Raw genomic sequence first — 126,197 nt, 5'->3', positions numbered from 1 at the left:
GCTCTCTGTCACAGACCGTGTAAAAGCACTCTCGTTTTGGTTGTGTGCTCTCTGTTGCAGACCCTGCCAGCGGTTGAGGCCTGCATTCTTCCTGTGTCTGTTTTCTATCACAGCCCCTGCCTGGGGTTGGGGCCAGCACTATTCCTGTGTCTGTTTTCTGTCACAGACCCTGCCTGGGGTTGGGGCCTGCACGCTTCCTGTGTCTGATTTCCGTCACAGACCCTGCCTGGGGTTGGTGCCTGCACTCTCACTGTGGTTCTTTTCTGTCACAGACCATGCCCGAGGTTGGGGCCTGCACTCTCCCTCTCCCTGTTCCTGTGTTCTGTCACAGACCCTGCCTGGGGTTGGTGCCTGCACTCTTCCTGTGTCTGTATTCTGTCACAGACCCTGCCTGAGGTTGGGGCCAGAACTCTTCCTGTGTCTGTTCTCTGTCACAGACCCTGCCTGCGGTTGGTGCCTGCACTCTTCCTGTGTCTGTTTTCTGTCACAGGCCCTGCCTGGGTTTGTGGCCTGCTCTCTTCCTGTGTCTGTTTTCTATCACAGACCCTGCCTGGGGTTGTGGCCTGCACTCTTCCTGTGTCTGTTTTCTGTCACAGACCCTGCCAGCGGTTGGGGCCTGCACTCGTCCTGTGTCTGTTGTCTGTCACATACCCTGCCTGCGGTTGGTGCCTGCACTCTTCCTGAGTGTGTTTTCTATCACAGACCCTGCCTGGGGTTGGGGCCAGCACTCTTTCTGTGTCTGATTTCTATCACAGACCCTGCCTGGGGTTGTGGCCTGCACTCTTCCTGTGTCTGTTTTTGTCACAGACCCTGCCTGGGGTTGTGACCTGCACTCTTCCTGTCTCTGTTTTTTGTCACAGACCCTGCCTGGGGATGGGGCCTGCATTCTTCCTGTGTCTGTTGTCTGTCACAGACCCTGATTGGGGTTGGGGTCTGCATTCTTCGTGTGTCTGTATTCTGTCACATACCGTGCCTGGGGTTGGGGCCAGCACTCTTCCTGTCTCTGTTTTCTGTCACAGACCCTGCCTGGGGTTGGGGTCTGCACTCTTCCTGTGTTTGTTTTCTATCACAGACCCTGCCTGGGGTTGGGGCCTGCACTCTTCCTGTGTCTGTTTTCTGTCACAGACTGTGATCATTTCTTTGGTTGTCTGTTCTTTTACAGACCCTACGTGTGGCCGTCACCTGTATAGGACAAGGTCCAGATATGATTAATCAGATGCGGGGTCTGGATGTAACATATTTAAGAACAATTTGGATGTGTGTGGCCAGAATTTCCAATCTGGACGTCTGCTATTGGTACTGACAGTCTAAATGTATATGGGCAGTACTTACAGCCTGGATACAGAGCGCAAACCGAGGGGCTGGCCCTGGGAAGATGCAATTTTTGGGGGAAGGTCTAGGGTCGACTGTCGGATCAGGGATAGTGTTCCTTAAAGAGATTGGTCTTCAGCATTTTCCTAAATTGGGGAGAGTTGGAGCTGATGCCACGTCGAAAGCGATGCTGTTCCAGATCCTGGGAGCATAAACGGAGAAGGCTTGCCTTCTGGATTTTTCTTCTTACAATTTTTTGTCTTGAGTCTGGTGATATCCGCGCTCCTGGTCAGATGTCGTTCCTTGAACGTGTGTAGTTTGTTTGCCAGCTAAGCTGGGGTCTTGTTATCGAGCGCTTTATGCGATGCAGCTGGTCATGAAGATGACCTGGGCTGAATGGAACAGCTAGTGTAGGTCTTTTTTTTGTATTTTACACCCATGTGAGAATTTACATACAGCAATATTTAGTAAGAAAGAGAAGCATAGCTGTACATAGTAAATAAAGTGCTATGTGACAATAAATACACACCTTATATTTTAAGACAGACTTGACCAGTGAGTTTCATCTAAACATTCCATTGAAATAAAACTAAAAATAAAACATTAGGTTTCATACAGCAATATGAAGCTGGAAGAAGCTGCAGAATTGTACATAATAGATAAAGTGCTGAATGTCAATAAATCACAAAAAGTTGTATTGGGAGGCACCCTTTGTGAAAAAGGGAATGGGTCGATAATCGGCAAATAACAAAGGGATCCCTTTTTCTGGTTTTAATAGCAGCTGGGACTAGATGAATAGTCCCCCTACTGAACCTTATTCTATGGTGATCGTGTCAGAAAAATCCAAATTTGGAGTGTTACCACACAGAATAACAAATTTACAAATCTAACATGATGTAGACAATTTTTGAGTAATTCTATGGCAGACTGTTATGGTACAAATTCGGCAAAAAATGAGGTAAAGATAAGTTTTGCAATTCTTAGTATTTATTATAAAAAGAGATTATTAGTCTACTTATTTGTCATCATATTATTAAAATCAAGTTTTCATACAATTTATTCAAAACATAACATTATTAAAACCAGAAAAAGGGATCCCTTTGTTATTTGCCGAATGTCAATAAATTACACAGAATATCCTGATACAAATTCAACTAGTAACTTCCATCTGAATACATCATTAAATAAATAATTTAGATTTCATATATAGTGCGGTAAAGTGCTATGTGGCTATAAATACATATTTAATAACCTTTAACAGGTTGAACCAATGGAAGACATATCATCCCCTATAAAGAGCTGGGCCTGTAAAATTTCATCTAGGTAGACTAATATATAACCTTAGTCCATCCGCAGCTAATGCTACTGGTTCTAGCTCAACTCATAGCTCTAAGACCCAGTTTGTGGCTGGGGACCATATCTCTCGACCAGTCTTTTCTTCTTATGGCCTTTAAGTTTGTATAAGCTGACCTCCATATTATAAAAAGACATGAACCTATTTAGTCACAATACAAACCTTGGGGGGGTCAGGTTTCAGCCAATCCGAGGCGATACATAATCGTGCTACCGCAATGGCAACGAAAATCAGGTACATTTCTTCCTGACCTCTGATATTAGATCATGCGCTATCCACCAGTCCTAAAAGCATCGTTACCGAAGTGAAGCTAACAGGATTTTTGGTAATAGGATTTTAAAAAGCCTCTATTCCTTCAATAAAAGGTATTAGCTGAGGACATGAGTAAAACATATGCACAATATCTGCTTGATCAGCTCCGCATTGTTTGCATTTTCCATAAAATTCAGGTCCCCATTTAGACATTTTAGTAGGAGTGTAGTACAAATTAAAAGCAGTCTTAAAAACTGAATCTACAAATTTGCTGTTAATAGATTTTTTTGCATATTTCTAAAGACTCCTGAAGACATGTTGTTGGTCCATCTAGCCTTGTACTCCACGTAGAAACTTGAGCATCTAAATCATCTCTCTGTATCTCAACCAATAGATCATATATGGCCCGTATACTGTAGCTAAGTCTGGATGCCTTAATGATAGGGATCTTCTCTATTGCATTTAATTCATTTTTTCGTTTTTAATAGACAATCCCTAATCTGTAGGAATTAAAAAAAATCCCTCTTTGGCTAGTCAAACATCTCTTGCAGTTCTGCGGATGAGCATAGCAGATTGTCATTAAATACGGTAAACGGTCAAAATATCGAATCCAAGATATAGACAAACCAAAATATCGAGTCCAAAATATAGAATGGACAAAATATCGAATGGACAGAATATAGACATCAACAATATCGTTTTGAAGGTAAGTAATGTAATATCTAATAAAAAAATATAGACAGTCAAAATATCGAAGTACATAATATAGTTTATTAAAAATATCGAATTTTTTATATATTTTAAGTAATTAATTTTATGTTATTTAATTATTGTGTAACTTAATTCTGTAGCGGGTTGTGGGTTTATATGGGAATAGGGTGGGATGTAATTTAATTATAATGAATTAAATATGTTAATTAATTAATTGGTATTTATTTAGAATACATTGTTAATTAATTTTTACTTGGTAATTAATTAATTCTTAATTGATAATTAATTTGTATTAATTGATTAATTGATGATTATGTGAATTATATTAATTTATTTACTGTTGTGGGTTTATAGGGGAATAGGGTGGGAAGTAATTTAATTATAATTAATTAAATATGTTAATTAATTAATTGGTATTTATTTAGAATAAATTGTTAATTATATTTACTTGGTAATTAATTCATTCTTAATTGATAATTAATTTGTATTAATTGATTAATTGATGATTATGTGAATTATATTAATTTATCTTTACTAGAGTGGGAATAGTAAAATTTACCCCTATGCTATCCAACGTTTTCCCTACTGTTGCACTCTCTGGAGTAGGAATAGTAATTTTTACCCCTGCGCTATCCAACGCTTTCCCTACTGTTGCACTCTCTGGAGTGGGAATGGTAATTTTTACCCCTACGCTATCCAACGCTTTCCCTACTGTTGCACTCTCTGGAGTGGGAATAGTACGTTTGTACCCATACGCTATCCAACGTTTTCCCTACTGCTGCACTCTCTGGAGTAGGAATAGTAATTTTTACCCCTACGCTATCCAACGCTTTCCCTACTATTGCACTCTCTGGAGTGGGAATAGTAAATTTTACCCCTACGCTATCCAACGCTTTCCCTACTGTTGCACTCTCTGGAGTGGGAATAGTACATTTTACCCCTACGCTATCCAACGCTTTCCCTACTGTTGCACTCTCTGGAATGGGAATAGTAATTTTTACCCCTACGCTATCTAACGCTTTCCCTACTGTTGCACTCTCTGGAGTGGGAATAGTAAATGTATCCCTACGCTATCCAACGCTTTCCCTACTGTTGCACTCTCTGGAGTGGGAATAGTCAATGTTACCCCTACGCTATCATACGCTTTCCCTACTGTTGCACTCTCTGGGGTGGGAATAGTAATTTTTACCCCTACGCTATCCAACGCTTTCCCTACTGTTGCACTCTCTGGAGTGGGAATAGTAATTTTTACCCCTACGCTATCCAACGCTTTCCCTACTGTTACACTCTCTGGAGTGGGAATAGTAAATTTTACCCCTACGCTATCCAACGCTTTCCCTACTGTTGCACTCTCTGGAGTGGGAATAGTACATTTTACCCCTACGCTATCCAACGCTTTCCCTACTGTTGCCCTCTCTGGAATGGGAATAGTAATTTTTACCCCTACGCTATCCAACGCTTTCCCTACTGTTGCACTCTCTGGAGTGGGAATAGTAAATTTTACCCCTACGCTATCCAACGCTTTCCCTACTGTTGCACTCTCTGGAGTGGGAATAGTCAATTTTACCCCTACGCTATCATACGCTTTCCCTACTGTTGCACTCTCTGGGGTGGGAATAGTAATTTGTACCCCTACGCTATCCAACGCTTTCCCTACTGTTGCACTCTCTGGAGTGGGAATAGTAATTTTTACCCCTACGCTATCCAACGCTTTCCCTACTGTTGCACTCTGTGGAGTGGGAATAGTAATTTTTACCTCTACGCTATCCAACGTTTTCCTTACTGTTGCACTCTCTGGAGTGGGAATAGTAATTTTTACCCCTACGCTATCCAACGCTTTCCCTACTGTTGCACTCTCTGGAGTGGGAATAGTAATTTTTACCCCTACGCTATCCAACGCTTTCCCTACTGTTCCACTCTCTGGAGTGGGAATAGTAAATTTTACCCCTACGCTATCCAACGCTTTCCCTACTGTTGCACTCTCTGGAGTGGGAATAGTAATTTTTACCCCTACGCTATCCAACACTTTCCCTACTGTTGCACTCTCTGGAGTGGGAATAGTAATTTTTACCCCTACGCTATGCAACGCTTTCCCTACTGTTGCACTCTCTGGAGTGGGAATAGTAATTTTTACCCCTACGCTATCCAACGCTTTCCCTACTGTTGCACTCTCTGGAGTGGGAATAGTAATTTCTACCTCTACGCTATCCAACGCTTTCCCTACTGTTGCACTCTCTGGAGTAGGAATAGTAATTTTTACCCCTACGCTATCCAACGCTTTCCCTACTGTTGCACTCTCTGGAGTGGGAATAATAATTTTTACCCCTGCGCTATCCAACACTTTCCCTACTGTTGCACTCTCTGTAGTTGGAATAGTAATTTTTACCCCTACGCTATCCAACGCTTTCCCTACTGTTGCACTGTTTGGAGTGGGAATAGTAATTTTTACCCCTACGCTATCCAACGCTTTCCCTACGGTTGCACTTCCAGGAGTGGGAATAGTCATTTTTACACCTCCGCTATCCTACGGTAATAATATTGTGTATTTTTAGTTAATATTACATATACATATATATATATATATATATATGTTTAAACAGATATGATAGTATTTTTTTTTTATCTAAGTTAAAATAGTTATTTAATAAATTTAAGGTAATTTAAGTATTGTTAAGTATATTTTGGCTATTTATTTTTAATATTTTTTTTATTTTACATTATTTTTAACAAATTCGATATTTATACAATGTGTATATATATATAAACGATATTTTTGGACTAGATATTTTGGTACTTACCTGTTTGTAGATAGGAATTCGATATTTTGTCCCTCGATATTTTGGCTTCGATATTTTGGGTAGTCTATATTGTGTCCGTCAATATTTACTCAGTGATCCATTAAATAGATCTCCTATTGAATCAATACCCTTCTGTTTCCACCTTTCCACCACGGAGTCTTGAAAAATAGTAGGCAGTAGAGTGGCTGCAGAGACCAGAGTGTAAAAGTTTATTTTAGGAATCACCAGTTGTCGCTTAAGCTGAGGCCATATTTTGTAGGGGGCTCTTAATACCTTAAATCTAATTTTCTTGTAATAGCGTGGCTCCAATGTTTTTATAAAGCATCCTGTTGCTTCAATTCCAAGCTCCATCTTATATATAGTTGGATATTCTATGACACCACTCACCCCTTGTTTCTCCAGTCAATAAAATCCCCTTATATTGAATCAACATGCCCAGTAATAAGAGGTAAAATTGGGAAATTACCACCCACCTCGTAATCTTGGCACGGTCATATTTTTAAAAGCCCTCCTAGGCTTTTATATCCCCACAGGAAACTCACACACATAGCGTCTAGTTTCTGCAACCAGAGATTACAAATCTCCACTGGCATTGTCCTGAAAAAGTACAATATTTTAGGTAAGATTGATATTAACGTGCCCTCTAATCCCATGCCTGTTCCATCTGGTTGCGATGTTTGATTTTCATCCAGGCTGCTCCCGTCACTTAAGATACTGTGCAATGAGTTCTCCCTCGTGTGGTGTCTGGTTGGGTCTATTTCCTCTTCCCCAGAGAGACTAGAGTGATCTGACAGCGAAATAATCTAGTCTGCTTCAGCCTGTTTCGCCGTTGTGGAGCGCTGCTCTTTCCATTGTTCTTTGTTAGCTGAGCCTTCATTTTCATTTGCCTGTTGCATAGCCTTTATGTCACGGTCACCAGGTTATCCTCCGGATCGGCTTGAAACTTAAAGAGGTCCACCTCTCGACAGCCCCAAGTCCGGATAGAAGAAATCCTCTCTGACTAGTGGGATGGTCAAGCGAGGGAAGGAAAGGGTAGGCATAGCGGGGAGGGAGACCAGTAAAGAAAACAATGATGGCCTTAAACCGGGCGAGATGTGAGGGTGAACACAAGGTATCAGCACTTTCCTATCCTTCGTATGAAATGTGCTTGTCCCCACCAAACTATGTCAGTTCAGTCCTGGACACCCCCAACTGATCTCACCCTCAATTTAAAGGATAACAGAAGCCAATATTAACTGCATGCAAGAATCAGAATTGCGTTCCTGGATAGGCCATTAGTAATTCCAAAAGGTCATTAACAGTTCTCATCCATTACCCAGGATGAAGGGAAGACAATCTCCAGAATAGGGATTCTCTCAGCGCATAACAGTGTTTTTGGAGAACAGTGTTAAACTTTAGCCAATAAAAGCAATACTAGAAAGCAAAATGTAGCACTCCTGCGCTCCCCCTTTTGTCTCAAAGCGAGAGTGGCAATAGTTCCAGAACACTTGTGTTATAAATGAGAGAGAGAAGCAGCGGGTTCCGGTAAGTGAAGTTTATTCCATAAGTAGTTGACTCCACCTGTCATGGACGTCTGGTCTCCGTTCAGCCTGTGGTTACAATGGTGAACAGGGAGACACAGCCGACCGTGCGCGAGGAGAGTATTTAAAACACAACATGTTAATACAGTAGGCATGGGCCGTGGCTCGTGAATGTAACTTTAAAAGAAAACAATGTTAGCCTCGGGCTTTGGCTCGTGATATAGACGCGAGTCGAACTCACGAGCCAAACCCCACGAGTCAAACCCGCGTGAGAGTTAACGCGGGCGAAGCCCGCTATTACACCACCTTCCCCCTTACAACAGTCGATAAAAATTGGAAAAAGAAACATTGTCGAATTAAAATGGATCTAACCAGAAATAACACAATTGCCTAAAATTTAATGAACTCGTTATATCTCTCAGGAGCCCTGATGCGCCTGCCAAAAGAAGAAACTTTTGTGTGGGAGGGAACATCCTGACCGACAACAACGTTTGGAGGATCCACAGAAACCTCCCTTGATAGTTGTACCGAAGGCTGGGGGGCTTGTGAAAAGGAATGGATAGGAACACTGGGAATAGAAGGAGCATCCATCCAAAAACTCCAATCCAAGCTACTGGAGTTCCCATTATGTTTCATTCCTTTGATAATCTGTGCTTGGTGATCAGAGACTTTCACTAGTTGGCGTTTGTTCCACCAACCCTTTTTTCCCAGAAAGGCAGCTCCCTTACTTACTTTAACTACCTGAATGGGTGCAAAACATTTTGAACGTCCTTTCACTACTCTACCTGGACTCTTGATTAAAACCCAGTCTCCAACCTGCAGGTCCACTAATTTACCATCTGGGGTACCATCAAAGTGTAACTTCATTTGGTTCTGTTTTTCTAGAACAGATTTCTTAACAGAATCCAAATCGATAATTTTATCAGTAGAGTCCTGGTGCAACCATGAAGGAAATAGGACAGAACGATTCTCTCTACCTCTCAGCAAGGAAAACGGGGAGACCCCAGTTACGCAGTGAGGGGAGGTATTGTAGTGCCACACTTTTTGCTTTACAAATTCAACCACATTGTAACCACAAGAAATCGCCGTCTGAACACCTTCTTTAACCACCTTATTCCCCCTCTCGACAAGACCATTCGAAGCTGGGGAATAAAGAGAGACTTTGAGTTGTTTGATGTCCAATTGTTTCAAAAATTTGGACATTTTATCCGAAACAAAATGAGTTCCGTTGTCTGAGACGATAAACTTGGGAGATCCCTCTAAATCAAACACCCTCTTGAGAAAGGTAATTGTGGAATCTGAATCAGGAGTCTTAACAAAATCGAAGTACATCCACTTTGAAAAATAGTCCACCAAAAGAATAATGTACTTATTCTCTTGTTGAAGAATGGAATATGGCCCCGAAAAGTCTACCCCAACTTTCTCCCAGGGAGAGCTAGGAAAATCCGTGGGATGTAGGGGAACTTTCAGTGTGCGCCAATGTTTATCGGATAATAAACACTCCGGGCACAAATCAATCAAATTTTTAACTTGGGCATCAATTGAGGGCCACCAATAGCGCTGCTTAATGCGCATAGAGGTTTTAGTTGTCCCCAGATGCCCTTGATGTGCCTTATTAATAATAGACTCCCTCAGTTTAAAGGGGGGAACAAATTTTTCACCTCTTCGTACTATGCCGTTCTCAACAGACAATTCCTCAGAAATTTGGGCAAAACTACGTAGATCGCCATTCAGACTTCTTGGTTCAGGCCAACACCGTGTGGTAAATTCTATCACTTTTAACAACACGTTGTCTGAAGCAGTGGCTTCCTTCCAATCGCCCTCAGAAATCACATCACTAATCACATCCACTGCATCCACCAAGGTAACACATTCTACGTCCTCTACCAGAAAATCCTCCTCATCGTCCTTCTCCATAGCCATTCTAGATAGGCAATCAGCCCGAAAATTCTTGCCACCAACTATATGCTTAACAGAAAAATTGAACTCTTGTAATTTCGAGACTAATCTCATCAGTCTAGCTGACATTGACGTTGAACTGGATTTATCAAAGATGTAAATTAGTGGCTTGTGATCAGTGACCAACTCAAATCTTCTACCCCAAATGTACATTTTAAACTTGTGGACCGCCCAAGCACAAGCTAGAGCTTCCCTTTCGATAGTGCTGTATCTCTGTTCGAACTCTTTGAGTGCTCTAGACGCAAATGCTACAGTTTGTTCCTGACCATTCACCTTTTGTGTAAGAACTGCCCCTAGACCAGAAATACTCGCATCTACAGTGATAACTGAGGTGGCATCTTCTCTGAAGGCATGTATGGCTTTAGCAGAAACGATCATCTTCTTGATCTCACAAAAAACCTTGTCTAACTCTTGTGTCCAAACAAAACTAGACCCTTTCCTCAAAAGCTTTCGTAAAGGTTCCACTATTTGCGAATATGACTGGACAAACCTTGCATAATATTCTGCAAGTCCTAGGAAGGATCGTAAGGCATCCTTATCAGGAGGAGGTTTTGCGTCTTCAATGGCTCTAATGACTGAAAACTTGGGAGTGATACCTTGGTCCGATACTGTATGCCCTAGATAATCAATTTTGTTAACTGCAAACTTGCATTTGTCTGCACGAACAGTCATATTCCTAGACATTAAAATTGTAAGCACATTTCTAAGAATAACGTCGTGTTCATTTAGTGATTTGGCAAAAATCAGGATGTCATCAAGGTATGCCTGCACACCCGCTATGCCTTGAAACATCACATCCATCAGCTTCTGGAAAACGCTTCCAGCAGACGCTAACCCAAAAGGGAGGCGAAGGAATTTAAAAGCTCCAAAAGGAGTAATAAAAGAGGTAAGTTCTTGGGATTCCTTCGCTAAAGATACCTGATGGTACGCTGACCTCAGATCGATCAAAGAAAACCATTTAGCGTCGCCTATGTTAGCCAGAAGCTCGTGGATTCTCGGTAGCGGGTGACAGTCAACAATAATGTTCTTATTTAATGAGCGTAAGTCCGCACATAATCTAATTTCCCCAGTCTTTTTGCGTGCGACTACAATTGGTGCGACCCATTGTGAAGAATTGATGGGGGAAATGATACCTTGTTTACACAAATCATCCAACATCATTTTTAATTCAGATCTGACACTCAGTGGGACAGCTCTAACTTTATGACTAACTGGTTGTGCCCCGGGTATCAGTCTAATCTTATGCTCAAATCCTTTGACACTCCCTACCGTTTTCATGAATACAGGTTTAAATTCTGCCAAAATTTCTTGAACTTTTGTGTTACATACTCAATGGCATCAATAGCAATTAAATGATTCTCAAACAACCCAAACCACTCAGACCAAATTATGTCTGGAGTGCCTGGTTTGCTCAAGAAAGGTGGAGGTTGGGTAATCTGATGCCACTGGTTATTAGCCATGTTAAATATCAATGCAGAAATATGAGTGGGTTTATAAATCTAAAACCACGATAACCTTAACACCTTAATAATAACAAGATGTCGTTTTTAAAATGAGTATTTACGATTTAAAGGTGTGGAATAGACGTTTAAACACTGAAATGAATGTTTCCAATAACGTCTATAACGTTGTAAATATGCAATTTCAACAAATGAAAAGCGTGCGTATCGCTGTAAAGATACGCTGTGCACAACCTTGTAAATATCCTGTGATTATCTGTTGAAAGCGTGCGTATCGCTGAAATGATACGCAATGTTTATATGTTGGTCCAATAATAACGTGCGTATCGTTGGAAATGACACGCAATGATCGGATCTTTAAAATAAATTATTTAAATGATAAATGCGCTGTAAGTTGAAAGCGTGCGTGTCGCTGAAGTGACACGCAATGTTTTTAATTACAACGTGCGTATCGTTGGAGGTGCGCACAACAATTAAACATTTAGGATCAACACAGTACCTTGGTTGCGTCTTGAAAACAGTCTTCGCACGATACCTCAATAAAGTTGCATGAAATGACATCCAATGAGGTTGATCGTGTTGAAGAAGATTGCCACCATCCCATCCTCGTCGCCAAAATATGTTATAAATGAGAGAGAGAAGCAGCGGGTTCCGGTAAGTGAAGTTTATTCCATAAGTAGTTGACTCCACCTGTCATGGACGTCTGGTCTCCGTTCAGCCTGTGGTTACAATGGTGAACAGGGAGACACAGCCGACCGTGCGCGAGGAGAGTATTTAAAACACAACATGTTAATACAGTAGGCACGGGCCGTGGCTCGTGAATGTAACTTTAAAAGAAAACAATGTTAGCCTCGGGCTTTGGCTCGTGATATAGACGCGAGTCGAACTCACGAGCCAAACCCCACGAGTCAAACCCGCGTGAGAGTTAACGCGGGCGAAGCCCGCTATTACAACTTGTCTCAGGCAAACGGCAACAACATTTCCTTCCGCATGAGACCGTAAGAAGTAATGCGTCTCGCCAACGGGAGGAACAAGGAAACGTGATCTGGGAGCCTCCATAGCACAATAACGAATGAAACCAAAAGGAATAAAGCCGGTGCGAGTTCACACCCTTACCCGACCGTACTTTCTGGTACTTCGGGAATCACAGTATAATTGGCGTCTTCGTAACGGCGCCATCTCCTGATATCCTGACTTCTAACAGCGTGCTATGTCAGCACGTGCGTTGACAGCGCAGGCGGATGACGGGAATTGTAGTTTCTTGTCCCGTTGCATCCTCGCGTCCACTGGCAGTGCGCTCACCCTCTGTGCGCCCTGACTGTACATCATCCCTTCAGAGAGCACTGACAGGCGCAGGGCTCATCCGGGAATCTCCTATGAAGGGCCACCAGCCGGGGAGCATGTACAGAGGAAGGCAGTTCCCAGGAGTCCTCCTCAGAACCATATCCTTTCCAAGACACCGAGTACCATAGTTTGTTCTGGGAGACCTTAGAATTCACCACACCCTTGACCCAAAGAGAGATGTCTCTGGGGAGAGAAGGCCAACAGAATCGTCGTAGGGTGTTTTCAATGGTCTTCAGACCACCACAATGTCCAGCACACAGGAGAATATGGCACCAGTGAAAGGCTTGCTGTCTACCTTCCTTGGTGGGTAATAGGACTTGCTTTCCTTTCATGGGAATGCCTTGATGCATTCTCCATTCGGGATGATGTCTGAACCAGTCTCTCCAAGTGGCAGTCTGTACTCCTCTCTTTACTTTGTGTAGGAAGTCGTTAGTATGTGTTACACAAATTACTCGGTTAGGTGTGATGATTGCTCATACGGGGTTCGTTGTACCTTCCAATTGAGTAGTTTGTCTTGTCAGAGCATCAGCTTTCTGTTTTTCTCTGCCGGGCCTAAAGGTGATGACACAGTGGTATTCAGAAAAGAACATCATCCACCTTAGCTGACGACGAGTAAGCTGCCTGGTGGATTTCATGAACTGCAGATTGTGGTGATCTGTGTAAACAGTTACTTGGTTTTTCGCTCCTTTAATCCAATGCCTCCATTCCAAAAAGGCATCCTTGATGGCCAATAGCTCCTTTTCGGCGATAGTGTAATTTCTCTCCGCACTGTTCAGCTTACAGGACATGAAAGCGACAGGATGTAAATGCCCGGTGGATGGATGTCTTTGTGATAGAACGGCTCCTACGGAGGCGTCAGCATCTACAATAAATGGTAGTTCTAGATCAGCGTGGGCCAAGATAGGAGCGGAGGAAAAGTATGCCTTAAGTGCTTCAAAGGCGGTTTGAGCTTCTTCATCCCACTGGAAGGAAACGTTCTTCCTTAACAATTGTGTGACCGGGGCCACCAGGGCAGAAAAATGATGGATAAAACACCTATAAAAATTGGCTAAGCCCAAAAAGCATTGTCTGTCACATACGTCCTTTGGGCTGGGCCACTCAGTAATGACTGTCACCTTCCTCTCAGCCATGATTTGGCCTGCAGGAGTGAGCATGACCCCAAAGAACTCCACAGTGGTGACATGAAACTCGCATTTACTGCTCTTGCAAAAAAAGGTGATTCCTTTGCAAGGTCTGTAATACAATCCTCACGTGTTCCTTATGCTCTTTAGTGTCTGTGGAAAAGACAAGTATGTCATCTATATACAACAAATCGGTCCAGATACTCCCGGAGAACATTGTTCAGGAAAAACTGGAAGGCAGCTGCGAAATTACAAAGGCCAAAAGGCATATCGGGATACTCGCAAAGCCCGTAACAAGTCTTGAAGGCGGTCTTCCCCTCGTCCCCCTCTCGCATCCGAACCAGATGGTAGGCTCCTCGGAGATCGAGCTTTGTGTATATCGCAGCCCCCTTCACTTGTTCCAGCAAAACCGATACAAGGGGGAGAGGGTACTGGTTTTTCACTGTGATGGCGTTCAGCGCTCTGAAGTCCATGCATGTTCGGAGCTCCCTATTGGCCTTAGGTGTAAAAAAAAAAAGGGAGGGAAGCTGCAGGCGACCTGGAGTGACAAATGAATCCCAAAGAAAGGTATTTATCTATGTACTGACTGAGATGTAGGTTCTCGGGTTCAGTCAATGCGTATATCCTGCTGCAAGGAACCACTGCCCCGGTATAAGATCATTCTGGTACATCCTGTGTGGAGGTAATTCCTCAGCCATGCTGTCACAAAACACATTAGCATACTTCTGATAGCAGCTGGGTAGTTCCACTTCTTTCTCTGCGGCTGTGGCAATGTGGTGACGCAACGATAAAGCCTTGGACGGAACAGTAGCGGGATATATGCAGTGAGTGGTGCAGAACAAGGAATCCATCTTTAAAAAAATATATCTATACTTTTATTGGTTTTATCCACAAGAAGAACGAAAGAGCCATGGTGCTCCACAATCATCGGGTTGCATCCGGCACGTCACTATCGTATATGGCAGGCATGGAGTGGTGTGGCTCACTGGTTAGAGGCGGAAGACCCGGAAGTAGAGGACGGCCTGGGACCAGGGTTCTATCCCCGACGAGGCAGGGTCGTAGACCAGGGTCAGCAGACTCGATAATTCTCGCCTCGGTGCCTACTTTAACCAGGGATCACACTCGGCAACTCTGGGCATTAGCTGGACTCATCTCCACAACGGCCCCCCACATAAGCCGGGGATGCCTGGTTTCACCTTGGAGATACCCAGTAGGGACCATCTCACAGGGAAAGCCAGGACGGGTTCCCCAGCGGTCTACAGCGCAGAGATACTCCTTCGGGAGTCGATTCTAGCGCTTTAGAAACCCACAATTAATTAATTATGAACAACAACAGAATGGAAACCAGAACCCCCTCCCCTCCCTCCCTCCTCCTCCTCAAAAGAAAGAACAAAAGGATGACCTGATAGAAAAGAAGGAAAATACTTCGGTCTATGGAGCAATCCCCGTAGGCTACTAAGTAGTGGGCGTAACAGAGACAGATGTTGGTGGCGGATCTGCCAGTCTTAACAATCTGAGATATTTGGGACAGGTGAGCTCCGTAAATTCGGATGTTAAGAGCACAAGGAGGGGTGCCCACAAATCGTGAAAGGAAGCTCCGGGGTTGGTTAAAGAGAGAGAGATCTTTTTCCTCGCTAGAAGGGACCGTTGTGGAACCCCAGTGTGTTAGAACATTCTGGACTGCCGCGCCTAGGGTGAGCTCTATTTGTTTGCCTCTCCTAGAAGTAAGCGGGAAGGTGATGGCATTGGGAAGGCCAAGGAGGATATACACTGAGAATCTCGGGACCTGGGTATCGAAGTGGGAGTCAACCTCATCTAGGATCTGTTGGCAGTATGTCTCCAGAATAGGGCAGTCCCTAAGTAAGTGTGTGAGAGTACCTGGGGAACCGCAGGCTCGCCAGCATAGCGGACTACGTGAAGGGTTACCCCTATGGAGCCTTACTGGGGTTAAATACCAATAGGTGGCCAGCTTAGTGGCTGTTTCAATAGATGAAACATTGCAGGCTGTGCATCGGGCTCGGTAGAAAATATCCTTCCATTCTTTCGACGAGAGGTCTCTACCCAGCTCGCCTTCCCAACGCAGTTGACGGGGGGATTTCCCTTTGTCGGGATGGTTCAAGTGAATTTATACAGGTCGGACGTTAAGCGTGCATCACTGTGTCTTGTAATTAACCATTTCTCAAACGGTGTGAGCAGTCTCCCCGCACCTTCCTGCTCCTCCCCATGTGGCAGCCAGTGTCGAATCTGTAGGTATCGGAAGCGCTCCGTTTCGGGAACTCCATGGTCAGTACGGAACTCAACGAAACGGTTCGGAAAGATCAAATAAATGTCCTATGGAGTGGGTAGCTTCTGTCATCCAGTGGTGAATTCCCCATAGTCGAGGCCAGGTGAAAAATCTGGGTTCTGTACGATGGGCGTAATGGAAGATGGGAAAGTTGTGAGTCCCCATGCGATCTAAGTTCTGTCCCAGGCTAACATTATGGGTCGTGTTACTTCTGAGAGGTACATATTGCGAGGCCGCCCCTTGCAGGAGAGGAAGGGAAGCCCCCCCATAGCGGTTGCGCTGCCAGCGACCTATCCATAAAGATAGCCAGTGTTTCTCGGATACAGGGCGTAACCACTGCACCAGGGCCCTCAGCTGAGCCGCCCGCCAGTACGCCAAAAGATCGGAAACACCCAGTCCCCCATCTATCGGGTCTCTATATGTAAGATCACGAGGCATCTGAGCACTCTGAACCCCCTGATAAAGCACTCTATGTCTCGCTGCAAGGCACGTAGCACACCAGAGGGGGGCATTAGCGGAAGAGTGTGAAATAGGTAAAGAATCTGAGGAAGCAGCACCATCTTCACTGCCGCAATCCGGCCTAGCCACGAGAGGGAATGTGGTCTCCATTTGCGGAGGTAATCTCAAACTTGTTTCAATAGTATCGTGTAATTCAACTGCCTAGTGGCAGAGATGGTGGAAGCCACCCGAAGACCCAGGTAGGTATTCGCATCATGAACCCATTGAATCTGAAAAGTACGCTGGAGATATTCCAACGTCTCGGGCTCTAGCGATCAAATCAGGGCTTGCGACCTATGCATATTAATCTGGAAGCCTGAGGCAAGAGAAAACTGACCCAATTCATCTAAAATTGCCGGCAGGGACTCCAGAGGATGTTTCAGGGTTGCCACCACATCATAGGCTTATAGTCAGAGTTTGTGCTCTGACTTCCCGAAGGCCACTGCATTAATGGCCGGATCATCACGGACTCTTTGAGCTACAGGCTCCATATAGAGGGTGAAAAGGAGCGCTGATGGCGGGTACCCCTGCCTGGTTCCCCTATGAATAGGGAAGGCCGCTGATGCCACACCGTTCCCCCGTACCCTGGCTGTAGGGTTCATATAACTCTGAAAGATCCAATTGATAAATCGGTCTGTGACGCCAGAGTGGGCAAATGTTGCACGGAGGTACGGCCAATAGACCCTATCAAATGCTTTTTCAGCGTCGACCGAGAGGCTCATGCGTTCCGCTGGAAAGCGCTCAGAGCGGTCCATCAGGTGGAAGAGTTGTTTGGTATTATCGGAACACTGTCGCCTGGGAAAAAGCCTGATTGGTCTGGACCAATCAGACGAGGGAGGTGACGAGAGAGTCTGCCCGCTAAAATACCGGTAAAGATCCTTAGGTCCACATTGAGTAGAGATATGGGGTGGTAGGAGCCGCATAAACAGGTATCCTGCCCTGGTTTAGGAATCACGGTTATTAAAGCCTCTAACATAGAAGACGGGAAGGAAGAGGGGTGGGACGACCCGACCGAGTTAAAAACACACACCAAGCGCAGGGCCAAGGTCCCACAAAACTTTTTATAAAAACCCGAAGTGAACCCATCAGGGCCGGGTGATTTGTTGAGCTTCAAGCGAGCAATTGCTGATATGGGTGCCTCTAATTCGGCCGCCTGAGATTGCAGCAGTTTGGCTGTAGCCATGTCATGGAGCGTTCCGTAGAAGTGTCTGAAGGCCTCCACAATTTCAGCGTCCTCGCTACTTTCTCCCCCCTGGGATCTAGTACCGCTGCCACTCTGTGAGCTTGTCTTTGCGCTCGAAGGCGGTTTGCGTGAAGTCGCCCACAACGGTCCCCACCCACATAAAAAGCATGCTTGAGGCGTAGAGCAGCATATTCAGCTAGGTCAAAATCCAACCCCACTAGCTGTGCTCTGGCTGCCTTTAGGAGTTGCCTATCTCTTGTCGGCCGCCGCTATGCTGTTGAAGACCCCTCGAATCACCACTTTCATCGCCTCCCATAGGGTCGTCAAAGATATGTCTGGATTGTCATTAGAGGATAAATAGTCGGCCATGCTTGCTTCAATCTGTTGCACCACGGAAGGGCGTTGAAGCATAGTTTCACAAAGACGCCAAAAACGGCGAGTAGGGCGCTGCTGGGGCATGGTCAGTGAGAGTCGCAGTGCGGAGTGGTCAGACAGGGGACATTGGAGAATCTCCACCTCTCAGACCTGCCGCATTAGGAGGTTAGAGGTAAAGAGATAGTCAATTCTGTTGTATGTTTTATGGGGGGGGGGGAGTAGAAAGTGTAGGCCCTAGTGTTGGGGTGTCGAAGTCACCATATGTCGGTCAGTCCAGCTTCCACAGCAATCGCTTCCCTGCGTTGGACAAAGTCCCCTTTTGACCCCACCTCTGCCCAGAACGATCCAAGTCACCATCCATCACTATAAATTCCCTCCTAGCAGCACTGTTTTGTCTGGTAGGCCCCGGAGTTCCTGAATTACTGTTTTAATGAAACCCTCTTGCCCATTGTTGGGGATGTATATCGAGGCTACGGAGAACATGTGTGTATCTAAGGTGAGGGTGTAAGCCAAGAACCTCCCTTCAATTTCTGGTCACTTTTTACCAACCTGCCCTGGGAACCTGGAAGACACCAATATAGTAACCCCAGCGGTTTTGGAAGTGGCCGACGAGAACATCTGGTGAGGGAATGCCTTTGATCTCAGTCTATGTGTATCAGCAGGGAGCAGGTGCCTCTCCTGGAGTAGGCATATATGGGCATCCGTACGCTCCAAATAGGACAGAAGGGCTTGACGTTTGGTCGGGTTGCTTAGCCCCTTCACATTGAGGGACACAACTTGGAGGTCAGGATGTCATAAGAATGTGGACGCGGATTTTCCATAGCCAACAACACTGTCCCTGCAACCTCACCAGCATCCGGCCCGCCAACCCACCCACTGAAGAACCCAACTTCCTCAGATGCATCCTGCTCAACACCCGTTGTGCCCGCAAACACGCCGTCGAACTCTGGGACCTACTCGACACCAACATCTCGGACGTTGTCTTCCTGACGGAGACCCGACTGACCCCCTCCTCGGCACCTGACATCGCCATAACCATCCCGGAAGGCTACAAGATCACCCGCAAGGACTGCACCAACGGGACAGGAAGAGGAATCGCCATTGTCTACAGGAACACTCTCAGAGTCTCAACCAATGCCGACGACACCCTCAGCACTGCCGAACACCTGCACTTCCAGATCCACACCGACCCCCAACACCACCCTCAGAGGAACCCTCATCTACAGACCCCCCCCAAACCCCGAACGCAGTTCAGTGACTTCATCACCGACCTCGTCAGCACACACGCCCTCGCCTCTACGGACTACATCCTCCTCGGGGACCTGAACTTCCACCTCGAGAACAACTACGACACCAACTCCTCCACCCTGATCGACAACCTCGGCAAACTCGGACTCAGACAACTCGTCAGAGCACCAACACACTCCGCCGGCCACACACTTGACCCCATCTTCTCTGCGAGCACCCACGTCTTCTTCGACCGCACCACCGAACTCCACTGGACCGACCACCGCTGCATCCACTTCACATTCCAGAAACCCACCATACACCACTGCACCCAGCAGATGCCTCGCCGCAGCTGGGGCAAGGTCACTGAGGACCAGCTAACTGGCGCCCTCGCCCAGAGCCCTCCTTCAGACCCGACCGACCCCGACACTGCAGCCCACAGCCTCAGACAATGGATCAACGACTGCGCCAACACCCTCACCCCGCTCAGGAAGCCCACCAACACCCACACCAGCAAGAGAGCCAGCTGGTTCACCGAAGACCTCCAGGCCTCCAAGCGAGCCTCCCGTAAACTAGAGAAAAACTGGACCCACAAAAAAACACCGGAAAGCTACACAGCCAACAGGAAGGCCACCCGCCAACACCACCAACTCATCAGATCCGCCAAAAGGACCGCCTTCAGAGACCGCCTAGACAACAACGCACACAACAGCAAAGAGCTCTTCAGCATCGTGAAGGAACTCTCCAACCCCAGCTCCAACACCAACGACATCCCACCATCACAAGACCTGTGCAACTCGCTGGCCACCTTCTTCCATTGCAAGATCGCAGACATCCACGACAGCTTCGACACCGTCATCATCTCGGCAACATCCAACATCCCTGCTCCCACGACCATCAACCGCCTGCTCGCCTGGACCAACATCAACGACGACGACACCATCAAGATCATGAACACCGTCCACTGCGGATCCCCGAAAGACCCCTGCCCACACCACATCTTCAACAAAGACAGCCGCACCATCACACCCCACCTCCGGAAAACCATCAACATCTCCTTCGAGATAGCGACCTTCCCAGGGAGCTGGAAGCACGCAGAGATCAACGCCCTACTAAAGAAACCCAAGGCGGCCCCCAAGGACCTCAAGAACTCACGACCCATCTCCCAGCTCCTGTTCCCGGCGAAGGTCATCGAAAAGGCCGTCAACAAACAATTAACCAGCTTCCTCGAAGAGAACAACATCCTTGACCCATCCCAGTCCGTGTTCCGCAGCAACCACGGAACCGAAACTGCCCTCATTGCCGCCACCGACGACATCAGGATCATGCGCGACCATGGCGAAACCGCTGCCCTCATCCTCCTGGACCTGTCCGCTGCTTTTGACAGTCTGCCACCGCACACTAAGAGCACGCCTCCACGACGCCGGAATCCAAGGAAAGGCCCTGGACTGGACCACCTCCTTCCTCTCCGGGAGAACCCAGAGCATCCGCCTCCCCCCCTTCCGCTTCAAAACCACCGAGATCATCTGCGGCGTACCCCAAGGCTCATCTCTCAGCCCAACGCTGTTAAACGTCTACATGGCACCACTTGCCCACGTCGCCCGACAGCACGACCTAAACATCATCTCCTACGCCGACGACACCCAGCTGATTCTCTCGCTCACCAAGGACCCCCACACCGCCAAAACCAACCTCCATGAAGGAATGAAGGCTATCGCTGACTGGATGAGGGACAGCAGACTGAAGCTGAACAAGACAGAGATCCTCATATTCGGCTCCACCCCCTCGGCCTGGGACGACTCCTGGTGGCCAACGACACTAGGAACACCCCCCACACACACCAACCACGCATGAAACCTAGGGGTCATCCTCAACCCCACACCCTCCATGACAAAGCAGGTCAACGTTGTCTCCTCCTCCTGCTTCAACACCCTCCGCATGCTTCACAGGATCTTCAAGTGGATCCTAACCGAAACTAGAAGGACGGTCACCCAAGCACTCGTCAGCAGTAGACTAGACTACGCCAACGCACTCTACGCAGGAGCCCCGGCCAAACATCTGACACGACTCCAACGCATCCAGAACGCCTCCACACGCCTGATCCTCGACATCCCCGGCCACAGCCACATCAAACCCCACCTGAAAGATTTGCACTGGCTCCCCATCAACAAGAGGATAACCTTCAAGCTCCTCACCAACGCACACAAAGCACAACACCGGACCAGCGTACCTCAACAGATGACTCGGCCTCTACCCCCCCTCTTGACAGCTCCGCTCCGCAGACCACACCCTCGTCATCGTCTCCTGCATACGAAGAGTGACCACCTGCAGCAGATCATTCTCCCACCTCGCCGCCAAGACATGGAACACCCTCCCCATTCGCCTCCTACAAATCAAAGACCTTCTAACCTTCAGGAGACTCCCCAAGACCTGGCTCTTCGAACAGTAGCAGCTTCCCCCCCTCAGCGCCTTGAGACCCTCACGAGTATGTAGTGCACTTTACAAATGCTATGATTGATTCATTATAAGAATGGAAAATGAGGTGCAATAGTATAATACGACCCTTGATAAACATCGGAGGAGGAGGAGACAACCTAAATGAAAAGCCTCAAACAACAAACGTAGAGGAAGAAACATTCCAATGAATAGTTCACAAATGTCCCAGGCATTTCGCCTGTGGTGAGACGGATGGATAGCAGGAGCCCCCGCCACCCCCACCATCCCGGACCCAGCCATAATAGCCAGTGTGACCCTACAAAGTGACAGAAATCAGCGCTTCAAAATTGTATAGGTCAATCTGCGTTGTTGGAGTCCTCTGACCGGGTCTGAAGGACTGCGGAGCGTTCTTTGGCAATCACATCTGGATCCGGACGAGAGCCAGCTGGCGAGCCGCCGACTCTGCCATCGGTCGTTGTTCCCCCCCCCCCCCCCCGATCGGGCGGACGCTGTGGGTTTCACCGGCTCGGCGTGGTCAGACTCCGGCAGTCGCAGAAGAGATGTTGCTACATCCACAAAACGTATTTGGCGAAGTCTGCCCTCCCATTTGAAAATTAGCCTAAATGGATGCCCCCAAGAATAAGCAATGTCTTTGGATCGGAGAAATGCGGTGATGGGGCGAAGTCACGTCGTTTCTGTAGAGTGGAGGCCGTTAAGTCTTGGAAGAGAAGAGGCCTACAGGAGCGAAATTAAATGGGATGGTTGGACCGTGCCTCACGGAGAATGCGCTCCTTAAGCTTGAAGTCGTGGGCACAAGTCAGGATATCGGGAGGAGGGGCCATCAGAGATCTCTTGAGACCCACTCGATGTGTCCGGTCCAGTCGGAACTCCTGGCCCGGGGGACCACCCAGGATGTGACGGAACAAGTCCACGACGAAGGCCTCAATGTCTTGCCCTTCTGTCCCCTGAGGTACCGCCCGGATCCGAATATTATTTCGACGAGAGCGGTTCTCCAGGTCCTCCGCATGGGATTGAAGATCCAGATGTTGATTGCGCAGCCTGAGTACCTCCTGTTGGAGCTGGGACACCTCTTCATCTCTGGCCGCTGTCTGATTCTCCAAGTCGTCCGCTCGTTCCCCCACAGAATCAATGTCTTTGCGCATCTCGCGGATTTTGGTAGTAAGATCTTTCTTCATGGTATGAAATTCCCTGGTGAGGTCCACTAAAAGAGATTCTAGGACCTTACTGGTAAATGGTCGAAGTATACCAACAGATCCTTGCTACCTTGCTTCAATTCAATCAACTCCTTATCTGCCGAAAAAGTTTCTGCCCTGCGGTCAAATGTCTTTTCGAACTCCTCCTTGAAAGTGTCCCAGTCATGGAGGGGGGGTTGTCTCATCTGACTATAGGGACTGCCCACTGTGCAGCGTCCCCTGCTAAGTATGAGATCAGGAAGGCTACTCGTGATTGGTTTGTTGAGAACATCCTGGGTTTGCAATGGAAATGAAGCATTAATTGGGTCAGGAACGCCTGTACCTTATGCATATCCCAATAATATCTTTCGGGAGGTGCCAACAGGATCTGCTTGAATGAGAGGGCTGTGTCGAGGGTGGGGGTGGGCGTAAAGACCGATAGGTTTATGTTGGAGACCCAGGCTTAAGTCTGGCTGTTCTGAGCTGGTGGCATAAAGGAAGAATTCAATCTTCATGAGGTTTAACATTAATACATTAGTTGACATCCAATAAGATCAGGGTAGAATATGAGGATGTCGTTGGGTGAGGATATTTTAGGTAGAGTTGAGCATCATCTGCATATTGAGGGATCTTGATGCTGCTGTCTGTAAGGATGGATCCAGAGATCCCTTGTAGAGGTTAAAGATGAAGAGAGAAAGGATGGAGCCCTGTGGTACTCTGCTGGAGACAGGGAATTTCTGTGATCTGTGGAACCTATTTGCATGAACCGGTGCAAGTTAATGAGGAAGGATGTGATCCATTTCAAGACAGTGTCTTAGAATCCCATCGTGTTTTTTGTGCGTTGATCAGGGCCAGCTGGTCGCATGTGTCGAAGGCTGCAGAGAGATCCAGGAGGTCAGGGGTCGTTCTTGTCGTTGAGGAGGAGGGTGTTGTCGACTTCTTGTAGTGTGGATGTGTCAGGCTCCATACACAGTTATTGCACTTATAAGACGTGTTTGCTTTGATATTTCACTTGGTTCTGTGTTGTTTTGGAATGTTTGATAATGTCTCTGGGACAACCTTTCTTCTTTAGTGTCAAGTCTATCTGTTTCCATGCGTTAGGCATAAAGTCTGCACAATGTCCAGTCGCAGTAAGTGCCAGAGAGGAAGCTTGTTTCCATGGACCAGGGATTCTGAGCCTTCTTGGCAAGAACCGGTACAAACAAGGGACATCATTGTCTGTGATACTTGGGTCTGGTGCTCACAATCCTGATATGTGCGGCTGGTGCAAGCAATACTAATGTATGACTGGTACGTACAGTCTGGGCACGTGTGTGGCAGGTACTGTAGTTACTTTTTTTGTAATTAAGACCACACTCTACAGATCTACACTCATTTCTTGCTCTCTCATCCCTACAGGTGAAGCTTCAAGAGTGGCTGCTTGTCCTGAAGGAACAGGAGGGATATTTTCTGGAGTCTAAACTCAAAGAAGAGGAACAATATAAAACCATGAGTGTGAGTGGCTGCAGTGAGTGCTGTGTCTATATATGTCTGTGCCCATGTCTTTGTGTGGCCTCTTAAAGTTCAAGACACACAGAGGCAGATGAGTCACACTACAGACTGGTCGTGGGCCCCACCAAATAAATATTCTGACTGGAGTCACTGCACCTGGATATTGGGGCTGAAATCGGACAAGGGCTCGTCCTAAAAAAACATTAAATCAAGTATTACTCTTCTGACCTTAAGGTAGTACTTGCATACTCAAGTCAAGTCAAGTCATAGGCTTTTATTCGATTTGAGAAATACAAATCATACAAGCATAAAAACATATAAAAATAATTCATTATATATGTATTTGTTCAGAATACAAAATGACTCAAATAATCTCGGAGATAATACGTAAAAAGGGAGAGAACATATAGTGGCATACGCAGGGCAACAATGCATAGTTAAAGGTATAATATAAAGCCAATAAGTTAAAAAAGGTCATGCATGTACAGACAGGAATAATATAGTTGTCACACGAAGTGCTTTCCTGGCAGCTGTACGTTATAATGCAAAAATTCCAGTATAGCTCAGGACAAACAATAATACAAGGTTAAAAATGTGATTCTGCTACAAAAGTTCCAGTATAGCTCGGGCTAGCAATAATACAAAATTAAAATATAATATGCTGTTAAAACATGTATGTACAGACAGGGATATATGAAATTATGGCAGCACTATGCTCTTCCTGGTAGCTGTACATTTCAGGATAAAAGTGGCAACAAAGAAACAGATGTCCACATTCTCTAGGGAGGATAATAGCTCTAGGGCACTCTTTGAAGATCGAATTTTATATTTTAAAAGGATAGGTTTTAGATACCTTACCCTTAAAAAGTGATAAAATTTGCAAAAAAGTAGAAAATGACAGCAGCTCTGGCGTGAGGTATTGTCACATGGGCATGGAGTCTCAGATCTTATTTTCTGATCTGGAAATGCGACGAGATGATGTACAATGCCCAACCTAACTCGGGTTAGTACAAATTGATGGGAGGGACGGGAAACATTCAGGAGGTAGGCTTGAAACCCCGGAGTTAGATTTAATTCCTTATAAAACTTCACGGTGGCTAACTTGCCATACACCTTATCTCGCCCTTTCTTTTTAAAATTTAAAAAAGTTTGTTTAATTTATTTTTTGGGAATTGCAACCGCCAGTTCGGGGTCAAGGAGAACATCTATTTCAAATAGGGTTTTATACCAGAAGTAAATGTATTTCCACCAATGGATACGTGATGAGTAGTCCAATCCTATACAATCAAGAATGATTTCTTGAGTGAATCGAGTCTCTGGCTTAGCCCAAATAGAACGCCACAATAAGAGTGGCCGAACGGCTGCTAAGTCAGAAATAAACTCGATCTCTACCTCATCATGAATTAGTTGGACAGAGGCAGAGGGGGGGACACATAACAATCTTTTTAAAAAACTTGTTTTGGCCTTTTTGGAGCGAAGGGCCCTCAATATGACCCCACACTCCCGCCCCGTACAGTGCAGAAGAAACACAACGTATATTATATATGTTGGTCATGTCTGAAATACTTCTCGATCCAAGCTTGGATGCAAATCGGAATATGCTACTGGTGGTCCGCATCATTTTCAACCTTATGGTATCGAACTCGGGTATCCAAGACCCGTCGCTGGCGTAGGCAATTCCCAAATAACAAAATGATTTAACGTATGTCATCTTGTCGCTTTCCAGGAAAAAACTGTGCTTCAGTTTATTTATAGAGTGCCCACACGACATTATATAAGTCTTAGATTTATTCACGCGGAGCCTCCTGTTTTGGATAAACTGCGCGAATCTATCAATCAGTCGCTGTAACCCGATCTGGGTACGAGATAAAAGAACAGCGTCGTCCGCATATAGTAGGATTGGGACAGGTTTGCCTCCAATCAGGGGATTATCTGCTGCGGTATCAGTCAGGATGCAATCAATGTGATTAATAAAAAGGGAAAATAAAAGAGGGGCCAGTACGCATCCCTGGCGGATACCACGTGAAACTTTGAAAAACGGCATACATTCGCCTAGGGTGCCATAACGAACCTTACAAGAAAGTTTCTCGTAAAGCCTGGCCAGAAAATGGACTATTTCCTTCGGTGCCCCTGACTCTAGCAAAACCTGCCAGAGAATGGCGTGGTCAACCAAGTCGAACGCGCTGCTCAGATCAGCAAAACATAAGAAAAGGTTACCTTTTTTAACTACAGTATATTTATTAATAATAAGGTCCAAATTTACGCATTGCTCCAGAGTGCCCATACCTTTCCTGAAGCCGTATTGCACTTTTGTTAAAATATTCATATCTGTGGCCCAGGTTTCTAGTCTTTTGAGCAAAATTCTGCTCATGACCTTTACTGAGGCGTCCAACAAAGAAATTGGACGGTAGTTGGAAGCCTCAGATTTACTGCCTTTTTTAAAGAGGGGAATAATAACTGATTGGCCCCAGGATGGAGGAATATTACCTTCTGCTGCACAGTTAAAATTCCTCACCAAAATAGGAGCCCACAAGTTTGGTTCTGATTTTAAAAGATCGATGGGTACCCCATCAGGGCCCGGGGCCTTCCCCCCCTTGCTGTTGAAGAGCCCTTCGAGACCCTCCTCCAGGGTTACCTCCAAAGATAGAGGTATCCAGGAGGGGGGCTCGGTGGCTGGTACGATTAGGGGTGTCCCTTCTGGATTAAAAATATTAGTGAAGTGGATAATCCACTCGTTACATGAAACATAGGAAGTTATTTCCGGGCAACCGTCAGAGTTTAAAAAGGGACTATTAATTATTTCCCAATAAAGTTTGCAATTTTTGGTCTCGGCTGCTTCCTTCAACTTATCCCACGCTTCACATTGTAAAACCTTTTTCCTATTAGTAATTGCCATTTTATAATTAACCCTTAATTGTTTTACACCATTGCTGTCTCGGGGTTTGATACCTAGAGCTTTTTTCAGTTCCCGTAGGGCTTCTGTACAGGGTTTATCAAACCATCCCGGTTTTATATCTCTTTTAGATGGGGATTTCTTGGTAAAAATGCCTTCAATGATGGCATTCATCTTAATAAATTGTGACATCAAGAGGTCAGGGTTGATTAAATTTTTTAAACAATAACTGATTTCAGTTTTGCAACCGACTATGACCTCCCTCTGTTTGGCCATAGAGCTGGTTCCGGACCATTTAATCCTCAGACCATTTGGTCTGATCGGAACTATTGCAGTAGAGCAAGTTTCTCCAGTCGCTAATTTTGCACCCCATCCCGATAGGGTAACGCAGATGCTGTTGTGATCACTGAGGCTTTCCTCTCTGATACAAAGATTTGAAAAGTCTCCTGTACTGGAGAACAAAATATGGTCAATAAATGTCCCAGCATCCCTCCCTGTAAAGGTGGGGCAGATATCATTCGAGCTGTTTTTGTTACAACTTAATAGGTGTAGGTCTAGTTTAATTAGCAGTTTATTTAGAATTGTGCCATATTGGCAATGTGGGAAGTGAGCGGAATCCTCACCCTCACCCGCAATCCCCCGATAGTTGACCATCTCCGTTCCAAAGCCACAGGGATTTCCTTTTGATAAATGACAGGGCTGCAGATTAAAATCCCCTGCCCATAGGATGTCTGCCCTTCTGTTTGCGACGCCCAAAACCCTTACAATTTCCTTTTCCAGAGGGAATAGAATATTCCCTCTGGATGCGTCAAAGATGTTATTGTAAAAATTGACAAGGACCAAATCATTTCCCTTACTGCATTCAACCCTCACTACCTGGCTATGGGTTCCCACAATTGAGCTACTTCTAACTTTACAGTTGCACAACTTGTTGGACAAGAGTAGCAGAAGGCCCCCCTTAGCCCTACCTGAGCTGGATTTGGTGGCGTTAAGGCAATGGGATGTATAGCCTTCTATATTTATATGCTCTTGGCACCAAGTTTCTTGAAGGAGGATTATATCAAATCCTTCCCCTATGAACTTTGCCCAGAACGGGGTGTTCAGTTTCCCTGCAATTCCGGCAATATTCCAGGAAATGAGGGTGAGGCCAGCAAACTCGGCTGGGCCATATGCAGCCTGCTTCGACCGAGAGGCACAAGCTATGGTCAAGTTATCCTCCCTAGCTCTCTCACATGGAGCAATCTTAAGAGCACCAAGGACCACGCCCACTTCATTGCTATTACATGGAACGCCACTCCGCTGGTGCCCAACTACTGGCCCACAAATAGGAATCTGGTTGTTACAAGGGTAGGATTTGGGGGGGAGGGGTTCTAAGGGGCTACCTTCCTGGAACGAAAACCTTCTGTATGGACACATGTCCGCTAAAGGAAACGCGATCCATAAAAGGGGCTGCTCGGTCGCTAGGATGGATTTGTTGCATACATGCATTTGGCCCTACCTCCCTGTTGTCAAACTGGCTTGATGATAGTAAAACATGAAGTCAGTCGACCATCTCAAGGCAATCAAATCTGTTGTTAGTGTGGATACCTTGCCACCCGTCGCCCACAAAGTTGCCTTTGTTTGAATACCAGGGGCGGGGTATCCATCCCCTGCTCCTGCTCTTTTGGGTAAGCCATGGACCTTCATAATTCCATAATTGGTCTGGGGGTAAGACCCAGTTTGGTGGTGGAATTGGGTGATGATAATTATATACGGGGGGATAGAAAAAGGAAAGTCGGTGAGCGTCAATTCCCCCTTTCTTCTCCAGATCTGGCCACGAGCAAATATGATTCACGGTGGACGCATCTTCGCAAGTAACGATGACGCAATCCCCCTGAATACTCCTAGGGCTCGCCCCCACCCATGGAACTCTGCGCACAGATGATAATCTGCTGGTATTTGGTGGCTGTAATGGCCTATTGATACTAAGCCATTGAAGGATTTTATTCATAAGGGACCAAGGTTGTTCAGTTGATTCAGCTGCTAATTCAGGTACCCCCGTAAGAATCACAGTAAATGGGGATACCTCAGGTGACAAATGAACTGGTCGTTTCGGTCTGGACCCCCTCTTGCCCTCTGAGGGATGTGGTTTTGATGACACTGGGGGTTTAATTTGGGGAGGCTGCGAAGATACCTTAGCCGTGGTATGATTGGCAGCTGTTGGTAGGACTGCCGGGGGTTTGGTTTGGGGAGGCTGCAAAGATACCTTAGCCGAGGTGTGATTGGCAGCTGTTAGTGAAACTACGGGGGAGGGAAAAGAAAAATTTTGCTGACTAGATGAAGGTAACTGGCATGGGGATTTGGCTTGTGATTTAGATTTTACACAGTTGTTTGGGGCTGATGATGTGGGGGTAGAAAGCTCTTTTGTTTTAGATTGGGCTTTGGTCACTGCATGCGAGCTATCTGGGTTGGCTGGTATAACCCCAGGATTGACCACTATCGGGGCCCCCCCAGGTTTGGCAATTCCCGCCCTGTTCTGGTTGGGTAGTTTAACAAGGAGTGTGGCGAGTTGCTTTTCAATTGCCATAATGCTCCGTTCCAGAGGTTGGAGATGATGTTTTAATAAATCCCTAAATCCGGCAAAAAGCTGCGAAGTATCACAGTCAGTCGGACTAAAGCCACCCTCTTGATCTGTATCCAATGTAGAACATTGTAAATTAGATGAAGAAGGTTGTACAGAGTTATTACTATAGTGGGCGTTCTTAGATGGTAGTACAGTGGATCCTTTCTTTTTTTTGGATGTGAGAGGGTGACTGGTGTTATTCCCCTTGTTTATGGGTTCTGGCTGCTTCGGAACAGCGCCTTCTCTAACCCCCTTGAGCCGGATTGCTTGTACAGGATCTTCGTGCCGAAATCGCTCAAGATCCGGGGTAATCTCAAGGCTCCCTGTCGAGTCCGATTCCAACGACAGGTTGGTGACTGATAAATCGACAGCATTAGGGATAGCGTGAAATTGGGCTATAGCACCAGACTGTATTAGAATTGGAATAGGAGAATTTGATGGAGGCGGTGTTAGCGCAGTTGCTATGGGGCCCATCGAAGATCTCCTGGCAATCGCAAGGTCCTGGGACACCCTGCGTTCTAGCAAAGAAATACTTAAATTAATAGCCTCGGTAGTTGTTGAAATAAACTTGTCAATAGGACCAGTAATCAGGGCAGTTTTGCGTGCAGTCTTACTTCTTAAGCCCCTAGTCATTGTCAAAGAGTTAAAGATCGAGCTCCAAAGTACACAAATAACCAAAGTCGGTACCTTTGAAAGTAATGAGGGCAACTTCAGATAAGTAGGAGCCAAGGGGGGTGGCCCAGCCCAGCCTGGTACAGCCTGGAACGGCCTGAAACGGGCCCGCCCTTGGCCCGGGCTTCGCCCGGCGTCCCGCGAGGGAGGCTGTGCGCTACTTTTATGTGCCTCCTGGCGCTTCTTGCTGGTGCTTGGCGCAGAGCCTGTTGCAGGCACCTGGCGGCGAGCAGTTAGGTCAGCCAGGCGGGTTGCAGGTCACGAATAAAAAACAAGGTTTGCATACTCACAAGGTGTGTGTTAGAGTATGTGTGCAGCGGGGTGGCATTATCTGGCTCGGAGTACGTACCAGCATGTGTGTGTATATATGTGTGTGTGCATGTTCACGCTTAGGTATACGTGTCTAAGTATGTGTTTATATATGGATGGTCCTGGAGTTATCTTTGGGAGTACATGCATGTCTGCGCGTCCCTATATCTGTCTGTTTTTGGGCATGGATTACTGCTTGTGTGTGTCTCCAAATGTTTATATAAAATTTTGAGCCACAGAGTATACAAATACATGTCCTTATCTATATGCATGCGTGTTTGAGGTTTGTGTATGCTTTAGTCTGGATTATTGGCTGTGAGTGTGTACCTACATAAGTGAATACCTGTCTGTGGGCTTGTATATCACAAGGTCTGGTGGTATTTGTGAGTGTGCAAATACATGTGTGCATCTGTGAGTTTGTGACGTGTATGCATGAGTCTGGAGTTACACATCCGTGAGATTTTATATGCATCTGTGTGTCAGTATATATGTATGGATGTGTGTCTCTGAGTCTGTGCATGCATGGACTGAAGATATCCATCTGTGAGTTTGTACAAGGTTTGTGTGTGAGTCTGCATATTAATGTGTGTGTCTGTATGAGTGTGTATCTCTGTGGATGTGTGTATGTATGCACTTTACAGCCCCTTGTCAATGTTCCGCCACTACCTACCTCATCCCCGCTCCCCTACCCCCTCCTCGTTCCCTCCTCCCGGAAGGAGGTTTAGCCCTAGACGCTGTGCACGCATCAAGGCTATCTCAGGACCTCCCTACCTCAATGACGCACAGCACACTCGGTCTTTTGAACATTTACGCTTACCTTTGCCATTTTATGTGATTTCTGCCTCAAATCTGTTGTAAAGCGCTCCGATACCCTCGGGTCTGGCCAGCGCTATATAAAACCTCTTAATACATTATCTATCCATCCATCAGACTGCGCAAGCCTAGTTTAAGGCCCTTCCTAAACAAAGGTTTTAGCAATGTAATAATGCTACGGTATTGTATATACATCGTCGAACACAATAAATAATATACCTCTCTCTACATTTTGTGTAAACATCATGGATACAACATCATCTTATTATTCAAAAATTGTATTTATTAATTTTAGTTGGTATCTGTATTAATTTACATTGATAGTATCAAAACACGGAAACAATGTAATCTAAAAAGACATACATATTCCTAAAAATCTTTTTGTCAGAAGTTTTGCTTTTTTATTCATTTTCTACATAGACCAACATTTTCATATCTTTATATACAAATTCAATGTAGTGCTCTACACTGGACCCCTATAATAATACCATACACTAATCACGTAAACAGAATCACATTCGCACTCAATCACACGCGCACTCAATCACACCAATAAACCTACCAAACAACCCCAAAAGCACATACACATCCTGGTCAGAAGGGGACATGGATATTGTGAATCTCTGCAGCTTCACACATTCTGACCTCTCTACAGTTTGTGTAGTGTCTGTGGGAAGGGGGAGGGCAGGAGTGTGAGAAGGATGGAAGCCGGTCGAAGGGACGGTACTAAGAGGTTGCATTTCAGAAATTAGGAAAAGCACATTAGTGGTCTGATTTTATTTAAGGAACTATCAACCCCTCCACCCTCCTCCTGGACTCCGACTCTAAGGATGGCTGGTAGAAAGCTTTTTAATATCTAACCAACTTTTCTTTGCTTCTGACAGAACAAGCTAAGAACTGAGAAGAATAAAATTCAATCTGAGTTTGAAAAGCTGCGGCAGCTTCTGAAAGAAAATGAGCAAACACTGCACAGAAGACTGGAGGAGATGGAGACGAAAATGACCATGATAGAAAATGCAAATATCACCAAACTGTCCAATCAAATCACCTCTCTCAAGGCCCTGATAATGGAGATAGAAAAGAAGTGTGAGGCGCCAGCGTGGGAACTCCTGAAGGTGAGATACTGTTTGGGAAATAAAACAGAAGAATGAAGTGAAATATTCATGTTTTGTGTGCATTATTAAATGTATGAGCGGAACACATACGATCTCCTGGCTGGGTCAATGCACAGTGACCCCGCGCACTCTGAGAGCCGCACGCAATATACAGACATGGATAATTTACATTGTCCCACTTGATGCTATGAGCCTAACTCAATATACAAACTGTGAATGTACAGGGACCGTTTATGGTATGATATACAAGTTAATACCACATCTATTTACAAATTATTTATGTATTTTATCTATTAGGGAGAATGCAAAACACCAAGCAATTCCAGTGACTGTAAATAATATATGAAGACCAAGGAGAAAAATGTGTTAAAAGTTAGATAGAAATGGAAAGCTTAATGAGTGACAACACCTGAGAGAATTGAAAAGAAACCACAGTCCTTCTTTTCTAAGAAGTTTGAAAACCTTTCTGTTCTAATGTGTTTACTTGTCCCTGGTGCAGGAGGCCACTTAGGTTCACGTGCACCTCCCTCGGAGGGATGACAGAGAGCCTCCCTCGGAGCGTGACGGAGATCCTCCCTCAGCGGGTGACGGAGAGCAACCCTCGGAGGGTGACGGAAAGAGCCTCCCTCGGAGGGTGACGGAGAGCTTCCCTCGGAGGGTGACGGAGAGCTTCCCTCGGAGGGTGACGGAGAGCCTCCCTCGGAGGGTGACGGAGAGCAACCCTCAGCGGGTGACGGAGAGCAACCCTCAGCGGGTGACGGAGAGCAACCCTCAGCGGGTGACGGAGAGCAACCCTCAGCGGGTGACGGAGAGCAACCCTCAGCGGGTGACGGAGAGCAACCCTCTGTGGGTGACGGAGAGCAACCCTCTGTGGGTGACGGAGAGCAACCCTCTGTGGGTGACGGAGAGCAACCCTCTGTGGGTGACTGAGAGCATCCCTCAGAGGGTGACGGAGAGCATCCCTCAGAGGGTGACGGAGAGCATCCCTCGGAGGGTGACTGAGAGCATCCCTCGGAGGGTGACTGAGAGCATCCCTCGGAGGGTGACTGAGAGCATTCCTCGGAGGGTGACGGAGAGCATTCCTCTGAGGGTGACGGAGAGCCTCCCCCGGAGGGTGACGGAGAGCCTCCCCCGGAGGGTGACAGAGAGCCTCCCCCAGAGGGTGACAGAGAGCCTCCCCCGGAGGGTGACAGAGAGCATCCCTCTGAGGGTCTCAGAGAGCATCCCTCTGAGGGTGACAGAAAGCATCCCTCCGAGGGTGACAGAGAGCATCCCTCCGAGGGTGACAGAGAGCATCCCTCAGAGGATGACAGTGAGCATCCCTCTGAGGGTTTTAGTGAGCAACCATCTGACGGTCTCATCGAGCATCCCTCTGAGGGTGACAGAAAGCATCCCTCCGAGGGTGACAGAGAGCATCCCTCTTAGTGTGACAGTGAGCATCCCTCTTAGTGTGACAGAGAGCATCCCTCCAAGGGTGACAGAGAGCATCCCTCCAAGGGTGACAGAGAGCATCCCTCTGAGGGTCTCAGCGAGCATCCCTCTGAGGGTGGTAGAGAGCATCCCTCTTAGTGTGACAGTGAGCATCCCTCTGTGTGACAGTGAGCATCCCTCTTAGTGTGACAGAGAGCATCCCTCCAAGGGTGACAGAGAGCATGCCTCCAAGGGTGACAGAGAGCAACCCTCTTAGTGTGACAGAGAGCATCCCTCTGAGGGTGACAGAGAGCATCCCTCTGAGGGTGACAGAGAGCATCCCTCTGAGGGTGACAGAGAGCATCCCTCTGAGGGTGACAGAGAGCATCCCTCTGAGGGTGACGGAGATCCTCCCTCTGAGGGTGACAGAGAGCAACCCTCAGAGGGTGACGGCGAGCATCCCTCAGAGGGTGACGGCGAGCATCCCTAAGAGGGTGACGGAGAGCCTCCCTCGGAGGGTGACGGAGAGCCTCCCTCGGAGGGTGACGGAGAGCCTCCCTCGGAGGGTGACAGAGAGCCTCCCTCGGAGGGTGACGGAGAGCTTCCCTCGGAGGGTGACGGAGAGCTTCCCTCGGAGGGTGACGGAGAGCCTCCCTCGGAGGGTGACGGAGAGCTTCCCTCGGAGGGTGACGGAGAGCTTCCCTCGGAGGGTGACGGAGAGCTTCCCTCGGAGGGTGACGGAGAGCTTCCCTCGGAGGGTGACGGAGAGCAACCCTCGGAGGGTGACGGAGAGCAACCCTCAGCGGGTGACGGAGAGCAACCCTCAGCGGGTGACGGAGAGCAACCCTCTGAGAGTGACGGAGAGCAACCCTCTGTGGGTGACTGAGAGCATCCCTCAGAGGGTGACGGAGAGCATCCCTCTGAGGGTGGCGGAGAGCATCCCTCTGAGGGTGGCGGAGAGCCTCCCTCGGAGGGTGACGGAGAGCCTCCCTCGGAGGGTGACGGAAAGAGCCTCCCTCGGAGGGTGACGGAGAGCTTCCCTCGGAGGGTGACGGAGAGCTTCCCTCGGAGGGTGACGGAGAGCTTCCCTCGGAGGGTGAAGGAGAGCTTCCCTCGGAGGGTGACGGAGAGCAACCCTCGGAGGGTGACGGAGAGCAACCCTCGGAGGGTGACGGAGAGCAACCCTCAGCGGGTGACGGAGAGCAACCCTCAGCGGGTGACGGAGAGCAACCCTCTGAGGGTGACGGAGAGCAACCCTCTGAGGGTGACGGAGAGCAACCCTCTGTGGGTGACTGAGAGCATCCCTCAGAGGGTGACGGAGAGCATCCCTCTGAGGGTGGCGGAGAGCATCCCTCTGAGGGTGACGGAGAGCAACCCTCTGTGGGTGACTGAGAGCATCCCTCAGAGGGTGACGGAGAGCATCCCTCTGAGGGTGACGGAGAGCAACCCTCTGTGGGTGACTGAGAGCATCCCTCAGAGGGTGACGGAGAGCATCCCTCTGAGGGTGACGGAGAGCATCCCTCTGAGGGTGACGGAGAGCATCCCTCGGAGGGTGACTGAGAGCATTCCTCTGAGGGTGACGGAGAGCATTCCTCTGAGGGTGACGGAGAGCATCCCTCGGAGGGTGACGGAGAGCATCCCTCGGAGGGTGACTGAGAGCATTCCTCGGAGGGTGACAAAAAGCATCCCTCCGAGGGTGACAGAGAGCATCCCTCCGAGGGTGACAGAGAGCATCCCTCAGAGGATGACAGTGAGCATCCCTCTGAGGGTCTCAGTGAGCAACCATCTGACGGTCTCATCGAGCATCCCTCTGAGGGTGAAAGAGAGCATCCCTCTTAGTGTGACAGTGAGCATCCCTCTTAGTGTGACAGAGAGCATCCCTCCAAGGGTGACAGAGAGCATCCCTCCAAGGGTGACAGAGAGCATCCCTCTGAGGGTCTCAGCGAGCATCCCTCTGAGGGTGATAGAGAGCATCCCTCTTAGTGTGACAGTGAGTATCCCTCTTAGTGTGACAGAGAGCATCCCTCCATGGGTGACAGAGAGCATCCCTCCCAGGGTGGAAGAGAGCATCCCTCCCAGGGTGACAGAGAGCAACCCTCTTAGTGTGACAGAGAGCAACCCTCTTAGTGTGACAGAGAGCAACCCTCTTAGTGTGACAGAGAGCATCCCTCTGAGGGTGACAGAGAGCATCCCTCTGAGGGTGACAGAGAGCATCTCTCTGAGGGTGACAGAGAGCATCCCTCTGAGGGTGACAGAGAGCATCCCTCTTAGTGTGACAGAGAGCACCCCACTGAGGGTGACAGGGAGCACCCCTCTGAGGGTGACAGGGAGCATACCGCCAAGGGTGACAGAGAGCATCCCTCCAAGGGTGACAGAGAGCATCCCTCCAAGGGTGACAGAGAGCATCCCTCCAAGAGCGACAGGGAGAATTACTCTTAGTGTGACAGAGAGCATCTCTCTCAGGGTGGCGGAGAGCATCCCTCCCAGGTTGACAGAGAGTGTCCCTCTGAGGGAGACAGAGAGCAGCCCTCTTAGTGTGACAGAGAGCAGCCCTCTTAGTGTGACAGAGAGCAGCCCTCTTAGTGTGACAGAGAGCATCCCTCCCAGGGTGACAGAGACCATCCCTCCCAGGGTGACAGAGAGCATCCCTCTGAGGGCAACAGGGAGCATCCCTCTGAGGGTGACAGAGAGCCTCAATTCACAAGCTGTGAACCTGGCGTCACCCTCTAAATAGTACGTTTAACTCCTTATACGGAGAGGAACTTGTAATATAGCCACGCCGCATGCAAGTCATAGACAACTTGTCATAAAGAGTCCAATAGTCCAAGTCCCTTACTCTTGCCTGGTTCTTCCTTAAATGTTTATAGAGGGTCTTTCATCTCAGCCCCTTCAATCCAACAGCTCACCCAATCCTGGGATGAATTAAACCAGTAATTGGCGGGAGCTTCACACAAGCAGATCCTTTAAAAGTCCAGAACAGCACAAGAGGTGGTCACATTTCTTTGTCCTTCCTGGAAAGCTGTAATCTCATTTCCTAGATGGCTTCCACTTACACAGACTCCTCTAGTACTCCTTCTGCCTGTACCTCCTTCCCCTGCACGACACTCTTCTAGTACCCCTTCTGCTCGTACCTCTTCCTGCGGGGCACTGTTCTACCCCTTCGGCTCTTAACTACTCCTTCATGGCACTCTTTAGTAATGCTTCTGTTTGTACCTTACTCTTCTGAAGAACACTCTTCTAGTATCCCTGCTGTTCATACTTCCTCCTGCAACGCCTGTTACCTGTAATACTATTAGTATAATAAAACATGGTGCACCAGGATCTGCAACGAGGACTTCTGGCAGATTATTCACTGTTAATGTAATAAAAAAAGTGGCAGAAAACGAAGGTGGAGCTCAACTCTCATAAGGGCGAGCTGCCTCTGTCTTCTTGGCACTGAATTTACTACCTCTGAAGCCAGGGGTCGCACAAGCAGTGACGGGTCACAAGGGGCAATCCAGGAGTCGCAGCTGCAACCCCTGGCAAGTCCTAAATGAGGCCCATGCATGTGACCCTGTTGAGAACATCATACAATGTGTCAAGTGACTCCATTCAGAATATCAGACTGTGCCTTGTTTTGTGACTCCATTCAGAATGACACTGTGCTGTGTCATTACCATTCAGAATATCAGTTTCTGCTATGTCATTTGACGTCATTCAGAATATCACATTCTGTGCTTGGTCATGCAATGCCACAGAATGTGTCGTGTCATGTGACCCCAGCCACTGTTTTCTAATCCTAGATCGATTGAAGTGTTTCCCTCCTACAAATACTATCATACCTTTAACATCTTCTCTGGAACCTGATTTGACTGTGATTGTTTCTCTGTTTTGCAGGATGTCAGAGGCACCCTGAGCAGGTAAGGCTGGTTTATTCTTCTCCTCTCAGTGTGTAAGGAGCAGGTCTCACTGCTGCAGTGTGTAAATGCCACTACTAAGCTCACACACAGTGCCAGGAAGCTTTCAGATCCTCATAAAATCACTTTGTATCCTCAAAAAAACTCTTAAGTCCTCAGAAAATACCTTTGATTCCTCTGAAAACTTAAGTCCTCTGAAAACTCCCTTGTATCATCAGGAAATGCTCTTAAATGTTCCTAAATCCCTGTGAGTCATCAGAAAACTCCTTTGAATCTTGAAATAATTGCTACAGAAATGAGCTGCTGTCCTCACAAAACCTATTTGTATCTATAAATCCTGCCTGAAGTCCTCAGAAAAGTTCCCTGTACACACAGAAAACTAATGCACATTCTGGAAACTTCCCCTTCGGTTTCTTCAATTAGGAGTTGTGGAAAAACGAGTTCAAAGTTTCCTAACTACGATGCCAGTCTTCAAAACATCCCTTCTCTGCTTCCAAACAGCGTTGAAATGTAATTAAAGCCATGCTAAGGCCTCATTCTTTAGTAAATTCTCTCCAATCTGTCCATCTTCGGGCATGTTTGCGTCATGTTTCCTTGCTGCTGTGTTACTCAACGTCCCCTTTGCATAGTGTCCACGCTTATTCACATTCTTAAGTGGTCTGCGTACACCCGTGGAATATCATGGTACGCCCATTAGCGTGTATGGTTAGTGTATGGTTCTCTATATCTATTCGCCCACGTCTCAACCAGACGAATCCTCAGGGTCACTGCCCTCTATCTGTTACAGCTCATTTAAGAGGTTGTCCCAACATGCTGCTATGGGTTCTCAAGGCAGTTCTAACGTTTCTTCATGCTTGATGGAGATGCTTTCGTACTTGGCCCATGCGAACAATGAGTGACGCCATGCCCGTACATTTGGTGGGTCCACCACTTTCCACCTTCTAGCTAGGAGCCTTTTAGCTACTATTACCCCCAAGTCAAGGAACCTAGACACTATTTCGGGGGCAGGCGTCCGCCTGAATTTATGCAGGAGGTATACGGACCATTCAAAAGGTAGTGCTCGACCTGTGCATGTGTGTAATATCCTGATTATCGTATTCCAGTACACCCCTATTCGGGGGCAGCTCCATTACATGTGTACTAGTTCAGCTCCTGGGGGTGTTGAGTTTGTTTCTTGGGGTTGGTAGGATTCCTCAGGGCGACTTCATCAGCGCTTGCTGTGATCCATTTAGTGAAGTTGTCCACTGCTTGTTCCGTGTCCTTGTGGAGGTGGGTAGGTAAAAGTTGAGGGTGTTGATCCAGCGTTGTTCTGAAGCTTTGGACCCGCTACGACATGTTTTGCTGGCAGTGGAGGTGGGGGTTTTGAGGGGCTCTGAGAAGATGAAGTGGACGCAGTGGTGGTCGGTCCAGGTGAGCTGTTCAGTGTGGGTGTAAAGATAGGGTCAAGCGTGTCTCCTGCGATGTGAGTGGGGTCGGTGACTAATTGCTTGAGTTTGAGGTTGGCCATACTTTCTAGGATGTCAGCCGTGTTGGTGTCATCAATGTTTTCAAGGTGAAAGTTGAGGTCTCCTAGGAAGATAGTTTCACCTCAATAGTGATAGGAGCGATGAAGTTGGAGAAGGGGTTGCAGAAGGGAGGGCGGAGTCCTGGGGGTCTCTAGGTGAGGGTTTCTCCAATCGTGGGTTTGCTGTTTGTTTGGAGTTGGAAGTTGAGGTGCTCCATGAAGGGGGTGGTGTTGTCTGTGGTGGTTGCACATTTAAGAGTCTCTTCGTGGATTATGGCTGTGATGCTGCCGTTTCTATTGGTCCTGTCTCGCTGCGTGATCTTGCATCCGTCTGGTATGGCTGTGGCAATACTGGGTGCTGATGCGGGGTTCAGCCAGGTCTCTGTGATGAAGACGGTGTCTGGGGTGGTGATGGTTTTCCAGATTTCTGTGGCGTCTTTTCCAAGAGAGCGTGCGTTGTTCAGCAGCCAGTTGATGTCTCTGAAGGGATTGGCCATGGCCCTGCTGTTGAGTGTGAGTGACTTGTTGTGGCTGATGAACGTGGTGTCAGTTGTTTATCTTCTGGTACAGGTAAATCGGCAGTTCCAGCAGGAGAAAGGGCCATTGGTGGTCCTGGGTGAGGCCTGGGCGCAGCAGTTGTTCTGGCATCCGGAGTCCAGGGCTCTAAGTTCGTCTGATGTGAAGCACAGGCAGTCCGTGGGGGTGGAGACCTAGTGCAGAGCGAGGTCCATGCACGGCATACCCACTGTGCGCGGCAGCTGCGTGGGTGCACTGTGGTCTCCATGCCAGAGGACTGGATTACTGGTGGAGGGTGCCAATGGTGCCCATAGGGGAAGATAGCAGGCACGACGGGGAGCGACGCGGGAGGCGAGATGTAGGGAGCTGCGGGGCTGCAGGCAGCAGGAGGGAGGTTTCCAGCAGAGCCGGGGGGCAAGGGATAGGTCGGGCAGGCAGGGAGAAAGGGAAGGGGAAGAAGCCAGAGTGCAAGGTCAAGTGCAGCTTGTCCCAGGCTACCAGGGTCAAGAGGGGTGCAGCTGGGCAGTAACTACTGGGAGTCTGGTGCAGGTTGGGCTGAGGGGACAGCGCCGAGCACGGTGTCAGGGGGGACAATGCCACAGAGCACTGTAACTGAAACTGTGGGCGTAAGAGGGGTGGCCCAGCCTCCTCCTGTTTCTGACGGGCATGGACTGGCACACCCTTTGCCTGGGCTTTGCTCGGCCACTGCCCGCACAGCTCCCGCGAGATGCAAAAACGGGCCTGGCCCACCTCCCGGAGGCTGCTGGGAACTTTAGTTCCCAGAGACTGATGGCGGCGCTGGCTACCGAGTGGAGCAGGGAGAGTCGTGAGGTCTGTCATGAAAGTTGGTGTGAGTGCAGATTTCTTGTCTTTGACTTTGTTGGGATTCGGAGTCACCATTTCCGCTGAAAATCTCTGTTCCAGGAAACTGATGTGTTGCTTTAGAAAGTCACACTTGCAGGGTTTAGCCTGAGGCCGCTTGGATGTCTTTATCTACTTTGATTGATTATGGATTGAGCTCTCATCAGTTAACATGCACAAATGGGCCAGGCCTTTAACCAGGCATAAAACTCATCCATTGATCCATCACGGTTCGATCTCCTTTGACAGAGTATGAAATCTTCATAATTAGGGTGTACCGGGGTGCAAAATATATGCACTCACCATGGAGTGTGAGGCAGACTGGACCGAAAATGGTGTGTGAGAATCTGGAGCTCTCTCTTCCTCTCCTCCAAAACACCATTGATTGCAAAGTACATTATGTTCTGTCCAGGCACACCTTCCATGTAGGTGCCTGTGAAGAGGATGACCAAGAGATCACAAATGGACTGATGGCGAGGATGGAAGGCATCTTGGGTAGTCTGGATGTGTGTACGCAGAGTGGAGCAGGTTGGTAGTCAGTCACACCTTGAGGCTGGTGCCTCCGGTGGCGATACTGCAGGGAGAACACATCTGCAGCAGCCAGGAGTGATGACCTGTGTTGCAGTGATGTCAAGAGCTGAGGCAGTTGGGGTTTGCATGTAATAAAAAAAAGCTTCAAAAATCTAAATTACCAAAAAGCAAGGGACTCACGTCTGAGCATACCCTGCCAACTTAGGGCGAACAAAGTGATACAAAAGTGGATGATGGACGGAGCGTTTGAGCGAATCAAACACTCACCCCCAGTCAACTGATCTGGGTTTAATCCATCATCATTCTTTAGCTCACTCCGCCACCCCAGTTCGACATGGCCATATGCAAATCAGTCTGACCCTGAGCCTCATGGGAACAGTCCAGCCTGAACTGCCAAGCCATGTCTTCCCTGGACCGGAAACAAGCATCCTGGGACCGGTTTCTGGCTAATCAGCCGTCATCAGCCAGGCTAGCTTGAAGCCAGTGGCAAAGTGAGCAAGGGACCCACGTGTGGGTATGTTATGTTATAGATTATTTATAAAGCGCCTATCACCGCTGGTCTCTAAGCGCTATATACCCTGCCAACTTAGGACAAAGGGGATGATGGACCGAGTGTTGAACATTGCAAGGGGGCAGAAAGACTTTTGGGGTCACATTGGAGGTGGAGGCTAGGCACGATGTGTGGGCAGGTAACCCCCCACACCTAGTAGCAGTACAAACGCTCCCTGGTGTCTAGTGGGCTTTCTGCCCTTCCCACTGGAGCAGATTGGGTTAAAGGCCTCATCTGTCCCCTGGGTTGGACAGAAAGACTGTTGTGGTTCATTTAAGGGGTTGGGTTAGGTCCAATGCCTAGGTCGGTCAATCCCACCCATTTCTCCCCCCAGAAATCATCCCTGGTGTCTACAGTGCTCCCCCCTCCTTCCAGCAGCTAAACAAAAGAAAAATAAAATGATAATAAACCATGGTTTATTATCATTTTATCTGTTATCATTTTATCTGGTATGACCTATCAGTGTGCGAGACAGTTTGGCTGGCCGTCACAGGCCTGCCAAACCATCAAGCGCACTTTGCATGTTCTCCACGCAGGCTGCATTACAGCCTGGATCGAGAACATGCCCACGCTCCCAGTCCCTGGCTGAGCGCCGAACCACGACACTCAGACCAATCACAACTCTTCACTGCAGCGTTGTGATTGGCTCAGGGGAGCCTGGTTGCTTCCTGCTTCTGGCTAGAGCAGGGCAATGACAAGGAGGGACGATGAGAAGATGTGGTGGAAGTAAGGTGAGTTACATTTAAAAAAAAGTTTTACTACCCTAATCCGTGCCAACCGCCACTGGGTGTCTAGTGGGTAAAAGCTGCCAATATGCCCCCACGGGAGTAGAAAGACTTTTGGGCCTGTGGGTAGGGAATGCATTACCCATTGCCTGAGGGGGGCACCCCCCCTCCAAATATAATCCCTAGTGGTCTAATGGGCTATCTGCTGCCTGCTGGGGGGGAAGAGTGGAGGAAAGACCTCCTATCTACGACTGATGAGTGGGTACAGGCTAGGCCCAGGGCCTCAGAGGGCAGCTCGCACCCATTTTGCCAAGAGACCCGAGACCAAACGCTGATTGTGGGGCCACCTCCATCAGGGAAGGACTGCTTGCTGCTGCAAGATATCATGGCCTCGATCCAGGGGATAAAGTCCTCGCTGAAAACACTTATGGACTTGGTCACGAATGAGGTATTCCTAATGAGGGCGGATCTGCGGAACATGAGCTCACAAGTGAAGGAAATAGAAGACACTACCACCTCTCTCAGCCTAGACACTGAGACCCTCAAAAGCCAAGTTCACGATCGACGAAAGGCTAATGCCCCAATGGAGGCCTGACTGGAGGACTTTGAACGTAGAGTGCGACACAACAACATACGCATACTGGGGGTTCTGGCGCGATCAGTGGGGCCTGCAGTAGACCTCTTTCTTGAAGACCTGGTGACCAAGGAGCTACAGCCTCGAGGCCTGTCTAAATACTTTTCGGTGGAACGGGCCCACCGAATCCATGACCTATCATAGCCTGAATTTTTACTTCAGAGACTGGAACGTGATATTACAAACTGCCCGCAGTGCACCCCCAGTGACTTATGAAAATGTGCAAATAAAATGTTTTCAGGACTTTACACTCAAAGTTCAGAGACAATGCCGCAGCTTTCTCGAAGTCCAAAAAGCTTTGAGGGACAATGCAATTAAGTGTGCAATGCTCCTAAATTACGAGTGGAAGCAGAGGGAACCATGGTTTTTCGTATCCCCAGAAGAGGCCTGGGAGTGGTTGGATGGTTGGAGTACTGTCAGCAAGCTGTGAGCTACGAAGCGGCTTGGATGACGATGATGCAGTTCAGGAGATTCATCAGGACAACAGACCCAGCTAAACACATCAGGAGGAAACAAGGGAACCTCCTGAACACGATCCATGAACAGAACGCAAAGAGATGATTTGGGCTATTTTCGCACTATGCGACATCTCACATGGCGACATGGAACTGTTTATGGCACAGGCCAGGATTGAAGCACAGACCACAGACTACTGAGATATGGGAGGCAGGGAACCTATGAAGATGGCTGAAATATATAGATGCAATGGGATGAAAGACGAAAATTCTACTTAAATGTTTTGCACTACCGTGGGATATCGTTGTGCTCTTTGGTACCGGTTATGGGAGAGGCCGGGGGTGCAGTTCGTTGGGTAGTCCACAGTTCCTGTACTTGTTTCATGTTGTGGTGGGGTGATGGGCACTCTGTAGAGTTTGGTGGCAGGCAGTTTTGAGTTTGCTGTGCAGGGAGGCGGGATGGAGGGTTTCAACATTTGGGGGGGAAGGGACGGAAGGGAATGGGTTGTGTTGAATTTAATGTTATTTCTCTTGATGATGTGCTCCAAACATATTGTAATGTAGAGACTACACTTTATCTATATACGGACAGGCCCGGCCCGCATGGCTACCGACAACACTAGGCCCCTGGAATGATGATGCGAGCAGTCTCTGATATCTGCATCCTATCCTGGAATGTGAAAGGATTGGGAGACAGAAGCAAGCGGGATAGTGCTTCAATATGTTAAACGGCATTCACCTGATGGTGGTCCTACTACAGGAGATGCATCTGATGGGTAACACTTGCAAAGCCCCAGACGGCAGGGGTCACAAGTTGGTGATACATGCAGGTTTCACGACAAGCTCTAGAGCAGTAGGCATTCTATTAAAAACCATAATTGCAGTTGACTGTGAAGCAATCCCCTACAACCCCTTACATAGATGCACAGCCCTCTCTGGGATATGGGAGGGGGAACCGATAAATGTCCTATCAGTGTATAACCACCTGGCCTTACACAGCAGCACTCTTCTGGACTTGGGTGAACTCCTATTATGGGGTGACTTTAATATGACCATGCGTGATTCACTTGACTGTCGACCCCCACGCCACGTGACCACTTCCCACACACATTTGATGGACTTCTTTACAGCAATGGGGTTGGTAGATGTATGGCAAACATACACTCCCATCACTCAGAATTTTACATTTCCCTCGGAGGCTCATTGGGCGTCTCTCCCGTATTTCCCTCTGTTGGACCCGGTCCTTTGGGCAGGTTTACCCCGTGACTTTTTGCTTTTTCCTAGCCTGTTTTTGGAACCTGGGTTGGTGATTTTTAGGCCTCTGCGCACTTTTTCACTGTAGTACAGTGTAAAGTGCGTGTGCTCTCTGTGTATGGATGGTGAGCGCCCTGCCCTCCCATAGGAATGAATGGGGAATATGTATGCCCATGGTAGATTCCTGATGCATGGGGAGTGCAGGGTCGAGTTTGATATGTATGAACTCGTGAGAATGAATGCTGCAGAATGGTGTATGCGGCGTGGCTGTATCTAGTCCAGAAGCGCCACTTTTAGAAGTTGGCATAATTGTGTAGTGAGTCTGCTAGCACGTGATTGGCTGATGGGCCTGGCCCAGGCATGCCTGGGCCTGTTGGTAGATGGACTGTCTGGAGGAGGGGGTCTGAGTCAGGCCGTAGATGAAAGGCCCCCCATCTGCTGTTAGGGGGGAGTGGAAAGAGCTCTGGTGGTGCCAGGCTGTGTCTGTCGGCCCACCCTGGATGACTCTCCCTCCCGATGGCCCCCTGTCACCTCTGACCTGAGGCTGACAGGAGAGGGAAACCAGATACTCCCAGAGCTTAGGGCTCGCCTACACAAAGACTTCTAAAGACTTCAAAGCTTTTTCTGTGGATAAGAAGGGGCTCTGCCCCTTCCAAAATGTTCTTGTCTTGTTCTTGGTTGCTGGACTAGAATCTATCAGGGGTGGGCGCTGCCCAGCCCCTGGATGCCTGGACTCCTGGGGGGGACCCCTCTGCCCTGCCTGGGCTGATGGGGAGACCTAGCTTTGCCCCCCTGGGAAGCTCTGGGGCTTTGGCAGCATGGAGGAGCTGCATTTTCCTGGGGAGGAGCGCTGGAGCTGTACTCCTAGCGCCTGGAAGCGCTCTGCCTGTTGTCTAGCGCTTTGGAGCGCTTCATTTTCCCCAAGCGCTTGAGAGCGCTTTGTCTGGACTTTTCCTAGCGCTGAGGAACGCGTCATTTCGATTATAGCGCTGGTAGCGCTCTGCTCCTCATCCCTAGCGCTTAGAGGCGCTCTATTCCTGTGGCCAGTGCCCCCGGTATCTGGCCTGTAGAAGGGAATCCGCCCCCGCCTGCCTGCCTAAGGATCGGGCCGCCGCGCTGCCCGCGGCAACCCGGAAGTCCAGCCCCCCCCCCGCAGTCGGCGGGAAGAAGAAGGAAGGAAGAGGCGGACAATGGCGGCCGTGGCGGGGCTCCTCTCGGCTGAGGGAGCCCCGAGGAGACGAGGCGACCGATAGGCAGGGCTCCCGTGTGCCGAGGGAGCCCTGCAGAGAGAGAGAGGAGCTGTGACCTCATCAGGGGGCTCGCCCCAAACGCCGCGACGGGATTGGTCCCCGCCCTTGGGACCGCAGAATGGCCAAGTGATCACCGCCGGGCCCGAGAAGAGGAAGAAGGCGCCCAGGAGATGGCGGCTGGTGGCGCCGGTGCAGGGCTCCCATGCTGAGGGAGCCCTTGATGGCGGAGCGGTAGCGGAGGGGGCGCGAGGCACATTGTCGGTGCCTGCCCCCACCGCGAGCGAGGAAGAGCCGCCGCCCGGAGGAGCCCCGCCCCGGAGACAGCCCGGTGAGTTGGAAGGGCTGGGGGGGGCTCGATGCGGCTGTTGTTGGTGCCGGAGAGTGGCACCGGGGGCGAGAGCACTAGGGCGGCCCCAGCTGGCAGTGGGCCGCCCCAACGTTTCGGCGGAGCCTGATGCTCCAAAGGCCCCATCTGTGGACACGAGTCCTGAGAGGGCTCCGGGGGCATTTCCGTGTTCATGAGTCCGAGGGACTCCAACGAAGGGGGCATATCGGGGCAGATTGTCGTTGCCCGTCCCCAGTGGGCCCAGTTGTGTTTAGAGCCACGGAGGCTCTACGGGGCCCCTAGTTATTTAGAGCCTGAGAGCTCCAACGTTTGGCTATTTACAGTAGCAGAGCCTGTGTGGCTCCAGCAGTGGCGCAGTTGGCGCCTAAGGGCCAGTGAGGGCCCTGGCGCAGTTTTGTTGTTTCTCAGCTGCCCAGCACTTTGTGGGCAGCTGCCACGTTTAGGCTTTTTTGTACTTTTGGACTGGCGCTGCATGGCAGCGCGCCCTGACATTGGGACACAGGGCGTTCTAGCCCCAACAAGGCCAGTTGGCCTAGGGACTGCCACAGGTGGTGGCTTATGTAGGTCTTGCGCAATTGTATGGTTATTTGCACCTCTGAATGTGATTTCTTGCATCATGTCTTATTCCTGCACCTCTGAATGTTTTTAGACATCATGGGACGTTTGCGCTTCTGTATTATTCGGGTACCTCTGAATGTAATTTTATTGCATCATGTGCTTTATTCTTAACACCGCTGAATGTGTAGGTTTATACATTATGTGTTTCTCTTTATTACTCCTCTGAATGTATATTTATGCATCATGGGTACTGTGTTCTTTCTTAGACCCCTAGACGCTGTGTGCTACTTATGTGGTTTTCCTTTAATACTCCTCTGAATGTGCTTCATACATCATGGGTAATGTGTTCTTGCTTAGACCCCTAAATGCTGTGTGATACTTAGGGTGTTGTTCTTTTTAGTACAGGTGGTCCTAGTGAGGTCCTGGTCCCCTGCGCGACAGTCTCCTAAGGGGTAGGGTTGCGTAGGAGGTACTTACCTGTTCCCAGTAGTTACTGGATGTGATCTATAACTGTTACTTTGTGTTACAGTGAAGTTTATATACTTTTATTCTAATTTCTGACAAGTATTGCTATATCTGCAAAGTGTTGATTCAGACAGTGGCCCATGTGGCCCTGTCTTGTAAATAATCCCTTGTGAATATTGCCGTGCCAGTTGGCACAATGTACATGTGTAATTTCTATCTGATATGTTTTGACAATACAAAAGTTATTTTAATATAACCTTGTGTGGAGTCTCTTTTGTGGTGTACCTAGTATGTTGTTGCTGTTGTGCGCTGACGCAAATGCTTTACACATCGCCTCCGAGTTTAGCCTAGACTGCCCGCACCATGCTACCTAGAGGGCGAGCAGGGGTTATCTTGGCGTGTGACTTCCTTGCCCTGACTGGAATGGTGGTTTCTGCCTGGCTTTGGCATCAGCCTTAGCCTACCAGAAATAGCCGGTTTCCAACACCCTCCTTCTCACTTTGGCCCACCACGTCTCGTGATTCCGAGAGATGCACCATTTGGCTAGGGGGATATCTGACCGCTCCCCCATTTGGGCTATATATATGGCATTGCTAAATGGAGCAAACATAAGGAGATGATAGACGGAGCGCTGAAACATTTCAGACACTCACAGATCTGGGTTGAATCCATCATCATTCTTTAGCTCACTTCGCCACCTCGTTTCAGACCCAGCTATATGAAAATCAGTCTTGACCCTATGCCTCATGGGAACAGTCCAACCCAAATTGCCAAGTCAGGTCTTCTCAGAACCTGAAAAAAGCATTCTTCAACCCGTTTCTGGGTAACACCCTTCATCAGCCAGGCTAGCTTGAATTCAGTGGCATAGTAAGCAAGGGACTCACGTCTGGGCATACCCTGCCAACTTAGGGCGAACAAAGCAAACACAAGGAGATGATGGATGGAGTGCCAAAACGTTTCAGACACTCATCCCCAGTCACAGATCTGGGTTGAATCCATCATAATTCTTTAGCTCTCTTCGCAACCTCAGTTCAGACCCAGCTATATGCAAATCAGTCTTGACCCTGTGCCTCATGGGAACAGTCCAGCCCAAATTGCCAAGCCAGGTCTTCCCTGAACCGGAATCAAGCACCCTGGGACCGGTTTCGGGGTAACACCCTTCATCAGTCAGGCTAGTTTGAATTCAGTGGCAAAGTGAGCAAGGGACCCACGTCTGGGAAAAGGCGATTCGTTGGGTTACCGGGATCTCTCAGGGCACCAGGGTGTTTCTTACAGATCCCCAAGATATTACGAATGCCTGCTCAGATTACTACAAGCACCTATACTCCCCAGTCGGGGCTACGAATATGTGACATTCCCACGACTTTCTCTGTTATTTACGACTTCCTACCCTCCCTACTGAAGACAGAGCCTTCATGGAAAGTGATCCTACAGAGGACACAATTGCCCAAGCGATTCGCAATATCGCATCAGGCAAAGCAATGTGTCCGAACGTGCTCCCGATATAGTTATACAAGATTACTATGACTCTTATTGCAACGCAATTACTTAAAATGTACTTGGAGAGTCGGGAAAAGGGGGTGCTCTCCAGAGACCAAAGGCTCGCTTCCATTGTGGTCCTTCATAAGGAGGGTAGGCAAACTAAGGACTGCTCCTCCTGCAGACCCATTTTCCTCCTCAACGCTGAGATCAACATTTTGGTGAAACTATTAGCCCTTAGATGAATACAAATTATTACCAAATTGGTGCATCCACACCAGTCCTGTTTCACGCCAGGTAGAAACACGACCTTCAATCTGCGATGTCTCCACGGAATGTTGGGGCTCGCCCTTGCTATACAAGAAGACACAACTATTTTGTCCCTTAATGCTCGTATGGCATTCGACACTGTGGAATGGCTATACCGTTTTGCTTTGCTGGAACGGATGAGCTTCGACCCCAAGTTCTTGTCCTGGGTACAATTATTATACACCAGTTCCCTGACCTGGGTAGTCGTTAATGCGAAAACCTCTAGATAATTCCCCTTGAGGTGTGAGACCACAACAGGGTTGCCCTCTTTTGCCTCTCTTGTTTGTCCTAGTTCTAGAACCACTGACGACTAGTGAATGCTCTGACCCTTTGATACGTGGCCTACACTGGATGGAGGAGTGGGAGTACATCATTTCTCTGTACGCTGACAATATATTATTATATATAGCAGCTCCCGCGTCTCCCTGAGTCGTATACTGGAAATATTCACATCCTTCGGTAGATAGTTGGGATACACCATTAGGTGGTCTAAATGGATGCTATTTGTTCTCTGTGGGTACTCTTCGTGACAAGATAGGGGATGTGTAGCAAGGGTAGTTTTTGATGGCTTCTGATATTTGGTATCTATGTCACCACCGATCCCGACTCATTCTATGACAATAATCTCCAGGGTCCCCGACAGCATCTCAGGAGAGACGTTTGCCACTGGAGGGCCCTGCCCTTGTCCCTTCTTGGACAAGCTGCTTTGTCCAGGATGGCACTGCAGCGGTTTCTTTACTTGTGCAAAATGCACCATTCTCAGTCCCCGATACATACTTCCGGACTATAGAGACTGAATTAAGGACCTTGTTGTGGGAAGGGGTGCCCCTCATATAGCCCTCAAAAAACTGACACATGACTCGTATGACGGTGGGTGGAACAGTTTGCCGTTTCGTGATTTACAGCATGAATATTACCTCATCGACCCAGAAACCTTCTGATACCTTCATGTCCACTACACTTTATGGCACACACGTATATATACTAACCCTGGGCGTAGTGGGCGTAGTGGGGCTTCGTGGAGCTACGTGAAGTGGGCGAGAAACTACGCCCACCTCCGCACTCCGCGTAGCCCCACTACGCACCGCAGGCCTCCCTCCCGCCCTCCCTAAATACTTTAAATTAAAAGTGTAAAAGAATTAAAAGGCACTTACCTTGCCCGCCGCTGCCCGCCGCGTCCCCGGGGCTCGCTATCTTCATGGCTTCCGTCTTGTGTATCTAATGCGCATGCGCGGGCGACCGCGCATGCCCATTTCTCGTGAGAAATGCGCATGCGCGCCGCTCGCGCATGCGCATTAGATACACAAGACGGAAGCCATGAAGATAGCGAGCCCCGGGGACGCGGCGGGCAGCGGCGGGCAAGGTAAGTGCCTTTTAATTCTTTTACACTTTTAATTTAAAGTATTTAGGGAGGGCGGGAGGGAGGCGGGTGGCGGCCAGCTACGCTCCGTCTGCGGAGCGTGCATAGTGCCGGATTCTATGCCTGCTACGCAAAATGCGTAGAAGCCGGTCCTACGCACACTCCGTGCACGGAACGTAGCCGCCCGCCCAGGGTTAATATATACCCATCAGTAGGCTAATTCCTTATTTGGATGTAACACAATACGAGTAGGTTTGAGTGAGAATAGCTCTTTTTATTTGTCACATGATTGAGTCCATTTCACTAATTATAATTTTTTCAAAGAAAATGTTGTAAAAGAAAGAGAACAGCTGACGCTCACAACCCTTTCTCTACTTGTCCTTTTGAGGCTGAAAAGGTCCAGGGCGTTGAGCAAAATTCCTCCATAACTCTAGGGATTCATATCCAGATTCCGGATCTCTAGACCGTTCTTTTTTACCCTAAACTTTAATGGCAGCGGTCCCTAAAGGGGAGGTCCTCCCTGAAGCATCCCTGTTAGAAAACAGAATATTAGATGACTACATGGTATGCAAAGCAATCTCCTTAACATATCAAAAATATATTAACAGTGCATCCGACACATTGCTTCAGCTCCGGCAACGTTGGGTACTGACATAGGAGACATAGAGGATGAGGACTGGCTGGTAGCCCTAGCCACTCCCAAAGAGATGGCAATCAGATCACAATTTCGTCTGGTGCAACTCAAGATACCACACAGGGCCTATGTCTTTTGCAATACATTGGTCAAAATGGGAAGGAGACCGATTCAGCTTGGTTGCGGGGGTGTGGGGGAGAGAGCACCTCTTACCATAAACTCTGACACTGTTCAGCAATACAGACTTATTGGACCTCAGTGGTGGCTTTTATAAACAGTGTCAGAGGCGGGGGCTCGTCTCCCTCGGTGAAGTGCTGCCTCCTGAATGTGTGGGAGGCCACGGATCTGGGCCGCATGGAGCAAATATGAGTCACTTTAGGCCTCGTGGTCCCCAAACGGAAGATAGCAAGGTTGTGGGGAGAAGAATCACCACCACAGCTCAAGGATTGGAGGTGTAATATGGACTGATAGTGGTGGCAGAGAAGGTGATCTATGGGGGTCGCGGTTGCCCCCGTAAGTGGGAAAAGACTTGGGATCACTGGAATGAACTTCTGCTCTGCTTCAGGAATGAGGTCATCTGCAATGGCCATGGGCGGGAATGTAGTCACAAATGTATGTAGTGATGTAGACTTATGATAACGTAGAGTTCCAACTTGTGTGAAGTGGGGGATCCTCTCTCTATTTATGTATATCTATAAAGCCTGATGATATTGATTGGATTTTCCTGTCGTCACATATTCAATAAAAAGATGTGATAAAAAAAAGTCTACACTCTGTAAGCCTGAAGTAAATAAAATACAATCTTAAAATTGCATTCACCCTGAAAAGAAGTGAAGTCACCAATGTTTTTTTACAATCAAACCATTCACGTTTGGTCCAGGTGTTGTGTTGCAAGAGTCTACATTGTAATGCTATACCATCTCAGGAGCCAGGCATCTTATTACAGGAGTCTACACTCTGTAAGCCTCTAAAATGTCAGGATCCAGGCATTGTATTACTGGTCTGCACTTTGTACACCTATCCCATGTCAGGAGCCAAGCGACATATTACAAGAGTCTACAGCCTGTGCCATGTCAGGAATCGGCATCGTATTACAGGGGCCTACACTCCGTACTCCTATACCATGTCGTGGTCCAGACGTTATAGTACAGGAGTCTACAATCTGTAAGCCTGTAACTTGTCAGAAACCAGGCATCCTATTACAAGGGTCTACACTGTGTACGCCTGAACCATGTAAGCATCTATGCATCGTATTACAGGGGTGTACACTCTGTAAGGTTACACCATGTCAGGAGCCAGGTGTCATATTACAGGACACTATACTTTGTAAGGATACATCATGTCATCAGCTAGGCGTCATATTACAAGAGTCTACGCTCTGTAAGGCTTTACCATATCAGGATCCCTGCGTTGTATCACAAGAGTGCACAGTCTATAATGCCTACAGGCCAACAGCAGGCTTGGGCAGGTCCAGGCAGGTTAAGTTGGTACTCGTCAGCAGGGCAATTGCAGGGAGGTCTCTAGAAGCTTGTGGTGTCAATGTCGCTCACACAGGAGGTCAGTCGACTCACCCTTATAGTCACTCTGGGTAGCCTGTGACCTAGGCAAGCAGGGCCAACCCTTCCTCTTCAGACAGCAATGCAGTCCTTGCAGCAGCAGGGCAGTCCTTCCAGCAGCAGGGTAGTCCTTCCAGCAGCGGGGCAGTCCTTCCAGCAGCAGGGCAGTCCTTCCAGCTGCAGGTCAGTCCTTCCAGCAGCAGAGCAGTCTTTCCAGCAGCAGGGCAGTCCTTCCAGCAGCGGAGCAGTCCTTCCAGCAGCAGGGTAGTCCTTTCAGAAGCAGGGCAGTCCTTCCAGCAGTAGGGCAGTCCTTCCAGCAGCAGGGCAGTCCTTCCATCAGCAGGTCAGTCCTTCCAGCAGCAGGGCAGTCCTTCCAGCAGCAGGGCAGTCCTTGCGGCAGCAGGGCAGTCCTTCCGGCAGCAGGGCAGTCCTTCCGGCAGCAGGACAGTCCTTGCAGCAGCAGGGCAGTCCTTCCAGCAGCAGGGCAGTTCTTCCAGCAGCAGGGCAGTCCTTCCAGCAACAGGGCAGTCCTTCCAGCAGCGGGGCAGTCCTTCCAGCAGCGGGGCAGTCCTTGCAGCAGCAGGGCAGTCCTTGCAGCAGCAGGGCAGTCCTTCCAGCAGCAGGGCAGTCCTTCCAGCAGCAGGGCAGTTCTTCCGGGAGCAGGGCAGTCCTTCCGGCAGCAGGCCAGTCCTTGCAGCAGCAGGGCAGTCCTTCCAGCAGCAGGGCAGTCCTTCCAGCAGCAGGGCAGTCCTTCCAGCAGCGGGGCAGTCCTTTCAGCAGCAGGGCAGTCCTTTCAGTGGAGTAGTGTGGCTCACCGGTTAGAGGTGGCAGGCCTGAGAGCAGAAGTCAGCCTGGGACCAGGGTTCAATTCCCGACGCGGCAGGGTCGTGGACCTTGGTCAGCGGACTCGATAATTCTCGCTTCGGTGCTTACTCTAATCAGGGGTTCCACTCGGCAACTCTGGGCATTAGCTTGCCTAATCTCCACAACGGCCCCACCAATTCCGGGGATGCCTGGCTCCACCTTGGGGACTCCCAGCAAGGGACCATCCCACAGGGAAAGCCAGGACGGGTTCCCCAGAGTTATACAGCGCCGGGACGCCCCGTTGCTGGGGCAGCTGTGCGCTTTACAAGTATACTACATTTACATTTACATTTCAGCAGCAGGGCAGTCCTTCCAGCAGTAGGGCAGTCCTTCCAGCAGCAGGGCAGTCCTTCCAGGAGCAGGGCAGTCCTTGCAGCAGCAGGGCAGTCCTTGCAGCAGCAGGGCAGTCCTTGCAGCAGCAGGGCAGTCCTTGCAGCAGCAGGACAGTCCTTCCAGCAGCAGGGCAGTTCTTCCAGCAGCAGGGCAGTTCTTCCAGCAGCAGGGCAGTCCTTGCAGCAGCAGGGCAGTCCTTGCAGCAGCAGGGCAGTCCTTCCAGCAGCAGGGCAGTCCTTCCAGCAGCAGGGCAGTCCTTCCAGTATCGTGGCAGTCCTTCCAGCAGCAGGACAGTCCTTCCAGCAGCAGGGCAGTCCTTCCAGCAGCAGGGCAGTCCTTCCAGCAGCAGGGCAGTCCTTCCAGCAGCAGGGCAGTCCTTCCAACAGCAGGGCAGTCCTTCCAGCAGCAGGGCAGTCCTTCTTCTGAATCTTCCACATGTCCAGGAGTGTTCTGAAGAATGTTCTGAAGGTTCTCATTTCATACTGGTGTCAGCTTTTTGTGGGGAAATTCCCCAACCAACCACAAAACTGGTTATGATCAGTTCTTTCCCATCCCCTGGTCTTGTCTCCAAACTGCCCAGGATGACAAAGGCAAGGCCAGGCCTGATGTCAGGTTCCTTTGTGTGAATCTTTAGAAGTGTAATTAGGGTGGGGTCCAGCTTCTCCCCAGCCATCCTATCAGGAAGTCCCTTCCCCCTTACATCCTTTGCTCAGTGTCTGGAAGGGTGTAATCCAACGCCAATATGTTTTTAAGGGAGAATCAGTCGGAGCTTGGAGGCTTTGACAGCAGAATTCATTGCATCCCACATTTGACCCATTAAAGGTAATCTGATGGATGCATTTTAGATGTAAATAACCCCAGACTGGGATTGAATAAAGGGATTTGGATGCACGTCCTCGTGCACGTGGGGGCTTCCAGTGCACAGTGGGTTCTTATTTAAGACATCTCGTTCTACACAACTGTATACACAAAGAAGGAGTCAAGATGGTAATATTATATATCAATAATAAAATGAATGCCCATGCCGACCCTATGGATCCCCCATAGGATAAATCACAGATAGATCCTATGGATGCCACAGACAAGTTCAGCCAAAGATGAAGGAAGAATCCTAAGAAGTAACAGTGCCTCGAGGTCACAGCGTATAGTGACATGAACTCTCCTCTCTACAGAAATAGTATGCTGCGCTAATCCCATTAAAAGTTCTAGAACAGGGAAGACGGGCTCTACAGCTGCAGGGATTGTGTGTTTATTGATCCAAGGTTCTAGAGCAGCGATGAAGGGGTTTAAGGTATTGCGTGCTAATCCCACCAAGGTTCTAGAGCAGTGATGATGGTGGTTACACTTGCAGGGATTATGTGCCTGTCTCCCTCTGTAGTGAGGGTATGTGGGCAGAGAACTGTGGGCAGAGATCTCTGGGCAGAGATCTCCCAAAGTACTGCAGCTTTTGAGCATTCATCATTGCTGATAACAAAATGTCCATTACCAACTGTGTGCAGCGTAACAACCTGAGGATGAAAGGATAAGTGTGCCTTGCGGGAATCACAGGTGTGTCTTACAGGTCAGACAGATGCCAGCAGTGAGCACTTACCTCACTGAGCCATCTAGTAAACTTGAGGATATATTTTTAGAGGGGTTTGTTCTCTAAAGTTCTAGATCTGTGATGATGGACTTTGCAGTAACAGAGGGTGTGTGCTAATCCTTCCAAGGTAGCAGAGGAATGGCTTATATATTCTTGTCCTCATATCACCATCCAGCTAAGTAAGCTGTGAGCCAAGATGCCTCCTTCCGGAGCGTCCAGCGTACGTGCATGCTGAATATTTCTTATAGTTGTGCCCTTTTGTAGGAAGGAGAACTGCCCACTTCTCAGCAAGATAGAGGTGTAATCATAGGATGTTACGATTTACTTTGCCATATCACAAAGGGACACCATCTTTTCTCTTCTGAGGCCAACTTGCGGTCTAAGTCCAGTCTACTGACATCTCTTACAGATCTTAGCCTTTCTTATAACTTTGGTGGGTTGGGAGTAATCCATTTCTTACAGATTTCATTTCTTGCTAGAAATATCAGAAAAAATATACATGTATTTATAAATATCCAAGTTTAACTCGTCCCAGTAAAGCACAAGTCCATTTCAAATAGGATAAGACAGGGGCTTCTCTTAAGTTTTTCAGCCAATAAATTCTTGAAACACCTGAGTTACATACCCCCGGAAGAAGGCCAATAACGGCAATCCACAAACATGCCATTCGTATATTGTCCCCTTCTGTGTCACTGCACTTCTTATATTTTGATGGTTCCAACATGGTCTTTCTTAGCTAACTTCGCTGGTGACCAATAAGCTCTATGGAGGGTCAACAAATGATTCTTTTTAAGTGGTGCTGGTTTTACCAGAGTGTATGACAGATTTAAAGATACTCGCCATAATTGCTCTGTAGCCAGCTCTGAAAGATCCTTTTCCCAGTGCAGGGATGGAACTCCCATTTTATCATCTGCTGTAGAAATAAATATCCAAAACCACTGGGAAACCTCTTTCTTAGGTTGTTGCTAAGCTCTCACCCACTCGAAAAAATCCTGCACCGAACCACTCACCTCCGACAACTTTAGGGATGACCGACAAAAAAATAGCTGCAGGTAATTAAACTTGGAAAGCGCCCCCCGCCACATCATGTCAGATATCTGTTGTTATGTGATGAGGGCATCATCCTTCCTGAAATCTCCCCAGGTGGAAAAGTTGCCATGCTGGGGAAGATAACTAAGTTCATCTTTAAGCTACTTGTGGTTTCCAGGAGAGCCCTAAATCGAATTGGTGCCGGTTCCGCTTTGTAGTCTATCCCGAGAATATTCCTAAAGAAGACCCACACCCTCTTTGCTGTTCAGAGTACCCTCAACTTAACTTGTTTAAAAACATTGGGTCCCCAAACTTAAACAAAAAACGTATTGAGGCCTAAATGCTTCAACATAACTTCATACAATTGACTCATGTAAGAATGATCTAGCTCTCCAGCCAAGAGCCAGGAATTCTTGAACTGGAAAGCAAAACAGTCTCCTCCAGAGCTTTTTTCATGAGATCCCGGCTCCCCAGGATACAGCTCCCGACTCTCCCTTGCAATTTCTGCAAAAGCGTTTTGGGGAAAGGCAGTGGTTTACTGTTAAACAAGACGATCACCTTAGGAAGAGCCAACTTCTTAATGATGTTCACCCTCCCATAGATACCGAGGGGCAGATTTTCCCACTTTTGAAGGAGATCATCTCTATAATGGTGTTGCTTCAACATAAAAGATCTTTGAAAAACAAGAGACAAGAGGCGTTTGGCAAAACAGGAACCGTTAGTTTGATTAAACATAGCAGCCGGGAGAACAGTTACAGGCACAGGGTCAAATTTTAATCACTCTGTAGCAGTCTTATATAAAGTTCATTATTGGCAGGAAAATTATTCTAGCGACCCTTGTATGGGGAGGAATATACGTTGCTGCCTCTGGAGTCATAAATTCCCGCCCGATTGCTGTGTTCTGGTTGGCTATATGCCCATTACAAAATAATGGGGTAACCCAATAATTGCCAGAAATTCTGGGTACAATGAGGTAATGAACAAGTGGTCCGTGACTGCTTTAGAGAAGAGTAATTTATAGCTTATCATGTGTGTGTTGCTTAATTAAGTCAAACACTGGTAAGACATACCAACAATGAACACAACATACCCTGCTATCTAAGATAGCATTTTTTCAAAACGTACAGTCAATGTAAAACACAAAAGCACCAAAGAATTGTTTAAGTCCAGTATATTTAATTTCATATACTTGAAACAGAACAAAAGGTAATTTAGACAAAAGGAAGGTACAAAGATTGCTCAAGTGACGGGAGACGGATGGGTGTGCTAGTGATGGGTCGGGAAAAGTGAATAGTCACTAGTATTCAGAGTTTATACATTTTTAGAGCTTAGGTAATGGACTGGTAAAGAGACCAGTACAGAAAGGTCTGACCCAAGCAGATTATTTATAACATTTTTTACTGTTTTTATGCAAATGCATAAATGCAACATCAAGCGAAGGGGATGGGATGAGATACAGGCCGTTGATGGGTGGGGTGCGTCGACGTTTCGACTCGGCTTGTGCATAGAGGGTGACTTATACCTCCGCTGTGAGTCTTCTTCATGACGGAAGGAGGGGCAGGGGGCAACCTAGGGGTGAAAGATCAACTGTCGGTTAATTGGCACCTATTACCCAATCCGCGAGAGAATTGAGTGACGTTATAGTACTGACCTAATCCTGGTGCCACACAGGCATCTCAGGTAAACCACTGGAGGTTGAGTAGTTAATGACTGTCAGGGCTTTCTGTGGAAAACCAATACTAAACTTAGTATGCATACAATTCTGCAATGTGGCACAAGGTATGATGTTACTCTGATTCTGCACTCACTCATTAGTAGTGAGCTGAAATCCACTCATGAGGGCCCACCTTGTGAACTCCTCACCGGTATTTAAAACCGTCAATTAATTAGAACATGGTCATCAGACATTTGAATTAATCTGTCAAGACCTGCAAGTTAAGGGGATGGAACTAAGTTAAATAAGGGTTAAAAGCTGCCAAAGTAACGCTTGTAGTTTTGGCAGTGGTTTCAGAAATTTACCTTAAATGAAAAGCTAAGCGTCGCACGCCTCGTAGAATCCCTTCTGCCAAGTTCAGAAGCCAGGATGAACTGGCAGAAGGCTTCCGTTTATATGCCGAAAGCAGTGTGAGCGAGGAAACATGCACGTCACACGTTCAGCCCTCGCACGTCATTCAAGGAGCTCAGAGCTCGTAATCCACGGAGCCCGCAGGTTAAGTTCAAAGGCCCAGGTTGGATGCCAGAGAGTGCAATACTGTAATATCCTTAAAGCCATGCCGGCAATTTTAAAAGGTGCAATTATATACAGTGATAACTCTTAAATGAGAAGGTACTGACAAGAAACTGGGTTCCAATATCAATTGGAGGATAACATGTGCATCCAAGCATGTCTAATCGGAGATATGTGTAGGAATTACATAACACGTATGTGTACTCACTCCCTACAGTGCAGTGAGAGCGATAGGGTGCCATTATATGCAGTGTACTAATACATAATGGGAGTACGCATTGTGGGAGAAAACTAATGTGGTATTCGCAATCGTGGTAATTATTCATGTGAGGATACCTATTTGCGTAGGGAACATAGGAGAAGCTTAAGGGGTTTATATGCAAAAGAAGAAAACATAGAAGTTCAACAAACCGTGGGGATACATATTTATGCATGTATGAAGGTCACATGTGACGGTACGGATCAACAACAATTAGGTGTATATACATGATGCCATAGATGGGAGGTGTATACATATATTACAATTCATATTCACAAGCGGTGTATATACATGGAGTGCATACATATTACTAATCATATTTACAAGCGGTGTATATACATAGAGTGATAAGGAATCTAATGTATTCTGCCTATTTACAAACTATAGAGTCGGTGCTGGGTAGCAATATAGCCTGCCTATATACATCCTACTAGCTATATATGCAGTGTCAGAATATGCAGGTCTAAGGACCAAGGTTCTGGATGGGGGTGTTTAGCCAATACTCAAAGTTGCCGTCTGTCTGGCTATCTCCTCGGATTTGTTCAACCCCCTAAGTGCTGTGTCAAATGTGTAAATCCATTTACACTCACAATAGTTCAGGGTGTTGGAGAAATTCCCACCCCTTGGGTTCCTTTGGACTTTTTCGATCACCCACCCTTTTAGGCTCTCGGCCAAGTGCCCAAAGGTGATAAAGGGTTCTACTAGTGGGGCACTTTGTACCCCACACCATATTCTACTACAGTGTTGAAGGACACGGGTTTTGATTTTCTGCGTTGTTTGCCCGATATATAAAAAGTTACAGGGGCATGAGATGGCATATATGACCCATGAGGAGTTACAATTGGTGTGATCCCTCATTGTGTACGTGTAGAGACTTAAAACGGCCCTTGATGGGGGTGATGTTCCATAGTGGTAACTGGACACTGTTGGGTTTGGGTGGAAGTAAAGATTTCACCAAAAAGTCCCTGATACTTTTCCCTTTTCTAAAGGCATGCAAGGTGGGGTTTGGTATACCCAGATCGTCCGCAACCAGGAGGCAATGTTTGTTAACAGTTTTCCAAATGTCATTGCTCTTGGTGTAATAGGTCGTGACACAAGTTAATCAACCCTGTGTCTGGGAATTATTGTTTTAAGGTTCCAGAAGATACTCCCTGTGGCTAAACCAGGCCCTCTTACGTGCCTACTAGAGGAGCCTGACAGGATAGCCACGATCAGTCAACCAATACTAATTTTAGTATTGGTTTTCCACAGAAAACCCTGACTGAGCCATTAACTACTCAACCTGCCGGAAATCTACCTAACACTCTCCCCGCATCGCCTGGGCTCGATACTGCAGCCTGCCCGCCCCGGTCCGACTCGGCAATTATTGCCGTAGAGCGGAGGGCGGACAGGTAAGAGCCAGGCACACCCACTCCCACTTCCGCTAGAGCGGAGGTCAGCGCTCTAGTCACTACCATTATCTGGGCTATTTAGCCACGCCTCTCCCCTAAGCGCGCAGCGGTTGCGCGCAGGGGGCGCCTTCGAGCGCGCCTAAGAAGCGCCGAAGAAAAGCCCGTCTGCGCCCGTCCGCGACAGGACGGGACGAAGGGACATGGCGTTGCCCCCTAGGTCTGGAAATCTTGGGACTCAGGTCAGTTCTATTATATCGTATTCTAGAGACCAACTCCTTAGTATGACCTCGAAAACCACCACTACTTGTATACGAGAATTCTGGCCTAACGTTGAGGGTCCTTTCTCCTGTGCTAATTGTCGTTTTCAGGCTGTACATATATGTCCAATCAGGGATTTCCCTGCTGACACGGGTGTTTCCACCGTGAATAAACAGTTTGACCAGACATCCTCCCTACTGGGAGTAGCTAACGTACCCAATGTTAAACATGTTGTTCCGAAAGGACCTCCTGGATTTAAGTGTTTGCTATTGAATATACGTTCCTTACCTAAACATTATCAACAATTATGGGATCTCATCAATACAGATATGCCAGACATCTGTTTTCTAACAGAGACATGGTTGAAGCCTCACACTATCCCTACAATAATGCTAGGAATTCCAGCTGAATACAAGATTTTACATCTAGATCGCTTAAATAAAATTGGAGGAGGTGTGGCTGTTATTTATAAAGATAATCTAAAAGTTTCAGTACTAGACCAATGTTGTAATGCCCAGATGGAATTAATGATCTTCAGGCTCTCGCTTTCCCCCAAACTACAGTGGAAAGGAGCGTTAATATATCGGCCCCCTGGCCCATATTCTGATTTTTCCTTAACTCTCATGGAACTTTTAGCCCCGTACCTCAGAGCCAATGAGGATTTTATTCTCCTCGGAGATTTTAATGTTCACATAGATGTTCCAAACAACCCGGACACCATATCTTTGATTGGTGATCTACTTCGTCTAGGACTTAAAATTCAGAATACAGGCCCAACACACTTGGGTGGTCACACACTGGACTTAATTTTTTCTAACTGTCCTAAAATAATATGTTGCCCTCCCATTAATATTAGTTGGTCAGACCATTATATGTTAACATTTAAGTTACTCGGCCCTTATCCACTGATCCAAAAACCTCGTCCTGCTATCTGGAAACGAAAATGGCATAAAATAACTCTTGAAGAATTACAGAAAATATGGAAAGAACCTATTCTTCTTGAAGAGGATAATATTGAACAAGGCCTAGATAAGTTCAATAAAGCACTCCTGGATGCCATTGATGTACTCGCACCACTAGAACTACATAAGCAATGTACTAAAGTTAAAACAGAAACATGGTATACTGAGGAGTTAAGAACTGAGAAACAAAAATGCAGGAGTCTAGAGAAGAAATGGAGGAAAATACGTACTCCTATTAGTAAAACACTCTATTTGGAGGCTCAATCTAAATATCTTAAAAATATAAAGAAAGCCCGGAAGCATAAACCTGACCTACAAATAACAGAGGCAGGAAATTCGACCAGGGAACTTTTTAAAATTGTACAATCTTTTGTTAAGCCTACAGCCTGTGAAAGTCCAGATGACTTTAGTCAAAACCTTTGTGATGAGGTTTCTGTATTTTTTTAACATAAAATTGATTTAATTTATGATAAAATTACTAAGGCATCAAATAATGGGGATTCCACCAACATCCCTAGTTGTGAGTCAACGGAAAGTAGATTAAATAGACTTACTCTGACCACGATCCCAGAGATCAGTCTAACTGAAGTAAATACTCTACTCAACTTAATTAAATCAGGCTCACCTATTGACCTACTACCTGCCAAAATGATAGCTCCCCTGGGTAGTATACTTGCGCCGAGCCTTAAAACACTCATTAATCTCTCTCTTAAGGAAGGAAAGATTCCCAAGGACTGGAAAAGGGCAGTAGTGAACCCAATACGCAAAAACACCGCGTTACCCTGGTCAGAACTTAGTAATTTATGACCCATATCCCTCCTACCCCACCTGAGTAAGATGACTGAGAGACACGTCAATTTTCATCTTTCTAAATTCATCAAAGCAGCGGACGGCCTGGACCCTTCTCAATCTGGGTTCAGGCCAAATCATAGCACCGAGTCAGCCCTCCTCTCTGTGACCAATACCATCCGGATGGCACAGGATAGGGGAGGCTCAATGATTCTGGTGCTATTAGATTTGTCCGCTGCTTTCGACACAGTGTCTCATGACATCTTGATAAGTCGTCTGGAGGGGATAGGAGTGGGTGGAATGGCCCTATCATGGCTCAAAAGTTTTATTTCCAACCGCTATCAAAATGTTCGCCTGGGCTCCCACTATTCCATCTTTAGGGAACTCACAAAGGGGGTTCCACAGGGCTCATGCCTAAGCCCCACATTATTTAATGTGTATGTGGCCCCCCTGGCGAATATTGTCAGGGAATATGGGTTCACACCCATATCCTATGCTGACGACACCCAGCTACTGTTCCCATTCCAAAATATGACCTCTGCAGTTAAGAATTCTTTTGCTGCCGGAATGAGAGCGATAGCTGGATGGATGGCCTCCAATTGCCTACAATGCAATGTGGGTAAGACGGAGGTCATGCTCTTTGGAGATGCCCCACTCCTCTGGTCACCTGAGTGGTGGCCTCCGGAACTGGGTGTAGCTCCGTGTCCAAAGGATAGCGTAAAAAATCTGGGTGTCAAACTTGACGAGTCATTGGTGCTCAAAGACCACGCTATACAGGTCACAGGTACCTGTTTGAGAGTGATCGGCCTACTCAGAAGGGTTTTTCCTTACCTAGCGGATCATCATCGGAAAACACTAGTGCAGACGCTGGTAATTAGCAGATTAGATTACTGCAATGGATTACTGGAGTCTGCTAATGAGGAACAGATAAGGAGGCTTCAGGTTGTTCAAAATACAGCTGCTAGGCTAATCCTTAATGCCCCTGCCAGAACGTCCTCTCGCCCCTTACTAAATAGGCTACATTGGCTCCCCATTCGTTTGAGAGTACAGTTCAAGATATGTTGTACCATCCATAAATGTCTGTATGGAATTGGTCCCAGATATCTGACTGAAATGTTTAAACTCTACCAACCTGGGAGAACCCTAAGATCAGAAAACCAAGCCCTGCTTCAGATCCCGAGGATTAAAAGAGAAAGACAGGGAGGTCGTGCCCTTTCATACAAGGGTCCCGCCCTCTGGAACTCAATACCCACACAACTCAGACTAAATCCTAACCTCCTTGCATTTAGGAAATGCCTGAAGACCTATCTATTCTCTATTCAGTAACCTTGGCATTTTCTTACAGATACATGGCTCTTGGCTCCACCAGCGGATAAAACAAAGCGCGGAGATATCTCCTCAGAGATCGAATTCCTGCGCTATACAAGAACCAAAATAAATAAATAAATAAAACCTCCAGTGGTTTACCTGAGATGCCTGTGTGGCACCAGGATTAGGTCAGTACTATACCGTCACTCAGTTCACTCGCGAATTGGGTAATAGGTGCCAATTAACGCAGAGTTGATCTTTCACCCCTAGGTTGCCCCCCCTTTTGTCCTGAAGAAGTCTCGCAGCGGAGGTATAAGTCACCCTCTATGCACAAGCCGAGTCGAAACGTCGACGCACCCCAACTATCAACGGCCTGAATCTCATCCCATCCCCTTCGCTTGATGTTGCATTTATGCATTTACAAAAAACTGTAAACATTTTTATAAATAATTTGTTTGGGACAGGCCTTTCTGTACTGGTCTCTTTACTAGTCCATTGCCTAAGCATTAGAAATGTATAAATCCTGAATATTAGTGACTATTCACCTTCTCCTACCCATCACGAGTACACCCATTCTTCTCCCATCCTCCAAACAACCTTTGTACCTTCCTTTTGTCTAAATTAACTTTTGATCTGTTTCAAGTATATACAAATAAATATACTGGGCTTAAACAATTCTTTGACGCTTTCGTGTTTTACATTAACTGTACGTTCTGAAAATGCTATCTTAGATAGCAGGGTATGTTGTTATGGTCATTGTTGGTATGTCTTACCAGTGTTTGACTTAATTAAGCAACACACACATGATAAATTATAAATTACTCTTCTCTAAAGCAGACACGGACCACTTGTTCATTACCTGATTGGCTATATGTTCCTAACTAATGGCGCATCTGAATTTGTAGTGTGTTAGGAGCACATTTAACCCCTCCAGCCATGCGTGCATTATTGGGGCCAATCTCCGGCTGTGCGTACTTTATATACACAAGACTCCACCAGAAGCAGATGTAACCTGTTAGTCAGCCCCCCTCTCACTGAGCTGACCACAGCTCATAGACAACCCAATCCGAGGCACTCCGTGGACTCACATGAAGCACACTGGTCTCACTGAGCTATCTGCCATAGAACACCCACATCCTGTCATAAGATGTCAAAGGTACTTTTGGATATCGTCAGAGCTTTGACTGTTGTGTATGAACAGTAACTCACACTGAGCTCTAGTCTGCAGGCGCTGCTCTTAATACTGAATCTTATTTCCAATACGGGTCTTATGTGATGTTCATCCTTTGTTCCTGTAGCCGTCATTGCTCTTTAATACAAAGATGATGTGTGTGTTATTTATTACAGGTGTAATAATGTGAAGATTCAATGCCCAGAGATGGTGGTGAAGAGTTATAAAGGTAAATATCATTGTGACGATTAGCTCTGTATGTTATAGTTCATGAAAATGATGTGGTATGGTATGGTTTTGTGTGGTATGGTATGGAATGTTAAGTTCGTATGGTATGGGATAGGAAGGGATGAGATTCTGTATGGTATGGTATGGTATTGTATGGTTTGGAACGTTATGATTGGATGGGAGGGTGTGGTGTGCTATGGGTTGGTATCATGGTGTAATATGGTATGATGGGATGGTGTGGCACCTACACTGACCTAGCTCATGTACCTACACTGTCGTAGTTCGTGCACTTACCCTGAGCTACCCCATGCACCTACACTGACCTAGCACATACTTCTACTCTGATCTAACGTCTGCACCTATAGTGACGTAGTGTATGAACCTACACTGGCCTAGCGCATGCACCTACACTAGCCTAGCACATATTTCTACACTGATGTAGTGCATCCATCTACAATGCAGTGTAGTATATGACTGCCACTCTATACATTGGAGTAGATCTGTCATTCTGTACCATCAAATGCAGTGTACTGACTAGTACTGTATACCTTCTAGTAGCTCTCTTGCTCTGTATCATCTAATATAGAGTACTAACTAGTACAGTATGTCTTGGATCAATTCTGTTTTCTGTACAATCTAATGCAGTGTACTGGCTATTACATTATAGCTTGGAGTAGCTCTGTAGCTCTGTACCATCTAATGCAGTGCACTGACTAGTACTGTACTCCTTGGAGTGGCTCTCTCACTCTTTAACGTCTAATGCAGTGTACTGAGTTGTACTGTATACCTTGGAGTAGTTTGCCACCTAATGCGGATTACTGGCTTCTACTATATGCCTTTAGAGTAGATCTGTGACTCTTCACCCTCTAATGCAGTGTTCTGACTAGTACAGTATACCTACTAATAGCTATCTTACTCTGTGCCATCCAATGCAGTGTACTGACTAGTACTGTATACCTTCTAATAACTCTGTACCATGTAATGCAGTGTACTGACTAGTACTGTATACCTTCTAATAACTCTCTCACTCTGTACCATGTAACGCAGTGTACTGACTAGTACTGTATACCTTCTAATAACTCTCTTACTCTGTACCATCTAACGCAGTGTACTGACTAGTACTGTATACCTCTAGTAGCTTTCCTTCCCTGCAGCATCCATTGCGGTGTACTGATTACTACTGTATACCTTTGAAGTATTTGAAGTAGCTTTGTCACTCTGGGACTTCTAATAGAGTGTACTGACTAGTACAGATCACCTTCTAGCACCTCTAAGATGCACCCCAGTTGCAGAACATTTGCCCCAAGATTTCTCATCCTTTTCTACCTGAAGGACAGCTGTTGAAGCCTGGTTTATTTTTGAGAAGCAGCTTCACCTCTTGTAAGCCGTTTCTCTCCTCCTAGTTCTTGCTTCTGCTCTAACTTTGCTGCTTTAAGACTCTTATTTTCCAGTAGTGGGGAAACTTCCAGTAGTAAGGTTGGATCTAATTGTAATAAGGGTTTGCTTATCATGTCACTATTTATTCGACTGGTGTCCTTTTTGATCACTGAGAGTATCTGCCACTTGAATTCGGTCCAGCTCCTCTCCCAGCGTGTTAACTGATTCTGTTCTGTTAGCGGTTATTTTTTAGTTCTCGCCTAGGCAGTGCGCATGCGCTGCCCTAGAAGGGTCTTTAGCCATCGGTCTTCACTTTTCAAGAGCTGCACTCGTGCTTGTGGCGTCATCCACCTTGCGGGATTGAGCAGCGGCGTGCCACCAGTACAAGTGCAGTGCTTGAAAAGTGAAGACCTCGCGAGCACTCACGCACCACTCCCGGGCTTGTTCTGTTAGTTGCTCTTTCTATAAGCAGAGAGAAGTGTGTATATAGATTTGCCACAAGGCAGCGTGAGCAAGCGGAGAGCAGCTTGGAAACATGAGGCGGCATACCAGATCACCTCCAGCCTCTGACGGCGTGTTGCTGGGCAACCGAGTACACCGCCTGCATTCCCAGGTGAAACATTTGCACCCTTGCTTGTGTTGTGTGTGAGCATCCGAAGAGTAGCTGTGCCGTCCCACAGCACCTTGACCAAGTATACAATGACGTTGTACTACTTTGGCAGAGTTTGGGACTATTTTGGAATTTATTTAAGAGCGCTTTTCACAAGCGCAACTGTTTATCGTAAAGTCACTTTTCACAACCACTACTGTGCGCCCGCCCACTTTTTGTGCATGCCGCTCTGCACCTTTCCTCCCTCCTCTTGTGCTACGTGTCCCTTCGTCTAATTACCGCCCCCGCTTTTTGCTCCGCCATGAGACTGCCCGTAGCTCCTCTTATGTTGTTCATCCCTTCTGCCATTAGCATACCTTGCCCTCTCCTGTGGCCGTAGCGGATCTGCTATGCAGCCCCTCCCGTTGCTGGCTCCATTATTGCTGCCCCCGTTCCCTGTGTGGGCGTGGTCAGGGAGGCATTTTCAAGTTGAATACAATATACACGTTCTTCATACCCCGTAGACGCACCGACCAAGACACGAGATGTCCATTAACTTGATTAGGATTCTCTAATTGTGACTGATTGGCATATGCAGCGGTAGTGCTGTGGACTTCAGGCAATATTTATATATGTGATTTTCTTTTTGCTTGTGTCACGGCGAAAGGTATTAAACAGTTATTACGTCTATGTACCAGACCGAGGTCAAGACAAAGAGTCGCTGTAGGTGATGCACAGCTGCTTGTTTATGGTCTCCGTTTCTGGGACACTTTAGCATCAAAGTCGGGAGCTTCTTGACAAGATGGTTGTTCTGAATGGACAGATGACGTGGTACTCCCTTAAGTGCAGAAGTCACTATGCAGCAATTTCCACAGCTTTATTAGTTGCCAAGATAGACTGATTCATTTGACCACATACGTCACCCCTGAGTGCCTGCAAATGTTGGTTTTAGGGATCATAATGAAAGACTTTTTCAAAAGGGGTAAAGGTTTGAATGCCTGCTGTCCATTCTGTTGATCAATAGCTTTGATTGCAACAATTTGACTACCAGGCAGTGGCACCTTTTGCAAGTTATGCAAGCTCTTACTGACCTGTTGCTGTTCACAGATTCGGCTATGGCTGAATCATAGACATCAACAGACCAAAATGGCAGGTGTAGCAGAAGTGACATCACACATCCTTTGACCTAATGACATCACATTAGGGGATGCATATGACTACTACTGACTCCAAGGCATGGTGAATAGTGACACGGCTCATGGTCCTCCATGCTAATTCAGCATCATGTCAAGGGAAACAGTGATGTGGCACTCTCCAGCTGTGATAAATAAGAGCACGAACATGGTGAAAGGACAAAAAAAAACACCGACTACTCTTTCAAGGAACTTGGTTCCTTTGTTCATGCAGTACATAATGCAGGAAATTGACATGCAACCCATCTCTTTGTGTGGGTGTGTAACTCTGATCATGCCTCTGTCCACAATTCTTCATTCTTCAGGAAGTGGCTTAGTCAAACGAAGGTGTACTCCAGCCTTCCTGCTCCTTCGAAGTATAGGTGATTTCACACAAGATGCATACACTTGGCTGTCCATTGGTTTCTGGAGGGAGGGAGGATGAGAGATAGGAGAGCAGTAGAGGAAACCGGTAGGAAAAGGAAGGAGATCAGTTCTGACTACTAGTAAACCCTGTTGATAACTGTAGGGTCTGAATAAATACAGGACTCCTCCCAACGTGGGTGTGCCCCTCCCATCATTTAATCAAGATCTACTCACACATACATTCGGTACTAGTTTGGCTAGCCATGATCAACGACATAGATTTACACAGGAAAAGCTGGCAATCGTTCTCTGCATGGTTTGATCAGCTGCAGGGCACAATCCTAAAAAAAAAAGTGGGGGGACGCTGTCACCAGAAGTGACGTCATGACAGGAAGTGGCGTCACGAAAGGTGGCTCCGATCTCATCCCAGAGAGACCAAAAAGGTGAAGTCCAGCTGTTTACAGGGGGGACGGCGCCCACCCTGTATAATAAGTGGGGGGTCCGTCCACCCGCATGGTACCCCGACTCGAGCCCTGATCAGCTGCTACTAGTCGTTGTCTTGGCCGATTCCCGGAGCTGGTCGTCGTTTTGCGTGTATCCCTACCATACATCAAAGTCTAGTCCTCTCTCAGTGAGCAACCTTCCGAATCATGTACAGCACCCAACAGGAGACTTGTTACCCGGATCTCTTGCACTAGAAAACGCGTGGAGTCGGTCACTTGAAAGAGAGATCTACTGAGCTGTGACCCTGGGCCCAGGGCACTGCTCAAGGCCTCGCACATGGTCACAGATGATCTTAAGTGTGATATTACATCACTATTGACACTTTTGATGATATCACTAAAATCACGTTTGCTGACAATGGGAATATTGCTGTTTAATTGAGTGACCATCGCAGGGACATCTACATGTTGTGGTAGTGCAACCTTCTCGCTAATTTTAATGTCTGATTATGTGTATTGGTGGAGTTTCAAAGACATCAAGCATTATCTTTAATCAGTCAGGATATTGGTTATGAGTGACTTTTATTGACGAGTGCAAAACAGACTTATTTGATAAGGCTTTATTGTTGACTGCAGCAATACAATGTTTTGATTGTTTTACTGATCTTGAATAAGGGAATAAACAGGGCATTTTCTAGTCAGCCTAAGACTTGCTACAGATCGTGTTTTCACACTACTGCCCCATGTTTAACAACACTGAAGGGAACATTTTCTGTTGAGGTACAGTTTTTACTGTTCATCACTGTATTTGTGTTTGAAAGAAAATATATTAAAATAAAAGTAAATATCCCATCATTCAACACACAATACCATCCCACATAATTACACTCATAACACACAATCTCACTCCACATAGTTCCAGTACACTCAATACCACATAATTACTAAGCGCATAATTCCACTGCACGCCATGCCACATAATTCCACTACACAAATCCACCCGACATAATTCCGCAACTAAAAATTACAATCCAACCCACGTAATTCCACTACACAACACATGCATACACACACATAAAATGTGTTTTACACAGGTAAAGCACATTGCCATTTACAATGCCACTAGCTCTAACTCAAACAAACGCGAGACCTATTGCATTTCCAATGCTTGTATTGAATGTTCCCTGTAAGATGAATGAATGAATATACAGCTACATAACAAGAGCAGCTTTGTTTTTATTCGATCATTAATGCTCATAATATTTGTGCAAAAATGAACCTCTTTGTGGTCGATGCTAAACAAATTCAGTTTGCGATGGATCCCTAAAGACATTTACTAATTCAGTGACAGCACGGCATGTAATGCGGGTTTACCCATCGTGAATTTAAATGCCCAAACAGCAATCTTTTTTATTTTGATATCTCTATCAGTATTTCATATAAATAATATAACGGCAGTGACACGATGTCCCACAAGGCCCTTTTCCGTTTCTGGATAGCGCATGGTATATTCTCCTAATGGGAGCTTCTTTGTTATTCACATGCAAGGGACTTAAAGCTTGAGTAGATCATCACTGCCATTTGCTTTCAAGGTCCCACAGCACTGACGCAAGTGCACATAACCCGGAAACATCCCACAAGGTTCGTCTTCATAGTAGACATGAGTTGCAGCATTTTTTGTTATTTCTTTTTTAATACAGGTGTTCAATTATACATAATATAATCCTAATTATATATAGGTAACAGAAATGGCAATAGCTCTTGCTAAACACTTATAAGGTCCAAAAGGCGAGACCAATTGGCTATTCCAATGCTTGTTTTTAAAATTGGGTAGACTTGACCAGACTGACTAGCATGCGATCCACTCTTTCCCAAAATGTGACTTTTTGCTATGTGCTTTCCCAAGCCTCTTACGCTGTCTTTTAGTCGGTTGTGTGATGTCTTCAAGTGGGTCGCACCTTAATAAAGTATGGGTAATATGGGTTACTGGTTCTCCCAGATCTATACTAGTTTTGCGAGGTGGACACATCAGAGGGACACCACAGCTTTCAGTTCTCCTGTGGCACCTGCTAGTTAACGACCTTTCAGCTCCACAACGCCGCTGTTCCGAAATCACTTCACTCGGCTCCACTGTAACCTTTCCTAATTGTGTTGTTTTTTTGGCAAAGAACTTTATTATTTGAAGCACAATTGTCAGAATTGGTTGGCGTGGTAATGTCCACTGTTCTTGGAGTTGTCTTTAACTGCAGCTTAATGTCGTCCAAAACAGAGTCTACAAATCCAGGGAGCGATGCCAGTTTATCTAAAACTGGACTGCAGACACATTGTGTGTCAACTTGTGCCCTCTGGAATGTAGAGATCCATTGTATGAAATAAGTCCACCTGGATGTCTGACTTACTAGACTGGTTTGTTAAGGCTTTGACGACAGTTTGAAGGGAACTAAGCAAAATATCCCACGTATTGTTGTTGTTTCCTCCCCGACAAGGGAGTGGCGGTCCAGTACTTCAGCCTGTACAGAGATGTCTGGAGACAGTGATAAGGGGGAGAGGGGGCAGCCAGAGGTATTCCTTCTTCCTGTATGAACACAGGCGTTGCCTGTGGCTCCACCTGTGAGTGGAAAGGTCTCATCCAATCGAGTCTTCCTCCCATTGGTACTTTGCTGTTTTGTTCCCTGGACAGGATCCTTGGCGTCCAAGCCTGAAAGTTGAGACTTAAAGCTGTTATCGCTGGAATTAAATGGTTGGTCCACCTCAACTATCACTTGTCTAACCTTGACCTTTGTCAGGACAGTGTTTGGCTCTATTACACATTTAGCCGCCAGTGGCCATTGGAATTAAGATACAGTCCCTCAGGAACTTTATCCAGCTCAGACTGCAAAATCCCTAAGTCATTATGACTTTTCAATGAGCTCAAAACCTGAGTTTGCCTTCTCTCCATGGCTTGGAAGCTCCTTTTTGTCCAGTCCTCCCACTGGAAGGCAGGTTTTTAGTTTTAATTTCTGCAGAGGTAACAGATTTGAAAGATATCTTCAGAGTTTCGGGTGTTATTTTGGAAAAACCAGGTTAAAATGCACGTAGCAGGCTTGTAATCCACTTGCCTTGTGATATGTAAGTAAAGCAGTCACTGGATTCTTTAAAAAAAACAAATTTCGTCTCGATTTCCCCCTGTACTGTTTGGCTGGTAGTTGGAACCTCTGGTGTAATTGAAGGAAATCCCCTTCTTGTTCAATCAATCAATCAATCAAATAAACTTTATTCGGTTTCACAAAAGTAAACCATAAAAGGTACCCCCCTACTTGTTTTGTTGTAGGCTCTGCTTGCGTGGGTTTCATATTTTTTTTAATATCAACAGATTGGAACACTTTTGTCTACGCCGAGCAGTTATTGGCCTGTTCTTCCTGAGCTCATAGTGGGCCTATCAACCTAGCTATACTGAGTATCTAAATTGACACAATACATATAATAGCCATCATGTGGTGAGTACCTTCGCGGGTTTTCCACTTTAAGCGCTCTCAGAGACTTAAAGATTGCACTGCGCACCCCACGTAACCACACAATGGTTACTTCAACACGCAAAGTCAGACACAAGTCTTTGCCCCAGCAAGGCTATTAGAGGGAGGTTTTTTTTTCCTGGGCCACTGGCGTGTTGGACGGTCACCTACAGGTGCGGACATCCGAAGGAGCATGCGGCACCGGCCTTGTGCCAGCCGCTCTCGCGCCTATCGGAGATTACCGCAGCACTGGCCATACCTGCAACCAGTGGCGTAACGAAAGTTGAGGGTGCCTCCCTGCAAGTTACATGGAGGGGACACATTCCGCATTTAATCCGGAGCTCTCAGGCCTCAGTACTGTGCTGAGGGGCTTTAGTGTAGTGAACAGTCTAGTGCCACTCGCTTTAGTGTAGTGAGCAGTCTAGTGCCACTCCCTTTAGTGTAGTGAGCAGTCAAGCGCTGCGCGCTTTAGTGTAGTGAGCAGTCTAGTGCTGCGCGCTTCAGTGTAGTGAGCAGTCTAGTGCCACGCGCTTTAGTGTAATGAGCAGTCTAGTGCCACTCACTTTAGTGTAGTGAGCAGTCTAGCGCTGCGCGCTTTAGTGTAGTGAGCAGTCTAGTGCTGCGTGCTTCAGTGTAGTGAGCAGTCTAGTGCCACTCGCTTTAGTGTAGTGAGCAGTTTAGCGCTGCACGCTTTAGTGTAGTGAGCAGTCTAGTGCCACGTGCTTTAGTGTAGTGATCACGTTAGCTCTGCGTGCTTTAGTGTAGTGAGCTGTCTAGTGCCGCGTGCTTTAGTGTAGTGAGCAGGTTAGCTCTGCGCGCTTTAGTGTAGTGAGCAGTCTAGTGCCGCGTGCTTTAGTGTAGTGAGCAGTTTAGCTCTGCGCGCTTTAGTGTATTGAGCAGTCTAGCTCTACGTGCTTTAGTGTAGTGAGCAATCTAGCGCTGCGCACTTTAGTGTAGTGAGCAGTCTAGCTCTGTGCGCTTTAGTGTAGTGAGCAGTCTAGTGCTGTGCCCTTTAGTGTAGTGAGCAGTCTAGCTCTGTGCACTTTAGTGTAGCGAGCGGTCTATTGCTGTGCGCTTTAGTGTAGTGAGTAATCTAGTGCCGCACACTTTAGTGTATTGATCCATCTAGTGCCTCGCGCTTTAGTGTAGTGAGCGGTCTAGTGCTGCGCACTCTAGCGCCGCGTGCTCCTTCCAGATGTGGTGTAAATTAATCATATGTAAAACAGAAGCAGTAATTACAGCCTTTCTTTGTGTCATTAAATCTCTAATTGTGAATCTCTTCTCTGCAGTGATGGTGACTCTGGATCCTGACACGGCTCATCCTTGGCTCCTCCTGTCTGAGGGGGGCAGACAAGTGAGATGGACGGACACAGCACAGCCCCTGCCGGACACCCCCAAGAGATTCACCTCCTGGCGCTGTGTGCTGGGGAGCGAGGGGTTCACCTCCGGCAGACATTACTGGGAGGTGCAGCTGCTGCAGGAGGGGTACGGGTGGCATGGGGGGGTCATAGCAGAGTCTGTGGACAGGAAGGGAGGGATCACATGGTCACCTGAGGGGGGAGTCTGGGCTGTGCAGGGGTCGATGGGTCAGTACAAGGCTCTCACCTCTCCTCGGACCCTTCTGTCCCCTCGTGAGAAGCCCCTGAAGCTGGGGGTGTATCTGGACTACGAGGGGGGGCGGCTGTTCCTGTACAATGCTGACTCCATGGAGCTTCTCTACTCCTTCCCGCAGGCCCCCTTCACACAGAGGCTCTTCCCGATCTTCTATCTCTATCAAGGAGCGGAGCTGAGGCTGGTGTGAGAGTGACACCCCCCCCCCCCGCCCCAACTGTCATCTACAGTTCAAACACCAACATTCCAAAGAATCTTCTTCACAACGACCCTCCCACATGTTGCCATGACAACCAGAAGCCTCACGTGAAACTGACTCCTTCATATCTCTTTTCCTTGTACATTTTTTAAAACAAGGGCAGGAAATGTTTGATGTGTGAATCAAGCACCAGACATCATGTAACATATGATAAAGTCTCTGTAAAATTCAATAAAGAGTATTTCTTTCATACGTGGAGCTTTGACATTAATATGCACATTATAGCGCTGCGCTGAGAAGTACTTATTGAAAGTGATTGTTTTTAAACATGACCCTAGAAACCATTCCCGCCCCGGCGACAGGGCTATTATTAGTGACCTCAGCAGCAAGACAGTTGTCACATGAACCCTGTATGCAACCCAGATTCAGGGCGGCTTTAGGACTGTGCGACCGGTGCAGCCGCACCTGCTCTAACCTGTGAGCGGTGATGTGTGTAGAAATAACTTTGGGTTTTAAAAGCACCTGCTGCTTCCTTGTGTGTCCAGCAGGTTTCAGGCAACAATAAAAATGTCAAGATAACACAGGTGATTAATGTTTCTTCTGAAGAGAGATCACAGTTTTGTCTTGTCACAGTTTCAACTCATCCTTAAGTAGCGCAGAGGGTTAATATGCCAGCTGCAAAGAACGTGTCCATGAAGAACACAGAACGGTAATCCTCATTGGTTTGTGTAACATTTCCTATAGACTGATTTACACATATAAGATTCATTGCTTCTATATAAGGTATGTTTGGTGTAAAGTGCACTGACACCCACGAGTTGGCATGAGTAGCGCTATAAAACAAAAGACATGCGTATGAGAGAGGGACTGTACAGAGATGGGTGCCACTGTTGGAAGGTGGGAGTGTAGGAATATTTGGAAATGGTGGTCATGGGCGGAGGGGCGCAAAGAAATATTGTCGCACCTGGCGCCTCGAACTCTAAAGCCGGCCCTGCCCAGATTCTTTTAGATCCATTCATTCAAACGCAATCGTTTTTTGTAGCGCTGGTATTCTAAACTCATGGTTTTGAAGGTGCTTTCATATGGGATAAGGAAGAAAATGGACCAATGGTGAAATCAAATATTTTTCTAGGATCACTAAATTTGGTTACACAGTGAAGCCGCAATTAATCCAGGTGTTCTAGTTTCCCTTTGGACAAATTACCCACTAAATGGGTATCTAGTTGTTTCTCCTTTTTACCTTAAATGTTAATGCCTTTGTTATCCATTACCTGTGAATTAAGCTGATATTTCTTTGCCAGGGTTTAAAACTTCTTTCTGAGGACAGTGTTTTTGTAACGTGAGTATGACGAGTCCAGTGAAGATATATCACAATACAGAACTATTTTTAAACATTGCAGTTCCTAAACTGCAAAGATTCCATCACAATTACAGACCATCATGTATAAGTTGTTTTCTTGTGAAACATCTGCCCTGATGCACAAGCCACTATTGTAATTTATGAAATGTGTATTGTGCAAACATATGCAGATTCTGTGAACAATGTGCAATAATGTTATATTCCAGCAGCACAAATACAACACAATAGCGTCCTGCGGGGCTTTCATGACTCCACAAACATTCCAGGTCCTGCAAACATATTAGGTAGAATTAACTTGTCTGCAACATTTTTCCCAGATGTTATTGTGTATTTACAGGCCATCCTGGGTTAAAAGCAGAATCTATTTTTGTCATGAAACTTAAAGAATATCAGCCAGATGTGTGACACTGAGAAGCAAATCTGCCTTTCAAACCAACGTCACGTGCATGCTGGGACTGAGATGAGAAGGTAGTTAATAGAAAGCATCAAACTACAAGTCCCAAAATGCAAAGTGGTGTTGATACAAACTGTCAGAGGTTGGAGGGGTCACTTGGAGTGAGGTTTTGACACAAGTCAAGCAAAGCAAAATGATTTTGCTGAGTTTTAAATGCTGCTTCCTGGACGGCAGGAATGATGTGTAATACCCGTCACCTCTTCATCTCTTCAGGGGTTTCTGCTTCTTTATATCCTCGTCTTTGTTTCATGGAGATTGGATGTAATTCTTGTCTCTTGAGTAAGACGTAGGCTGAGTGTGTTCTCTTTCAGCGTTAGTGTCATGACGTCCTTTTATAAGGTAGCTCAGTAGGTTGAGGCACATCTGCGGACCCATGATCTAGACGTCACAGGTTGGACTCCTGGCAGGGGCTTCTCTGACGATCTAATGATTGCACTGTATTGTATCATTTATATAAACCTTCATGCTGTTACCAATGGCTGCAGCTGACGTCACTGAGAAATGGACCTCCGAGCCCTAGACATTCATTTAAGATCATTAGGAATTCCGGGATTGTAGTTTTGGTTTACTTCAATACAAATATTAACAATATGAGATTAAAAATAATTTTTACTGGTGATAAATTAATATTACCAGCAAAACATTTACAAAAACATACTAAACAGATCAATTTACGATACTTGCAGTTGTCAAACTTTTTCCAGGAGCTCTGTGTCAATCTGGGGTAACTGGACTCAAACTATAACAAAGAGAACCTGTTGCCACTGGTGTCCTGGAGCTTCACCCTACTGTGGGGTCCAAGACTGAGCACCAAGTGAACCCCTCACCCCAGGACTCTCAGAGTAGTGAAGTCAAGCTGTCCAAGGCTTACTCAAGGAGAAGGTGCGGGGTTAAAAACCAAGAACTCTCTAAAGCAGAATACAGTTAAATGATTGTCCAGTCAGTGCTTTTACTCGAAAAATGAAGGGTGCTTTCATCACAAACACACAGCTCAGGACCATACACAAAAAATAGAGGGGACAGACAGATGCACCTAGTTATACTCTGAAGGTTGGGGGGTGGTCCATAGGGACCCTCATGTAGACAGTCCTGTCCCCCAGTGGATGAAGATAGAACAACATTTGTACATAGTGCTTAGAAGGGCCTTGTACATGATGTTCGTGGCATCGTGTTAATGTTGTTTGAAGCTAGATGTGTAAACAAAGCAGTTTCAGAGAAACTAGTCCAACATTGCCGTGCACGCAAATCTGTGCAGAAGGTCAGGCAGAAATGTTTGGTAAAAATTGGACAATGTAAGAAACGAGCAGCTTCGCTACATGGGCCTCATCCAGGCATATAACAGTATTGTGCTGGTGCATTGATTGTGCTGTAGGACAGTTGTGAATGAGGACAGTTATGCAATAGGACAGTTATACAATAGGACAGTTATACAAGGTATACAATAGGACAGAAGGTTGAATAGGACTTGGTCCTCAGGCTCTCACAGCTCTCTCTGGGACTGTAGTTATTCCCCCTTTCATTCTGGAATGGGCTGTGCCAGTTATGGAGTTGTAATGGTGCCAATGTCTGTGGTGGTCCCTTCGTACAAGGTCTCAGTTCACACTGTGCCTTAATTCTCGTTCACTAGAGGGTGTTCTCACTAGACTCGTCAGGGAGTGCCACTCCAATAGTGCACATGTTCACACACAGCTCCTGGGGGCAGCCAGGCTGACTCTGCCTCGGCCCTATGGTGAGCACTCATCTCCATTGGTGCATGTCTCCAGTCCTGTCGAGGGGCGAGAGAGAGAGAGAGTGGCAGAAGTGATGGGTAGAGAGGGAGCGAGAGAGTGGTGACATTGGAGGGGAATAGGAGAGTAGAGAGAAAGTGGTAGAAGTGAAAGGAGAGGGAAAAAGAGAGAGAGAAGGGAGTGAGATACACTGATGTGGAGAGAAAGAAAGGGGGAGATAGGAAAGAAGTGGAGAGAGAAAGCGAGAGATCGAGGAGTGTAAGAGATACAGGAGGAGGAGGTAGAGAGTGGAGAAAGAAGGGAATAAAGAAAGAGGGTGGGTGGTGGGAAACAGAGAGACTGCCAGCAGTCAGTCTACAAGATGAGTGTCTGCTCAGATGAAGGAGCTGCATGTCTGAGGGTTGTCCGGCTCCCTCCGCCTGTGATGGACTGAAGTACCCGGGCCCATGGGATCATTAAGAGGACACCATGCTTCTGACCTGCCCAGCTAGACCCTATGGAAGAACAGGTGTGTAATCTAGCGCCAAGGTGCCCAGGCCTGAGGATCATGGCAGCCCAGTTAAAATGCACCAGATGAGAGTAGCTGTCCCCTCCACACCCCCCACCCCCATACCCCACACCCCCCAAGGACACAGCAGCAAAGCTGAGGCTGGTGTAGGAACTCTACCCCACCCCCACCCTTCTGCAGTAAGGAAAATTTAACAAGGGGCACAAGCAGACACCACCACCAGGGCCAGTCTCTTGCAGCAGAGTGAGAGGTTGGTGATAGTTTTATCCAGGAGGGTTGCACTTTGGGTGCCCCCCGCCCCCACTCGGACCTTAACGATCTATGTGTCATGTCAATGCACGAGAGGCTGACAGTGAGTCAAAAAACCATCAGTGGCTATGGGCGGGCATTCCTGTCCTAGCATCTTATCATTTTGAAATTATTAGGTACACACATCCCTCAACTTCCTTCACAACTGACCCGTAACACTCTTGCCCTTATGAACTAGGGATCTGCACATAACTCTGCCAATCCCCTCAATTCCACCTTACAGAGACCTCTGTAAAACCAGCACTGGCCACTCTACCAGTGTATTGCAATCCTGACGTGAAGTACCGCGCCTAAACAGGTGATCACTCCATCACAAAAATTTCCGATGGGGTGTTGCACGTCTTTTTTAAGTGGTATGCGAATTCAATACCAGCCCTTGCTGGCTTGTCCCGTTTGTGGAGGGTGGGAAGCTATGGAAGAGGACAGCCGGGGTCCCAAAAGTGGCATGTTACGGATTTAACTGTGGAATGTGCTTCCACCAGTTTTGCCTCTGTTGGTATGAATGTTGTGGCTTTGTGTGAAGACACCCGCTAACACAATGTTTAGGACTGTTGACTGTGGTGGAACAGTAGGAGTGGTCCCGGGCCTGGGGCAGCAGTCTGAGCCTTAAATGATGGCTTGACTGTCATGTTATCCAGAGAGGGAAGTGGCCGTCAGACTCAAAGGGGGTTTCAGTGGTGGTTTTACATTGAGATATCAAGTTCCGCGACAACAGTGCTGGTCAGCTTTAGTCAGTGATGAAGGAGAAACCACAGAAAGAAGTGGAGGAAGAAAGTGTAGGGAAGTTGAATCGGTTAAATAAAACACATTGACAACTGTGTTTATAGAGGAGAGATTTAATGCAGCCTCTCATGTCATAGGTTATCAGTTAATGACAACATTCTCCCCCATGATCCCACTCGCCAAGCAAACCATAACAATTCTTAAAGAGAACACTATCTTCCACGAGCATGGAGTGCACGTGGAAGATAAATACATAACAATATATATGCAACACATCTTCCCCCCTTTTTTTTTTTTTTTTTTTTTTACCCCTTAATAGCCATAACAAAATCTTTGAACCTACCTGGCACATGATGTTCCATTTTCTCCCTTTTTTTTCCACATTTCCATTTGAACAACCTGGATTAGAACTAGGAGGAGCACAAGATCGTACAGTTTCCCCCAACTCTAATTCCCTTGCAGTTTTAAAAGAACGATCAAATCCTTTATATAATGAAATCCTATTGAAATTCCACACACTTCCCCCTTCTATCCTGACCGCATTATTAAAGACCTCAATAACTTCCTTAGGATCTGACCAACACTGAGATCCCTTGGAGACATTGGTGTTTCTTTTAACTCGACCAAAATCACCAGTGACCACCTTTTGCTTGCTCGGATGACCTCTTTTGTTGTCCATGTCCACTTTCATTTTACTTTTGTACTTATCAACTCTTTCCTTTACTACATCATAATCAACGTTGTTCCATTTACCACTTGAAACTTTCCCTTTTAACCACCAAGGAACCAAAGTAGTACTAGGCTTCCTCCCCCTCAAAAGTTCAAATGGGCTGACTAAAGTAACTGAATTAGGAGAGGTCCTGTAAGACAGGAGCATGGAACCTAAAGCATTCTTCCAATTCAGACCACTCTTAATAGAAAGTTGAATGGCCTCTTTCACCACCCGATTAAAGCGCTCCACCTGTCCATTTGCTTCAGGATGGAAAACAGCAATCCTCTTGTGAGTTATTCCACACTTATTAAAAAAAAACTCCATGTCCTTACTAATAAATTGCGGACCATTGTCTGTGACGATTACTTGCGGAATACCCTCTCTACAAAAAACACTATCTAAAAACTCAATAATTCTCTGAGACGTGACCTCTCTGACCATTTTTATTTCCGGCCACTTAGAAAAGTAATCGATCAAGACAATACCAAAACTCTCTTCCCTAGGCAACACATGAAATGGCCCAACAATATCAATACCCAACTTCCTCCACGGCCCGTCTGGGAATTCCACAGGAATAGATTCAGCACGCAGAGGAAAAGCAGACTTGTCACTATTCGCACAACTACCACAGAGTCGTACAAATTGTTCAATAGCGGAGTCAATCCCTGGCCACCAAAACATATCCCTAATACGTCTCCGCGTTAAAGAGATACACAAATGTCCCTCGTGGCCAATCTCCATGATGGTGCGCCTAAGATTAAAAGGAGGAATTATTTTATCTTCCCTTAGAACAATACCATTTTCAATAGCTAACTCACCATTAACCTTAGCGAAACTCATTAACTCCCCAGACAATTTCCTCGTCTCAGGCCAACCTTGAACAATAAACTTCTTTACTTCACTTATCACCACATCTTTCTCCATTTCAGAAATCCAAATTTCTTCCTTCAAAACATGCTTATCACTACCAATCAAGTTCACATCACGAACAGTAAACGCTACCTCACAATCATCTTCCTGAAAAACACCTTCTACAATGGGCAACCTGGACATGCAATCAGCGTGGAAATTGGCCTTCCCCTGGACATACTCAATAGAGAATCGAAAGGATTGTAATCTTGACGAAAGTGCCAACCGCACCGACATAGACCTACCTCCACCCGGGGACATCAGAAACACAAGAGGCTTATGGTCCGTTTTAATTACAAACTCAGTTCCCCAAAGGAAACTTCTAAAATGCTCGGCCCCCCACACACAAGCTAGTAATTCTCTTTCGATCACAGAATAATTTTTTTCAGCTTCCCTCAACGCCCTAGATGCATAAGCAACTATCCATTCATTGTGATCGTCCCTCTGTAAAAGAACTCCACCCAGTCCTAAACAACTTGCATCCACCATCACAATGCATTTCTTCCCAGGGATGAAAGGTTTTAAGCACGGAGCATTAACAATGAACTCCTTCAGCACATTAAATGCAACAGACATCTCTTCAGACCATTTAAAAACAGCATTCTTCTTATGTAAACATCTAAAAGGATCAACCTTGACTGAGTAGTTAGGAATGAATTTAGCATAAAACTCAGTTAACCCCAAAAACACCACTAATTGTTCCTTAGAAGATGGAAAAGGTGCATTCACAATGCTTTTAACATGCTTTCCCTTAGGCCTAATGCCGTCCCCACTAATAGTATGACCAAGGTACTCAACTTCCTTCGCCATGATGTTGCTTTTTTCTAACCTGAGCGTGAGACCCTTCTTGGCTAATGCAGCAATAACACAGTACAAATTGCGATCATGATCCTCATCACATTTCCCATATACCAAGATGTCATCTTGGAAAGCGACAGCCCCGTCCAATCCGTCCAAGGTATCCTTCATTAGCCTCTGAAAGACAGAGGCTGCACTCGCAAGGCCAAAAGGTATTCGGCAATACCTGTAGAGACCCTCAGGAGTGATAAAAGCAGTCATATTTTTAGATTCTTCCGACAATACCACTTGGTGGTACGCACTAGTCAAGTCAATGCAAGAAAAGACTTTCGCATCCGCTTAAGTGGAAACCATCTCATGTAAATTAGGTAAGGGATGAGCATCCACCCAAATAGATCGATTCAAAATGCGTAGATCGACACACAATCTGAGCTCACCAGAAGGTTTGACCGAAATCACAATCGGAGAAACCCACGGTGAGGATTCAATAGGCTCTATTATACCATCATTACATAAATTTTTCAACATATCCTTTAATTTACCACGATAAGAAATTGGAACATTTCTTACCCTATGTCGTATGGGAACAGAATTTTCGTGTAGCTTGATAGTGTGCTCAAACCCAAGATATTTGCCTAATTTCCCACTGAACACTTCAGGAAATTCCCTTCCTAGCTTCTCAACCAAGGCATTACTATTTTGCGTTGGTAGTTCAATAGCAAACACAGGAGGGTTTGCTCTAGGGTCAAGCTTAATTCCTAAATCAAATTGCTGTGGCCATCCAAGTAATGACTTCCCACTTTTTGTCACATAAACTTTGCCTGATGCTTGGTTTTTGCCAAATACTAACTCAGCTGAAAAATATCCCACGAAATCAATTTTATGGCCCGTATATCCACCAGGAGATACATCTGGTGATGTTAAACACCTCCCAGGCCAATTGTCCTCAAAGATCTTGCGGGAAATAATAGTAAACCAAGCACAAGAGTCAACATAGAAGTCTAACTCGATACCATCTACTTTGACGATGCAAGATGGAAGTTTGGAAACACCTTCCACACAACAAACGTTAATAACAGTGTTGATGTCAGTCTTATCATTACCCGTACTGAGATCATCATCACTTGAATAATCCACGTAATTAACTTTTTTTTGTGATGACTTACAGAATTTAGTGAAATGCCCTTTTCTATTACATTTAGCACAAACTTTATCAAAGCCCGGACAATTCTTGTAATTGGCTAAGTGCAAATTACTACCACATCTAAAACACAACAATGTATGACTGCGTTTCTCACTATATTGATTCATACTCTTATGACTAGTATAAAATTTGTTGGAAGTGTTACTCCTTTGACTAGAAGACATCTTTTGTTTATTCTGTTCTTTCAGTTCCTTATTTACATTAAAAACATCACTTTTATCCTTACCCCTAATTTCCTTAACAAACTTTTCTGAATGCTCAATTGACTTAGCAATATCAATCGCTGCATTCAAGGACAAATCCGGGGTAGACCATAATTTCTCTTGAACTTTTTTACTATTCGTACGCATCAAATTCTGGTCTCTTAATACCTGGTCATAAGAGATATGTTCAAATGCGCAAGTAGCTGCGAGTGATCTTAGGGAAGATACATAATCTTCAATGGATTCCTTGTCGCGCTGTTTACGAGAGTAGAAAATAAACCTTTCCATCACGACATTTTTCTTTTTACCAAAACGAATGTTAAGTTGGGTAGAAGCATACTGATACATGTTAATTCTACCCGGATTAATTAACACAGGAAGAGTTTTAAATTCTTTAAGTCCAAAACCGCCTAAACAGTGTTTTAAAATGAGAGTTTCCTCTCTGCTTCACAGTCTTCACCTTCCATGACCTCCACATAGGCTAAAAACATTGGCTCCCAAACTTCCCAAGACATAGGAGGTTCGCCAGAAGCTGTTAGAAATGAGGGAGGAGGTAATATACCAGACATTTTATCAAGAGAAATAATAAAAAAAAAAAATAATAATTTGTGAAGAATCGTGAACATAACAATATAATATTAATTGTTAAACTAAGACTCTAACATATTAATGTCATTTGAAAAAAATTCTATAAAGTTTTGAATAAAAAGAAATACCACATTAGAAGACCTTTGTGTAGAAATGCAGAGTAATCGCAAAAACAAGAGAATAAAGGATAAAAGTAATGTTAAATTGTAGAAAACGATGTCATCCGATGTGAATCACCGTAGATGTTCGTGATTTGTTTTTGAAGGGTTGCTACGGTGATAAAAAATGGCCGCCGAAGACGTCAGACGTATGCGTGCTGTGTGTTGACGAAAACAAACATGCTGCCTCCCGTGACGTGTTGACAGGGATCAATGTCAATGCCAAGATTCCGTTGTCATAGATGATCCTCAGAGCCTTGTAGTGTCGTTTACCTAACGTGAGTAAAACTCAAATGATGCAAGTCTCCAATTGTATATAATGTAGATCTCAAAAAGTAGAAGTATGCGAAGGAAGTCTTTTAAACGGCACATGACTTGTACTACATAAATCTTCAAAAGGCAGCACCTTAACATTAGTCAAAGCGCAACACCGGAATTCTTCTTGGTAATAAATCACCAGCTGACAGTCTCACTTCACACTTGTGAAAATAGACGAAAAGATTCCTTCAACTTATCTCTCTCAGGCGAGTTGAGCTTAATTTAATTATTGCATTTCTTTATAATAAAGTGGTCACTAGGTGGCAGCCTTTGTTCACTGCAAATAAAAATAAATAATAGATTAAGAAAACACAGAGACAGCCGCAGGTGCTATCAAATGCACATGTGTAAAGCGTAACAGCAGACTGCCGCAGGAGCAATCAAAGCTCAAAAATTAAATAAATAGATGTAATTCCACCTCCGGAAAAGTTGAACAAACACGGTTGAAATAATGGATACACCACCGCTCTGTTTACGCGGTCGAATACATTTCCAAATGAGGAACACCACCGCTCGATAACTGCGGTCGAGAGCAAAATAAATTAAATAATCTCACGTGATTATTCTCCTTGTGCAGGATCGTACCCCTCGTCGCCAGTGTAGGGAAGTTGAATCGGTTAAATAAAACACATTGACAACTGTGTTTATAGAGGAGAGATTTAATGCAGCCTCTCATGTCATAGGTTATCAGTTAATGACAACATTCTCCCCCGTGATCCCACTCGCCAAGCAAACCATAACAATTCTTAAAGAGAACACTATCTTCCACGAGCACGGAGTGCACGTGGAAGATAAATACATAACAATATATATGCAACAGAAAGGATTGCAGGTCCAGGTTTGAGTGGTCATTGCCTGATTTGATGCTGTCTCTTTTGGGGGTAGTTTCAAAGACAACCCCTGGGGAATATTGTTTAATTCACCATTTATCGTGGCCAGAGGGGCCGTAAGTGAATGGATGCAAGACTCAGGAAGATGCAACAGAGCAGTGTGATGCATCAGTTGATACTATTAGTTTTGGGCAAAATAGGTAAAATGTTACCTTAAGTCAGCATTTTACATAATGCCAGTTCATATAGTGGAGATTTCTTTGCTGGGGATGTCATTTGAGGGAATAATATATGTAGACTGAATTTTGTCCAGGGGTTGTGCAAATTCTTTTCCTCTTTTTGAATTTTTCAGCACCTTCTTATAATGTGGTTTGTCAAGAAGAGCTGGTCGTCAGCTAATCATGATGAATGGTTTCTTGTTTGTTGAGAAGGAGGTTCATTTAATTACAGAGAAGTGTTGGGCATTTTTCAGGACTTGGCAGAGGTTTTTGGGGTACCCCTAGCACCGGAAAAGACAGAGGGCCTGAGTACTGTTTTGATTTTTTTCAGAATTGTCACAAAGAAAATGCAGGCGAGATTGCCAGGAGACAAAGTGCGGGAGATTGTTTTATTGTCGAAGAGGTCTGCAAAGAGCGGAAGTTGGTGCTCCATAAGGTTAAATGTTTGTTGGTGCCTCTCAGTTTTCCATGCAGAGTGATCAGGGCTTGCAGAATGTTTTGTACAAGGTTGGGCTTTGCCATGTCAGGGGTGGATTTACTGCACCATAGAGGGTGAATGGCAGTTGCTCCTCAGTCATATCTGCATGTATGCCAGCATGTTATTGAGAATTTAAACAGAGGAAGCATGTTTCTGCAGAGGACGAGACAAATTGACATGTGCAGATTTTGTCTGAGCAAGAGGCCCTTGGTGTGGCTTGTTCTGGGATGGATGGCGGTGTGCAGAACAATGACTTTTTCACTGGTGGTTGCTTTGGTCGTGTGTTGTGTGAAACTGATGAACAGAAGGGTAACGTTCAACGTGGATAACATATCAGGGGTTGAGTTGTTTAACAGAAGGCAAGGACTTGAGCGTTTCCCGGCTCTTGTGGAAGAGTTGTAGGGTTGTATGTATTTCAATATTGCTTTCAGAGCAAATCATATTCCTGGAACGAGCAATGACGTTGCTGATACTTCTTGTTCGCGGTGGAAGAGGTTTCGAAGTTTCGCCCTAGAAACGGAAGAGATGACAACAGAGTTGCAACAGGACATCTGGTCACTGGGGCAATGAGAATGCTGGATCTTGCCGAACATTCTGTATCAGTAACTTCTAGATGATCCTACTGAAAGGCTTGGTGGGAGTTTACATTTGGTTGAGGTAGGAAGAAAGGGGGTGATAAAGTCTGGAACTGAGTAACGAGGACATCATGCATTTTTGCTTTTCTTTGATTGACAGGAGCTTATCAGCTGTTACCATTGATGGGAACCAGGGAGGTTTGTCATCCATGTGAAGTTATTTTAGGGATATGACCCGGGGGCTTAGGAACTGGTGAGGCGTGTAAACTTGTCATTTCACTTGTTGACAAGTTTAATCTGGGTGTTGGGGTTTTGCTGTTATAACAATTTTGAAGTTAAAATCTTTTAGTCTTTACCTGATGTTTTTATGGTGTCTGCATTGTTGGGCTCAAGGAAGAGACCAGGTGTGAAACGACAAGAGGTGGGGATGGAAGATATGTTTTTGAAAATATGGCTGAGCGTTCCAAAACAGATCATAGAGGGATCAGGAGATGGGTTGTGTTGAAGACTGGGCTTGTCACAGAGGCAGGTGGATTTTTGACAAATGTTACAATTTCCAGGTGTGTTTAGGAGATGAGGTTGTTTACCCTACTGTTGGTGAGACAGTGACTGCGGCCAATCTTTTGGGAATATTGAGGAAATCATTGGTTTACTTGGGATTGAACGCAAAGGGCTTTGGCATGTGCTGTTTTCAGACTGATGCTGCATCTGAGGCAGCAAGGTCTTCAGACTGAGGACATAAAGAGGATTGAGAGAGGACGATCCAGGTGTTGTGAGAGGTACATACGAGGTTAGGACCAGGGACACACCGCAGCACTCATCCTACTAGACCTCCCTGCAGCCTTCGACACCGTCTCTCATCACACCCTCGCTGCCAGACTGCACGACGCTGGGATATGAGGAACCGTCCTCTCCTGGATCTGCTCCTTGCCCTCTAGCAGAACCCAGAGGGTCAGACTCCCCCTGTTCCTCTCCGGGCCTACAGAGATCAACTGCGTAGTCCAAGGATCATCCTTCAGCACCCCGCTTTTCAACATCTACATGGCCCTCCTCGCCACCGTCGTCAGACACAGGCTCAACATAGTATCCTACGCCGACTTTACCCCGCTCATCCTCTCTCTCACCAAGAACCCCGACGACACCAGACTCTGCTTCCAAAAAGGAATGACAGATGTCGCGGCCTGGATGAAAAGCAGCTGCTTGAAGATCAACTCAATTGTATGCAAGGCCATTGGGAGAAGGAATAGTGATGTGTGGGTGGTGCGGCATTACTTGGTTCAGGTGGCTGCAAAGTTCACTCATTGCCATCCATATGGCCGCTCCTTGGGACTGCAAAGTAGCAGACTTGGGATATATTCATGGTGTAAGAGTAGGATGAGGTGGGGGCAGCTGTGGCTGTTAATGGCTGAACTATTAATTAGCAGAGGATGTCTAGATGTACTCATAATAAATCTAGCAGAAAATGATCTGTGCCACTAATAGGCCTTCCTTTGTTGAAGAAGATGAAAGAGGACTTGGTGAGGCTGAAGAGCTTTGGGGCTGCACATGCATCGTACGGACTGAGTCTGTTCTGAAAAGGGTGTGATGGGATGATGTGGAAAACAGCGCTAAGGACAAAGCAAGACCAAACGGAATAGAGCAGTGAGAGCTTTTTTTGTACAAGCTTGTGGATAAACCAATCATCACGTGTAAATATTAATGAAGAAGATGCCGTGTTATATTGCTCAGATGGAAGGCATGCATCCCTTTTGAGAAATGTATGTTGTTTTTAGGTCTCACCTAGCGTTGCAGCGTGAATGCGCTGCCATCGCTTTGCGAGGAATGCAGTATACACTATAGTGTGGAAGCTACGCCAACTCTCCAGCCCATCTTCTTCATTGGCTTAGGCTACAAATGCTGCCTTCCGATTGGTTTTAAGCTTGTTAGTGACGCCCCATGACAGCCATGTCAGTTATTTGTACCCTTCCATGGCTACTGGCCCCTTCACAGCACAGACTACTTTCTTCCCCTTCTTTCCCGAGTCCATGCCTTCTCGCTGCTCCCCCTCCCGCAGTCCGATGCCTTCTCGCCGCCACCCCTCCTCCCTCGAGCCTCGTAGCCCGCATGCATTGCCATTTGCAATGCAATAGGTTGGTCTCGCGTAAATGGGAGGTTGAAGTGCAGTTGACCAGGAACACAGGGTAGGGGAGATGCGTGGGCAGCCGGCGGGGTATTAATATTACAACAGAAGTGGTTAGTAACTGGCAAGAACATTATAGGGCATTAATAAAGGTTAAGGAAAATCTTTACATTATATATCTGGGTATTCGTGTAATTCACCTTTCGCCAATCGATTTATTGGCCCGAGAGCGCACAGTTGCTCATCTATCAGAGATCCCCACCCAAGGCTAGATTTCCTCCTCGTTTGTTTTGCTATTACTTGTGGGCACCAAAGGACAAGCAAGACTATTCAAAGATGGCCGATCCCGTCTACGGTATCTGCACGCGCAGCCGCAGTGTGGAGCACAGATCTGTGTGCGTCTCGGCAACAAGTGTTATTATTGCCATCACCGGCCTGTCCTGCTGGAGTGAGCGTATGATGCTGTACAAGTGCTGGGGAGGAGCCCCTAGTCCGGCCCCCGTCACACCGAGAACATGGGGGTCTACCCAGAGGTTGGCGGCTCCCCGCAGACAGCTGCTGTGCCTGCCTTCATTGTCAAGTCGGGACTCTGTTGGAGGAGCTAAGCAACAACCAGCGCTACTGATCGAAGAGCCAGGTCTTGAGAAGTCTTCTGAAGGCCAACAGGTCCTGGGTCTGTCGTAGGCTGGTGGGGAGAGTGTTCCAGGTCTTGGCGGCGAGGTAGGAGAAGGCTCTGCCGCCGGCGGTGGCTTTCCGGATACGAGGAATGTGGCGAGGGCGAGGTTGGCTGAGCGGAGGCTTCGGGTGGGGGTGTGGAAGCTGAGTCGGTTGTTGAGGTATGTAGGTCCGGCGTTGTATAGTGCTTTGTGTGCGTGGATGAGGAGTTTGAAGGTGATCCTCTTGTTGACGGGGAGCCAGTGCCGGCCTTTCAGGTGGGGTGTGATGTGGCTGCGTCGGGGTACTTTGAGGATCAGTCGTGCCGAGGCGTTCTGGATTCGTTGTAGTCGTCTCAGGAGCTTGGTTGTTGTTATTAAGTAGAGGGTGTTCCCGTAGTCGAGTCTGCTGGTGATGAGGGCCTGGGTGACGTTTTTTCTCGTGTTGAGGGGGGATCCATTTGAAGATCCTGCGGAGCATTCTGAGGTTGTTGAAGCAGGACGCGGAGACGGCGTTGACTTGCCTGGTCATGGAGAGGGTGGAGTCGAGGATGACCCCCAATTTGCGTGCGTGGGCTGTGGGTTCGGGGCTGTGCCTAGCGATATGGGCACCCCAAGAGTCGTCCCAGGCTGATGGGGTGGGTCCGAGAATGAGGACCTCCGTCTTGTCTGAATTCAGCTTCAGTCTGCTGTCCTTCATCCAATCGGCTACGGCCTTCATTCCTCTGTGGAGGTTGGCTTTAGCGGTGTGGGGGTCTTTGGTGAGGGATATTATCAGCTGGGTGTCGTCGGCGTAGGAGATTGTTAGACCTGGCACCTTGGCGTGAGTCTCCCTTCGACTGTTTGTAGATGTGCCTCAGATGTTTTGGATGATGTTCGCTGCCGCAGTGCAAGTGCTCCCAATATAAAGTGTACCTGTAATTGATTTCCATGATTGGCTCATTGGATTTACTGTCAGCCCCCAGTAAAGTGCACCAGGAGTGCCACGGCTTGTAAATGCCAATACTGCTAGTGGGCCTGCAGTGCTGGTTGCGCCACCCACAGAAGCAGCCTTTTAAATATGTCTAGGGTCTGCCATTGCAGAACCTGCGTGCAGTCTGATACTGTCATGCTGGCTGGGCAAGTGCACACACTTGCCATCCTCTAAACCTTCCCGTTACTTCATATGAGTCACTCCTATGGTAGGCCCTAGGGCAGGGTGCCTTGTAAGCATAAGGTAGGACAAGCCCTGATGTGTGTGGCATGTCCTGATAGTGAATTTACAGTCATTTTCGTTTTTCACTATTGTAAGGCTACCTGTTCTCATAGGCCAAAATGGGCTGCTGGAATTATTACACCCTATAATCCCAGCAGGCTCAGGGAACATGGTGGAAGGTCAAGTTTAGTATGCCTGAACTCAGAATAATAAAATACTTCTTTTAATAAAGTTTATTTTAATATCCTGTGTTTGCAAATGCTACTTTTAGAAAGTTAGCATTTGCTTGCCTAACCATTTCAGCCCGCCTCTGCCAGGATGTGTATCTGCTGTCTGGGTTGTGTGAGTGACAGGGCTGGGGATGACAGGTGGTGGGAGTGCCCCTTGACTCTGAATAGGGCTGTGCTCTGCCACCACAATGCTGGCTCCGCCCCCTGGGGAGTGACTGATGACTGCTCGACACCTAGCCCAGGAAGAGGGAAGACTGTAAACAAAGTGCTCCTGACTGTACTTGTCGTCACAATGCTGGCTCCACCTCCTGCGGAGTGTCTGCTGCCCTGCCCCACACACTGAAAGCAGAAACCTGTTTTGGCAAAACAAAGTGCTCCAGGAGCTGAAGTGAACTATGCAAAGGCCCCCCTGGCCTGAAAGAACAAAAGAAACTTGGTATAAAAGTAGGAGCCCTGCTTCTTAGAAACCAGATCCTGTTTTCCCACAACGAACCTCTGCCCAACCAGAAGGCCCCAAGAAGAAGCTGACGGACTGATCTGCTGTTTGCCTTGCTGAGGAAGGAGAGGAGAAGCCCTGACCAGGACTTTGTTTTATTGTGCTGAGAACTATCTCCAAGGGCTTGACTGAGCTTGACCCCCTGAACGGAACCCCAGGACCAGTGGGTTCCCTCTATCTTCGCCCGTCTGTTTAAATGGAGCCGTGAGTTCCTCCCGCCGGAGCTGAGACTGCGCCACCTTCGGCCCTCTTAGGGCCGTGGCACTCGGGAGCTCACCTGCCCTCTACCCGTTGAGAGCCTCGCTCTGCTAGAGCCGCTCTCTGCCCCTCGGGTCAGGCCGCCTGCTCCTCTGCCCCCGCCTGCCACTGGAGTGTGCTGAAGTGCTCTCTCGCCCCTGCCGCCGGAATTCCCCTCCGGAGTGCCATCTACGCCTGGACGGCCACCCGTATGACTGAAGCATACCCGGCCGTCCCACCTGGCCTCCCAAGGCATACTACAGGTCGCGCCGCCCCCTCAAGTGACCCCCAGTACCGTCCGTACTGAAGGTCGGGCGCCGCGCCTACCCGTGAGAATACACCTGCTGAGTTGAAGATCCGAAGCTACGCTGGTGCCCCTAGCGCATCAGCCACCTACGACACGTCCCCTTGCACGAGGGACAACTGAATACTCCTATGCTTTTCCAGGTACGCCTCCATCTCTTACCTGCACCGGGCTCGGGGCATGCAAAGTTCTGTTTTCCCCGTGGTCTCGCATGCTGAGACCTGCCCCCGTACGCTCCTGCCTACTCAACGAGTACGCTCCTGCCTGCCCGCTTTGTGCACTGACAGGGTGAGTGGCGTACCCGGTCTCTTCAAATCCCCGGCTAATCTTCCAGTGCGAATCGCACTACAACGGTACGACACGTACCCGGCAGGGAAAGCCCCGTACCATACGCGGCGAACCGCCCAAAGCGTGAGGATCGGCACGGCCTGGTCTACAAGCCGTACAACGTGCCCATACGCGCACCGAAGCCTCCTGCACTCACGACCTTGGCCCCAACACCCTAGAATCATACCTGGAACATAACATTACCGTTTTTAAGACAGGATAAATCTACAAAAAGTAACCTAAGCAATTCTAAGAACTTTAAGACAGAAACACTTGCCATTCTGAACTCTTGTGGCCTCCTTGAAACACGTTATATAAGGTCTTGTGATAATTTACCTACCTGCATATATTTTTACATAAAGAAGACGTATTTTCTGATACAAACCACAGCCTAGTGTCCATTTGTGGGGGAATCAGTGTATTTATTGTGAATGATTACAAATGCTTAACTGACAGCACTCCTGAGATTAGCTTTGACTGCTCACGCCACGCAACCTAAAGGGTGAGCAGGGGTTATTCTTAAGGGGGTAATTCCCTTGCCCTGATTAGAGGATAGGGTCCCTGCTTGTCACAAGTACCTACCTGTGCCAACCAGAGACCCCCAATTCTAACACTGGACGCAGCGGAAGGGATTTTCGAATTTGCATTTGTAGTTTATTTACAGTAAATTATTGATCACCACATAGCGAGAGCAGACCTAGAACACAGCCACAGATTTTTTGAGAAATCTCCCATTATTGAAGCCATGCCTGGCTCACTCCCCGCTGGAAGAGCACTCTCTGTGATCTCTGGAATTGATGATGTAGACTGGGAGCCCCATGGACTGGAGGGCTACACAGTAGAGCAGTTGACAGGCCACTGTCATAAGCTCAGGGGTCCCCCACACAGGATGCAAAAGGAAAAACCAGTACATCAAGGCCCTGAGAGCCTGGAAGGAGTCAAGAGAGCCCCAGAATGCGGTGGTAATGGAACCACCAGAAGTCCTTGTGGATTTCAATAGAGGCCCCTCGCCAGAGGAACTGGCAGACAGTGCAGCCAACAGGGCACATGAAGTGGATATGGCAAAATTAAATAGCCAAATGGAAATGGAAAAACAAAGATTGACCATGGAAGAAAAGAAGCTCCAGATGGAGCACGACATGAGACTGAAGGAGTTGGAGCTGAAAGCAAAGAGTCTAGAAACAACTCTTCCTGGTGGCAGCACAATGCCAGTACAGGTAGAGTCAAGGGTGTACATGCCTAAAGAGGTGGTAAAGGAATACTTTAAGGGGGATGACACAGGGAAGTGGTTCAGGGCCAATGAAGTAGCCATGTCCTCCCACCGGGTCCCTGAGAGAGATTGGGGAGCGAGGTTGTGGGGACGGTTCATTACTGAGGGACGGGAAACACTGCTAGATCTACCCTATGATGTTACCAATTCTTATTCCCACATGAAAGACGCCTTAATGACCAGGTTTGGGTTAACTCCTGAGATGTATAGACAGAGGGTCAGGGGTTGTACTAAAATTCCTGGGGGTACGTATGTGGAGTATCTAACCTTTTTCTGCAGAGCACTGGATGGTTGGGTGAAGGTTAGCAAAGTGAGTGATTTTCAAGGGCTTCTTGATTTAATGGCTTGGGAGCACTTGTCTAGTAATTGTTTTCCTGAGCTACGCCAGCACCTAATTGATAGCAAGCTGTCCAACCCGAGGAAGCTTGCTGAAGAGGCGGACCGCTGGCTCAGCACCATTGGCTGGTTGTGGAATCAATAAACTTATATCCATCTTCCAAGAAACTGAACGAAATTGCAACTGTCATCTTATTTGGCTCTATACATATAATGTCATTTATTGCATAATTACTGTTGATATACCTTGTTTGTTGTGTGCGAGAGCTTTGCTGTTTTTTTTGTGTCATAGGTTTGGTAACAGACCTATTTTTGAACGGTTACGGGGTCTTTTCCGCTTGCCCTTCCGCACCACGCCATAACCTAGCTAATGATACACACTAAACGTTCACACTAGGTAGTGCGCCTTCCCTTTCTGAAAATACTAAAAACCCCACGTGCTGTATATCAGCACGAGGGTCCAGTGGGAAACTCAGCCAAAGGTGGGCAGGGTCCCCAGCAGAGGAGCGGGGGGGGGGACAGGGGAAAACCGAGGGAGTTCCACCGAGGGACCCAAAATAATACCCAAGGGAACCAAGGGAAAGGTTCTCAGCCTCCCCCACCACCGAAGCAGACCGGGGCCCGACGGATAATCCTGTCCAAAGAGGGCCCCCAACTTGTTATAAGTGTGGCGAAGTGGATCATGTGGCCAGTGATCCCCGGTGTCGCCTATTTGTTAAACCCGCACCCACTGGTGCTCCCCCCTGACAGATGGCTAGTGTATCCCTGGAGGAGGAGGAAGTCCAAGGGGGTGGGGATCATGTTCAGATGTCCCTAGTCTCCCTAGGAGACAGCGAGATGGTCCCTGAAAACTACTTACCCTGTAACACTAAGAAATATAGGCAAGTAGGGACCGTCAATGGAAAGAAAGTAGAGGCTCTTAGAGACACAGGAGCCAGTGTGACTGCAGTGAGGCAGCACCTGGTGTCTCAAGAGCAGGTTGTACCCCATGCCTACTGTAGGGTTGGCAATGCTGACAATTCAGAGAGTCACTGCCCAATGGCTCAGGTTCCCTTCGAATGTGGGAACGGGGGGGGGTCTCTGGTACTCTGCAGGTTGTTGTGAGAACTGCCATGCCTGTTGACTGTTTGCTTGGTAATGATCTGGAGAACTCCCCTTGGGAAAAGGTGGAGAAAACAACTCACCTGCGGGTGGTGGGTTTACCTGACTGGGCATGTGTGACGACCCGGTCAATGGCAGCCAGTAGGGGTGTTGAAGCAGTCCTCGAGCCTGAGGGAGAGGCCCAGGAACCGGCCTTAGAGGGAGGACACAGGGGGCGTGGGAGACCGGCCCCTAAAGTTCCAACGGCCCAGGAGGACGCAGACCTTGAGGGGGATGCCTTGGAGCCTACCGGGGAACAGATAGCCGAACTGGGGGACCTGCCTGAGCTGACCCATTGGCAGCAATAAGGAGGCCCCTCAAGGGAGGAATTCTGCAAGGAGCAGAGAGAATGACCCTCTCTCGTGGGTGTGCGGGAGGAGGCTGCAGACCAGGCCAATGTCAGTCCGGTACTCACTTCATTTACTGGGAGAATGACCTCCTGTATTCAGAGCCTAAGTTTGCTGAACCTGGGTCAGCCTGTGCAGGTGGTGGTACCCCAGAAGTTCAGAGCCTTCCTTCTGGGGCTGGATCACGACGATCCCTTAGCAGGACATTTGGGGCAGGACAAGACCTTTGAAAGGCTTGTCACCCACTTTTATTGGCCCCAAATGCGCAAGAGCTCAGGTGTGCATTGCAGAACTTGTCAGACTTGCCAGGCAAGTGGGAAAAGTGTCAGGAAGCAGAAGGCTCCCCTCCAACCCTTCCCTGTGGTCAGTACCCCATTCCAGCGAGTGGGAATTAACATTGTTGGGCCTCTGGACCCCAGGACAGCCATGGGCAACAGGTTTATCCTGGTCCTGGTGGATTATGCCACCCTGAAGCCATCCCTCTGAGGACAGTGACGTCCCCCGTGGTGGGACGGGCACTAATGGGAATTTTCTCCCGAGTGGGATTCCCTCTAGAGGTGGTGTCTGACAGGGGCACCAATTTCATATCCACGTGTATGAAATCCCTTTGGCAAGAGTGTGGTGTAACCTACAAGTTCACCACTCCTTACCACCCCCAAGGAAATGGGTTGGTTGAGAGATTCAACTGAACCCTAAAAGGTATGATTATGGGTCTGGAAGAACCCATGAGGCATAAGTGGGACGTCCTCTTGCCATGCCTTCTGTTTGCATACCGTGAGGTACCACAGAAGTCTCTAGGGTTCAGCCCCTTTGAGCTTCTGTATGGTCACCCCGTGAGAGGACCTCTGAGTTTGGTAAAGGAAGGCTGGGAGCAATCTCCCAGGAAACCTCCCCAGAATGTATACAGTTACATGCTGGCCTTGAGAAACCAAAACAGGCGATTCAGGCAACTTGCTGAGGCAAATCTGGAAGCCAGCCAGGAAGAGATGAAGCAGTGGTACGACCAGAATGCCACTCTGGTGGAGCTTCAGCCTGGACAAAAGGTGTGCGTCTTGGCCCCAGTGGAGCCTTGTGCACTTCAGGATAAGTAGACAGGTCCATTTGAGGTTGTGGAGCGCAAGTGTCCTGTCACCTACCTGGTGGACTTGCAGTCTCCCAGGAACCCTTTGAGGTTCCTACATGTTAACCGCCTTAAGCCCCACTTGGAGAGGTCCGCAGTGGGCATGCTCTTGGCAGCTGATGATGGGATGGAGGAGGAGACTGAGCCTCTTCCTGAACTCTTGGTAGCCTCTGAAAAAGATGGGTCAGTGGATGGAGTTAACCTCTCACCCACCCTGACTCCTGAACAACAGAGTGACTGCCGCCACTTACTGGGGCAGTTTCCTGATCTGTTCTCCCTGGTTCCTGGTGTCACAGATTGGTGCGTCCATGATGGGGACACAGGAGACAGCTTGCCTGTAAAGCACAAGGCTTACCGGATAACTGACAGGGTCAGAGCCTGCATCAAAGAGGAGGTCTCGAAGATGCTGGCTCTTGGAGTGGTTGAGTCCTCCAGCAGTCCTTGGGCCAGCCCAGTGGTCTTGGTCCCTAAGGCTGCAGCGCCAGGAGCCACACCTGAACTCCGGTTCTGTGTGGACTACAGCGGACTCAATTCAGTCACCAAGACTGACGCACACCCCATCCCCAGAGCTGATGAGCTCATTGATTGGTTAGGGGCTGCCCGGTACCTCAGCACGTTTGATTTAACGTCTGGGTACTGGCAGATCGCCCTGACTGATGGGGCCAAAGAGAGGTCAGCATTATCCACCCCAGATGGGCATTTCCAGTTCCGGGTTATGCCATTTGGGATGAAGAATGCCCCTGCCACCTTCCAGAGATTGGTCAACCAGGTGCTGGCTGTACTGGCTGAGTTCAGCGCCGCCTACCTGGATGACATTGCAGTGTTCAGCAGCACATGGGAAGAACAACTTGCAACACCTCTGGGAAGTGTTGATGGCCCTGCGCAAGGCAGGCCTCACGATCAAGGCAGGCAAGTGTCAGATTGGGCAGGGTTCAGTGGTGTACTTGGGACACCGAGTGGGGAGTGGCAAGGTGGCACCCCTGCAACCCAAAATTGAGACCATCCTGGCTTGGGAACCCCCCAAGACCCAAATTGCTGTGAGAGCCTTCTTGGGTCTTGCAGGGTACTACAGGAGGTTCGTCAAGGGGTATGGCAGCATTGTTGCACCCTTGACAGAGCGGACTTCTAAGAAGCAGCCCAAGAAAGTGATCTGGACTGACACCTGTCAGAAAGCTTTTGACACCCTGAAGGCTGCCATGTGCACGGCGCCCGTGCTCCTGGCCCCTGATTTCTCCAAGGAATTTCTAGTGCAAACAGATGCTTCATAGCATGGTGTAGGGGCAGTTCTTTCACAAATGACTGATGAGTGCTGGGACCAACCTGTAGCCTTCATCAGTAGGAGGTTACTTTCACAGGAACAAAGGTGGAGTGCAATTGAGCGAGAAGCATTTGCTGTGGTCTGGGCATTGAAGAAGCTAAGCCCCTACTTGTTTGGGTCTCACTTCCGGGTTCAGACAGACCACAGGCTCCTCGGATGGTTGATGCAAATTAGGGGTGAGAACCCAAAACTGTTGAGGTAGTCCATCTCACTACAGGGTGTGGACTTCACGGTGGAGCATCGCCCTGGCACAGATCACGCCAATGCTGATGGTCTGTCCAGGTTTTTCCGCCTTAGTGATGAGGAACTCCCTGGAGTAGGGTAGTTCTCTATGGAAGATGGCTGTGCACTGCGGTAGTTATATTTGAAATTTAAGGCGTGCTTCGTGCTCCTTAGGGATACCCCCGCTCGGGAGTATATAACAATAATCAGGGACAGCACTGGCACTAAGTGTGCAAGTGTCACCTAGGGCACTGAAAAGTTAGTGCTGAAAAATCCAGCGTGTGTATATTAAACAAAGTTTTTAAATGAAAGTTCAAATAAAATATTTTGTACACTTTGTCTTCTTGAGTATTTTATTCATACTGTTATGATCAGTTCAAATGTAATGTTGTAATCACATTCATTGATTATCCATCGTTAGTAGCATAGGAGAAAATTTGTATTGAAATTTTCTCCTATGCTACTTGTTTAGAACTTTTACGTTGGACATAAACATTGTATTTAGTTAGAACCTTTACGTTGAATTTAGACATTGTATTATATATATGCATATTGCATTGAACATATAGAGTGATGAATATATTTCTTGTTTCACAGACTTCCCCGATGAAGGCCTCTTGGTCGAAATGCATTGGAAGGAATGTGGTTTTTCAGTTATATAAAAAATAAGAAAACGGAATATAACGATGGATAATCAATGAATGTGATTACAACATTACATTTGAACTGATCATAACAGTATGAATAAAATACTCAAGAAGACATAAAGTGTACAAAATATTTTATTTGAACTTTCATTGAAAAACTTTGTTGAATATACACACGCTGGATTTTTCAGCACTAACTTTTCAGTGCCCTAGGTGACACTTGCACACTTAGTGCCAGTGCTGTCCCTGAGTAGGGTAGTTCTCCCCACTTTTCAGCTGGAGGGGACACATGTAAGACCTGGCACCTTGGCGTGAGTCTCCCTTCCTCTGTTTGCTGATGTGCCTCAGACGTTTGGATGATGTTCGCTGCTCAGGGCACTGCGCCACGGTCAATCCATGCCGCAGTGCAAGTGCTCCAATATAAAGTGTACCTGTAATTGATTTCCATGATTGGCTCATTGGATTTACTGTCAGCCCCCAGTAAAGTGCACCAGGAGTGCCAGGGCTTGTAAATGCCAATACTGTTAGTGGGCCTGCAGCGCTGGTTGCGCCACACACAGAAGCAGCCTTTTAAATATGTCTAGGGTCTGCCATTGCAGAACCTGGGTGCAATCTGGTACTGTCATGCTGGCTGGGCAAGTGCACACACTTGCCATCCTCTAAACCTTCCCTTTACTTCATATGAGTCACCCCTATGGTAGGCCCTAGGGCAGGGGGCATTGTAAGCATAAGGTAGGACAAGCCCTGATGTGTGTGGCATGTCGTAATAGTGAATTTACAGCCATTTTCGTTTTTCACTATTGTAAGGCTACCTGTTCTCATAGGCCAAAATAGGCTGCTGGGATTATTACACCCTATAATCCCAGCAGGCTCAGAGAACATTGTGGAAGGTCAAGTTTAGTATGCCTGAACTAAGAATAATAAAATACTTCTTTTAGTAAAGTTTATTTTAATATCCTGTGTTTGCAAATGCTACTTTTAGAAAGTTAGCATTTGCTTGCCTAACTATTTCAGCCTGCCTCTGCCAGGATGTGTTTCTGCTGTCTGGGTTGTGTGAGTGACAGGGCTGGGGATGACAGGTGGTGGGAGTGCCCCTTGACTCTGAATAGGGCTGTGCTCTGCCACCACAATGCTGGCTCTGTGTTATAATAACGTCCTCGGATCGGTTTGTTGATTAGTACGCCCACCTCTAGATCGAACCAACGCCTGAATTGCCGTAATGGCACAGAGCATTGGGAAGATCAAGCGAGGGGAAAAAGTGAAATGATCAGGGAAGGGAAGGAAGGGGACAGCAGGGAGGGAGATCTGAAAGACATAAACAGAGCACACGCATAAGACTACGTTTGCGCTAAACAGAACTAATAGTACATATGAAACAACCTTCTATTAGTTATACCTGTAAAGGAAAAAAAAAACACGTAGATGTGCAGAGGTATCTGGTAGCGTTGGAGTTGTTGCGGTGTAACTACAGCAATACAAACAGGCATGTAACAGTAATATGATAAATGTCAGAACCCTACAGGATATCCCTTGACTCACATGTATCACACATAAGAACCTACCTAAGTATACCTCTACAATGCTTCACAGGGGTAGAGTGTAAACCATACACCTCAGGAAGACCCCTGTTAATTAGAAGAAGTATAAACAATAGTTAACACCCAAACACAAGTCAATGCACGCTGCCACCTTAGGATGTGAAATCTAGTTCAACAAAAACAAACATTTGAAGACCCCTGGAACTCTTAGTTCTTCCAATGACCCATATAATGCCTCTTAGATGGGTATCGGGGAGAATCCTTAGTATTTACAAAGAACAACTGTAATAATTCAGGAAACAGCTTACAATTAAGGGTTTTAATTCAGCAGCACAGCAACATAACCCAGTACATCAGAGTCCATATACAACTGACTCAAAGATACAGAATGCTACATGAGGAAAGTTCTGTTAAGAAAATAGAACCTGTAAAGAAAGAAAACATGCCTCATGCCATTAAAGGAGAAGGAGGCACAGAGAACCTAACAGTAATACAATGACAGGATGTAACACATCTCCCCTTTAAAATAAAAAGAACAAAATGCATACTATACAAAATCCTGTAAAGTAGTGGGTCTTCTTCTGACACGGACATCATCTTTGACTCTTGATGCTACTGAGTCAGAAAAATAACTCAAATCAATTCTGCCATCGGAATTGTTGCACTGGCTAAAATTATCTTGAAACTGAGACTGCACAATATTTTGTGTAGGACATTTTGCAACCTTGCTCAAATTCCAGACCTTGCCATCTTGAGTGATGATTGAATTACAGAAAACTTTTTTAACTTGAATAGGTCTACCATACTTGCTCATACCTTTACTCACTGAGAAAGGTTTCAGGATTCTAACCCAATCACCCACACACAAACTATGCTCCCTTGTCTTCCACCTCTTATTGTACCACATAGCAGACTTACTCTGTTTACTACTAACTCTATTCGCAACACTTTGGATATCCACCTCATCTTCTCCCAGATTTTTACATTTTTCCTTAAACCACCAAGGACATATGTTTGATGCAGGATCCCTACCCTTAAGTTACTTGAACGGACTAACTTCAGTGGTGGTATGGGGAGTTATGCGATAGGTCCAAAGCTTCTCCCTAAGTACATTTAACCAATTGCCCTTCTCCTTAATGGCATCAGCAACAAATCTCTTCAAAACTCGGTTAAAGCGTTCAACCTGTCCGTTCTCATGCGGTTCATAAAGGGATGTCCGAATGTGCTTGATATTGCAGTTTTGCAGGAAAGATTTCATCTCAGATGAAACCAACTGTACACCATTGTCCGAAACTAACACACACGGGCAACCTTCCCTTGCAAAAACTTCCTTAAAGAAAGCAATGACAACTTCAGAAGTCACCTTAGCTACAAATTTCACTTCTGGCCATTTAGAATGGTAGTCGATGATAACTAAAGCAAAACGTGAAGTTTCAGGTAAAATATGAAAGGCACCTGAAATATCAAAAGCTATTTTATTCCGAGGCAACTCAGGCCATTTCACAGTTTTAAGGGGTGGAACATACATCTTTAACATTTTATCCTTGGTACAACATTCACTACATTCTCTAACTATTCGGTCAATATACCTGTCCATCCCTGGCCACCAAAAATTCAACCTTATTAACCGCTTCATGGCTGAAATCCCAGGATGAGTTCTGTGGGCTAACGTAAGAATCAATTCCTGTACACCAGCTGGCGGGATGCATTTTCCAGATTTGAAAATTAATTCACCTTCACAACACAACTCATCAGCCACATTATAGAAAGGAAGTAAATCATCCCTGACACTGGTTTTATTGGGCCAACCCTTAAAAAGAAAATCTTTTAACATTACCAATTTCTCATCCTCATTTTGACATTTCATCCAAAACTGTTCAGTGATATCTTGATACTGAGGAGAAACAACATCAGATAAATTTAACACAAAATTAAATTCACTAACACTGTTGACTTTATCTTCCTGACTTTGACAAGGAAGGCGTGATAAGCAGTCAGCAGTAAAAAAAAAAATTTCCAGGGATGTATTCCACAGTAAAACTATATTCATGTAACTTTGATGCTAACCGTGCAATCCTTGCCGTGGAGTTCCAACCTCCACCAACCGATAAAATATGTACAAGCGCCTTGTGATCCATTCTCAGAATGAACTTGCTGCCCCATATGTAAATTCTGTAATGTTCAATGGCCCAGACACAAGACAGCAGTTCCCGTTCAATAACAGCATACCTGCGCTCCGTCTCACTCAATGTCCTAGATGCAAAAGCCACATTCCATTCCATGACCCCATCCATCTGAGATAGTACACAACCCAAACCATACAAACTTGCGTCAGTGGTGATGATACATGTCTTGCCCATTCTAAAAGGTTTCAAAGTTGGTGAATTAACAATATCATGTTTAATTTCAGTAAATGCTTTATCTTGCTCAGCTTCCCAAACAAATTCATTATTTTGCCTCAATAATCATCTTAAAGGTTCCATTTTAGTGGCAAAATTGACTACAAACTTGCTGTAGTATTCACACATGCCCGAAAAGGACAGCAGTTGTTCCTTATTGCTTGGAGCTGGAGCACTGAGAATGGCTTCAACATTCGATTTTTTGGGAATTAAACCTTCCCCAGATAAGGTGTGTCCTAGGTAGTCAACAGATTTCCTAAACAGTTTGCATTTATGTGCTTTTAGTGTGAGACCATACTTCTCCAACCTACTACACACTTCATCCAAGTGTGAAGCATGCTCTACCTCATTTTTGGAGAAAATTAAGATGTCATCCTGAAAACACTTTACGAACACATCCAGGTCTCTGAAAATTTGAAACATAACACGTTGAAAGACAGAGGCTGCCGATGCTAACCCAAAAGGCATCCTTTTGTATTGGAAAAGACCCATGGGAGTGATGAAGGCTGTATATTTTTTGGAATCTTCAGTAAGTTCAATTTGATGATACGCAGACCTAAGATCCAACGTGGAGAAGATCTGCGCACCATCAAAAAGAGAAACAAGCTCATTGATGTTTGGAAGGGGATGACAATCAATAATAATATTGGAATTGAGAGCCCTCAAATCAATGCAAACTCTCAATTTCTGATCGGGTTTCCGCACTAAAACTATGGGCGAAACCCATTCCGAAGATTCAATGGGCTCTATAATGTTGTCTTTCAGCAAATCATTCAACATTTCCTTTAACTCATCTCTGACATTTAGAGGAACCCCTTTAGTTTTTGTTTAACAGGAAGTGCTCCTTCCTTCAACACAATCCTATGTGAAACATTTCCCTAACCGCTCACAGAAAACTTTGTCAAATTTGTTGCTCCAAAATGAAATATCATTTTTGCCTTCATCACTAGAACAAATGGTATTTATCATTTCCTGCTCACTACAAAGAGATATGGGATCTTTGGCCCGTGGATTTAATTTGATACCAAGTTCCCATTGGTCATGCCAACCCAGAACATTGACTCCCTTCACAACAATGTATAATTTGATAAGGGCTGATCTACCTCCAAAACTTAGCGGTACTTTTAAAAATCCCTCAATATCGATTTTATTCCCATTAAAACCTTCAGCAAAAATATCCGAAGGCTGTTAGGTAGAAATATCACATACAGTTTGTAATTTTTCATTAAAGTATTCCTTAGTAATTATGGTCCACGGAGACCCAGAATCCACCATAAGTTCAATATCAATAGTTAAAACATGAAAAACACATTTTGGAGATTTCTTGCTGGTTAAAACTATACATCCACTTTGGACAATAGACACTACATAACCACGGTCAAGATCTTGTTTTACTTCTTCGTCAACCATACTAATGGAAGAAACTTTCGTAGGAGTAATAGTGTTAGAAAGTGTGTGTGATTGTCCTGCTCGAAACTGGGCATTAAAATGTTTTTCTCTACACACATTACTAAAATGTCCAATTCTTCCACAAATATTACATGTTTTGTTCAAAGCAGGACACCCTTGAAAAGAAGCAATGTGTGATTTGCTGTCACATCTATAACATGACATAGAACCAGTAGAAAAATCTGTTCTTCTATTATTGGGACTGAAATAATTTTTTGTTCTCACTTGCATAGGAATATAATTTTTGGCCTCTGCTTTAGATTTAATAAGACATACTTCTTCTTCAGTATTATTTTGACAAGAGTTGGAGCTTTGTTTAACAACAATGTCCATCCATTTTTCTGACATCTCAGTTGATTTGGCAATAGCAACGGTTTCTTCCAAATTGGGGTCACCTATACACCACAATTTATCTTGAACTTTCTTGTTCTTGACATGAACAATGATCTGATCACGAATCATTTCATCAGACATGGCTCCAAAATTACAATGTAAAGTCAGAGCTCGTAAAGCCGTGAGAAAATCATCAAAAGATTCCTCTTGTTTTTGTGCCCTGGTATAAAATTGGAAACGGTTCAAAGCAATGTTAGCCGTGGGCTTAAACCTTTTTTCTAATCTACTAAGAGCCTCAGTGTAAACATTCAAAGTATCGCCACTACCAGTGGGAACTAATAACTGAGGTAAAGTTCTGAAGATTTCTTTTCCTTCGGACCCTAGACAATGCAGTAAAATACTTTTTTTCTCTCCGCACCCATACGTTCTCCATCAATGGCCCTCATATAATTGAAAAATTCCTCCTTCCATCTTGACCATGGCATAGGAGGATCACCCTTAACTTGTAAAAATTTTGCTGGAGGGTCAAACTGCATTGTAATAAATTAACTTAGTCACAAAAAAGAAATTGAAAAAAATAAATATAGGAAAATACTTTCAAAACAGAAAATAAAACACAGAAATATTGAAGTAATAAAATTTCTGGACAGTTAAAGAATTTATGGACAACTTCTGAAAAGTCACAGTACTTGTTAAAGCAGGGAACACGAAAATTCCTTCCTAGTTTTCAAGTTGATACCAAGTTAGTGAGATATGGTGCCTGGAAGCAAAAATAAATGAAAATAAAAAGAACTGAGCGCTAGCATTTATTATTTGAGCATGAGTGCTGGCACAAAATGATAAAAACGAACATCTCCGTGAAGAAAAGGTGGTACGTTTAAGTTTGTCGTGAGGAAAAACTTGTTGCTAGGTAACGCAATCACAAGAGGAAACAAAATGGAGTCACGTTGCACGCAGTGTCAACACGTAATGACGTCTTCGTGAACGCTGCGTGATAAGAAATCCGGCGGGACGAATCAATATGCCTCACGAAGCACTCCGAACGCTTCACGTCACAGGAAAGACGCAGCAGGTAACCAGGCAGCAGACCTCGTTCGTGAAACAAAGGCCAAGCGTCATCCCGTATCCAAGCAGCAGACTGCGTTCGGAGTAACCAAGGTAGGGAGACTTCGGAAGCGCAATCCGCAGGCAAGCTGACGAACGTTGAACACAGGTACAAAGTAGATCAAAAGATGCACCTTGCAAATTCGCAAAAATAATACTGAAATCTCTCCCAGAGCAGCAAACAAAGAGAGAACCACAGCGGATAATCCAATGAGTGAAGGCTCAAAACGAAGATTTTTCTTTTTTTTAAATAGGAAATAGGCAAAATCCAGAAACATCCAAATGAGTCCCAAAAAGTAATAAAATTGGGTCCGCTCCGCTCCTGTGCTGTAGATGGCTGGAGTCCTAGGCGCCAAAATATGTAATAATTCAGGAAACAGCTTACAATTAAGGGTTTTAATTCAGCAGCACAGCAACATAACCCAGTACATCAGAGTCCAGATACAACTGACTCAAAGATACAGAATGCTACATGAGGAAAGTTCTGTTAAGAACATAGAACCTGTAAAGAAAGAAAACATGCCTCATGCCATTAAAGGAGAAGGAGGCACAGAGAACCTAACAGTAATACAATGACAGGATGTAACAACAACCACTAGTGTTAATGTTGCACCCTAAAACAACACAAGCCAGTAGCAGTGTTTTCCTCAGTTGGCCGAAAATGCCAACCGAGCCAAATCCAACTGTCCAAATAGTCAAGAAACCGGTACCACGGTAACAGCTGTTACCGAGTAGCCCAAACCACACAGTCTCAAAGTAATCAGCGATCCCGCTGAAAAGCACAGTGGTGCGAAGCACCCTTACCGCACCGTCGTAGATCCAAAACCCAAACACAGCAATCCAGTCCTCCAAAGGAATTCCCGACACCGGTCCCCTGCCGCCGATTTCCTTAAGTGACCTCTCGTGAGATCGCGCTCCGTCGCGAAGGATCACGGGAACTGTAGTTCTGGCCCATGGCATGCCGGGAACTGTAGTCCCATAATGCCGCGATCGTGACACTCTACCCCCTGGGGAGCGACTCATGACTCTGCCCGACACCTAGCCCAGGAAGAGGGAAGACTTTCAACAAAGTGCTCCTGGCTGTACTTGTCGTCACAATGCTTGCTCCACCTCCTGTGGAGTGTCTGCTACCCTGCCCCACACACTGAAAGCAGAAACCTGTTTTGGCCCCCCTGGCCTGAAAGAACAAAAGAAACTTGATATACAAGTAGGAGCCCTGCTCCTTAGAAACCAGATCCTGTTTTCCCACAACGAATCTCTGCCCAACCAGAAGGCCCCAAGAAGAAGCTGAAGGACTGATCTGCTGTTTGCCTTGCTGAGGAAGGAGTGGAGAAGCCCTGACCAGGACTTTGTTTTATTGTGCTGAGAACTATCTCCAAGGGCTTGATTGTGCTTGCCCCCCTGAACGGAACCCCAGGACCAGTGGGTTCCCTGTATCTTTGCCCGTCTGTTTAACTGGAGCCGTGTGTTCCTCCCACCGGAGCTGAGACTGCGCCCCCTTCGCCCCTCCTAGGGCCGTGGCACTCGGGAGCTCACCTGCCCTCTACCCGTTGAGAGCCTCGCTCTGCTAGAGCCGCTCTCTGCCCCTCGGGTCAGGCCGCCTGCTCCTCTGCCCCCGCCTGCCTCTGGAGTGCGCTGAAGTGCTCTTTCGCCCCTCCCGCCGGAATTCCCCTCCGGAGAGCCATCTACGCCTGGACGGCCGCCCATACGACTGAAGCGTACCCGGCTGCCCCGCTTGACCTCCCAAGGCATACTACAAGTCGCGCCGCCCCCTCAAGTGACCCCCCAGTACCGTCCGTACTGAAGGTGGGGGGCCGAGGCTACCCGTGAGAACACACCCGCTGAGTTGAAGATCCGAAGCTACGCCGGGGCCCCTAGCGCACCAGCCACATACGACACGCCCCCCTGCACGAGGGATAACTGAATACTCCTACGCTTTTCCAGGTACGCCTCCATCTCTTACCTGCACCGGGCTCGGGGCCCGCAACGTTCTGTTTTCCCCGTGGTCTCGCGTGCTGGGACCTGCCCCCGTACGCTCCTGCCTACTCAACGAGTACGCTCCTGCCTGCCCGCCTTGTGCACTGACAGGGTGCGGCGTGTACCCGGTCTCTTCAAATCCCCGGCTAATCTTCCAGTGAGAATCGCACTACAGCGGTACGACGCGTACCTGGCAGGGAAAGCGCCACACCATACGCGGCGCACCGCCCAAAGCGTGAGGACCGGCAAGGCCTGGTCTACAAGCCGTACGACGCGCCCAGAAGCACACCGAAGCCTCCTGCCCTCACGACCTTTTCCCAAACACTCTAGAATCGTACCTGGAACATAACATTACCGTTTTTAAGACAGGATGAATCTACAAAAAGCAACCTAAGCAATTCTAAGAACTTTAAGACAGAAACACTTGCCATTCTGAACTCTTGTGGCTTCCTTGAAACACGTTATATAAGGTCTTGTGATAATTTACCTACCTGCATATATTTTTACATAAAGAAGACGTATTTTTGAGACAAACCACAGCCTGGTATCCATTTGTGGGGGAATCAGTGTATTTATTGTGAATGATTACAAATGCTTAACTGACAGCGCTCCTGAGATTAGCTTTGACTGCTCGTGCCACGCAACCTAAAGGGTGAGCAGGGGTTATTCTTAAGGGGGTAATTCCCTTGCCCTGATTAGAGGAGAGGCTCCCTGCTTGTCACAAGTACCTACCTGTGCCAACCAGAGACCCCCAATTGTAACAGAGATGATGTTGAGGTTATGTTGTCGTGCGACGTGGGCGAGCTGTGCCATGTAGATATTGAGATATTGAACAACGTTGGGCTGAGGGAGGATCCCTGTAGGACGCCACAGATGATCTCGGTGTTTTTTGAGCGGAAGGGTGGGAGGCAGACGCTCTGGGTTCGGCCGTAGAGGAAGGATGTGGTCCAGGCCAGAGCCTTCTCTTGAATTCCGGCGTCATGGAGGCGTGCTGATAGGGTGCGGTGGCAGACTGTGTCAAAGGCTGCTGATAGGTCCAGGAGGATGAGGGCGGCTCTGTGTGCTTAGTCTTGAAATTGTTCATCAGCTGCACCTTTAAGGCGTGATACGGTTGTCCTTCAGACTGTACACACAAACCTCGACCTCCTACTTCACTCACATACTTTCGTTTTCATTCATTCGTTGTCGCTCTGCAGAAGCTAATGGAGAGGATGTGGCTTAATGTCCAGAGATTCCAACTTTGATACTGGGAAAGGAGGTTCAAGAACCCACGTCGTCTCAACATTCCATGAACCTGTGTAAATCATTTAGAGCCCGATGTAGGTAATCCCAGATTACAGATTTTTAAATACTGAATCATACCGATTCGGTATTTAAGGACTGGCAATCCGGATTTAGGTAATTTTACCAATTTCATTTCAGAATCGGTATGATTCGGTATTTACCGATTCGGTAATTGCCATTCATTCCTATGGGCCTATAGGCCCATAGGAATGAATGGCAATTACCGAATCGGTAAATACCGATTCGGTAATTGGGGGAAACATTGAAGGGTGGCAGGGTGTCACTTTAACACCCTGTTGCACCCCTCAATTGTGCATGGGTGCACATGTTGCAGACTTAAATACCATTAGGGCATGTATGTCTGCAACATGGCACTGTTTAAAAGGCAAAAAAAATGCTTTTTAAGGGGTTTTCATTATTTACCACCAACTTCTTACAGAATCAGTAAAATTACCGATTCGGTAACATTACAGAATCTGTATTTTTACATGCCCCTACATCTCCATCTTCAAATACCGGTCGGTAACGGCCGAATTTGGTGACCTACATCGGGCCTTTAATGTCCACATGCCAAAAAAAAAAAAAAAGTGAATGTGCTCGTGTGTAACATAACTAGTGCTCTTGTAAAGCAGGTTTATATAGCCCAATGTGTCTCCTGGAGAGATTAAGTGATTTGCCTGGAATCCCAACACGTTGCGACGCCAAAAACTGGGATCGCTCTCACATCGCAGCTCTGGACGCTTCACCACATCTCTCCACTCCTGTGGTACTTGTTTTTTGGGGGGCTCAACTCGTATTTGGGCTCTTAGGGCCTAGCCAGACTACTGGCTCTGCTCTTCCCATAAATGGTGTACCTCTCTACTGCTTCCCTCAAGGTGCCCCTTCAACCAGCAGGGGACACGACCTCACTGGAGAGGTTCAGTAAAGCCTATGGGATTCCTAGTACTGATTAATTCCATCACCCCCTGGCTCTGGGGGTCTCCACCATCGGGTGGTCACACTGTGCAAACAAGACCATTGTTCGCACCACTGCACAGGTAAGTCCTGTGATTTTTACTTTAAACTTTGTTGCTGAATACTGTGCATTTCTGACAAAGCAAAATGCAGATTGCTGAGAGACACAAAAGTAAAAATCATTCTTCGAAAATAGTTTCTTGGACGCCATGAGCACTGCCAGTGTCCACATTTTCAGAAATGTTCTTTGTGGCCACTGAGCGCCAAACCTAACACAACAGTTTACAGTTCTCTGGAACACACAAGTCCAGAGTTGAGGTTGTGGTTTCGACAGTTCTGTATTGGGTGTCTATTACTCCAATTCGCTCTAGCTTTCAATGATGCCAACACGTGTTTCGTCTGTTGCTGATACTCTGACAGCAGACTTACTCAGGGCTAAAGACCTGAAGATAATCACATTCTTATTTCAGGAGGAGTCTCTAGAGTGTTTAAGAACCCGTCACCAGGGTCAGTGAGTGTTTAAGAACCCATCACCAGGGTCAGTGAGTGTTTAAGAACCCATCACCAGGGTCAGTGAGCGTTTAAGAACCCATCACCCATCACCAGGGTCAGTGAGCGTTTAAGAACCCATCACCAGGGTCAATGAGCGTTTAAGAACCCATCACCAGGGTCAGTGACCCTCAAGGCACCGAGTGTACCTGAACATGGCTGTTTTGACCATTTCTTTTTAGGCATTGTCCTTTCTAAGTGGTAATAAAGATACAATGATGCCAGGTAGAAACAGCCTTGTCGTGTAATGTTAGTCAACAGGTGTGAGAAAATCATCACTAGGTATCGTAGTGCATTCACTATATTGCAGTCGCCCAGATTCATGCATATTAGGTGTCTCAAGTTCAGATGTATTCTTCTTAAACAAATGCTAGCCGTCCAGAAGGTTTAGCTCACATAGTTCCGCATAAGTATCGTTGGTGTGTTTGCTAAAATTCAGTAGATTTGAACAAAGTTCTAAAAACCCCAACGGAGATCTGAAACATTAATATACCCTCCAAGTATCTAGTTCCAACAAATATGTAACTACTAGTAACCAGGATAAAAGTGTTAAAGTTTAGAAAAGTCTTACCTTCAATCTCCCCATTAACTTGTGTGGAGTGTGGGACTCTGTATGTGATGTAGTGTCGATCGAGCGGTAAATAAACATATTAGAACAGTATTTTAATATCTGTATTAAATACTGGTACATGGTCATAAGTTGTCAACTTTACCCTTTAGGAATAATGTCAATAAAAAAATAATCAATCCATGGGTCTGGTGATGGGGATTGAGCCTCCTTCCTAAGCATTGCTCCTGGATCCCCACTAGTCCCGTGAGCCCTGAGCCAGCCTTAAGAATGTAGCTGTTGGCCATGCTGCAGGCACTCCTTGAAACAGGGAGTTGAAAGCAGTGAGATGGTTCAACCAGAGGTCTACCTTGGGGGTATGATTCGGAGGAGAAATTAGCAAGAATTCGGGTTTGGAAGTGTTGAGTAAGAGGTGGTTCTCCCGTTAGGCAGTTTTGGGTGTTCATGAGGGTAGTGTTGAGTGTGTGAGATTGTCAGGTGAGGAGATTTTCATGTAAAGTTGCGTGTCTTCTGTGTACATATGGAAGAGAATGTTCATTGAGTTTAGTGCATTTGCAAGTGGTTCCAAGAATAGGTTGAAAAGTATGGGGGGTAAGACGGACCCTTGTGGGACTCCCATGGATACAGGTGAAGTCTGGGATAGGGAGTGGTTCGCCTTTATTCTTTGGGATCTGTGGTGGAGGAAGGAGGAGAACCATTGCAGCACCAGACCAGAGAAGCCCATCCTTTTTCCAGAACTGATAGTAGATTGTTGTGATTTAAAGTGTTGAATGCAGAGGAGAGGTCAATGAGGATCACAAGGCAGGATTCGTTGTGGTCGAGCATTTTTAGAACGTCATCAAAAACATGAATAAGAGCCAATTCAGTGCTGTGTCCGCTAGGAATTTTTCAATGTGAGCACAAAGTTGAGATTGGACACATTTTTCAAGGAGTTTGGCCAGAGTAGTGATGTTGGAGATAGGGCGGAAGTTGTTAAGGTCTGAACTATCAGCATTAGGTTTTTTTATATAGGGGAAACCTGAGCTGCTTTTAAGCAGTCAAGGATCATACCTCGAGACAACGAGTATTAACAATCTTTGTCCAGAGGGGGTTGGGGGGGGGGACTTCCTTGATTTCTTTGAAGATGGATTGGAATAGCGGGTCATTGAAGTGATTGGATGGGTTGATATTCTGAAGAATTTTGTTGATGTCACTTTCGCTATAAGGGGTGAAAGTGTCCCAAGAGGCATGGTTTTTGGTGCTCAGACTAACTGGATCGGGCTGTTCAGTGGGGAATGAGAGGGGCGCAAGGCAATAGGTTGGTAGAGAGGGCTTTTTAGATTCCATTTTGATATTGATGAGTCTGGATTTCTCAGAGAAAAAAGTGGACAAAGTGTCACAAGAGGGTGGGCTGTGACCTGGGTCAGACCGAGTAGGGGAGACACACGATTGTTGTTTAACAATTTCAAAAAGTATCCTGGGACGATTAGAGGCTTGGTTAAGTTGATATCTGAGGTAATCAGCCTTGGCGCTCTTGATTTGTTTGTTATAGGAGCTCCTTACTGTTCTGAGGACTTTTAGTAGTTCGAGGAAGGGTTGGATTTCCAGGATCGTTCAGTTGCCCATAGGTTACGTCGTTCGGAGTTTAAGTTGTCGTTAAACCATGGTTTCGAGATTTTTGTTGATGCATTTTTTTGTTCGATCGGTGCAACTGAGTCCATGATACTTGAAATAGTAGAGTTGTAAAAGTCCGTGAGTAAGTGAACCTCAGGCTTGACATCTTGGGTGGAAAGGGCAAGTTTACATTGGGTTGCTGGCTCAGCTGTATTGATATGTCTAAGGTCCGGTTTCCATACCTTTAGCTTCTTCAATTGAGGCTTCCTCGCGGACACCTCCCTGTTAATGTAAAAGAGGATGATGTGATGGTCAGACCAGTCGCAAGGGGAGATGTTAACCAGAGATATGGTGTTTCCTTTGGAGATGATGAGATCCGGGATTTCTCCTTTATTATGTGTTGGCCTGTCTCGCAGTATTGAGTCAGCTCGTGATCATCTAAGAAGGATTTAAGGCATGTAGCAGCTTGGTCATTGGTGTTAGACCAATGAAGGTTGAAATCATCGAGGAAAATTTGGGGAACTGCGGAATCGACATTACCGGAGATGATTTCGAGTAATTGTTTGATGAAGGGGAAATTGTCCCCCGGGGGTGATAGAAAGTGTGTAATTTGCATATCCGGATGTGATTACTTTAAATGTTGAGACAGAGGTATTCACTGGAGGAGGGTGCAGAAGTCTCAGAGTGAGAGACCAAGAGAGTGCTCCGATCAATACAAGCTAGGCCACCGCCCTGCTTTAACGCTCTGTTGAGACGAATTATGTCATGGGAAGGAGGAACTAGGAGGTTTATGATAGGAGAGGAGGCGGAATTAAACCAAGTTTCGGTGAGGATGATGATGTCTATCTCCTGGTATTGAATAAGGTCGAAGATATCTGAGGCGTGTTCACTGGCTGATCTGCCATTGAGACGTGTGCATTTGAGTTGTCCCTGTGAGTGGGGGAGAGGCAATTGCGTGATGTTCTCTCTTTTGAGGTTGCCGTTATTTACAACACTGACGTTGAGCAAGGGTACTCTGTTCGGATTAGGGTGAATGGCTTGAATTCGATCGGGAGGAGTCTTGTCAGTGGCCAGATTAAGGGAGTAAAAGGAGAGGAGGCCCTTGATGTCTTTATATGCAAGATCAGACTTTGTCCTTCTAGGCCAGGAGTCTGTGTTAGGAAGGGATGAGGTGTTAAATGTGCAGAGGAGAGGATATTGGAGAGGACCGGATACCACGCTAGGGGGGCTTATGGGCAAATTTAGGAGGGAGTTAATCGAGGGGAGATGCACGACTGTCCAGACCTTCAGGACCTGAAGTTCGGCAGTAAGAAGGTGCAACTGATGAGCTAGATTGAGTCGCGCCACTAGGTGTAAAGGTAGGGTAAGGGTTAATGAATGTGTAGGGGGATTGGGTAGAGGGGTGAGTCCACGAGGGGATCCCTAGAGGTCTAAGGTGGAACAATTAAGATTCGGGAGGGGGGGTTGGTCATTGCTAATTTTGAATGATTCTGAGAGCTTGGAAAGAGGTGCCTGGAAATGAGTGAGGACAGGCGGGCTAATAGCCTGTATGTCGGGGGAGATCAAAAGAGGGTACGATGGGTTTGACAGTTCCGGGACTGAAGAGGACATATGCCAGGTCTCCAGCCAGGCGGGTGAGGTGGATGTAGGGATTTTAGCATTCTCTAAATTTCAGTCCATAGAAATTGTCTTCCAGGAGCAACCGTAGACTATATTTTTTTCAGTGATTTGACCTCTGAAAGCCTTGCTTTTATATTAAAATCAGAGCTTTGGACTATACCATTGCCCGCTGAAAGGCAATATTTCTCTCCATGTGTTCCCATACCTGGCGTGTCGCACAGTTTGGTGCTTACTTTCCCTCCATGTTCAAGAACAGTAGATGTTTCAGCACCCAGGCTAATGTGCTGCATAGCTAAATACATATAAGGTCCAAAAGGCGAGACCGATTGCATTGCAAATGCTTGCTGGATTTGCAGGTATTGTTTTCAAAGCTGGTGAGTGACAGGGCACAGTATTGAGCATTACAGGAACAAGCTGCATGTCTGTGTTTTTATGCTAAAGGGAGTTGGGCGGTGGGCAGGAAAACACCTTACCATGGTTTTACTGGATAGCAGTATTTGGGGGGGGGGGGTATCATGAGCGGGTGTATCCACCCCTAAGGGGGAGCATAGCTGAGGGACTGTAGAAACTTTAAGCGCTCTCTCTCGCTCGCTCTCTCTCTCCCTCTCCCTCTCTCAGCCCCCAATATGTTTTCAGAAGAGGGTAAAAGAGGCTATTGGCTGGGCTGAGAGAGCACCACAAGCTAAGGATGGTGACACCAGAGTGACTTTATCGCACCTATATTACACCATGGGTCAGGAAAATATGAACATGCCACCATAAGCCACATCCCATGATGTCAGTGACGTCATTAAACTGTGTACAGATTCCCAGAATGAAGGTAAAATAAATGCAGCTGTAAACATCTGCACAGCTGATGCCAAATCTCCAGACAGAGCCCCTCAGCCCCTGTGTACAGTCCCAGACCTCAGGAGGAAATGTAAAATCACAGTATTTGTATCCGCATCACACTAAGGGGAAGTATGAAAAGGCAACTTTGTGAAATGTGTCAGGTGCACACATAAAGAATCATCCTGCATGAGTACATTTACTGTAAAGAGGAGTCACTATATCTGTCAATGAGTAGTTTCAGTGCTTCAAATGGGGATAAAGAAGGGCAGGCGCTCACCGGGGGTAGGGGGGGGGGGAGTGACCCAGAGGCAGCCTACTCACCTTCATAAGGCCCGTTATTCTCCTGGTTTCTCTGCATTTGCAGACATTGGTTGTGGTTTTGATGTTTTCGCACTCGTGATTAGATATGGCTTTGACACCCGTTCCTCTGCAAGGCAATTAGCGTGGCGTCTTTCGGGGACGGTGACATCAATACTGTATGCATGCTTAGGAACTTTCCTCCTTTTATAGCAGGTTATTCAAGTCCGTTCCATGTGCCCGGTCTCGGTCACATTCAGCCTTTGGCCATCCATGGGCGTGGAATGCTTCGCCGGATTCGGGTTTTTTTACTTATGCACCAAATCCAACACTTGTCAGCGAATGTTGTTAAACATAATCGGCTCAATGGGGATGGGCTCTTTTCTTGTTATGACATTTACTCTATGGTTGAGCCATTGGTCACCCCTGCTGCAATGCTAGACTCCAATTTTAAAATGTTTTATCCTTCTATATACAGTTTGGGGACTGCTTACACTTTATTCATGAATGCAGAATGTTGGAGTTAGTGTAAGTGAGTGCCATGTGATCAACTCATTGATAGTGTGAGTGAGTGCCATGTGATCAACTCAGATAGTGCGAGTGAGTGCCATGTGATCAACTGAGATAGTGTGAGTGAGTGCAACGTGATCAACTTTTTGAAAGTGTGAGTGAGTGCCATGTGATCAACTCATTGATAGTGTGAGTGAGTGCCATGTGATCAACTCATTGATAGTGTGAGTGAGTGCCATGTGATCAACTCAGATAGGGTGAGTAAGTGCCATGTGATCAACTCAGATAGTGTGAGTGAGTGAATGCCATATGATCAACTCATATAGTGTGAGTGAGTGCCATGTGATTAACTCTGATAGTGTGAGTGAGTGCCATGTGATCAACTCAGATAGGGTGAGTAAGTACCATGTGATCAACTCAGATAGTGTGATTGAGTGAGTGCCATATGATCAACTCTGATAGTGTGAGTGAGTGCCATGTGATCAACTCAGATAGTGTGAGTGAGTGCCATGTGATCAACTGAGATAGGGTGAGTGAGTGCCATATGATCAACTCAGATAGTGTGAGTGAGTGCCATGTGATCAACTCAAATAGAGTGAGTGAGTGCCATGTGATCAACTCAGATAGGGTGAGTGAGTGAGTGCCATGTGATCAACTCAGATAGGGTGAGTGAGTGCCATCACTGAGATACCTAAGGGTTGGTGTATCACGGTTTTAACATCTACCTATTGGTGGTGTGTGTTTTTTTGCTTGAACTTTTGGTTGAGACTTGTAGCATGTTGTGGAACTATATGTCGGCTACCTCTTTGATTTTGTTTTTTACCTTTTATGCATATATGACTAATGTGATGATACGTCTTCACGTTAGGATACTGTTGGGCCATTCAATGATTGCAGGATTTACATAAGGAGACGTACCTTCCTATCTAACATCTCAGGTGAGAATTGTTTTATATTGCGTTGGTTACTATGTGCATATGCCATTATCTTAATGGAGTGTCAATATACTATCCTTTGCTGGGTGGGGTCACATAGGCCTGTGGCAGTATCTCTGTGTATATTTTGGATACTGTCTAGTATTGCGGTTGCTCGAATTCGCCATCTTGGATGCTGGCCCTTATTTTGATTGTCACCATATATATTTGATTTGATACTACGGTGTACATATCTCTCATAATAGGACATTGAAGGAGTTGTGTTTTGGCCTTAATGAGAGGTTTTGCCTGAGCAGATTGAAATGAACACGAAGACGATTTTCTTCATGTTAAAAATTCAAGGCTCTAATCACCGAGCGTTACTCATAACATTAGGACATTGTACTTTCTGTCCTGTGTTTTTGATGTTTTCCCTTCCTTTATGACCTTCCTCTCTGTTTCTCTCCTTCTTCCATTATTTCTTTCTGCTAATTACTCTATGGCCAGTTGACTTAGCATATCCGTGGACTGATATGTAGATATATATTGTTTAACGCAGACTTTCCCCTTTTTCTTGAGCTAAACTTGTGAGGTACAGAAAGTAATGATATATATATATATATATATTCACTGAAACAACCACAGGTTTTAGGGGAAGTTATAGTTAGTTCGACATTTCACTCGTACAAAACCATAGAAATTGCCTGTTATAGTTAGTTCAGCTAACTATAACTCGCGCCCCCGCAATGCACTGCTGATGACATCACATATTACATCACTCATGACATGGTCAGTGACATCACTCATGACATCACTGATGACATCTCAAATGACATCACTGATGACCTCATCCAGTGAATGTGTGTTTTTGTGAAATTTAAATATGTTTTATATACGTATATGTCGAGGTCGATGGAAAAATAAGTGGGTATATCAGTGTCTAAATAGATGATTTCGTTTGTGTGAAATTGGTTGTATAACTGACTGATTAAGTGTATCTTAGTGAATACATGGGTTAGTGAGTAATCTTTAAACGTGTAAATATCTGTATCAGTCTCTCATTTTGTGTCTAAGTGGCAGCATGGGTTGGTTAGTAGCTCCATGAGTGTCTATATGGGTTATTCGTTGGTTTTTTGAGAATCAGTATGAGTGTCTGAGTGTCCGTGTGGTTCGTTGGGGGTATTACTTTGTGCATGATATGAATGAATGAGTGAGTCACTGTTTGTATGTGTTGAAGAGACTGTATGGGTGGATGAGTGTGTGTATGGGTGTGTTGATGAGTGAATGACTGTCTCAGTAGTGCCTATGAGTAACTACATATGTTTTAAACTAGTATATGTGAGTATTGGTGTATGTAAGTGAGCATACGTGAGAGTGAGAGATTGGAAGAGTACCTGTATGAATGAGTATGTGTTTCTATGAGTGATTGTTTAAGAGAGTAAGTATGTGTTAGTTTCTGTAGAAGTAAGTGCAGTGGTGTGTGTATAACTGTATATGCAAGTAAATGGATGTTTGATACTTTCTTTGCATGTGTGACTATGGGTGTGAGTAACTCTATAGATGAGTGGCAGTGTGTAAGTGTATGTATAGGACTTTTGGTGAATGAGTGAATGTATGTGTAGATCTTGGAATTAGTGAATGGGTATGTTGTAACTGGTATTGGTGTGTCCATTGTTTTGAAAATTGTATTTTGTATTTTAGAGGGTGTGTATCAAAGGTTATATTAGGGTGAGAGGAGGTCTGCCACTCTATCACAAGGATGATGTCATCAGTGATGTCATTTGAGATGTCATCAGTGATGTCATGAGTGATGTCACTGACCATGTCATGAGTGATGTAATATGTGACGTCATCAGCAGTGCACTGCGGGGGCGCGAGTTATAGTTAGCTGAACTAACTATAACAGGGGAATTTCTAAGGTTTCGTACGAGTGAAATGTCCAACTAACTATAACGCCCCTGAAACCTATGGTTTTTTTCATTGAATTTCAAAGGTTTTTCAAATGCTAGTCTCTAACTATGCCTACAGAGGTAGGACATGTGAAGAAAGAAGAAAAAACGCACAGCAAGAAGCAAAAGAAATGCAGAAAGAAGCAACAGAAGTCCACAAAGACAAAGAAAAGTGCAGGAAGAAGCAAGACATGTGCAGAAAGAACCAACAGAGGAGCAGAAAGAGTCCTTGTTGCAAAATCATCCTGTGCCCGCAACTTATTCAGACGGGTACTGGTGGTAACTGACTCTGACAAACCTGGCCTAGAGCCATTGCTATTCTTAAAGACACTTAGAATACAGTAAAAACACCTTCATACACTACGGACCCCTATGCGTTGGGGTACCCCGATGGTTAACAAGACCTCCTCTGTTAGGCCCTAGTACATAATAGGGTAGGGGGATTAAAACTACATCTTAAATGTGCTACGGGCGGGAAAAAACCTTTACAACGCAACTTTTACCACGCACTACCATTACAACGAAACTTTTACAACGCAACATCCATTACAACGCATGCAATTACAATGCATACCATTACAACGCATGACACTACAACACACACCACTACAACGCATGTCATTACAACTCAGTCATTACAACGCATACCATTACAACGAATAACATTACCATCCAACACTTACCCTACTGTTGCACCCCCTGGAGTTAGAATAGTAATTTTTACCCCTACACTATCCAACACTTATCCTACTGTTGCACCCCCTGGAGTTAGAATAGTAATTTTTACCCCTACACTAACCAATACTTACCAAACATGCAATGTAATGTTATGCGTTGTAATGGTATGCGTTGTAAAGGCATTATGCATTGTAATGGAATGCGTTTTAAATGTCGTTGTAATGGCATGCGTTGTAATGGAATGCGTTGTAAAAAATGCATTGTAAAGGTATGCGTTGTAAAAGTGTGCGTTGTAACGTCATACATCCCTACGGGGCGCGTTTGCACAGTGGTGAAGGGAGGGGGGCCTGAGGTGACGTGTGCAAACACGTCCTGTGGCCATTTTAAGTTGGGAGATTAAGGGCCAGATGTATCTAGCAGTTTTACCCATTCTGTGTCTATGGGAAAATGTGTTCATACATCTGGCCCTTAGTCCCCTTGAATCCTGACGGTCGATGGGGTCCAACAAGCCCACCAGGTACCTCCAGTAAGCGCCACAGAGCTGCGTTGCAGAGGTGTAAAAAGGGGCGTGGCCTGGCCCACCTCTCTGTAATGCAGCGCAGTGGCGCTTACTGGAGGTACTTGGTGGGGTTGTTGGCCCCCAGGGACACTCAGGATTGAAGCGGAATTCATTCCCAAACTTAAAACGCACCACAGGGCGTGTTTGCACACATGTCACCTCATGCCCACCCCCTCCCTTCACCACTGTGCAAACGCGCCCCGTGGCGCATATTAAGTTGGGGGATGAAGTCCCCTTGAATGCTGAGGGTCCCTGGGGTCCAACTTGTCCACCAGGTACCTCCAGTAAGCGCCACAGAGCTGTGTTGCAGAGAGGTGTAAAAAGGGGCATGACCTAGTCCACTTCTCTGTAGCGCAGTGCAGTGGCGCTTACTGGAGGTACGTTGTGGGTTAGTTGGCCCCCAAGGGGCGCGTTTGCAGAGTGCTGCAGGGAGGGGGCAGGGCCTCTGGCAAAATGCTGGCATTTTTTTGCTTTTGATTTTCAGAAGGGGGGCTGTGTGGCCCCCTTAATTCACCTTTTTTCTGGCCCTGGGGACCCCATCCCCCAGGGTCTGAACCCTATTTTTACTTCTCTTAATAAAAAAATGGGAAGGGGGGCCAGGAGGCCCCCCTCCTGAGGCCTCTGTTAGCCACGGGGACCCCATCCCCCGGGGCTCTGCCTCGTTAAAAAAAAATTTTTAAACATTTTTATTGGGGGAGGGGGTCCACCCACTCCTGGCCCCGGCGTCTGGCCTTTCCGTTGGGGACCGTGGGGGGAGCCCTAATTCCCCCACGGTCCCGCCGGCTCCCCGCTTCTTTTGGAGCTGGCATTGCTTTTCCACACAGGGAGATGCTACGATGCATCTCCCCGTGTGGAAAAGCAATCTGGTTTGAATTTTGGAAGAGAGAGCAGGTTTCCTGATCTCTCTTCCAAAATCCAAACCACAGTTTGCTATGACGTCTCCAGTCCTGCCATAGCAAACTGCAGTGTCCCGGGAGTGGGCACCCCGGGACACTGCAGGAGCCGGCCCTGGGGGTGGCGTCCCCAGGGCCATCACAGGCTCCTGGAGGGGGGCCGCACGGACCCCCTCCTAACATCTGAACAGCCCCAGGGAGGTGGTGGTCCCGGGGGCTCTGGGGTCCGTTACGGGCCCCCAAATTTAAATATTAGTGCCCCGGGAAGGTCGCGGTCCCCGGGGCGTGAGGGGGGCTCGAGCCCCCCCAAACAGGTATATATATATATTTTTTTAAAAGAAGCCCCGGGGGTGGCGGTCCCCGGGGCTGTGGGGGGCAGTGTGCCCCGCGACTATAATTGATGAGCGCACTGGGGGTGGTGGTCCCCGGAGTTTGGGGGGCCTTAGAGCAGCCCCCCACACATTTTATTACTGCCCCCGGGACCTGGCCCACCCAGGGGCTTCAATTAAACAAAGTGTGGGAGCTCCTGCACTTTGTTTTTTTTAAGTTTTCTCAGACGGATTCGCGCACCCAGCGCGAATTTGGCTGTTTTTTTTTAATGCCTTATTGGGCCCTGAGCAGGCCTAGGGGGTCAGGGTGTTTCTACCCTGCCCCCTTTTCTTGTTTTGCGCACTTCTTTTTCTCTTTTCTTGTGCCTCGGTTCTATCCGGGCACAAGATGGCTGCCAACACTTCCTGGTTTGAAGTGTTGACAGCCAATTAGAATGCAGCTTGTGATCGGCAGGGTGCACGGATCTACCGCGGCCATAGATATCGAAACTTTTATTTTTTCATTTTCTCAGCAACTACTGAATGGATTTACACCATGTAAGGACAAGCATTGGCCATGCCAATTGGTTCTGTCATATTAGTGTATTATGAAAAGTCATTAAGTAGTGCCTACGAACCATGGTGAGGCGTTGCAGCGCTTCACATGTTGATCCCCGATACCTGCAGGGCACCCAATGATAAGACAATGCGCCCCCTAACTGATGTGTCTGTGCGTGAGAATGGCACAGTGTGCTTTAGTGTACAGCGCTCTCAAGATTTCAGAATTCACAAAAGTGAAAGCTAATTCGAATGCTGGGTGACATTATTGGGAGTAATGTGACAGAGATGTTGACAAAAATGACATAGCAGCGGACGTTAGTTAAATGAGAATCCAATCCCAATGAAGGAAGCATTAACAGAACCCCACCACAGCTCACTAAGGTAGGTAGATGAATACTGACGGAAGCTGTGGAGCACAACTCAGATGGTGGTGTCATATACCAATCCATTGGTTAACTTAGCTCTTCCAGTGATATTCAGTCTTTTCCCACAAATATGAAACCATCAAAAACACCGGTCAATATTAAGCTTTCAGTGGTTCATGCTGCTTTAATGACCAGAATGACTCCTTGCTTTACGTGCACCGGTTCTGTTTCTATATGATGTCATCAGTGCATGTTTCTAGGGCGGTTAAATTCGGGGTTCATATATACGTTCAATAATTATGTTTTAAAACAAAATTAAGTGACAGCTTTGGTCAGCAGACTCGCCAAGTCCCTTTCCTCAAAAACTGGCACACCCATAAGCATAAGAAGTGGACACTTGACGTAGTAACAATATTAAAAATGTTATCGCAAAGGCGCTATTCTTTTCAACCAATATAGATAAAATGTAGTTGGTAACCTTGTGGTACATGTGTGCAGTGTCCCTGTGGATGCTTTAACCCTAGTGTTAAACAACAAAACCATTTGCTTGAAGAGAGGGTGATTTCTGTCTCTCAGTCGTTCATCTCACACATCAATCCACTCATCCCTCTACTAATTACTCGCTCATGCGCCTCCATCCATTCATTCATTCAGACAGGGACGCGGCACACCTGCATTTATCCATCCAGCCACATACTCAGTGATGAATCTATCCACTCATTGACTCCTCATTTGGATGCTGCACCCACCACACATTCTGGACATGCGCACCACTCATGTACGTAAACACGTACACATTCATACACAGACCTGTTGATTCATCCATTTCTCTCAATATCCATCCGTCTATCTGATCTCACGACCATTCCCCAGTCCCCTGCGCACACACTCAACCTTCGAAGTACTCACTTCACGAGTCATCCATTCAGCCGTCCAACTATCTAACATCAAGTACTCAGCTACCATTAGGTAAAACACTCAGTTCAGTTCAAAAAGCTTCATTCGGTTTGTTTTATACAACCATATAAGCTGAACAGTTTAAAAGAAATCACAGAAATAAAAAATTATCAATATACATTTACAAGATAAACATTACAGGCACAAATACATTACTCTCCACCTGCTTAACAATTTATAGGAAATTACTCCACGTGCCGACTCTCATAATGACTCTAGTACTGAAAAGGGAGAACACCGCTATATAAATATTTAAAAACAGTACTACAACAATCATTTAAAAATTCAACAGAAATTAGTACACCATATTAAAGTGTGTAGTGCAAAGAATAACATGTGGGAGAGACCAAACGTGCAAAGTCGCAGTCATCAAGTAACTATCAGCTAGATTCATCAAGCCGAAAACGGTTTGCAAAGGGCCAGATTCTGAGAATCTGGCCCTTTGCGAGCGCAATTTTTAGGTCTCGTGACCTTAAATGCGCGCAAGCGCATTGAGGAACGAGAATTCAAGTGCTCGAAATACTCTTCAAACTAAGGGCTTCGGTCCTTGGCGTTTTCTTGAAGTTCACGTGGCCACAGGCACGCGCTTTTGGGTCATAAACTCTGTTCCCCACAGCCTTGCATTCATTTCTCCTCCCCCTCCCCAGCCAGCTTCCCCCAGGCCGTAGCAGCACTCCTCCCACACTCCCATACTTCAAAGGCTTATCACTTCACACGGCCGCAGGCCGTTCAAGGCTTATCACTTCACACGGCCGCAGGCCCTGCAACCAGAGCACGTCAGTTGGTGCGCAGCCCCCCTCCCAGCACTGCCTTGTTAATCTCGGCCAGGCTCCGCATTTCACCCATTGAAATAACTTTAGAGCAGCATAAAAGGGTATACAAACAAAGTAATGTAACTAAACAGAACATATATTCTTAACTAAATGTGGCATATACATGGATAATATATGGAACGTATGTAAGCATAACATACCATATGTAGAGTGCAGAGTGCAGATTCAGAGTGCAGTGTGCAGAGTGCAGATTGTGAGTGCAGATTCAGAGTGCAGATTCAGAGTGCAGATTCAGAGTGCAGAGTGCAGATTCAGAGTGCAGATTCAGAGTGCAGATTCAGAGTGCAGAGTGCAGAGTGCAGATTCAGAGTGCAGATTCAGAGTGCAGATTCAGAGTGCAGAGTGCAGATTCAGAGTGCAGAGTGCAGATTCAGAGTGCAGATTCAGAGTGCAGATTCAGAGTGCAGATTGCAAATGCAGAGTGCAGAGTGCAGATTCAGAGTGCAGAATCAGAGTGCAGAATCAGAGTGCAGATTCAGAGTGCAGATTCAGAGTGCAGAGTGCAGATGCAGAGTGCAGATTCAGAGTGCAGATTCAGAGTGCAGAGTGCAGATTCAGAGTGCAGATTCAGAGTGCAGAGTGCAGATTCAGAGTGCAGATTCAGAGTGCAGATTCAGAGTGCAGATTCAGAGTGCAGATTCAGAGTGCAGAGTGCAGATTCAGAGTGCAGGTGCAGAGTGCAGATTCAGAGTGCAGAATCAGAGTGCAGATTCAGAGTGCAGATTCAGAGTGCAGATTCAGAGTGCAGAGTGCAGATTCAGAGTGCAGAGTGCAGAGTGCAGATTCAGAGTGCAGAATCAGAGTGCAGAATCAGAGTGCAGATTCAGAGTGCAGATTCAGAGTGCAGATTCAGAGTGCAGAGTGCAGATTCAGAGTGCAGATTCAGAGTGCAGAGTGCAGATTCAGAGTGCAGATTCAGAGTGCAGATTCAGAGTGCAGAGTGCAGATTCAGAGTGCAGAATCAGAGTGCAGAATCAGAGTGCAGAATCAGAGTGCAGCAGTGCAAGCTTCCCTCACACACGGAGCAGGTACAGCACAGGGAGGAGCAGTGCAAGCTTCCCTCACACACAGAGCCGGTACAGCACAGGCAGCAACAGTGCAAGCTTCCCTCACACACGGAGCAGGTACAGCACAGGCAACAGCAATGCAAGCTTCCCTCACAGAACAGGTACAGCACAGGCGGCAGCAGTGCAAGCTTCCCTCACACATAGAACAGGTACAGCACAGGGAACAGCAGTGCAAGCTTCCCTCACACATAGCACAGGTACAGCACAGGCAGCAGCAGTGCAAGCTTCCCTCACACATAGAACAGGTACAGCACAGGCAGCAGCAGTGCAAGCTTCCCTCACACATAGAACAGGTACAGCACAGGCAACAGCAGTGCAAGCTTCCCTCACACATAGAACAGGTACAGCACAGGCAGCAGCAGTGCAAGCTTCCCTCACACATAGAACAGGTACAGCACAGGCAACAGCAGTGCAAGCTTCCCTCACACACAGAGCAGGTACAGCACAGGCAGCAGCAGTGCAAGCTTCCCTCACACACAGAGCAGGTACAGCACAGGCAGCAGCAGTGCAAGCTTCCCTCACACACGGAGCAGGTACAGCACAGGGAGGAGCAGTGCAAGCTTCCCTCACACACGGAACAGGTAGAGCACAGGCAGCAGCAGTGCAAGCTTCCCTCACACACGGAGCAGGTAGAGCACAGGGAGAAGCAGAGCAAGCTTCCCTCACACACAGAGCAGGTACGGCACAGGCAGCAGCAGTGCAAGCTTCCCTCACACACGGAGCAGGTACAGAGTGCAGATTCAGAGTGCAGAGTGCAGATTCAGAGTGCAGAGTGCAGATTCAGAGTGCAGAGTGCAGATTCAGAGTGCAGAGTGCAGATTCAGAGTGCAGATTCAGAGTGCAGATTCAGAGTGCAGAGTGCAGATTCAGAGTGCAGAGTGCAGATTCAGAGTGCAGATTCAGAGTGCAGAGTGCAGATTCAGAGTGCAGAGTGCAGATTCAGAGTGCAGATTCAGAGTGCAGAGTGCAGATTCAGAGTGCAGATTCAGAGTGCAGATTCAGAGTGCAGATTCAGAGTGCAGATTCAGAGTGCAGATTCAGAGTGCAGAGTGCAGATTCAGAGTGCAGGTGCAGAGTGCAGATTCCGAGTGCAGATTCCGAGTGCAGATTCAGAGTGCAGATTCAGAGTGCAGAATCAGAGTGCAGAATCAGAGTGCAGAGTGCAGCAGTGCAAGCTTCCCTCAAACATAGAGCAGGTACAGCACAGGCAG

General features: G+C 46.7%; 1 protein-coding gene across 1 annotated transcript; it reads left to right on the top strand.

Annotated features, from left to right (window-relative positions):
* Positions 1-24,429: 24,429 nt before the first annotated feature.
* On the top strand, positions 24,430-74,854 carry LOC144752392 (zinc finger protein RFP-like). The gene is made up of 6 exons (XM_078640326.1): positions 24,430-24,520; positions 32,691-32,921; positions 59,199-59,250; positions 62,303-62,345; positions 65,564-65,616; positions 74,343-74,854. Exons 1-6 carry the CDS (start codon positions 24,515-24,517, stop codon positions 74,852-74,854), a joined length of 897 nt encoding a protein of 298 aa, XP_078496452.1. The 5' UTR covers positions 24,430-24,514.
* Positions 74,855-126,197: the final 51,343 nt, after the last annotated feature.

Source organism: Lissotriton helveticus, chromosome 5_1 (genome assembly GCF_964261635.1).
Source record: "Lissotriton helveticus chromosome 5_1, aLisHel1.1, whole genome shotgun sequence".
NCBI lineage: Eukaryota > Metazoa > Chordata > Amphibia > Caudata > Salamandridae > Lissotriton > Lissotriton helveticus.
Note: the sequence above shows the minus strand (reverse complement) of the source record. Positions and strands in the feature narration are given on the sequence as shown.

Excerpts from the sequence above, each read along its gene's own strand:
- LOC144752392 (XM_078640326.1), top strand. Across the intron at positions 62,346-65,563 it reads GAAGAAATGGAGGAAAATAC|GTGTAATAATGTGAAGATTC; the intron begins GTACTCCTATTA and ends TATTTATTACAG. Across the intron at positions 65,617-74,342 it reads GGTGGTGAAGAGTTATAAAG|TGATGGTGACTCTGGATCCT; the intron begins GTAAATATCATT and ends TCTTCTCTGCAG.